The 144,179-nt window shown below is 47.5% G+C and overlaps 1 long non-coding RNA gene across 2 annotated transcripts; it reads left to right on the forward strand.

Annotated features, from left to right (window-relative positions):
* Window positions 1-48,623: 48,623 nt before the first annotated feature.
* Window positions 48,624-101,481, forward strand: LOC104973058 (uncharacterized). Of its 2 annotated transcripts, XR_009496133.1 has the most exons (8): window positions 48,624-48,842; window positions 66,153-66,691; window positions 70,160-76,448; window positions 91,553-91,961; window positions 93,832-94,110; window positions 94,666-95,680; window positions 98,102-98,319; window positions 98,523-101,481. It is a non-coding gene; the product is annotated as an uncharacterized lncRNA (long non-coding RNA). The 2 variants fall into 2 exon arrangements; XR_003036764.2 differs by lacking the exon at window positions 70,160-76,448 and having other exon boundaries at window positions 94,666-98,319.
* The last annotated feature ends 42,698 nt before the right edge of the window (window positions 101,482-144,179 follow it).

Below are 144,179 nucleotides of genomic sequence, written 5' to 3' on the forward strand. Positions count from 1 at the left end.
AAAATATCATGGCCACTGCCTTCCCCTTCTGAGTTGGACATGTAGAAGGTACAACATAAATATTTCTTATGATTGAAATCAGATGATATGTTATGTGTGGTCTTCTCTGCCTCTTGAGATCCAGCTAAGATTGACTTAGACCTCCAAAGCCCTCCCTGTGGAGATAGAGTGACCCCCAAATTCCTGAGATCCTCTGGTAGATCATATGATTGGCTCTTGCTTCCCCAAGCCTCCTGCTTTCACACCTACTCTCTTCATCTCACGGTTCACGGGCCCAGAAAGGAAGTTCAGCCTCGTCTCATGTTCCAAAGAACAACTCTGGCACAAAGCAGTTGTGGGTCAGGCAAGGCAAAAAACTTCAAGTTGAACATTAGGTGTTTCTGATCTTAAAATGCCCTCTGGCCATCCCACCACTGATGCTCTCCCTTGCCTTTTACTCCAGGCAGCCACAGCTTATGCGGACCTTCTGCTCCCCAATTCCTCCCATCTCTGATGCTCTCTCTCCCTTTCCCTGTTTTAAGCAATCCTCAATCCTTACCTCATTTCCTGCAGAACAGGCCGACCTGTGCCCCCATGGCCTTGGATCTGGCACATACCCATGCCTTTCAGACCTCACCGTCTGCTCTTTAAGGTATCTCCCCAGATAGAGACCTTCTGCGCCTTAGAGGAATTCTGGTACCCGCTGTAGGTGATAAAGCTTCACCTCATTGCCTGTGTGTGTAGCACAGAAGCTGGAAGGGATCCTGGAGAGGATGAGTCAAACTCAAGTCAGGCAGGTGGTGGCCCAAGGTCTCTGGCAGGTGAGAGGCAGAGTAGAAGCTAGAAGATAGGCTCCTGGCTCTCATGCTCCCGTTGATTAATTGATCCCTTGAGTAATTCAGGATGCCAATGTACTTACAAGCATCGCAATTTGGAGCAGGCTATGAGGTCAGATCACGTGGTCCAAGCAGACTGCCTGATGCCACCCGTATGGGTGCTTTATCATCACCTCACCCTGACTCAGGTCATTCTTATGGGCATAGCCCGCCCGCCTCCACATCACCCTTGGGCTGACAGATGGCCGGGATTCCCATTCATGAATATGCTGCTTGATCTTGACCCAGAATCGTCTTCCCTTCAGGTCTCAGTTGCCCCACCCTTAAAAACAGGTCTGTGTTTGGCACTGTCCTAGAAATTTGTAGAAATATCTCAGGTACCTTCAAGGGGTGGCATACTTGACTCCAAGTATGTGTGTGGCATTAGGTGTGGGGAGGAGGGGATTCAGGGCTTTTCACCTCCAATCCAGGTGGCAGCAGCTTCACTTACATCTATCCGTTCTAACGACTGAGATTTCATACAGGCTTCTAATCAAAGAATTATTTCCATTACTTAAAAAGTACTTGACAACTTCTGGTGTAGCTGATGTCTAGGGTCAAGAGTTCTGGAGAAATATATGCCTTCCTGGCTACAATGAAAAGAGCCATCGTTCAGGGCTCCACATGGTTGTGTCTTCCATGGGGCCATCATTAGCAAATTGGGACCTCTACCACGAGGCAGCTGGGGCAGCTGGCTGGATGAGTGAGTGGGTCCCAGGCTGTTTTGGGGACTTTCTGAGTATTGGCAAGTGTGAATCAGGCCCCAGGATTTCCATTTCCTCTGCCCAATACGCTCTTTCATAAGAAGTTATAGGTGTGTGCTTCAGCGAAATGCAGATGCTAAAAGTTCCACAGTCCAAAGGGGATGTGGGTGAGAGTGGAGGGCTGGGTGGGCACCAGCATTTCCAGTGTGGGCGGTAGGCTGTGGGTGAAGAGACTTCCTGCCTGCAGCGCTTCCTAGGAACGTGTCCCTGGTCAGTCCATGTGCTCTGTGGCCCTTCCATGTCTCTTCTTGCCCCAAGTGTCTGAGGTTTGGAGAGCAGCCAAAGCAGGACACAGGCAGCACTTGTGTGGATAAGGTCACTCCTGTCAGCAATGTGCGTCTGGTTCCTGCTCACATGCAGACGTGGCCTGGCCCATCATTGGCTCCCTCTGGCCTCATTTCACAATCAAAAGACACAATAAAGTCTATGTACAACACTTCTGAGTTTGCCCAATGCTTTCCCATCCATGATCTCATGCCACACTAGGAAGGAGGCAGGCAGGGACCACTCCAGGTCTTTGAAGTCTAAATCCAGTACTCTTCACTCTCCACTCCAAGACCTCCCAACTCAGTCTGCTCCTCATTTCATACTTCTCTCTCGCTGAAAAGGGGACCATTACTGATGATGTTTCTTTGGCATTTCTTATCCTGCCTGAGTTATTAACACAACATTTAATGACTTGTTCCTATAGACATTCATTTATTCTCTCATTCTCTGAATCACTCCTTTGTTTACATACTCACTCTGTTTATTCAGCTGCTCATTTTGTCATTTAGCAATTCATTCATTCATTCATGTCCTTGAATATTTACTATTTGGCTGCTTCAGGAAATAAGAAAAATGCTAAGCTGTGATTCTTGACTTTGAGAAGCTTAAACTCTGAGCAACTATGGGAAAGAGTATAATACACGATTTCCCAGTCACAGAGGATATATTTTCATTTGTTCTTACCACTAAGGACTGATCAATACTACTGGCTTCTGTAAGTCATTAACTTCCTGAAGTCCCAGATGTGTTTTGGTGGGAGAGATGCAGAGTTTTACATTTCTGCAGTGCCGGGATCCTGTGGTTCTGCGGGAGTTTAGAGAAAGGAAGTTTCTGATAGCTGGGGTGGTCGGGGATGGCTTCTTGGAAGAGGTGGGATTTGAACTCAGCTTGGGAGGTTGGGGGGGATTTGTGAAGGTGAAGACGAGGGGAGCATAGGCCAAGGATGGTAGGAGTGAGGGTTAGTGCATGTTTGTGGGGCTCTGGAGAGGGGGCTGGGCCAGGTATGTGGGGGGAAGGTGGGAGGGGAAGAGGTGAGCAAGTGGGCAGGCATGGGGAGGGCGTGGAGAGGGGGAGGTTAATGGTCAGGAGACTGTGTTGGAACCTGCCTCTGGCCCTTCTGCACTTGACTGTTTGGTCTTGAACCTGAAATGTGAGTAGGTAACAGCTTAGTAATTTTCCCTCCAGCTTTGACAAGAAACGTAGGCGCTGCTCTTTGGGTGAAAAATGGCCTTGGCCTCTTTCAGTCTTTGGCAACCTAAACATTATCAAATTATTTTCCTTCTCCATTTTAATTTTCTTTTTTCTGTAGGAAAGAGAGAAAGTAAAAAATGAACTGTGAAGAGGCAGAGAGAAAAAGAGAGAGGGGAGAAGGGAGGAAAAGAAACAGGTGACGTAGGGAGAAGTTAAGACGTTGAAGTCGAGGGAAGACAAAGCAATGGGTAGAGAGGTGATACACGTACAGGGAGGCTGGAAGAGGGAGAGAAGAGAAAAGGAAAAGGGAGGGGAAAGGAGGAAGAGGAGATGGGAATGTATGTGCGTGCGTGCTCAGCTGGATCCGACTTTTTGCCACTCCATGGACTGTAGCCCTCCAGGCTCTGCTGTCCTTGGGATTTCCCAGGCAGGAATACTGGAGTGGGTTGACATTTCCTCCTCCAGGGGATCTTCCCAACCCAGGGATCGAACCTGTGTCTCCTGCATTGGCAGGTGGATTCTTTACTCCTGAGCCACCTGGGAAGCCTGATGGGAGATGGGGGAAGGAAATGGAGAAGAGGGAGAGGAGAGAGAAAGGAGAAAAGAGAAAAGGAGAACAAGAAAATGAGAGAAAACAGAGAATCAAGAAGGGTGAAAAGCCACTGGCATCTGCTTCATCCTCCTGAGAGCTTTGACTAATTCTTGCCCCAAATGCTTGGGATACATATCTGGATCTCTCAGAATCAAAGTGTCACAGAAAGACCAACTTCCCAGAGTTAATCACAAAATCAACTGCTTTTCCAGATGCCTCTTTTTTTTTTTTAACATTTATTTTTATTTTGGCTGTGCCGAGTCTTAGCTGTGGCATGCAGAGTCTTTTGTTAGGGTTGTGGGATCTTTAGGTAGCGATGGGATTATTTGCGGTATGTGGATCCAGTTTCCTGATCAAGGATGGAATCTGGGCACCCTGAATTGGGAGCTCAGAGTCCCGCCCACTGGACCACCAGGAAAGACCATCAGATGGCTGTTTCTGCTTTTGGAGAGAGACAAAGCAGCAGCGGTCTGGGGCCCTCTCCCTCTGGTCCACCAGCATGGTCTCCCTGGGGATCAGAACACTCCCGTGCTTCCTCTGTAACCCGCAGAGGCAAAGCTGCAGCAGTTGTCTGAGACTTGCTTCCCTTCCTTTCCTACTGAAATGACCATGGAAACATCCATTCTCAGTGGGGAAAAACAGGAGACGTATACAACTCAAAAGAGCCAGGAGAGAAGATAGGAGAAGATTCCTATCTGAAGATAGGAATAAGACAAAGACATCCTCCATCAATAATATTGTTTAAAACATTTTCCTAGCACTTTTAGCCAAAGCAAAATTTCATAAAGTGGGGTGGTGGTGGTGGTGGTGGTGGTGGAAAGCACATTTTTCTCTATTGAAAAAGAGAAAATTATTATAGATTCTAGGGTATATAATCATATATCTATAAAACATGGAGAATCAATAGAGACCCCTTTAGAATTTATAATAGAGTTTACTAAAGTGGCCAAAGGAATGGTAACATTAATAATCTCAGGTTCCATGTGGCTCAGTCTCAGAACACAGTTATAGTCGAAGGAAACCTAAGTTTGACTGTAGGAACCTTGAAGAATAGTGCGGAGTTTTATTGCAGAATTTCTTTAGAGGGCTGCTGCTGCTGCTAAGTTGCTTCAGTCGTGTCCAACTCTGTGCGACTCTATAGACGGCAACCCACCAGGCTTCCCTGTCCCTGGGATTCTCCAGGCAAGAACACTGGAGTGGGTTGCCATTTCCTTCTCCAATGCATGAAAGTGAAAAGTGAAAGTGAAGTCTCTCAGTTGTGTCTGACTCTTAGCGACCCTATGGACTGCAGCCTACCAGGCTCCTCCATCCATGGGATTTTCCAGGCAAGAGTACTGGAGTGGGGTGCCATTGCCTTCTCTGTTTGGAGGGCTAGCTATGCCCAAAGGACTTACACATTCAAATATACACAATGTTTTCCAGAAATTCTCTAGACGTTCTTTCCTCTTCCAGAAGCTACACCTTCATGGTGGCATTCATCCCCTGGCACTCCTCCATTCAGCTGGTGCTTTCATGGTTGTGGTCTCTTCTCCCACCTACATTTCCTCCTTTGCCAGTGGACCCCACTGCCCTGGGTCTGAGGCTTGACGATGGCTGGAGGAGTGGCATCTTGTGCCTCTGGTTGTCCCCACACCCACAGCAAAGCAAGGACTGAATCCCTTGGGAGCATAACCCTTCTTTGCTGTCACTGATCTTCTTGTGAATAATCACTGGGGACATTGCTAGTGAATATAGTCTCCCCCCTGATATGCAAGCTAAAATATACAAAAACAAATCAATTTCTTATATACTCACAATAACCAGTTTAAAGATAAAAACAATCAAAAACATCATCTGCCTTTGAATGATTCTCAGAATTCTGTGGGACTTTCATGCAGAAAGCCACAAAACTCGACTCATTTTGTGTAAGAGAAGATTTGAATAAATGGAGAAAGGTAACATGTTTTTGGTTGAGAAAAAGGAACAATGAAGAGACATTCATTCTTCCTGAATTAATATGAGAGCTAGCAAAATCACAATTAAAATCTCAATGGAAACTTTTGGCAATTTGGTAATGAACCTGATAGAATAACAAGCTAAAAATAGCTAAGAAATATGTGAAAGAGCAAGAAAACACGATTTGTTTAACAATATTCAAGTGTGTTTCAAAGCTGCAGTGACTGTACAGCCAGGCACTGGCTCCAGAGCAAGCCAGGATCAACGGTACATAATCCATTGCTGCAAAAACAACCTTTCTGTGGGTATAAAAGTCACATGAGATAAAAAGAAGCATTGCAAATCAATGCGGAAGGGTTAGATTAACAATTACGTTGAGAAAATTTACTACTTGGTAGACAATCACTTTAGATCTTTTCCTCAAGTAAATTTCAGATAAATTATGGCATTAAACACAAAGAATCCCACCACAACAGAAGTAAACAGAAGTGAATATTTAAATCATCTTAGTGGGAAACACCTATCTAAACTTAAAAGAAATGGAAGAAATCACAAAGGAAATTACCTACACAAAACTTCCAAAAATACATTTTAAAAGACCTTAAAAAATAAAAACATAAATGACAAATTGAAAAAAATATTGCCAACAGATATGACAAAAGGTTAACAGCCTTCTTATATAAAGAGCTCTTACAAAGTCTAAAAAAACCCTCTAAAATCCCAGTAGAAAAATTGGCAAAAACATTCACAGAATAATACATGCAAATGACTAACATTATGAAAAAATGTTTAATTTTACTGTTTGCCAAAAAAATGCAAAATAAAACAAGATCCATTTTCACCAGTTCAATTGTTAAGATTGATGATGAGGAGGATGAAATAAATATTAGTGACCATGTGATGAAACTGGAACATGAATTGTCACAGTCTGGAAGAATTTCAACAGTCTTACTATTTTTTGACTCATCAGTCCTATTTCTAGGAATTCATCATAAGAAAACACTGATGAGTCAGAATTTTCATCACAACTTTATTATTGTTGTTTTATTTACTTGGCTGTGTGGGGGTTTAGTTCCAGCGTGTCGGATTTAGTTCCCTGACCAGGGATTGAACCCGGGCCCTCTGCATTGGGAGCTCAGAGCCATAACCACTGGACCACCAGGGAAGTCCCCACCACAACATTATTTATCAGACTTAAATATTGGAAGTCATTGAGGCATATGGCAACAAGAGATTGATAAAATGGGGTATATTTATATTGTAGAATACATTTTAAAAAGCATGTATCAAGAAGTTAAAAACATGGGAAGATGCTTACAATGGAATGTTAAAAATGAAAAAATAATCAAAAGTGTGTGTGTAAGGATGTGCACGTGTAAGAACAGTGAATCTCAGTTTTCTACTCTTCTGCACGTAGTATGGAGGAAAGGCAGAATAGACATGGCCTACTACTTAACTTCTGGCCCTCAACCTTCCTATCTGTAAAATGGGCTCATGATGCTTGACTGAGAGCTGTGTGAGGATAAATGAGACAGCCTATGAGAACATGATGTAAGTTCTGATTTTTCATGCTCCTGTATTCTCTCTCTCCAGGAGGCTGGATTTCCCAAAGGGCAAGAGCCAACTGGCTCCTTTACCCTGTAAGAGGAGGAATTAAATTGGTTGGTGTTCATTGAGATCTGCAGGTCAACTTTAAGTTCTGGAACTGTGTTCTAGCCTTGACTCAACCTCATGCTCCTTGCATGACCTTAGACAACTCACCATCCACCTCTGGACTTCAGCCCCTTGGGACCTGACGAGGGCATGACTATGGTCCCTTGGAGAGCTGCCATGATACAATTCTCTTTGAACCTCACAGTTAAAAGTCATAGTCATCTCATAGTTCATTTGGGTCAGGAGTGGTCTCGCAGGGTTCTTTGGCAGGGCTACTGCCCACAGTCAGATGGATTGACCGATCAAAGGATTCAATCATTATGTTGGCACACGATGACAGGAGTCTTCTTCTGTTTCATTTGCTTCTGTGTCCTCAGTGCCTGGAACAGAGTTTGGCACCTAGTGGGTACTCAATACCGATCAACTGAATGAAGAATGGATGGGGAGGTGAATCGATGGGCAATCCCGAAAGAAGGTTGGGTGGTTGACTTGAGATGGGAGTCTTCAAGACCTCTCCCATAGGCCTTGGAGCCATCAGAAAAGGGAGAGGGAAGAAAGTAAAAGTTAAGGTGGTGCAAGAGAAGAGAACGTGCAGGGGGCTGCAGCCTCCTGGGTCTCCACTAACAGCTGAGGCTGGGCCTTGCAGCTTCTACTGTGTGCACACTGAACAGGTTGTGGTGGTGGTCCCAGGACCCCCAGTCTGGCTCTGTGCTGTATGTTTTAACCTGCGTTATTTCATTTGAGCCTCACTTTAATCCTGGAAGATTAGTATGATTATCCCCATTTTTCATGCAAGGCAATGATTTCAGAGAGATGAAATTTTGCCCACGTGTCACACAGCTTTTAAATAGAGGAACTAGAATTTAAACCTGGGGCTTCCCAAGTGGTGCTAGTGGTAAAGAATCCACCTACCAACGAGATCCAAGACACACAATTTTGATCTCTGGGTCGGGAAGATACACTGGAGGAAGAAATGGCAATCCACTCCAGTATTCATGCCTGGAAAATTTCATGGACAGAGGAGACTGGCAGGCTACAGTCCATGGTGCCGCGAAGGGTCAGACATGACTGAGCAACTGTGCACAGAATTTAAACCCAGGATTGTCTGAATTACAAAACCTTGACCTTGAAGCCATACTCTAAAAGTGTTTCTCTCCTCAAACTTCTCCCTTTAGTAGAAAGGAAAAAGTCTACTTTTGCTGTGTGTGCATCTTTGGAGGGGTCCCAGCTCTGCCCTTAAATCATCTCCTGGATATGAGTGTTGTGTTGGGAATGGGCCATCAGCTGGTGATGGATCCCCACCGTCCATCATGCCCCTACAGCACTCTGACACGCAGTACTGGAGTGTAATCAGAGTGATGGTGTCCTGATCTATGGGGGGCGTTCATCATCCCAGGGCTGGTACCTTGACATAGTACCTTAGCTTGCTGTCAGCGGGACGGCTCCTTAATGTATTTCTGTAATATATCACCCACTGAAGGTGGCTAAGGAGGAACGCTGATGCCAGTCGGCTGGAGCCCTTTCCATAAGTGTCCCTGAGATCTTGGTCTCTTAAAAATTCGTATGTATTTGGGAGTTTGAGCAAACATAGAGAGAGACAGCATAAGAGAGGAAGGCAGAGACAGACGGAGAAAGGGTGAGAAAAGACAGGCAGAAAGAGATGAAAAGGAAAAGGAGGAGGAGAGAGTTGGAAAGCAACCTAGGTATGCCAGCTTTGGAGTTAGCAGAGATAGCATGGGGAACCTCTTTAACTGGCATTAGTGGGGGACTTGTTCCCCGGGGAGGAGGGGATAGAGGGCTTGGGTGAGGAGGTGTGGTCGCTGGAAGGACATGGGTCCAGGACCAGCAAATGGGGAATCTGTGGTCTGCCAGGAGTTTTGGCCATCTGTCTCGTTTGCTCCAGAGGTCGCCTTGGTAGGAAAGATTTCTAGGCTGCTTCTTGGGCCCCAGCACCCCATGTCCATCTGCCCACTAGACAGCTTTACTCAGGCAACCCAACAGCACCACAGCTTGGAGGATACCAAGCTGTGGTCACCTGTCCACTCGTCTCCCCCTGGCTTCTTTATTACAATGAAAGGTCTCACCAGTCTCCATGCCCCAAATCTCATGGTCATCTTGTCCCATCATTCTTTTCAAGGGTCCCAAGCTCTGTCAATTCTTCTGTTTTTGTTGCTTTAATTCTAACCCCCATCAGCAATGTGATTGATTGGGTCAGAAAGTGAAAGTGTTAGTCCCGCAGTCACGTCTGATTCTTTGTGACCCCAAGGACTGTAGCCCACCAGGCTTCTCTGTCCATGGAATTCTCCAGGCAAGAATACTGGAGTGGATTGCCATTTCCTTCTCCAGGGGATTTTCCCCACCCAGGGATCAAACCTGGGTCTCCCATGTTGTAGGCAGACTCTTTACCAACTGAGCCACCAGGGAAGCCATCAGTCAAATATTTACTGGGATTATAATCTGTACCAGACACTGTGCTAAGTGACAATTTGTACTCAGTGGTAGGTCTCTCTAGTCAGCACATCACTATCCAAAATTGGCCTTCCTAAGACACCCTTTTGTCTTCCTAAGACACCTTACTTTTCAGTCCCTAAAATTTGTGCCACCTTGTGGACTGTAAAGGTCTGAATGGGAGCGTGATTTGCAGGTAGATGGTTCTGAGGGTCTAGGTCAAGCCTGGAGGGGTGTTGTCTATGTTGATGATGGCCCCTTGACTCAGCTGTAGCACAGAGCAGTAGGGAGGAGGAGGTGTGAAGGATGTGTAGTGCTATTTTTAGGTGGGGTCTCACAGCGCCCAGTATCACCATGATATTAATTCAAAGAAAACAGTCCAGAAAAACAAAAATAAAAGCAATTCCAATCTAGATTGCATTTCTCATAGGGCACTTGAGGAGAGCTACATGATGACCCTTCTTAAAATCCCATTGCCACTCTTCCAGTCTTCTTCAGATCAGATCAGATCAGTCGCTCAGTCGTGTCCAACTCTTTGCTACCCCATGAATCACAGCACGCCAGGCCTCCCTGTCCATCACCAACTCCAGGAGTTCACTCAGACTCATGTCCATCGAGTCAGTGATGCCATCCAGCCATCTCATCCTCTTTTGTCCCCTTCTCCTCTTGCCCCCAATCCCTCCCAGCATCAGAGTCTTTTCCAATGAGTCAACTCTTCAAATGAGGTGGCCAAAGTACTGGAGTTTCAGCTTTAGCATCATTCCTTCCAAAGAACACCCAGGGCTGATCTCCTTCAGAATGCACTGGTTGGATCTCCTTGCAGTCCAAGGGACTCTCAAGAGTCTTCTCCAAAACCACAGTTCAGAAGCATCAATTCTTCGGCGCTCAGCCTTCTTCACAGTCCAACTCTCACATCCATACATGACCACAGGAAAAACCATAACCTTGACTAGACGAACCTTTATTGGCAAAGTAATGTCTCTGCTTTTGAATATGCTATCTAGGTTGGTCATAACTTTCCTTCCAAGGAGTAAGCGTCTTTTAATTTCATGGCTGCAGTCACCATCTGCAGTGATTTTGGAGCCCAGAAAAATAAAGTCTGACACTGTTTCCACTGTTTCCCCATCTATTTCCCATGAAGTGATGGGACCAGATGCCATGATCCTCGTTTTCTGAATGTTGAGCTTTAAGCCAACTTTTTCACTCTCCACTTTCACCTTCATCAAGAGGCTTTTGATGAAGTTCCTCTTCATCAAATAGTTCCTCTTCACTTTCTGCCATAAGGGTGGTGTCATCTGCATATCTGAGGTTATTGATATTTCTCCTGGCAATCTTGATTCCAGCTTGTGCTTCTTCCAGCCCAGCGTTTCTCATGATGTACTCTGCACATAAGTTAAATAAGCAGGGTGACAATATACAGCCTTGACGTACTCCTTTTCCTATTTGGAACCAGTCTGTTGTTCCATGTCCAGTTCTAACTGTTGCTTCCTGATCTGCATACAAATTTCTCAAGAGGCAGATGAGGTGATCTGGTATTCCCATCTCTTTCAGAATTTTCCACGGTTTATTGTGATCCACACAGTCAAAGGCTTTGGCATAGTCAATAAAGCAGAAATAGATGTTTTTCTGGAACTCTCTTGCTTTTTCCATGATCCAGCGGATGTTGGCAATTTGGTCTCTGGTTCCTCTGCCTATTCTAAAACCAGCTTGAACACCAAGAAGTTTACGGTTCACATATTGCTGAAGCCTGGCTTGGAGAATTTTAAGCATTACTTTACTAGCGTGTGAGATGAGTGCAACTGTGCGGTAGTTTGAGCATTCTTTGGCGTTGCCTTTCTTTGGGATTGGAATGAAAACTGACCTTTTCCAGTCCTGTGGCCACTGCTGAGTTTAGCCCTGTAACATTTTCAGCTCCTCAATATCCCACCAACACTCTTTTCAATACCCAGCTTTTCTGTTTCTCTTTTTTCTCCTCTCCTTCCCTCAATCCTTTTAATTCTGTAGAGCGGTTTATACACTTGGGCTTCTTATCATGTTCTGTTTATTTCACGCATTATCTAGATTCTCTAAAAACCCAGGAAAGTCTGGAAGCTGACCCAGTAAGCCTACGGATATACAATTGCTCCAGCACCATTTGTTGAAAAGGCTGTCTTTATTCCATCAAATTGCTTTTTCATCTTGGTCAAAATCACTTCGGCGTATTTGTGTGGATCTATTTCTCGGTTGTCTGTTTTGTTCTATTGATACAATATGCCTATCCTTCTGCCCTTATTATATAGCCTTGATTACAGTGGCTATATAAGTCTGAAATCTGGTATATCGATTCCTTCCACTTTATTCTTCTTTCTCAAAACTGTCTTAGCTGTATTAGTTCCTTGCCCTTTCAAATAAATTTTAGAATAATCTTGTCTACAAAAAAATCTTTCTGAGATTTTTTTTCACTAAGTCATGTCCAACTCTTGCAACCCCATGGACTGTAGCCTGCCAAGCTCCTCTGTCCATGGGATTCTCCAGGCAACGATACTGGAGTGGGTTGCCATTTCCTTCTCCAGAGATTTTAATAGGAAGTGTGCTAAACATATATACCAGTTTGGAAGAATTGAAAGTTTATTGAATCTTCCTCTTTCTGGGAGAGATTGTATAGAATTGGTGTCAATTCTTCTTTAACCATTTGGTAGAATTCTCTTGTGAATCCATTTGAGTCTGGAGATTTTTTTTTCTTGGGAATTAAAAATAAATTATGGATTCATTTTCCTTGAATAGTTTTAGGTTCACTATTCAAATGATTTATTTAATATTAGGTGGATTGTGGTAGTTTGTATTTTTTAAGGAGCTGGTCCATTTCATCTAAGTTATCAAATTTATTTACATAGATTCATTGTAGTATTCTCTTTATGCTTTTGATGTCTGTAGGTGTGTAGTGATATCTCTTTGTTTCATTTCTGATTTTGGTAATTGGTGTTTTCTCTCTCTTTTTCTTTGTGAATTTTTCTAGAAATGGTAAATTCTATTGATTTTTTCAAAGAACCAGCTCCTTGTTCGTTCATTTTCTCAATTTTTTTCTGTTGTCAGTTTCATCAAATTTACTCTTACATTTATGATTTCCTTCCTTCTACTTGCTTTGGGTTTACTTTACTCTTCGTTTTTCAGTTCTTGAGGTGGGAGCTTAGATTACTGATTTGAGACTTTCCCTCATTTCAAATGACAGCATTAAGTGCTACAAATTGACCTTTTGGTATGGCTTTAGCTGTGTCCCCCCAGTTTTGATATGTTATATTTTCATTGAGTCCCATGTATCTTTAAATCTCCTTTGAGACTTCCTCTTTGACTTATGGGCTATTTAAAAGGGGCTTCCTTAGTTTCTAGATGTTTGGAGATTTTCTTGTTATTTTTCTGCTACTGATACCTAGTTTGGTTTCATTATAGCTGGAGAACACACTGTGTATTTTCTCAGTTGTTTTGCTTTTGAGGTTTATTTTTTTAGCCCAGGATATAGTCTATCTTGGTATATGTTCTGTGGGCAACTTGAAAATAATACTTAGTCTGCTGTTGTTGAGTGGAGTGTTCTATAAAGGGTGGTAAGAACCTGTTGGTTGACAGTGTTGAGTTCTATATTCTTGCTTGTTTTCTGTATATAATTAATATATATTATTGAGAGGAGGTATTTAAGTCTTGTTACAATTGTGGATTTGGCTATTTTACCTTTTAGTTCTATCAGCTTTTGCTTCAGATAGTTTGCATCACTGGTTTTTGGTGAATTCACATTTAGGATTTCTATGTCTTGTTGGTTTTATAATGTTCTTCTCTTGTCTCTGGTAATTTATTTTTGCTCTGAACTCTACTTTGGTGGTGGTGGTGGTGGTTTAGTCGCCAACTTATGTCTGACTCTTGCAACCCCATGGACTGTAGCTTGCCAGACTCCTCTGTCCATGGGATTTCCCAGGCAAGTATACCAGAGTGGGTTGCCATTTCCTTCTCCAGGGGATCTTTCTGACCCAGGGATCGAACTTGCATCTCCTGCATTGCAGGTGGATTCTTTACCACTGAGCCACTAGGGAAGCCCAAAGTCTACTTATCTGATTATTAACATAGCCCCTCCTACTATCTTTTGATTAATGTTTGCATGATGTATCTTTTCCTTCTTTTACTTTCATCCTGCCTATGTTATATTTGAAGTGAGTGTGCTCTGGTAGCATTTGGTTGGGTCATGCTTTTTAATTCACTCTGCCAATCTCTGTCCTTTAATTGGTATATTTAGAACGTTTATATTTAATTACTGATATTTCAAGGTTTAAATTTTATATTTTCTGTTTCTTGTCTATTTTCTTTTCTCTGACTTTATATGAGGTATTTGAACGTTTCTTAGAATTCTGTTTTGGTTTACCTGTAGTATCTTGATCAGATCTCTTATAGCATTTGAGTGGTTGCTTTCAGTATTACATTATATATGCATAATATATCACAGCCTATTGGTGTCATCATTTTTCTCATCCAGTGAAGTGGAAAGTTTACCTCCTTTTACATCTTTTTACTCTCTCCTATTTTAAATTGTTTTGTTTCCTCTCCTGTCATTTAAAACCACATCAAATAGTGTTATAATTGTTTCTCTGACAAATGTAATTTAGAAAATCTGGTAACAGAAGGAAAGCCTTTTTTTTTTTTTTTTTACCCACACTTATGCTCAGTGTTCTTTATTCCTTCCCAATGATCCAAGTTTCCTTCTTTTATGGTCTCCTTTGGACTTAGAGAAATTTATTTCTTCCTTCCTTCTCTTCCTTTCTTTTGAGTAGGCATGTTGCAAACAAATGCCCTTTATTTTCCTTGATCACTATGCATCTTCATTTTCTAAGGATATTTCTGCTGAATATAGGATTCTGCGTTGGTCTTTTTTTTTTTTTTTTTTTCCTTCAGCAGTTGAAGAACATTGTGCCACTTTTTCTGGCTTCCGTGGTTTCTGATGAGAAATATGTTGTTTAAATAGTTTTTCCTATGTAACTGAAGTGTCATTTTTCTCTAACTGCTTTCGAGATTTTGTTTTTACTTTCCAGAGTCTTGGCATAGGCTTCTTTGACTTTGTCCCATTTAAGGCTTACTAGGATTTGGGATGGAGAAGGCAATGGCAACCCACTCCAGTACTCTTGACTGGAAAATCCCATGGACGGAGGAGCCTGGTGGGCTGCGGTCCATGGGGTCCCTATGAGTCAGGCATGACTGAGCGACTTCACTTTCACTTTTCACTTTCCTGCACTGGAGAAGGAAATGGCAACCCACTCCAGTGTTCTTGCCTGGAGAATCCCAGGGACGGGGGAGCCTGGTGGGCTGCCATCTACGGGGTCGCACAGAGTCGGACACGACTGACGCGACTTAGCAGCAGCAGCAGCAGGATTTGGGAAATTTTCAGGCATCATTTCTTCTAAGCTTTTTCAATCCTGCCCTCTCTCTCTTCCTCCCAAGACTTCCAGGGCCATGAAATTAGATATTCTGTTATAGTCCCACAGGTCTGCAGGGCTGTGTTTATTCATTTAGTCTATATTCTCTTTTATTTTCAGGTTGTGTGTATTATTCTATCTTCCAATTCACCAATTCCTTTTCTCCATTTCCTCCACCCTGCTGTAGAACCCATTCGCTGAATTTTAAATTTTGGTTACTGTATTTTTTAGTTATAAAATTTACTTTTATTTCTCCTTTATATCTTCTATTTCTTCACTGAAGCTATTTTTAAAAAATAATTTGATTTATTTTTGGCTCTGCTAGGTCTTCGTTGCTGCACAGGCTTTTTTTCTAGCTGCAGTGAGTAGGGAGTACCCTCTAGTCGCCAAACTCATTGTCGCTTCTCTTGTTGCAGAGCACCGGCTCTAGGGTGCATAGGATTCAGTAGTTACGGCACGCAGGCTTAGTGGCTCTGCGGCATGTGGGGTCTTTCCAGATCATGGATCAAACCTGTGTTTCCTGCGTTGGCAGGCTGATTCTTTAGTACTGAGCCACAGGGGAAGCCTAAGGATATTTTTTCATGTCTTTCAGGCATGTTCATAATCTCTCATTGAAGCATTTTATCATAATTGCCCTCAAATCTTTGTCACAGATAATTCTCACATCTTTGTCATCTTGGTGTTGGCATCTATTGATTGTTTTTTCCATGAAACTTGAGATCTTTTTTGGTATGATGAGTAAATTTTTATTAAAATCTGGATTTTTTGTATTATGTTATGAGACTCTGGATCCTACTTTAAGCCCTCTGGTTTGGCTGAATGTTTTGGACACCACTCCAGCCAGGGCAAGGTGGGAAGACACCTGCCCTGAATAGTGGGGAAGAAGTCCAGATTCTGCACTCAGCTTCCATTGATATGTGAGGGGGAGCCCCATCACCCATGCGTGGGGTTGGTTCTGGCAGTCTTCACTGCTACTGAGTGGTGGGTGGCCGTGTTACCTGAACTCTGGCTTTCCACTAGACCTTCTCTAATACCACATCCCAGTGGGGAGATAGAGGGAATGCCTTGTTACTATCAAGTAGGGTGGAATTCTAAGTTCCCCACTTGACCTTTGCTGGCATGGGTGGGGGGGGGGGCACAGTTTTTTTTATTCTGTAGTATTTGGCTAGAGTAGAATAGCTAGTGTTTAACTGTTTTCTGTCTTTCTAGGCTGCCCCTTTGGGGCTTCCCTGGTGGCTCAGAAGATAAAGAATCCACCTATAATGCAGGAGACCTGGGTTCGATCCCTGGGTTGGAAAGATCCCCTGGAGAAGGGAATGACAACCCACTCCAGTATTCTTGCTTGCAAAATCCCATGGACAGAGGAGCCTGGCAGACTGCAGTCTACGGGGTCTCAGAGTCAGACACAACTAAGCGACTAGCACTTTCATGCTGCCCTTTTACTTGTCCTGTGACAAGAGAACAAGATTTTGTTGGGACTTTTTAAAAATATGTGGTCATTGGAGTTTCTGGGTTGTTGGTTTCTTCAGCTCCAAGTCTGGGATGTATGAAACACAACAAAAATCCAGGGAAATCATCAGTGTGTAGTTCCTGGGGCCATGGTATCCTTAGCTGGTCTGCTTTGGTCTGTCCACCTCTCAGCGTCTGCCTGTGATTGTTTCATATGTAACATCCAGGGATCCAGCTCAACTTAGCATGAGGAATAGGGGAAAGCGCGTCTGGTTCATCTTCTGGAACTAGAAGTAAACCTGAACTTTACTTTTAAGCTGCTGAATGCTTCTAAAAATATTGTAAGTGGATGCCTAATACTTCAAGGAGAAAAATGGAGATGTTTCAATTGAAGTGAGGGTGGAGATTGCTGCCTGACCACTAGTTCCTGGGCCTTAGTAGCCATTGAAGTATCTCCTAGAGTCCTGGATGTCCATGGGGAAGGCAGCTTGAAAACCAGAGTCCTAAATGACCCTTCCTTTTCCTACATTCTGGGACACCCATGGGGAGAAATTCCATACAGGAGGGAAAGCTTGAGGACTTTGGGGTATAGGTAGATTTTGGAAAAATAGGAGTTGACTGACTACCTCCCAAATGAGCTGCTGCCTACTCACAGCGGCCACTTGCCCATTAATACAGCTGGCACTGGTCACCTTCCCTTCCCCGCCCACCTCCTACACTGCCTTCTTGGTGCTTCCTTCGGTTATATCACTGTCGTGTCTGACTCTTTGTGACCCCTTGGACTGTAGCCCACCAGGCTCCTCTGTTTATGGAATTCTCCAGGCAAGAATACTGGAGTGGATTGCCATGCCCTTCTCCAGGGGAGCTTCCTGACCCAGGGATTGAACCTGAGTTGCTCACATTGCAGACAGATTCTTCACTGTCTGAGCCACCGGGGAAGCCCCCTCAAATGAACTACTTTTCCTCAAATCCTTGTCTCAGGGTCTTCTTCTGGGAGGAGTCACACTATGACAGAACACACACACACACGCTTTTGATTAATGTAATCAGTACTGTGTGTGTGAGTGATGGACTGACCCAGAAATGACAAGTAAGAGTGATCTGTCCCCCTTGCATCATCCTCTTCAAAAGGACAATTGATCAGAGGATGTTTTACCCTGAGGCCAGCCTGTTCTTTAGAGGGGCTGTTAAAGAGGGGCTGTTCTCTGGCTCAGGCTGAAGGTGGCTTCAAGTACAGGAGCCTGGATGAAGGAGAGAAACTTAACTCATTTGGTTAACAAACATCTTGTTCCTGTTGATTAGTGGGGACAAAACAGTTCACCTATCTTTATAGGAAAGGGAGTGGAATTTGGAGAGTCTGTGTCTGCTCTGTAATGAATAAACAGGGGGACATTATAAGTCCTATCTGAGTCACATGGGGAAGGATGGTGATGAACTATCTTTTCCAAAACACAAAGAGATGGGGGCGGGGCACGGATTTCTTTTACCTTGCTGTTTTCCAGGATCACGGGTTTAGGACAAGTACAACATTTTCAGTCCTGTCCTAAAAACTGAGTCGAGCCCTGCAAGAAATGTAAAACAGACCCAGCATTTCTCCATGAGGACAATTAGGGATCTTAGCAAAGTGGATTTCCTACATGAGCTGCTCTCATCTAAGCAGGAACTCCCTCCAAGCTCTGTGGGGGTGGGCCGGGGTGGGGGGCTTCCCAGACTGAGTTCCCAGGCGGCTGCTCCTAGCTCAGAGCTTAACTTCCCTCCTCCTATTCCCCCACCCTCCCAGCTCCCCGCCACCCATTTTCCTGCCTGCCACACAGCTGTTTTGCCAACATCGATGCCTGATTATCTTTCAAGTGGCTTCTTGGAGCAGATGTTCCTGGCTTCCTGCTGCATCAAAAACAAACAGGCGCTGTGTTGTCGTTTGCTCTCCTGGGGAAAATCCCTCTGCTGCCACAGATTCTTCTGGAGAGGTTTGGGGAGGGCTGTGAAGTCTCTCCAAGCTGCTCCTTGCCAGGAATTTGCCTCCAGATGGATGGCAGGGGCTTTTTGGGTCTTCTGAGGTGTGTGTGGCCCCTTGGGGGCATAAGCTGGGGAGGCATACTTGTAACAGAAAGAAATTCCCATGTAGGGGAAGCAAGGGTGGGCCTCGCTCCTGCCACTACCTCCTAATATTATTTAACCTTTTGAAAAGCATAAACACCCTCTTCCCAACTTTAGATTTGAAGGATCACCCAGGGATTGATCCTCAGTCGAAAATCTCTTTTGTTTCTGGTACCTCCATCAATAAGAAAATGCTGTTGACTTGTTTTTCTTTCTTTTTGAGGTTTGTGTTATAAAGCAATGGGTTTTTGGTTTCTGTTTTGTGAACATGAAAGTCTAATATGTAGTTGAACGTATCTTTTAAAAGGTGCCTGTTTCATCACTTATTGAACATCAGGGTTCTAGGTGGACTGGGCAGCTGCTTAGGGGGTGGTCAAGAAGATCTGTGTGATGCCAGGAAGGCTTTCTTGCCAAACATGGCTGTCTTGCCAACCTGCTGTGTGCAGCCTTAGCCATTCACTCCTGGGAGGTGGGGCCCAAGAATACAGATCACAGTGAGCCCTTAGCATCTGCACAGCTGGCTGCAGCCTGTAGAGTGCTCTAAAGAGGAGGGGAGAGCCACCTGAGGGAGCATGCTTAGGGAGAGAGATGGGACCTAAGGGAAGTTCTCCACTGTGTGGTCTCTCAGGAGGAGGGGAACATCTGAGGATGCTGAGCCCAGTGGGAGAGAGGTGGGAAAGAAGCCCTGCTGGTATGTGTTAGCATATCTACTCCCCTAAGCCAGAGGACTCCAGAAGCTGTGACCACAGAGGACAAAATCACATGTGTGAAATGAACTTTAGGGTCTGTCCTCAAATGTTCCATTGCCTTGGATAATAGATCTTGCTTGTTACCCATTCCATGCTCCCACTTTGTTATTGGAGCGTCCTCTTTGTGTCCAGTCCACTCTGGTGTGGCCCAGTACCCCTCCCACCACCAGGGATGTGTGCATTTCCATGTCCCATGGTCACCCTCCTGGGCTCATCCTACTCAGCAGAGCCTGCAGGCTCGGTTCATCACCAGGTCCTGGCACCCCCTCCTCTCTCGGCCTCTGAGACACCAACCTCTCCTGACTTTTCTCCTATTTCTCTGGCTATCTTCTGTCTCCTTTGCTGGCTTCTCCTTCTTGATGTGCAGATGTACTCCTTTCTCAGTAATGGGGCTCTGCCCTCCACTCTTCTCCCAGATCAGTGTTTCACATGTGTTAGACGCCATCCAAACACTCCAGGGTGATTGCTAACCATGCAGAACCCTGAACCCCATCCTTGGAGATCCATTTTAGTGGCCTGGAGGCCTAGAAATATGCATGTTCAACTGGTACCCCAAGGGATTACGATGCAAGTAGTCCACGGAACATGCTTTGATAAAGTTCTGCATTGCACGACTGCATGTATGATTCATCCAGTCCCAAAGCACGCACAGTATTTATATGCTGACAACTCCTCAATTTAGACCTCCAGCTCAGAGCTCCAGGCTTCTGTCTCCGAATCTGCTTAACATCTCTATTTGGACCCAACCTAAGCATCTGAGCCTTAGGATTTAAAAGAGAACTTGGTTTTCCTCCTTAAACCACCTCTCCTTAGCATCATCTCAGATAATAGAACCACCGCCCCCCGGAAGCACTTTCAGATTGTCCTTTCTGCCAGCCCCTCATCCAAAACATTGGCAAATCCCTAGGCTGTGTTTACAAATATTTCTCCAGTTGGCTGCATCACTTCCTGCATCTCTTCCCTTTTGGGGCCACTGCCACCCTTCTCCTAGCCACTGACATTGCTACCTGGTCGACTGTAGTAGATGGCTACACGGCCTCCCTGCCCTCATTCATTCCTTTACCACAGTGAGGAGGAGGCACTGAACATGCTGTAGTTACCAGCCCTGCAGTTGCTTCTCATTACACTTAGATGGAACTCCAAACTCGCACCAGGCCCTCTGATGTCGGGCCCCTGCCTGCCTCTCTTGTTCCTCCCCTGTCACTCTAGGACTTGCGCCATGAGCTTTGTTCACATCAATATTCTTTAAGCTTCCTGAACAGGCGAAACACTTTCTCACCTCAGGGCTTTCGTGCATGCTGTTCCCTTTGCCTGGAATGCTCTTCCCTGCTCCTGCAGTTGTCTCCTGACTCCTCCTCACATTTTAGGTCTTAGCTTTCCTGACCTCCTCATTATGAATATTATGACACCCATCCTGTTATTCTTTTTTTATTAAAAAATTAATTTATTTTATTTTTGGCTGTGCTTGGTCTTCATTGTAGCGTGCAGGCTTCTCATTGCAGTGGCTTCTCTTGTTGCAGAGCACGGGCCTTAAAGTGCACAAGCTTAGTTGACCCATGGCATATAGAATCTCTCCGGACCAGGGATTGAACCCATGACCCTGCATTGACAGGCAGATTCTTAACAACCGGACCATCAGGGAAGTCCTATCCTATTATTGTTAATCATGGCCACCTGTCCATTCTTTCATGGTAGTTCACAGACACTTATATTTTGTAATTGTGTATTTATTAATGCTTGCTTATGTCTTTTTTGGGGTCTCTTTCATCAGACAGTATGTTCTACAAGGGACGGGACTATGTCCATTTTTTTCTCACCTAGCAAGGATTAGCACCCCATAAATATTTATTGAGTGAATAGAGTGAATTTTATTTTACCCAGTTATATTAACATTTAGTTAGCCACAGTCCAGCTGTTCTGTGGTGCTCACTTCTGTTCAGACTTGTTCCAGTGTCTTGCATACTATTGTTGAATTCTATATATTATTCTGTTCTACCCTGGACTGGCCTTTCCGTTTCATTCTGTTCTGGCCTGGCCTAATCTGTTCCATCTGCTTCTGTTCTGTTTCCTTCTGGTCTGTTCTGTTCCATCTGCTTCTATTCTGTTCCACGCTGGCCTATTCTGTTCGAGCCTGCCATCGTCTAGTTCAGCCTTCTTTCATTCTGTTCCATTCTGTTCTAGTCCATAGTTCTGTTTTTTCCTCCTTGTTTTCACCTGTGCCATCCTATTCATTTTGGTTCTATTCCATTACATTCTGTTCCAATTCATTCCCTTTGCTCTCGTCTGAGAGTTTAAACCTCATTTTGACCTATTCCATTTCATTTTACCCCAGTGCTCCCTCGAGATTTTCGGAGTACCTGCTTTGTGCTCAGTATTTGGATAGGAATCTATGAGATTATAAGAGAAGAAAATATCACTCCAGGCATGAACTAGTCCCTCTCAGGGGTGAGTGAATGGGAAAGAGGGGAGAGATGGCCATAGGGATCGAAGCTGACCCATGATGGAGAGGGTTCGGAGGATGCTGACACAGAGAAAGCAGGGAATGGTCCTGGGGGCAGTGATACACTGAGGACACCGGCCTGGGAAACTTAGGAGGGAGCCTAGGGTTAGGGCAGGCGGAGGGTGCTGAGTAATGTGAGATAAAGGGGCTAACCCAAAGACCAGTTAGTCTCCTCCCATGACTCGATCTGATACTTAGATGTTTTCCAGCAAGAGAACTCCCGTAGTTTGGCGATGGGGACTGGGACACCATCTATCCCGCGGACACCAGGAGAGGCAGGGTGGGTCCTGTGGATGAGAATTCTTGGGTAAACTGACTAGCCTTTCTGATTCTCAGTTCCCATCTCTGTGAAATTGGGACAATCACCCTCACCTTGAGTTTTGTGAGGATGAATAGCCTCTACTCCTGTGCAGAGGGATGGGCAAGCATTCAGCACTGCACCTGACCCATCGTAGGCGCTCAGTAAATGCTTGCTCTCTTCCACCAGTCCATCCCAACTCTACTACATTAGTGCTGAGCCTCACTTTCCCCAACAGTGAAATGAGGACCATGTGAAACAAATATGAGCTATCAGGTACTGTAGACTTACTATTGCTTGGAGTTGGAAGGAACTAGATACATAACCAATGTTTGTTGATCAAAGGATTGATTGTGTTGATATCAAAAGCTCCCTTACACCCACCATGATGACACTTAGCACAGGGATGGGAAGACTAGGAGCTTAATAAACACCTTTGACTTGAAGCCAATGTTGAAAGAACCTGGAAGAGTGGCAGATGGGTAACACCCTTTCCAGTGCAGCCCAGACAGGGGGATGCTGGGGATGAGCTGATGAAATTCACACCAGACCTCCAAATATATTCAGAATCAGGGAATTAGGAGACAACAGAGGAGGCTGCCAAAAAGAATTTATCTCTGAAGTGGAGCTTGGGGAATAGCACTAATATTTTCGGAAATTGAAACTCCAACCATGAAATTGCCTATCATTTATCATACATGGTCTCTCAAAGGGGAAACGGAAAAGTGTTTAGTCTTATTGCTTTTTAAACACATGATTGCTGAGCACAGTCATCTGGGCTGTGGTTTTAAGAGATGATGTGTCTGAAAATGTCCGGCAAGGAAGCCTGTCCAACCTACCGCGGGGCTCCTCTCTGCAGACTCTCCTGTGTCAAGAGGCCTGAGCTGTGCACACTGAGGGTCCCACTCACGTGGGCTTGAGCAGCTGGGTGTGCTCAAATTCTGACATGCGTAGAGACTCCCGGTCTTCTCAGATCTTCCCCAGATCCTTCCTAATGCCCAATCATCACATCGCTGTTAAAGTTATTAATGCTTGAATACCTTGAAAGGGACCCACGTTTGTTTCCTCTTCTACCTATATGCTGAACTGATGGCCAAATTCCTCTCTTTTCCCTAGGCCCATCAGGGGTTTTGGACCCCTACGTGCAGCTGACCCCTGGGCCTCTCCATCCGAAGCATCCACACTCTCATCAGATGCGGCATGCTTGGCTGTCGATACCGTCTTCCCAGGTAAGTTGTTCAAGGCCATAAGGCTGGAAGTGAAAGCGTGAGCTCCTTACCCAGGTCCTCTGGTGTCCAGCACCAGGTTCTTTCTTCTGAACAGAGAAGGGGCCTAGGATGATGGCGTACCCTGACTGAGAGTCAGAGGACGTGATCTCTTGCTCTTGCTCTGCACCACACTGCTGCCTCCTGCTCTAGTACTTGGATGGGCCCTGGGGAAATCGAGGTGCTTGTGAGGTAGTGTTTCCTGGGACTCTACCCCCATCCTGCCCACTGCAGTCTTGCCCATGACCTTGAACACCATCTCTGTGTTGATGGCATGCAGACTCCCACCGCTCACCAGACCTCTCCCCGGAGCTTGGGAGCAAGTTGCCAGCTGCCTCCTGGATGGCTCTGGAAATTCTAGGGGCACTGAGTGAACACACTTTTTGGGGAATTCTAAATCCCACCCTGGAGATCATCTAGACCTTATTAACTTGACTCCCCCCAGAAAGGCTTTCCGGAGTTAGGTTTGATTGATTTTCCCCTTAGATTTCTTCAAGAATCACCGCCGCAAGTGGCTATGTAATGAACACGTCCGTGCACACTGTTAGTCTTCTACCTTTGTAGAATAAATTGTCCTTTACTCTCTGAATGCCTCTGGTAAGGATTTTCAAGGCACATGTCTGTTATAACCAGCCCTGGCCAGAGATGGGAGTGGGTAGACTTGATATGTCCTGAAATACTTTTCAATAAAAATCTGTAGTATTTTTTCATTCATTAAACAGCAAGATGCAAAAGTTTCCCTTTAAGTCTTGGTTACTAGGAAGCTCACAACTTAAAGAAATATTCAGTTCTAGTAATTTTATTAGCCCACACTGTCATACCTATTTTCTGTCTTTCTGTACATTTTAAGAATTATGGTAAAACAGGCACAACATAAAATTTACCATTTAAACCATTTTAAAGCACACAGTTCAGTAGCATTAAGTACATTTATACTTGGTACAACCATCACCACCATCTATCTCCTGAATTCTTTTCATGTTCGTAAACTGAAACCCATACTCATTAAACAATAACTCCCCATTCCCCATTCTCCCCTGACCCTGGCCACCAGCATTCTTCTTCCTGTCTCTGAATTTGACTACTCTAGGTACCTCGTATTAATGGGTTCATACAATATTTGCTCTTTTGGGACCAACTTATTTCACTTAGTGTAATGTCACAAGTGTAATATCTATGTGGTCAAGGGTCAGAATTTCCTTCCGTATTAACGCTGAATAATCTTCCATTGTGTGGACATACCACATTTCCTTTATCCACCCCTCCATGCACTGATGGACACTTCCATCTTTTGGCTACTGTGAGTAATGCTACTATGGACCTGGGTGTACGAGTATCTGTTCAAGTTCCCGCTTTTATTTCTTTTTTGTCTGCATCTGCACGTGATTCTCCATTTTCTATTTCAATAGCTGCATTGACTCTACTCCTACTGAGAGAAGAAACAAACGCACCTAACCTGTATTGAGCAGCATAGCACCCGTGGCCCAGTTCTAAGTTCTTTATGTTTTATCTTCTGATCCATTGTCATCTCTACAGCTGAGACGTTGCCTCTTTTAGGAAGAAGGCAGAGTGACAATGATAGCAAAGCCATTGACTAACTAATCAAGCTGCTTCTACATTCTTATTCCTGACTCACGCCTCAGCTGGGAGCTGTGTGACTCCTTCCACACCATCACTTGATGGAAAGTGCTTTGCCAAAGGTCACCAGTAACCACCATACTGCCAAATCCAGTGGAGGCTTCTGGTCCTTCTTTATTTACCATTGATATATTTAAAAATTCATTTATTTTTTGCTGGGTCTTTGTTGCTGTGCAGGGGCTTTCTCTAGTTGAGATGACCAGGGGCTACTGTTTATTGCAGAGCGCAGACTTCGCATTGCAGTGGCTTCTTTGCTGCAGAGCTTGGGCTGTAGAGCACGTGGACTCAGAGTTGTGGTGCGTGGGTTTAGCTGCTCTGCATTATGTGGAATCTTTCTGGACCAGGGATCAAACCTGTGTCCCTGGGACTGGCAGGCGAATTCTTAACCACTGGACACCAGGGAAGTCCTTGCCATTGATGTCGACCCCACTGACCACCCACTGTTCCTTCCTCAACCCTCTTCCTGGTACCTGGGATACCACTCTGTCCCCATTTCCTCCCTGGTTTCCTTGTCTCCTCTGTTTCTTTGTAGGATCCTTTCCCTCTGCCAGTCCTCAAAGCTGGGCCCCATGGCTCTGTCCTGGAGCTGCTGCTCCTTTCACTGGACGTGACCTACCTAGGTGACTCCCTGATCATCCAGTCACTGTGGTCACCACCCTTCCTTGCTCATGGCCCCCAAACCTCTCTCTCTTTAGTCCTGGGTCCCACCCTGGGTGTCATACTCACGCCTCCACTCTCCAGTCTAGTGCGTTTCTCCCCACATGGTCCACAGTTAACCTTCAACTCAACATGTCCAAAGTGAGGTTCATTACAGCACCCCCTGCCATTGCCCCATCCTAGCAAGTGACACCATCTACCCAGCTGCTTAAGCCACCAACCAATGAACCATATTCCAGTTTATCCCTCTACCTTACCAATCTGACATCCTTGGTATTTCTAAAGCCAAGCCTTCTTCTCTATTCTGTCTCCTTTCCCAAGATCAGGCCTCATCCTCCCTTGCCTGGGATATCAGCACTGACTTCAGCCTCTAGTCTCCCTCTTTCTCTAGTCTTGACAATGAACTTGAATTCATTGTCCACAGCTGTCAGTTGGGTTTATCTCCCACACAGAGCTGGCCCTGTCACTTCTGTACTTAAAACCCTCTGTGTCTCCCTGGTACCTAGTTAGGGTGAAATTCAGGCTCTGAGGCAGGCATTTACACCTCCACAACCCTTTGTTCCTCTCCAGCCCATTCTTTCTTCTGTGTCATCCCCTGTTTCCCTGACTGTGTGTTAAGTGCCCACCATGTGCTAGCTGTGAAGGGCAAGGTGAAGGAGCTTGAAGGGCAATGGTGAGAAGCCACTGGCAGTGCAGTGATCACAGCTAGTGCAGGAGGAAGAAAGAAAGAAATAGCGCTAAGTCGTGTTTGACTCTTGTGATCCCACGACCTGCAGCCCGCCAGGCTCCTCTGTCCATGGGACTCTCCAGGCAAGAACACTGGAATGGGTTGCCATTTCCTTCTCCAGGAGATCTTCCCAACCAAGGAGTTGAACCCAGGTCTCTCACATTGCAGGCATGTGCTTTACTGACAGATCTGTAGTCACCGAACAAACCGAGAGTCACTCAGTCTGGTCTGTTTCCTGATGAGAAAGTACCTGGAGATAAAGAAGCCTGAAAGGAGTAGGGGGAACTCGACTCTGCCTCTGTTCCAGCAGAGAAGGTCAGTTCTGATCTTTCCTGCTGCTGGAAACGCTAACTGGCCCATTAGTCCTGCTGATGATCACACTCTCACTCTGTCGAGAATTCATCCTTCCCTCTCTCCACTGGCTGCCTGATTCAGGCCTTCCGGATTTCTCACCTGGATCACTTCGATGTCCTCCTAATTGTCACCTCTCTTGACCTCTAGCCCACCCAACCCAGTGCTACCAGAGTATCCTTTCTACAACACAAATCTGAAGACTGCTGCAGGAAACAGCTCACTTCTTTCTGTGACCTCTGAGGCCCTTCTCTCTCAGGGTCTTTTCCTCTCCATCAGAGCTGCGCTCCCCTCTTCCTCTTAAGCACTGGCCATGCTCACCAGCTCCGAGCTGGGGTTGTGTGTGCACATCTCTAGCTGTAGGGACAGAATACCCAGTGAGAAAGAGGAGACAGGGACTGCAGACGGTCCTTACAACACGTTCTGCAGTGAAGGGGAGCAGGAAAATGGGCTGGGAGCTGGGGACAGGCATGGAGATGGATGGAGTTGGATGTTCGTTACAGGAGACCCTGGAGCAGGTACGCCTTCTGCCATGGATGACATGGTGGGGAGGGGGAAGATGGTGATGCAGAAAGAGGGGGCCCCTGGATACTGGAACAGGTGAGAGATCTAGGCCCTGCTTGCGGGGGTAGTGGGGAGCTCTGGGCAGAGCAGCGACCTTCCTCCATGCATTGAGCGGGAGGGAGGCAGAGTGTGGGTGCAGATGTGGGAGGCCTGCCAAGCATCCTCATGGGAAGATGAGGGAGTGCTTTCTGATGGGGACCATGTTCTGAACAAAGCCTGAGGCTAGTGTGGGTGAGGATGGTGTGGGGTGTGTGGAGAGGAGAAAGGATGAGACACTTGTTTGGGAGAACAGAGAACATGCACAAGGGCAGTTAGACAGCTAGCATAGTGCTGCTGAGTGGTGGCAGGGCTCTTTTGAGATTTGAGGTTAGGCATTTAGAGGAAAGTCAGCTCTCTTTTCCTCCAGCCGTGTTCTGCTGCGTGGGTGCAGGCACCGAGGAGGGTGTGTGGATTTACCAAGTTTGGGCGTGGCTTCTAAGAATAAAGAAGGGAGAGAGAGGAAAGAAAGTGGCGGCAGAGGGGCAGTGATCCTGAGCCAGTGGTGCTCAGTGTCTGGAGGGCTCAGCAAGACTGTGGGAGTGCAGCCTGGAGGGATAACAGGTGATGGGCGATCATCTGGCAGGAGGCTTGAGGTGGAGATGGTCTAAACGGTGCCATTTCCATGATGGTAAGGTCAAGGGTGGGACACCCATGGGAATAGGTGGATGGGGGCTTCCAAGTGGAGAACAGAGAGGCCCCGATGTTGATGGATGCTCAAAGTGGATGTTGAGTCACCCCAAATGATGCCATTATGGGGGTGGAGAAGAAGACAGAGAGTGAGGGTGTTGCTTAAGTCTGTAATGAATGAGGGTGCAATGCAGGGTGGGGGTTGTTTCACCTTTCAATGGGATGAAACGGACAGTGGTGAGAGGTAAAGTCTCTTGTCCAGGATTCAGAGGAGCTGGAGTTTTGAGTTGGGAGGGAGGATCAATCTTTTGGGAGGGCAGTGGGGAGAGGGCAGAGGGGGCACCTCACCTCCCGGCCCCAGGTAGTGTGGGATATGGAAGAGAGAGCAGCACCTGCGCTCTGGGAGGCGGCAGGAAGTGGCATGTCAGCGGACAGCCAGGTGTCAAAGTTCAGGAAAGACATTGGGGAAGTGGGGTGTTTGGGATGATAGACTCTGAGTTTCCAGAGCTGAGAGGTGGTGCTCCCAGGAGCCGGACGTCTCAGGGTCTGTGGGAGGCTTAGCTTCTGCTCTGTGAAGAAGGCACCAGCCCCATGGCCCTCTAGCTTCTGGTCATCAGTAGCAGTGGCTAGCTATGGTCACTTGCTGATGAAATGATAAGGATGCTATGAGACAAGGGTCTGGGCCTGGCTTCACACTGGCCAGTCAGGAGCTCTCTGATCTTTTGGGACTGATGGGTGTGGGGTGTCCAGCCAAACAAACCCACCAGTTGGTGGCAGGAGGTTGATGGTCTTGCTTGCTGTGGAAGGCCCCACCCTCCACGCTGTCCGAGTTTTGCAGGTAAGAGCTGAAATGCATTTCAAGGGCGACTGAGCACTGGATGTGCTGTGGCTTGACAGGCGCTGGAGACACAGGTGTCTGCATAATTGTGATACATGAGTTGTACAGAGATGCAGCCATGGGCTGGGCTGGGGCAGGGGCGGGTACGGGACCACCGGGGTGGGTGGTTTCACCTTGCAGTGGGAAGAAATCTCAGGGCACAAGCCCAGGCAGTTGAAGACTTTTGCATTTCTTTAAGTTAATTCGGCCTCCAGGTCTCTATCCTATTAGAATGGGGGAAATTTAACCTAGTAGCACTAGTTTGCATGGGGATGCCCACTGCCTAACCCTTTTAGTCCCTCTAGACCCCCAATTTTCCTAACAGCTTTGACTAGGAATGTGATACCTGGGGCCCCAAGGGCATGGCATGCCTCCCCTGCCTGCCCATTTTACTGATGAGCTGGTAGAGACCCAGAGAGGCCAGAGGCTGCTTAGCTCTTAAATAGCAGCTCCTCTACCCAGTGCGTCTAACCTGGAGCCAGATCACTAGTGGACAGAGAAGGAACCCACTTGCAGTCAGGGAGAGTGTGGGACTGCGGGCAGGAGAAGGCATTTCTGTTGCTAAGGAGGAGGAAGAAGGGCATTTTGGAAGCAGCAACAGCTAACTTGGACCTGGGAGGATAGGCTGGACCTGGAGAGGTGAGAAGGGAAGGGCATTCCTGGGGGAGGGAGCAGCAGGGACAGAGGAGTGGTGGGAGGATGAGCTGCCAGGTCAGAGAATTAATTATCTAAATTGGCTCTTTGTGTGTAGCTGGACTGAGGTGCCTCGAGGCTGGTGTCCTCCCAGCCACCCCTCTTTAGACTCTAAACTTAACGGGAGGGAAAAGGACTCTCCATTTGCTCTTCCCTGGTGCCCTGAGCTAAACACACAGGTGGGTTCGCTTAATCTTCTCATTGGCACTGAGGGGCAGATGTTTTTGGCTCTGTGGTGCAAATAAAGGAAATGAGGATGGCCAAGGGCCTCAGGATGCGACCTCATGCTTCCCACCACTCACGTGGCCACAACAAAACAGGGGTGTGTACCCCTGACAAAGCACCAGGAAGAGGGGAGAGGGTGCCTGGTAATCCCAAGGGAAGCCCCTGGGAGACTGATGGCATTGGTCTATCCCTGAGGCTATCCTGAGGGGAACTGTGAAGACAGAAGCTGGGGGGACCTCAGCCCCTTCTCTCACTGAGGGCCATCTTGGACCATGGGTTCCCTCTCCCCCTCTCTAGCAGAAAGGGTTTGGCTGAACAAACTCCGAACCCTCTCACCGCCATCAACTGAGCTAGTTGCGCTTCATCTGTTGCCTCCCACCTGCTTGAGGCTGAGAACTTGCTTCATCCTTGCCTCCCTGGCCCTCCCCAGCCATGGATTAGCTTAAATATCTCAGAATCTGAGATCTGTCTCAACACAGCCCCATTTGAGTGCTGTTTGTCTTAAAATGGGCTCACGGGGACATCTCTCATGGTCCAGTGGTTAAGAATCCACCTTTCATTGCAGGGAGCTTGGGTTCAATCCCTGATTGGGTAAATAAGATCCCATATGCCTTGGGGAAAATGAGCCCACGAGCTGCCAACTACAGAGCCAGTGCACTCTGGAGCCCTCCGGCCACAGCTGGAGAGAAGCCCGCATGCCACATGAAGATCCTATGAGCTACATCTAAGAGTTGACTCGGACAAAAAAAAAAAAAAAAAACTAAAATAAAGGAAATAAATATTAAAAAAAAAAACACCTTTCTATTAAAAAAAAAGGGGGGGGGCTCACCTATGGGTTCCTGCCCCTTAGGAGCCTTATGGTTCTGAATTCCCCCCTGAAAGCAGACATTCACCCAAAGTACATGTGATGGACCCACTGGGGCTCTGATAACAGGACTGCCTACAGTGTGCACACCCATGGAGCTGTATCCATATATTAGTTCCCATCCTTACACTCTCCCTGCCTTGTTTATCCATTTTATAGGTAAAGAATCTGCAGCACAGAGAGGCTAAGGGGCTTAACAAAGTTCTCACAGCTTACAAGAGGCAGAGCTGGGATTAGAACCCAGAACTCTGTGACTTCAGGCCATATAACCTATCACTAAGATGCCCATCTCTGGCTGAGCTCAAGGATGCAGAGACATTACAGGAGTGCCCCTGCCCGAGGGATGGGCCCAACAGCTTCTCCTCCAGGCTAGAGGCTCTGAGCCACACACCACCAGGGGCCACTACCCAGCAAGGACAATCAGCCCTCCCTCCACCACCCCCCACCCCCTGGTGGTCGCTCCATGGTGCTGGTGAGCGGGGGGGCCCCCCTCTCTGGCTGGAGTCTCCAGGCAGCAGTAGGATGCATAACTGATGGTGATTAGCTAAATCATAACATGCATAAGTGATGAACCAACTGGTGCCAGGCCGCGCTGAGAGGCAGCGGGCACCCCCACCCCCGCTACGCCCGGCCCAGAGAAGCCACCACAGGCTGCCTCCCTGTGTTATCTGGCACATCAAGTGCTGCGACAATGAATATAGATTGACCTTATTATAGCAGCCGGCTGCTGGTGCCAGGCGCAGCCAGGCATCCTTTGCACAAATTAAAGGTGTCAGCATGTAATTTATGCTTCATGGCGAGAAGGGGTGCAGGGGGTTGGGGGAGGCACCGAGGCAGGTAGAAAGCAAGGTGGGCCCCCATCAGGCTTGCACCCGGAGCCCACGTGCCGTGACGGGAGGTGCAGCCCACGTGTCATTTCCTCTGTCTTTGCACAATTTTTTTTTTAGCTATTCCTTGCTCAAGGGGAGCAGCCCCCTCTCCTAAGCTCCCCCCTTCCCACGCTCTGTGTGCGTGTGTGTGTATTTTTCAGCTAAATTACTGGTTTTACCTGAAGAGCGTGAAGTAGGTGTGCTAATTTACAGCTCGGCAGCTGAAGCTGTGGTGCGGGGCGCTGTCTGGGAGGGCTGTAATACGACATCATTTTACTAGCGCACCCCAGAGCAGCTTGACATCTCGAGTTGGGCCTGTGATTAAAGTTGTAGTCTTCTTCCCCCCTCCCTCTCCCTTCTCCAACACGGAGAACAGATTAAACTCTAAGTAATAGATCTCGGGTTTCTTGCCATCCCACTGATATTCACAGTACACAGTTTGACACAAAGAGTAAGTTATACATCACAAACAACAGCCTCTGCTCTTTACCGCCCAGAATTAATTTTCCATTTGCTAAGCTCCCTTCTTCTCCCAGCCCATTTTCCTGTCGAGAGGGCCTCTCTCCCCCTCCTAGAAAAGGCAGAAGAGGAAAAGTCTCAGGTCAGAATTGGGAGATGTAGTCCAGGACAGCTGGTTTAGCCCTGACGGTTTACAGAGGAGGAGCGAGGCCTGGAGAGGGAGGGTGGCTTGCTGATGTCGCCCTGTGGCTTTGTGGCAGAGAGGGGGCTGTAAAAACATCGAGCGTCCTCCCACACCTCTGCCCACCACCCCCTCGCCTGTAGAGTGGAGAAAGTACGTAACTGCCAGGCTGCCCGAGAGCTGGTTGTCCTCTGATTGTCCCTCTGCTCTTCCCCCTTGCCTGCAAGACTCTCTCTGCCTTCTCTGCCCTGCTCTGTCCCAGGAGGGGACTACTAGGGGCTGCTGCCACTGCCTGGACTTGGCCTATAGAAGGTACTAGAATGAGAAGGCAGGGTGGGAGGCTACTTCTTTTCTGCTTCTCCCTAGCAGGATGCTGTGTCTGGGGAACGGCTGCCTCCCGCTGGCCTACTGCTCTTGAGGGGCGGAACCCTCTTCCATGGCTCCAGCTCCTGGCAGGCTCTGGTGATACCACTGGTTCCTAGCTCTTTAGGTTTGGGATGCTAACAGCCATCTGTCATCGCTGGTCTCTAGGAGCCTCACCACGCTTTCAGATTCCCTTCACCCCGCCCTCCCGTCAGTGGTTCCTCCACTGGCGTCTCTTCAGTTGAACCATCTGGGGGATTCTGTTTTCTGTGGGAACTCTGAGTGACCCTGTTCTTCTCTGAGGACCCATGCATGCTAGCGCAGTCCTGCAGGCGCACAAGGGTGGCTGGCTTCCTAGGGAGTCAGGCAGCTCTGGGAGCATTCTGCCATTAATCCAGCTGTCCTGCCCCCTCCCCTCCCCACCAGGACCCGTGACGAATGCCTGCACGTCTCCCTTCAGGGCAGCTCAGGGCGGCCCAGTGAGGTAATGTCTCTTTAGGCCCATCTCAGATCTGTGGACCTTGAGGCTTGGAGAGGTTAAGTCTTTTCTCCAGGATCTCCCAACCTTCGGCAACAGAGTACAGCTGGGAACCTGGGGCTAGCTGGCTCCAGGGCTGAGCGCCTTCCTCTGTGCTGTCTGGAGGCTAACTTTGTTGAACTCACATAGGAAACACAGGCACACACCTGCATACACATGCATGAAGGACAAAATGCCTTTGGGGAGCAGTAGATGAACATGAGTAGAGAGCAGGGCCAGGAGTGATGAGGACTGGAGATGACAGATGGGGTGGGCAAATCCAGGAGGGCTTTCTGGAGGAGGTGAGCAGGTACTGAAGAGGAATTAGAATCTGAATAAAACTGTGTACCTGAGCACCCCTCAGTAGACTAGGTTAAGGGTGCTGCTGGGGAGATGCTTTAAAAATACAGATTCCCAGACTCCTGTCTTTATGAATCAGAATCTCTAGGGGAGTCACCTAAGAATCTGGTTTGTTTTGTTTTAAGGTGATCCTGAGATGCAGCCAGGCTTGGGAACTGCGGGTCCTCCCCATCTTAAGAGGAATGTACAGTCAGCTTCAGGACCCAGAGCCACCAGTCCAGAGCCAGGGCTAGAACCCAGGTCTCCTGGCTCCCAGGACAGTGCTCACCCCACCACTGATCCGAGGGGCAGGGCAGAAATGCAGACCCGAACCACGGTCTCACAGCCCTCCCCCCACCAGCCGCTCTGCAGCCGGTCCTCAAGATGGCAAGCGGGGGGTGGATGAAGGTGGTGGCAAAGCGAGAATGCGCCTGGAATAACATGACATTTAGAAATCTGAATCAGCTGGCACTTTCCATTTTCCCTCCTCCCCTCTGCACTACACTCCCCCCTTCTCCCAGCCTCTCTCTAAGCTGTAGGAGCAGCAACAGGCCTGGACATCCAGTGGGGAGTGGAATCTGTAGAGGGGCACCCACTTGGAAGGGTGGATGGAGTCTGAGATGAGAGCAGAGACCTGGGCTCCAAACCAAGGGCTGCCCCTTCTTGCTGTGCGACTTTGGGCAAAGCGCTGTGTGTCTCTGGGCCTCACCATGCTCTGCTCACCGTAGTCCTGTAAGCACCCTAGGACATCCATACGAGGGATGACCCTGCCAGACTTACTCTATCCAGAACACTTCCTTCTGCCGTGCTGTCCTGGAATTCCATTGTACCATTCTACTCCTTTGGTCCTGAATAACTGGAGCCTGGGATGGCAGAGGTATGAGGGTGCTGAGGGTTGGGGAGGAGACTAGAGGTGGGAGGGATCCAGGCAGGGGCAGAGAGTAGACAAGTGAAATGCTGGCAGCTTAGACAAGTCTCAGCCCCCTCCTCTTTCACTCTCAACTCCAGAGCAGAAGCGGAGGCAGCCCCCACGTCATCAGCTCTGGGATCCACATCAACACGCAGGTGGGGTGGGGTGGGGGAAGTGAGCAAACGGTACCCCAGTCCTCAGGTGGCTTGTGCCCTCCGCAGTGTGGAAGATGGCTGGGCATTCCTGAAGTCTGGCTGGGGCAGCCCCTTGGACAAGGGTGTCTGGGCTCTGTCTCCAGGGCCTCCCCAGCTCCCTGCACAGCGGGCAGAGTGAATCAGCTGTGTGTGTGTGTGTGCACCCCACCCCCAGATGGAGCCTGACTCACCACACGTCCCCGCAGTCTGACACAGCACCGGATGCCCAGCAGGCATCCTGGGGACATCCACTGGATGGAGTCCGTGTGCCCTGCCAGGGCCCTCTTAGCCCTTCAAGGCTGGAGGCATGGTCCTAAGAAGGGCACCCTCGAGCAAGGCTCCTTCCTGGGTGGGAAGTGATCACATCTGGGTAATGGGGACAGGCGTGGTCACCCTCTCTGGCCTTGCCCTCCGTAGATCCCACCACCTCTCCTGCCAGCAAGAGAGCAGGCAGAGGGTGGCGTTAGAGCATGAGATAGCCATGCCTGTTTCATTTACTGCCGTGTATGCAGTGACTCAGTGGAGAAGGAAATGGCAACCCATTCCACTCTTCTTGCCTGGGAAATCCCATGGACAGTGGAGCCTGGCGGGCCGCAGTCCATGGGGTTGCAAAAGAGTCGGACTTGACTTAATGACCAAACAATAACACAGTGACTCAGGCTGACCTTTGGTCGGTGCTCCTTTAAAGTCTGTGGGGAGAGACGAGGAAAGAAGGAAGGAGAGGAGGGAGAGAGACAGCTGGGTCAGGCTGGGATGTGCAGCCCCATTAGCTGGCTCTGCCCCTGGTCTATGTCCTCCTGACCCAGTTGGCTCCTGCCCAGCCCCACCCCTCACTTTCCTTCTCTGGCCATGGCCCCGCCTCCTGATGGAGGGCCTCCTGGAAGGGATGGTGGGGAGGAGTGCTGGAGGAAACTCCCTGCAAAACAGAGCTTCATTCTAGAGACTAGGGAAATTCTGCCTCAGTTCTCCAGACCTTCTCCTCCAAGGAGCCCTCCAGGTAGCAGGAGGTATCCCAAGCCCCGAACTTTGGCAAACCACCCCATCCCAAAGCCCCACTAAAGGTGTGTGAGCTGTAGACCGCTGTCTAGGAAGGATTGGATTTAACTGGTCCCTGACTGAGGGTATGGGTGTGGGAGGGTTGTAGAGAGTAATGCACTCCAGAAAGCAAGAAAACAAGAGTGAGGAGGCTTTCCATGCCCAGGGCCCATCTGTGGCTCTCTGCCTGGTTTTTGCCCTTATGCCATCTGCTTCTAACCACAGGTCAGAAATCGACCTCTGCTCACCCTGACGTGTGACCAGCTGTGTAGTCAGAGCACCCTGCCTGGACTGGGGCTGGTCTTCACCAACATCCTGGCCTGCCCCGCCCCCAGCCCAGGCAGGAAGTGCGCTGAGGTGCCTCTGCAGGGAACAGGACTCTGCCATCAGCCAGCTGGGAGACCTTGATTTCTGTCTTGGGGTTTTTTCCAAGGCAAATTCCTCTTTGTTCTCTGTCCCTCTTGTTTCTCACAAAGGCCATCTGGGAAGAGGACATGGCCCAAAGCATTCGTTGCCCATCCTGGACATGAATACTGTTCCCTGCGGGTGCGGAGTCTTGGCTGGCATGTGGTGTGGGGAGGACATTGGGACAGGCTGGGCCCTAGCTTAGGACCCAAGCATCAGGGGACTTTAAACTCAAGAGGAAACTTTGGAGAGCTGTAACCAGGCCATTTAACTCTGGAGGAAGTAGGGATCCCACAGAGGCTGTGTGACTCACCCAGTGACTTTCACCCAGTCCCACTTCACAGATGAGGAAGCAAAATTTTAGAGATGGAGCATGACCTGCTCAGGGTCTCACCACAATGGCAGAGCTCTGCCTGGAGCCCAAATCTCTGGGCTCTTAGCTCCTAATTCTCTTCCATGACAGTGACAGTCTGCTGGTCACCTTTAGGTGCATGGTTATTTAGAAAGTGGTTATGATTATCCCCATTTTACACAGGAGGAAACTGAAGCTCAGAGCAATTATACCTTCACCTCAGCTGAGATCAGATGCCACAGTGGAGACCCAGGTCCCCACCCCTCCAGGAAGCCTACCTGGAGTGCTTTCTTCTCCAAGGTCTTAATACACTTATTCTGAGGGCTGGAAAAAGAAAAGAAGGATAAGGAGGAAGCAAGGAAACCTTCGTGACCAAGGAAACCTTCATGAAGTGAAGTGAAGTGAAAGTCGCTCAGTTGTGTTCGAGCCTTTGCGACCCCATGCGTTATGCAGTCCATGGAATTCTCCTGGCCAGAATACTGCAGTGGGTAGCAGTTCCCTTCTCCAGGGGATCTTCCCATCCCAGGCATTGAGCCCAGGTCCCGTGCATTACAGGTGGATTCTTTACCAGCTGAGCTGTCCTTGCCAAATACTGTGCAGGCGCTCTCAGGATCCTAATGGACCACCTTGTGAAGGGCTCATTTTACAGACACTGCTGCTGCTAAGTCGCTTCAGTGTCCGACTCTGTGCGACCCCAGAGACGGCAGCCCACCAGGCTCCCCCGTCCCTGGGATTCTCCAGGCAAGAACACTGGAGTGGGTTGCCATTTCCTCCTCCAATGTGTGAAAGTGAAGTCCTTCAGTCGTGTCCGACTCTTCCCGACTACCAGGCTCCTCCGCCCATGGGATTTTCCAGGCAAGAGTACTGGAGTGGGTTGCCATTGCCTTCTCCGCATTTTACAGAGGAGGAGACTGAGATTCAGAGAGCTCAGGTCCAAACCACGTTTGTCTGATTCCCAAGATCAGTGCACTGTTCTCCCTTATTCAACCCCATAAAGACCCTGAAGCTGGGAAAGATTGAGGACAGGAGGAGAACCAGGCAGCAGAGGATGAGATAGTTGGATGGCACCATTGACTCAACAGACATGAGTTTTAGCAAACTCCAAGAAATAGTGAAGGATAGGGAAGACTGGCTTGCTGCAGTCCATGGGGTCGAAAGAGTTGGACATGACTGAGCGAGTGGGCAACAACAAATTCTTTTATTCTAGAATGTTTCCTGGGTGCCATCTTGTCTCTGTGATTCAGCGCTAAGTTCACTGACTCTGAAGAGCCTGTCCTTGTTTATGCCCTGCAGATGACCCAGGGCTTGGTCCCAAGGGATGGTCAGCAACCACTCAAGGCCTTGAGAAGGCAGCAACGTGACAGGGGCGGCATGGGCCACGGAGCAGGCCAGTGGATTTCACATCCCCTGTCTGCCGCTTCCTAGACCTTGGACTCTTAATTCACCTCTTTGGGCCTTGGCATCCACATCCATAAAGTGGGGGTGGCCATGACCCCGAGCCTCAGACTCACTGAGTGAAGTTCGGGGCAGGGGCTGAGTTCTGAGCATCAAGCATCCGGCAGGAGACCTGACAGGTGGGTGTGCACAGACGAGGCGGTGACCGCTCTCATCAGCTCGCTCCTGTCAGGGGCGTCTCCGGGGTGGCCCCCACCCCCAGCTACCAGCTGGCCCTCCCCTCCTTGTGGACGCCTGCCTCTCCTGGGCCCCATATGTGCGGGGGCCTGGCTCTAGCGGATGGCACACGGGGGCCTGTTTGCCTTTGCGTCGCTAGCCGTGGGTGGTAGCTGTGAAAACTCCACTCCCAGCGTGCCCCCGCCCCGCCTCCAGGCTGTTCATCCTGAGTGCTGAGCCAGGTTCCGTGGCACCTCCAGAGGCCCAGAGGGAAGCAGGGAACTCAGAGAATGCACTGACCTCCCCCTGTCACCCGTTCTGAGCAGCAAGGGACTCTGTAGGTGAACTCTAGGCTTCATGGCCGAGGGGGCAGGGGGCGCTGGAGCAGAGTACTGGCCAGACACTTGGTGCAGACGCACAGCCTGCCAGTCAGGCCTCAGTCCCCAAGTGTCAACTGCAAGACCCTGGTTCCGATGGAGGAGGAAGCCGCTCAAGTCACCATCAGGAGGTGGGATGGGGAGGCCCTGTTGCACAATCTAAGCTTCTAGCTAGCTCCCCAATCCTCAGTCTTCAGTGGCAACATCTCCCTTGGGTTCTCAAACCAAGCAGACCTCTCAAAGGGCCTGTCGGAGGCTGGAGTGCTCATAGCTCCGAATTTTCTTCTTTGCACTGCATTATCATCTGGGGGAGGTTAGGAGTGGGTCAGAGATTCCTCCCTGTAGCAGCACTGCTAGATCTATGGTTCTGTTTGCTCCTACCCACTTACCTGGCCTCTCTGGCCAGCAGCTGAGTTCTTCCCTTTGCTTCAGCTACTCCAGCCTTTTTTCTGTCCCATTGAATAAGCCAAGCCTGTTTTCTCCCCTGGAAATGCTCAGAACCTGTTCTTTTCACAGGGGACTCTTTCTTATCAAGACCACCCAGCTCTTATGGACCCTGTGCACTAGGGCAGGTGGTCCTCTTTTATAATCTTCAGAGCACATATATACAGTAGGAGTTATGTGTTTTTTTTTTTTAATTTTAATTAAGTATAGTTGATAAAGAAGGCTGGGTGCCAAAGAATTGATGCTTTTGAACTGTGGTGTTGGAGAGTCCCTTGGACTGCAAGGAGATCAAACCAGTCAATCCTAAAGGAAATCAATCCTGAATATTGATTGGAAGGATTGAGGCTGAAGCTCCAATACTTTGGCCACCTGATGTGAAGAGCCAACTCATGCGAAAGCACCCTGATGGTAGGAAAGATTGTAGGCAGGAGGAGAAGGAGACGACAGAGGACAAGATGGTTGGATGGCATCACCGATGTGAGTTTGAGCAAATTCGGGGAGATGGTGAAGGACAGGGAAGCCTGGCGTGCTGCAGTCCATGGGGTTGTAAAGAGTCAGACACGACTGAGTGGCTGAACAACAATAGTTGATTTACAATGTTGTATTAATTTCCTCTGTACAGCAGAGTGACTCAGTTATACATACATATGTGTATGTATATATACACATATTCTTTCCATTATGATTTATCTCAGGATGTTGAATCTAGTTTCCTGTGCTATACACTAGGACCTTGTTGGTTAGCCATCCTATATATAGTAGTTTGCATCTGCTAATCCCAAACTCCTGGGGGTTATTTTTATCAGATTGTTTCTTGCTGCTTTTTCGTCTCCTCCATGACAGTGGAAACTCTCCCACTTAGACTGTGGATTTTTGATCTGTGCTGTAACTGCAGTGCCTAGCACTGAAGGTGCTCAGGAAATATCTTCTAAATGAATGCGAACCCTCATCATCCTGCCATGCTGTGTAAATGATGACAGGACTATAAGGAGGAACAGGAGGCTCATTTAGAAAGCTCTTCTGACTTTCCTAGGGTGTTCATGTCATCTAGCTCATTAGGTCCCCTGGAGAATCAATAATGGGATCACGGCCACTGCCTGCACAGCCTGTCTTCTGCCCTGGAGATGCTCAGAACCTGCTCTTTACACAGGGGGCTCTTTCTTATCAAGGCCAGCCAGCTCTTGTGGGCCCCATGCCCTGGGACAGGTGGCCCTCTTTTGTAACCTTCAGAGCACACATGTGCAGGTGTGAGACCTAGGGAAGGGAAGCGTCATAGTCAGAGGACACAGGACTGCAGTGCAGGCGTGTCTGTCTGTCCTGTAGTTGGGTCAGCTTTAGGAAACCCCACGCAAGGAAGCGCATTTCCACCTGGGAATGGAGCCTCAGGCTTCCAACTCAGGACTACCCCTTCTGAGGGTGCAAGACCCCTCGAAAAAGCCCCTCATGCCCACAGAAGAGGGGCTGCAGCACAGAGGTCAAAGTGCAAATAACAAGTGGTGTTCAATTTCATTTCCATCTGTTTCTTCACTGCTGCCTGGGAGGGCAGGCTGGAGATGTTATGTTTGCAGCTACAGGGGTCTCAGGTGAGGGTCTCCTTTTTGGATCCCCTGGGCAGGGAGGGGTCAGGACAGGAAGGAGCAAAGAGCAGTGGTCTTTAAACTTGTCAACTTCTGCCTCACTATCAAGAAAAAAACAGATCCCACCTCCACCAGTATATGTATGTATATTGTTTATTCATTATGCACATTCAAATGTAATAATATATTATGTATACAATGAACATGTACAGATATGGATGATTTGAAATGCAATTTTAAAATGTAAATAACATTCCTATACTTTTCTTCCCAGCCTATTATTTCTTCCCATTTGCCAATGTCCAGCCTGGGGATTATGCACCCCATTTGGTGACCACTGACTAAAAACATGGGCTTTGGAGCCCAACAGACCTCTCTTTGAATTCAGGCTTTTTTTGTGAATTTCTATATGGCATTAGACCAGCCTCTCAGCCACAATTTCTTCTTCTGTAAATTGAGTTGATAATTTCTAATTTGCTGTGTGGCTCAGATGAGGTGGTGGGTCCAGGGTCTTGCAGGGTGGAAGAGCCCACATATGCTAACTACGGTGCTGATGACCATGATTGGGTTTCCCTTTCTAGTTTAAATTATTTAAACTCAACCCCAGATACCACAGGCTATGGGCTTGTTTTCTGAGCTGCCGCATAGTCACCAGAGATGGTGAGTCATGCCCAGTGTAGGATGGGCCTAAGTCTTCTGTCCCCCTAATCTGATGGCCCCAGATTCCATGCAGATGGATGGACCTGGGACCTGGATGAAGCAAGGTGGACTTGGTGACCCCGCAGGTTGGATGGAACTGAGAGATAGGTCAAGTTTCCGCTTTCTCTGTGTTCCTTATAAAATAATGGAAGTGTCAGCTTGGGTTCATGGGCCGGTCACAGTTTCAATCCCTCCCTAACTTCATAAGGCAAGTCCATGAATTATACAGTGCCGGAGCAGACGGCGCGAAGTACGGATGCATCACAAGCCGGGCTTAATAAGGACATTCCAGCTATTCTTGGAGGCATTTGCAAGTCAAAAATATGGCACATGAGGATTTGATGCAGACTTCAAATTCTGAAGATTTCAGCTGGGTCAGCAGTATTTTATATTAAATTCCATCAACGAATAAAACAGAAATGGCAATGAGGTGGTCACCGTATTTTGTCTTTTTTAAAAATTTTAGTTCTTTGGTGATAGCACATGTGGTCAAATGGGCCTGCCACCCCTTCCTACCAAGTAATGTCAACGTACATCTGTCCACCTTCCCAAGGACTCATGGTGAGCATGGGACACTCCCTTGCTGAGGATTTAGAAAGTGTTCCACCCCTTATAGTTTTGTGCTAAATAGAGAGAAGATGAAAGCTTTTCTATTTTCTTTCTTCTTTTTCACCAAGATTTTGTATGACTGATTCCTTCTATTCTCTATAATATGTGTACCAGCTGTTAGACTCAGGCAAGAAGGACGAGAAGAGAAACCGGTATTTTACCATTTATTGAAAAACGGGGACTGTTTAAAAGATGATTAAATTGCACTGGAGGAGAAGAACCATAGTGAAAGAGGGAAGTTGGTCTCCTCTCATCCAGGAAGGTGGTGCTTCACAGAAACAGAGATGCTGGGTCCTGGCGAAACAGCGCTCCAGCCATGATGGGTTCATGCATAGGTTTCTTTACAAAGACAATATTTAAGGGGCAAGGCAAGCAGGCATCATGTACCAGAGATGATAGAGGAATGAAAGTTATAACAGCCAAGAGGCCTTTGTGAACCTCCTTCTCTGAGTATTGATGACATCCCAGGACCATAACTTCCCTAACTCGCTTTCTTGGATACTGGAGTGCCAATAGCATCTTCGGGTACATGAGGGCCAGCTGCATTTTAGGAAATCCCAAGTGTAAACTCACTAGGGCAGTAATGAAGGTATTTAAGGCAGCAGCAAAGCATAGGAACGGCTTGTAGATTAGAAGACTTTGAGGCTGAAAAAAGTTCCAGTACTTGAAAGGTAGATAGACCAGCTTTTCTCAAATACGCACAAGAATCCCCTGGTAGTCTTGTTAAATTAAAAACCCTGATTCTGGGAGGTACCTGAGTTGTTGCATTTCTTAAAGGGCCCAGGTGAGGCTAAGGCTGCTGGTCCATGACCACACTTTGGGTACTGAGGGTGTAGACCAGGGTCATTTCTCCAAGAAGGTGTGCACTCAGACTTCTATGTGTTGGCCCTGAGCTCAGGTGCTGGGATGGGGACATAGAAATGCCGACACTTGGCTCATGGCTTTAAGTCTGCTTCACCCAGGATCCTAGTTGGTTGGTCCACTTAGGATGCAAGGCCAGGAGTGCTGGACAACCACAGGCAGAGCACAGAGCATGGGACTAAGAGTCAGGGGAAGCTCTGGCTTCTCCTAAGACCTCCCCTACTTAGCTGAGTGACATGGGCAGCCTGCACAGCTTCCTTTTCCTCATCTGCATGTGCCTGCTATGCAGTAAGGGGGCACCTCTACCATGTTCCATAAAATTGAGTGGGATAGAGAATCAGGGTCTGGATGACACTCTTAGCAATAGCAGCCATGGAAAGAGAATTGCATTAAGTATGGGTGCAAATCCCGGTTCTGGTACCAGTGGTTGGTCCTTGGGCAATTTTGCTCACCTGCTTAAGGCTCAGTGATTAGGACACTGGCATGAACCCAGATAATCTCGATAGAGGGATGTGGGCTCTGCTCTGTGGCCTCTTGAGGCCACAGAGCTGGCTTCCCAAAGATCAGATCATGGCACCATCAGCATTGATCGAAGCAGGCCTCAAGCATAGGACTCCCAACCAAAGCCTTCCAGCATGAAGGCCAGATGAAAGCGAAAGTTGTTCAGTCATGTCTGACTCTTTGCAATCCCATGTACTGGAGCCTGCCAAGTTCTTTTGTCCATGGAATTCTCCAGGCAAGAATACTGGAGTGGGTAGTGGTTCCCTTCTCCAGAGGATCTTCCAACCCAGGGATCGAACCCAGGTCTCCTGCATTGCAGGAGGATTCTTTACCGTCTGGGCCACCAGGGAAGCCCAAGAATACTGGAGTGGGTAGCCTATCCCTTCTCCAGGATGTATTCATGACCCAGGAATCAAACCAGGGTCTCCTGCATTACAGGTGGATTCTTTGTCAGCTGAGCTACCAGGGAAGCCCAAAGGCCAGGTAGGCTGGCATCAAATTCCACGTCCACCCGGGATGAATCCTCCGGCTGGCTCATCCTACAGCTTTACAAGGAAGTAACTTCTCATCTGGGCAAACCTGACAGACGGATATTTTTCTCCACTTTCTCTCTCAGAGTTAAAGTGGGAAACGGAGTGAAGCCCTTGCTCCCATTCTGCTTAGCGATCATGTGAGCCTGAAAATGAGAATGCAGACTTGCTAAGCAAACATAATATTTGCAGTCCCACTGAGACGTCTTCAAATGCCTTCTTTCACGGACATTTGTCCATCTCACTATGAATTTATTTCTTCTTCTAACAAAAGCCCCAATTTTATGTAGGGTTCTATCCTTCCCTACTCTGGTTCACAAAGTCTGGTTGAGACAGCCTCAACTCTGGGAGTGGATCCTACAACTCAAGCCCCAACCAATCAGAATGAGCACTCCTCTGGCCACAGTGATTGGTTCAGTGGGGTTGGGCATGTGACATGGGCTGGTCCAATCAGAACGAGTCCCTGGATATTTGCTGGACGTGTTATTTTCCACCTCCACTGTCATCCATCAGTCCTTACTCCAGTGAGGCACATTTGTCAGCCTCCATTCCCACTGGTGTCTGCTGAGATTTGCCATCCAGTCTGGTCTTTGGACAGTTGTCTCCCACATGAGCTGAGACATGACTGTGTCCTATTTTAATGCCATAGGGCATCCCTTCCTTTTGCTGAGAGTCCCCTAGGAGGAGACTTTGCTTCTCAGGTAGCCCATCTGCTCTCTGCTGTCATGGAAACACCCATCTATTTTCTGTACCAGGCTGGATGGAGTGGGACTCTTGGGTCCATGTGCTTGTGCTCCTCCCCTGGACAGGTGTCCTTCTCCAAGTTTTGCTGCATCGCAAGGCCCTTCCCTTCTCATCTCTCAAACATTTTAGAGACTGATTTTATTACTTCTTCTCCCACTGAGATTTGAAACTCAAGAGACTCAGGAACGCGGCTCCTTTTCCCAGCCTGGAACATTAGCAGTACCCTTTTGGGTTCGATCCCTGGGTTGGGACGATCCCCTGGAGAAGGGAAAGGCTATCCACTCCAGTATTCTGGCCTGGAAAATTCCATGGACTGTATAGTCCATGGGGTCACAAAGAGTCGGACATGACTGAGCAACTTTCACTCTCATTTTTCCTGCTCTCATCGCTGTCTCCCACCCACCCCCACCCACTTTGCTGATTCATAGTTAATCTCCAGCAGCTGGGAGTTTAGCTTCCACCTATCCTTTCCCCAGTCTACACTCTATGGCTCAGTTCCTTCAGAGCTTTGTGCTAAGCTAAAAATTAGGTATGTAGAACTTAAAAAACAGTTCTGAAAATCAAAAGCATTAACTTTCAAGAACTTATTTCTGCTATGAGCATTAAAAACCTACTTGAATCTATCTTTTCTCTTTGCATTTCGCATTCCTGGTCTCTCTTGAAGCAAAGCTTCCTTTGATGAAGTGTACAGACTGTGAGGGGCTTCCCACATAGTGTTAGTGGTAAAGAAACTGGCTGCCAGTGCAGGCGACATAAGAGATGGGGGTTCTATCCCTGGGTAAGAAAGATCCCCTGGAGGAGGGCACAGTAACCCACTCCAGGATTCTTACCTGGAGAAACCCATGGACAGAGGAGCCTGGTGGGCTATAGTCCATGGGGTCACAAAGAATCAGACATAACTGAAATGACTTGGCACGCACACATAGGTTGTGGGGCTTCCCAGGTGATGCTAGTGGTAAAGAACCCACCCGCCAATGCAGGAGACACAAGAGATGCCGGTTCGATCCTTGTAGACACGCACACACAGGCTGTGGGAGTCATGCTCATCCTACCTTCGTGTCAGTGATATTCTGAGCTCTGTGGAGCTAAGGTTCTTGCAGTGCACCAGAAGAACCACTTTTGGAGTCAAGGTACCCGACTTCCAGTCCCAGTTAGGTCACTGAATTGTCGTACAGTTTAGAGAAATCACAATCTTTGTTGAGTCTTACTTTTCCTCATTTATAAAATATTTGCTCCTCACCATAGCCTTTGCTCCTGACTAATAGACTGTATTTGGACTAATTTAGAAAGTACTCTTGCATAATTGGGGATATATGAGACCTCAGTGTGTCTTCTTTTCCCCTTTAAACTGGTTTTCAGAGGGCTCTCTGGGCTGTCATGGCTGGAGAGAGACGCATGTAGACAGTACTCAACACTGGATTTGTCCATCCGGGTTCTCTGAGTTCAAGGAGTCAGGAGTCATTGTGGGAAGGACCATGGCAAATAAATTAAGGATCCAAAAGTTCCCTTCTCATTGCTGGTTAAGGTAAATACAACTTCACAGAAATATATCAGATGATTATATTTATTTAATTACTACAAATGTCACTATTATCACAGATGACATTAATTTTTAAGAGAAAAGGAAGAAAACATGTCACATTTCTGTTTTGTGCATATGCTGATTGAAAAGTTTATACCAGATGCCAACTTAAAATAAGGACATATAAATATTTAATTGTTTGCATGTGTATATACATTTCTGTATACACAATATTGTCTATGTAGACACAGATTCTCAACCCGGGCCAATTTTTGCTTTCCAAAGGACATTTGACAATGTCTGGAGACATTTCTGGTTTTCCCAAATTGGGGGTGAAGGTGCTGTTGGTATCAAGTGTTTAGAGGTTAGGGATGCCTCTAAAAATCCCCTAATAGACAGAACAGCCCGAATCATCTGGCCCAAGTGTCCGTGTTGCTGAGGTTGGGGGATCCTGGCATAGATGTACATCGGAGGCCAGGAGTGTTGGGGAGGTGTGGATGAGGACGTGGAATGCTGGCACTTTTCTTTAGACCAGTGTTGACATACATCTGCTTGATTCATTTCACATCCCCTTCTTGACTGACTCCTCTAGAAGAAAGCGCAGGTCACAGCCAGGGGAAGGCTGGCCCCATGGCCCAGATGAGACACAGGCTCTGTGTGTCCTGAGAACACGCGCAGAGTCAGGCACAGCTTCCTGCCAGCTTCACACGGTGACCATTGTTGATTGACACCTCATGTGTTGTGTGGTGCCCCCTGGACTGGGAGTTGCAACTGAAGAAATGGGGTGCGGGAGGAGGGGAATTGGAGAGGGGCAGGCAAGGCATTTTACGGTTTTATGAAGACATTAGCACATCATTTAAACCACTGCCTCCAAAAGAACCACTTAAGTCTGTTTTGTGTGTGTATGAAGGCATGAAGATAGACATGCTTTTATACCTGTATGTAAAATATTTATGTATACATATAAATGTGTATACAGGCTTCCTTGGTGGCTCAGTGATAAAGAATCTGCCTACCAGCGCAGGAGGCTCAGGTTCAATCCCTGGATCGGGAAGATCCCCTGGAGAAGGAAATGGCAACCCACTGTAGTATTCTTGCCTGGGAAATCCCATGGACAGAGGGGCCTCATAGGCTACTGTCCATGGGGTCACAAAAGAGTCAGATGTGATTTAGCTGCTAAATAACAACATAAATTTATACACATATGCATAATGAGGCAAAACATTTATTGTCCTAATGCTGACACCAAAATATCACACTCAGTGGGCACTGTCTGGGAAATTTCCTTGATAAGCCACTGGACTGGAGAAAGAGAAAGAGGCTCTGAAGGCAAAGTTGTCAGTTGAACTCCCAAATAATAAGCTAGGCTGCAGGTGAAAATGGAAAAATTTTAACCCTTGCTCCTGAGATGGGGGAGTATGAAAAATAAAATAGGAAGACAAAAAAAAAAAAAAAAATTGGTGAAACACCAAAACTAGTGAAAAGGGAGGAAGATAGAGTTGATGGTAAGATGGTGGTTTGTTCAGTGGTGGAACCCAGAAGGACTGTGTGCAGTGGGGGTGAAGTTGAAGTGTCTTTAAGGACTCAAAGTGGAGCTCTATACTACTTTATTATACCATTTTTCTAAGTTAAAAAAAAAAAGAACAACTGTGTGACTTTGGGGTGTTTGTGACTCTGGGATATTAGGACATCTGTCTGCTGCTTTGGTGAGCTGGTGTGTGCAGCTGGGGAGGAAGCTGGGCTTCATGGTGGCATCTATAGCTGTGTGGATCAAAGGGACAGTGGGGAGGGAAGGCTGGAGGCCTTGGAGATCCATAAAACAAGGATTCATGGTTGCAGCCACACTGGTAAGGATTTTACAGGGGCTAGGGGAGCTCCAGGAGACTGCTGCTGCTGCTGCTAAGTTGCTTCAGTCGTGTCCAACTCTGTGTGACCCCATAGATGGCAGCCCACCAGGCTCCGCCGTACCTGGGATTCTCCAGGCAAGAACACTGGAGTGGAGACAGCTGGGACACCATAACCACTCTACCAAATGATAAGACCAGCTGCCAACTTCTTTCCTGATCTTGGTGCCAGAGATACTAGAAAAGCACTTAGAGAAAATGAAGCAAAGAATCTGAGACAGACACAAATTCACCAAGTGGAGATTCCAAACACAGTTGTAACAATAAGGGTAAAATCCAAGGGAGGCACATTGCCGAGCTGGATCACATACTTACAGTTTCAGTCTCCTGAGATTTCAGAGTCTGGGGTTGGGGAAGAGAAGTGAGACTTGGTCACACGCTGCCCTGGGCTGCCTAATTCTCCTGAGGGTGCTAAATGGATTGGCAACAACTGTCACCCCAGCCTCACTCGGCACTGTGGGCAGCCTGGTGAAGGCAGAGCTCTGTGGTGTGGGTCCCTGCCCAGGTTAGCCCAGGCTGAACCCCCTATCCTTCATTCTAACAATTAGGTCTTGTGCCCCTCATTTCTCTTGGCTTGTCTCTGCAGGCCCTTTCATTAATATACTGGGACATCATTCACTGCCCTCAGCATCCATTTTCACCTCCTTCAAAGATGCCTTCCTTTGCTTCCAAGTACAGAAAGATAAAAACAACATCTCCCAGACTCTCTTGCAGCTAGACTTCTGCTAGTGAATTTAGTTCTGCTAATTAGATGCCACGAAGCTGAGATCTGGAAGCAGAAGTGAGGCAAAAGCCACCTTCCTGTTGCTTGTAGCTGGTTTCTGTGGGCAAACAAGATTAGGAGGTCTGGTACTGGCTCACTTGCCACACTGTTTCAGCATTCAAGCTCCAGCCCTATCAGAGTCAAGAAAGGCAGTGGTGATGGCTCTGTGGCTCTTGGCTCCTGATCCTTGGGCTACAGCATTAAGGCTGTGTTCCTGAACACACTGAGTTCCTGACTCTCCACCTTCCTGGCTGAGTCAGAGGCAGCAGCTCCCTGGAGGGTCAGTTTTGTGGTATCAGGATGGCATTCCTGGGGGGCTCAGGTAAGAGCCTATCACTCCTCCAGCCTTTTCTAATTTTTTCTTTTTTAATTCCAGTATCAATCCCCTTCTGCTTAAAATAGCTACGCCAGTTTCTGTTTCCTGCAGACTGACACAGGACTTTACAGAGACATGAAAGGGCTGACTGAGAATTTAGGACAGAAAGCCCTAAAGGAGGGAGAGTGGGCTCCAGTCTCAGTTGGCACTTCCTCCTCACCCAGATTCTTCTAGACAACAGGATGGTCATTTCTGCTTGGGACCCGACCCTGTCCCTGTCTTCCAGGCTGGCCTGGGGCTAGATGAGGTGGATAAAGGTGCCGAGGGCAGAATTTCAGGAGGCGCTGTCCCCCAGTGCAAGGTGGCCATGGAAGGCAAGTGCCTCCTTAAATCTTGCATCCTGTGTGCCTCGCTTGCCTCTCCCTTGTGCTGGCTCTGCCCATGGGTCGGACCTGGGTGGACCTGGTTGATCTCAATGCAGGGTACAGAGAATCCTTAGCCCCTGTGTGTGCTCTGGCTCAGAGCACAGTCTGTGAGCACCTTCTCCGATGGTCCTCAAGTCTGTACTGCATGGTGCACTGTGCCTGTGCCCCAGCTCAAAGGCCCTCTGCATTCCCTCTGTGGGGTCATCCGACCACGAGGTGGGACGAAGAGAAACATGGAATGGAACATGATGGAGGGAGAATTCTACTCTACTCCAGCTGGATAGGTATGCCCAGAGGGGCTGTACTTCCACAGGGAAACCACGGTGCTGGGTCCTGGGAAGGCACCTGGCAAATGGCTGATCAACAGACACGTGTGGAAAGGATGCCGAACTGGGATAGAGAGCCAGAAAGTGAAAATTCAAGTAGCAGGGCAGGAAGGTACTTTTTTTTTACCTATCAGATGGCCAGAAACTAAAATGATAGATAATTTCACTAACTGGGACTCGAATGAGTGTTCTCTCTCCTCCCAGCACCATTGGTACCACTGACTGATACCTGGGAAAGTGGGGAGGGCAGCAGCAGGAGCATCACCAGTGTGTTTTAGGAGGAAAAAGAAAGTGAGTTCCCGTCTCTCTGGTTCATGATGGCCACGGACCTAGTTGGAGGCAGACACAGAGCCAGTGACTTCCCCGTCTGCCTTACTTAAAGTCATCTCTCATCTGCCTCTGAGGTTCCCTGGAGGAGCTCAAGGGAGCAGTTGCTGAGGCTGGCCTTTCAGAGTGGCAGAGATAGGGCTACCAGCCTTTGAACCTATTCAAATGAGCACTCTGTTCTCCTTGATCCCAAACCGGGTTTCAAGGAAGCCCTGGGAACCTCTGGAAACACATCTGGAGTGGAGATGGAGGAAGTCAGCCTGAAACAGCCTGCTGCTGGCCTAACCTGTTACTAACTGATAGAAGCGTAGCCCCTGGGTGCTACGTGGGCTTCACCTCACTCCATTATCTGACAGCCTTCAGTATTTCAGTTCCTTATCCCCTATTTCCCCAATCCAAACACTCTTAGAGCCAAAAGATTTTTATGATTCACTTGGTGGCAAGTCCTGGACTAAGGTGATATAAAGTTATTTATGGTCTTAATTATCCCATTTATGCGGCTTTCCAGGTGGCTCAGTGGTAAAGAATCTGCCTGCCAATGCAGGAGACACAGGAGACCTGGGTTGGTCTCTTCCCAACCCAGAGACCCTGGAGGAGGACATGCAACCTTCTCTAGGATTTTTTCCTGGAGAATCCCATGGACAGAGGAGCCTGGCGGGCTACAGTCCATGAGGTCGCAAAGAGTTGGACATGACTGAGTGACTGAGCATGCATCCCATTTACAGTAGATGTTTATATGTTTCCCTATAGGTACATTAAAGTGTTTGATTACGGGGTATTCCCCAGAACCCATTGGATATTATATAATATACTGTTATGGACCCTCTAACTTTTCTAAAGTCTAAACATTTTTGAATATTGAAACATCTGGCCCTAAGATAAACTATAGTGAGCCTGTTGGTTTTTTCCCCCCATTTTACGTATAAGGAAAACTAAGGTTCTGGGAAGACTAAGTTGTCTTGCCTGATGCCACAAAACCACTAAGGGATGGGCTGACTTGAACCCAGGGCTCTCTGACAGCCCATCCTTCATACTCCACCACTAGGAACAGGCCTTGAACTTCTTAAGTGCACGTGAATGCAGAGGTTGGAATGACTGTTCACTAATTGCAGTGTGGACAGCCTTTTGAATCCTCTCATTCTGAGGGGAATTAGGGAGCACTACTCGGATTCTGAACCCTGCACCAGCCCAGTCCTTTATTGGATTTGGCACTTGAAATCTTTGTAGAGCCCTCTCAGTTATTTTTATAATAAACTTCAAAAAGCTTTCTGTGCTTTGGATATTTATTGTTTCTGGACAGAGTGGCAAGTGGAGATTTATCCCCAGAAAGCCTGGAGTTTAGTAAAGCCTTTTGTACTGCAAATGTGTCCATGTGACTGAAATAGAATAAACTCTTGGGGGTTTCTCTGCATTGTCCCCCTCCACATCATTCGTTCCTCCCTCCAAACCCTTGCTTTATCCTGAGCCCTTGCCAGCCCTTCCCTCTGATCCCATTCACAGCCAGCAATTAATTCATTTGACAAACATTTATTGAGTCCCTGTTGCTGCTGACAGTGTGGTTGAAGAGGTTTTATGGCTTATTAGAAGCACACTGTTCTGACAAACAAAGATTGAGGTCCTGGTGCTCTAAGAGTTTGGAGGAAGTCCTTCCCTGCTCTGGATCTCAACTTAACTATGTGTGAAGTAAGGAAACAGAAGAGAGGATGCAAAAACCAACCAACCAAGCAACTAACCAACTGCACAAAAAGCCATCCATCGCAAGGTATCAGAACATCATACTAGTAGGATTCAACAGTAAAGGAATACAGATCTTGGCATGGTCTGACCAAGCGCTCTTAATTCAGCCCTCTGCTGAGTATTCTTCTAATCTTCAGGGTGTCTTGCCTTGTGATCACAAAGGGGTTGCCAGCAGCAACTGCAACCATACACTTTACAGCCAGGGAGAAAGAGGTGGGGATACTGAAGACATTAAGCGTGGCTAACAAACTGATTGCTTAGATCCAGGTTTGTTAGGATTGAGCCTACGTTGGTTCCAGAGGGTCAGAGCCTTACCTAGAGAAGTTATCCAAAATGTTGACCATCACATCTGGAAAGAGGGTGCCACTTCCAAAAGTCTAGGATTTCCAGTTGATAGGCTTAAGTCTAAGTTCCCCAAACCAATCCCCATGACAAGGGGCTTAGAATCACCTGGGTTTGGAAGTCAGACCCCCACTGGAGCTGGGGTTGAGGTCAGCTGTGCTCCACAGCATGGTTCCAACATGAGGAGAAGAAATGAGTCTTCCCGTTTGCGTGCAGGGTTACAACGACAGTGTCTTCTACCAGGTTCCTTCCTACTTGAACTCTCTTTGCTTCTAGGTTTCTACCCATGCACCCAGCATGGCAAAGGATAACTCCCATTTTTACTGATCCCTTGCATAGCTCTTTTAGGGTGATCTGAGGGCTGCTACCACGATTGAGGATTTTACCATCAGCTTCTAATCTTATGAGAAGGTCCCTCTGAATCTGCAGGCAAGCTGAAGGGAAATCTAGGTATGGGGACTGTCGGTTTATGGTGTCAGCCTGGGCTGAGCAGGGAGAGCATCGCTGAGGACAAAAACATCTGTGTATCCGAAGATATCCCCTCTGCCTGCCACGAAGACAGTGCTGAAGACATGCGTGTTAATCATTTTTTTTTTCAAAATATAAGGGTAATAAGTGGCTTGTTTTTAAAAACCTCAGAAAGCTATGTTCAAAATACTCTTTCCCATCTAACACCTTGAATTCCCAACTCCCACAGTGAAGTGCAGTCATCCACTTTTTCTGTGTATTCTCCCAGTCATGTTCTATACATATCCCCAAAGGTATAAACAGTATGCCTCTGTAAATACATAAAATAAAATCCTTCATCCTATATGTACAACATAGAAATTATCGTCTAAACACATCTTTGTTGAATAAGAGAATGCCCAAAATCAAAAAGGGAGCTCTGACTGTGAGAATCTCAAAAGGGATGGCGTTGACTTTTACCTACACCATGCACAATGATCAGGCAGAAAATAGAGCCCCCATCAGTTATGTTCAACAGAGTTGTTTCTTTCAATGTTGGAGTATAGTTGATTTGCAGATTTGTATTACTTTCAGGTGTACAGCAAAGTTACTCCATTATATGTACATCTATTCTTTTCCAGATTCTTTCCCCATGTATGTTACTACAGTGTATTGGGCAGAGTTCCCAGTGTTCTACAGTAGGTGCTTGTTGATTATCTATTTTGTGTATGTAGTGTGCATATGTTAATCCCAACCTCCTAATTTATTCCTCCTCTTCCATCTTTCCCCTTTGGTAGCCACACATCTGTTATCTAAGTTCATGCGTCTGTTTCTGTTTTGTAAATAAGTTCACTTGTATCCTTTTTTAGATTCCACATATGTGGTATCATGCTATTTGTCTTTCTCTGATTTACTTCTCTTAATAGGATAATCTCTAGGTTCATCTATGTTGCTACAAATGGCATTATTTCATCCTTTTTACAGCTAAGTAATATTCCACTGTGCATATGCCCCGCATCTCCTTTATTCATCTGTCAGTAGACATTTAGGTTATTTCCATGTGAATAGTGCTGCTAGGAAAATTTGGGTGCATGTATCTTCTTGAATTATAGCTTTTCCCCAACTATACATCCAGGAGTGGGATTGCAGCATCATATGGTAGTTCTGTTTTTAGTTGTTTAAGGAACCTCCATACTGTTTCCACAGTGGCTGAACCAATTTACAGAGTTACACAGTAGGTTCTTGTTGATTATCTATTGCATATGTACTTTGTCGTGCGCATAAGCTCGTAATGTATCTGTCCCCCCTCCCCACCTTTCCCTTTTGGTAACCATAAGTTTGTTTTCAAAGTCTAACAGAGAGATTTTGGTGTAGGGAATTGATCAAAAAGAGTTGGCGGTCCCCAAAGGCAGAAAGTGGTCACTGGGAATGTACACAGATAACTGTGAAAGAGATGTGTGGGGGAATAAAGAAAGAGATTGGGTTGTTAGCACCTGGAAACTTGGAGAAGAAACTCTGCAGAGCTTGGACCTCAGTCTCAAAGGATGGGGTGCTAGTTGACTGGTCTAATGTGTCTGAGGGGGTCATGCTGTGGCTGGTTCTGAGAAAGACAAAATGAGACGAGAAGAAATCAATGGTGGCTGCTGGTTTAAAATGAATGGCAACCAGGAATAGGAGAGATCCAGCCCCTCTGCCCTCGTCTTACCTCCCAACTGTCCTCCCAGCAACAATGAGAGGAAGCCCATCAAGGAGCAAAGGTGAGCTGTGGTTTGCAGAGTTCCTTCTGCTGCATGCTAAAGTAAGGAAGAGACGGCTGGATTTGGAGCTGAGAGACAAGAGTGTAATGACCAGGGTACCTTGTTCGTGTTCATTTGGAGGCTTTGTACAAATTAGAGAAAAGGACTTGCTCTGGGTGGAATTGGTCCTGTGTCTGGGTGCATCAGAGAAGGCAATGGCACCCCACTCCAGCACTCTTGCCTGGAAAATCCCATGGACTGAGGAGCCTGGTAGGCTGCAGTCCATGGGGTCACACAGAGTCAGACACGACTGATGCGACTTAGCAGCAGCAGCAGCAGCAGCAGGGTGCATGGTTTGGTGAGCAGAATTAGAATGAAGTGACTCTAAGAAGATGCAAGGCCTAAAAACATGGGCTGGATTTTGGCCCCCGTTGTCCTCTGGGCCAGGTACACCTGTATAGGACACAACCTGTGCGGCCATGTCCAGCGGCCCCACCCCCATCCCATTATACACACAGGGCATCGTGTTACTCACAGACATCACACGCTTGAATACAGGTGCAGGCGCAGATGAGGACACATCTTTCACAAACACAGTCACACGTGTGGCTACAGAAGTACATGTGGAGACAATTTGCTCTCACCAAGAAGATGCTGTTGGTGCTGTTTTCTTCATATTCCCCACCCTCCTCGGGGCCCAGGGGTTTTGGATGGCTTATCAAGAGGCCTCTGTGGTCCCTGACGTGTCTTATAGCTCACTGGGTACCTGTCCCTTCTCAACATAGGAACCAGAGTCTCAATTATTACAAGAGTGCTTCTACAGATAAAGTCACAGAAAATACGACCATTTTCACAGCAAACCTAGGACAGGAAGCTGCTTCTGAGGGCCTGTGTGTTGGGAGTGGACCAAGCCGAGGGAGCTGGGAGTCTTAAGCTAGTAGGAATTAGACAAGGTTGAGAGGCTATTCCAGAATTCTTCACAGCAGAGTTTTCAAGTGCATGGAATCCTAGAAATGATCGAGTGATAATGATGATAATAATAGCAGTCCTGGATGAGGTTTCCTGGAACCAGACTCTGAGGCAGGTTGTAGAGCCTGGAAGGTTATTCATGGGAGACACACAAAGAAAGAGATGGGGAGACCAATAGGGCAGCAGGGAAAGCTGACAGCAAGGCAGCTGCTGGGCCAGAGGCCCCAGTCGATCATCCGGGAGGCTCTCCAGTTGAGGTAAGAAGGCTGGGCCTTGTATCTACACATCAGCCAGTCACTGGCCGTGGGCCCCCTTCGGAGGTGGTGTAACCTTGGGAGGGCAATTTGCTGTGGTCTAAGGCAGGTTCTAATGAGGGATGAGCTATGTGCTTCTGGTCGGCTGGAGGACTGGTACACTGGCTCTGAAGAGGGGATCTGGGCAGAGCTCCATGGCGTCCATCACCATAGGGATGAGATGACAATAGCCAGCCTGTTGATCACCTACACCAAGTCTCTAAACCTCCCTGCGTCTTTCCATCCCAGTAAGGAGCACTGACATCCAACCTCACTGTTCAGGACAGAATCATAAGAGTTGTCCTTGATCTTCCACTTCCCTCCTCACAGCCTCCCCATCGGCAGAAGGATTTATTGGCTACACTCCCAACACACATCCTGAATCTATTGCATTCCCTCCTCTCCCATCACAACGTTTTAAGCTGTCACATCTTCCCTGGTCAACTGTCGTCACTTCCCAACAGACCTTTCTGTTCCCACCCCGGTAGCCCTGCCATCCATTCTCCACATCACAGCCAGAATGATCTCAAAATACCACTCTCCTAAGTAAAGCTCTTCAATTGCTTCTTATTGAACTTAAGTTTAAACTCTTTTCTGTGGGATGCAAAAGGCCACACAGTTGGTCCCTGTCTCCTTCCCAACCTCTGTTTTTCCCTCTGATGTATTACTGTGAATACAACCTCCATACTCCAGCTGCACTGGCTTTCTCTTAGTTCCCTGAACATGTCAAACTTGTTCTTTCCCCAGAGCCTTTGCAATAGCTGTAGCATCTACCTTGAATGATCTTCCCCAGAACCTGCCATGGCATGGTCTTATCATTCAAGCCTCAGGTCAAATGTCACCTCCTCATTAGGCCTCCCCTGGCCGCTGTAGTGAAGTTCTTACTGGAGACATCAGACCAGCTGAGTTTGAAGGGCAAGGCCCTCTTCTTACAGCCTGAGGGCTATCTGCACCCATCAAAGCTCCCTTTGTACCACACGACCTGGCGACCTGGCAGTGGGGTGTCTCCTTTGAAGGAACATTCTCACATGGTCTGTCTTCAGGATCCCATAGCTGTGTGGGTGCAACCCAGCTAAACTGAGTGTTGAGTAGGAGGCACTCAGGTAGGTATGTGACTTAGCCCCACTCTTCCAAGAGAGGCAGCTAGCAAGTGGAAAAGAGAAACTCCTTCACCGCTGAATGTTTAATTGCACCAGGAAGCTGCCCAGTTCTTTGGTCCAATGCTGAAGGGAAATTTGGTTACTTGGTTTACAGGCAGGAACAGAGATGAGGTTGGAAACATTCTTAACATGTGTGTTTTCTTCTGTCATTAAAGGAAACAAAACAAGCTCTTGCAACGTCTGAAGGAAACCATCATCTAATTTATAAGTAGTTATTGGGTTCTGACTGTGCTTGAGACGTCAGGCTTGGGTGAGGCCCTGGACCCGATATGGTCCCTTTTGTTGTGGAGTTTATCTCGGAGTGGGGACGGGGCAACACTCACTGGGATGCCATGCTCCATCCCAACTGGGATGGGCTTCTCAAATGTGCAGGGCTTCTCTCAAGTAGACAGCAGGTTAGAGACCTGAAGCCAAGAGGCTGGGAAGGCAGTAAAGCTAAAGTCCAGGGAGGGGAGCTGGTGGGCTCCATGGGGCAAAGACCACGAGAAAAGACTTCCCCTAAGAGGTAGACTTGGAACCAGCTCCAGAAGGACCTTGGGCTCTACACATAATTTGCTGAAATAATGGGCCACTGAATCCAGCTTCCCAGCACAATTCTGCTTCTCTGTCTCCTCTCCTCTCCTCATCATTTCTCTCCCCAGCTGGGGAGCACTCAGGAATAACTTGCTGTGCCCCAGAGGCCACCCTACCTGGCCAGCATGTTACAGTCTCCAGCAACCATACTCCAAGGGTGTTGGAAGCACGTTGGCACCTTGGAACCTCTTAGAAAAAGCAAACGCTTGGGGTTTGAGCCTCCTCATGGATTCTTTTGGAAGGGGGCAGAAACCATCGCCCAGAGGGATGAAGGGATGAAGTGGAAAAACATGGGCTGGCTTCAAAGCAGAGCAGAGGGAGGCTGGGAACAGCTCTGTTTTGTGAACAAAGTCAGGCTAAAAGCACAGAGAGAGAGAGAGAGTGAAGGAGCTTGAGAGCAAGGCGGGGAGGGAGACAGCTCTTGGTAATTTGAAGTTAATTTTGAATTGCCTTGAACATCACCATGCAGCATCCAGTTCTGCCTTTGATGGTCGAAAGAAACCAGCTGCTTTTATTCCTCTTCAGGACTTGTTTTGCCCCCAGCAGTGAAGCAAATTAGGCAAAGCAGCAGTAGAAGTTGCAGTTGGTATAATTTCAGAGGAAAAGGTCAGGCTAATTGTTGGTTAGGAGCTAAGAGGGATGAGGCATGTTTCTCCTGCTTGCTCTGTCCTGCTCCCTATAACGTCTCACTGGCATCTTCAAAGACAGGCACCCACAGAGGCCTTCATGACTCACTGAGGCCCCTTGTCCTAACACTGGTATGCTTGCACTCTGCTAGGCATCTGGGGGGCCAGGAGGTGGGTGGCATGTGGTCTGCTGGCCCGATCAGGGTCTCCAGGAGCAGCAGAGCTTAGTGCCTGCACTAAACTGCCCTGTAATACTGCTCTCAGTTCACAATGTCAGAAGTGTGGAACCAGGGAATGGAGCCTGGTTTTCTCCTGTTGCCTCAAGTCTCATCATCAGCTCAGCAGTAAAAATTAATATCACGGAGGCTCCCTTGAAGGATGCACAATGCACGCTTGTCTCTGGCAGTCGAAAATGTGCTTCTGTACCACATTTAAGCAGCCGTCTGGGAAGCTCACCTGTGCTGTTTGGGGCCCTTGTAGAGCTGTTTCCTATGAGCCGCAGGCTGGCGGGTTGCCAGCTGCCTGTGAGAAGGACTGGGGAGGGGCTTGACCCTGTGATGGATAGAAGATGGAAAAACTGTCATCGCAAAACAGCAAGTGGTTTCTCTCTTGACAGAGGTGCAGACGCGAATCTTTAGGGCCGACTTTTCCTTTGTGCTGATGAAATGAGCAGAACAGAACTTTGGGTCCATAAAGTGCTTTTTCTCCTGCTCTTTGGGGGGAAACCTGAGAAGGACCCTGAACATAGGTGTTGTCGATGGGATTGTGGGAGATGAACTTGTTGCCTAGGCCTGTGCCAGAGCTAGGGCTCTCCTTTTTCCTCTCTCCCCTTTCCTCCTTCCTTTCCTTGCTGTCCCCCCTCCTCTCCCCTCCCCCTGGGCCACACACCGTAGTCCAGCAGTTTGACCACTGGATGCTGCTGACCCAGAAAGCAATTGTGTCCCCTTGGCTGCTTCCTGAGTAACGATTAGGGTGTAAAGGGTGGGTGTTCTTCAGATCCCTTTGGGAAATTCAGGATCCCGTCCCTGACCATTCCTGGGCACGGTGCGTCTTTCTTTCCCAGCAGCAGCCCCAGGGCAGCCAAAGGGGGACCTGGGGGATTCAAACTTAATGCCTGTTCGGCCACCTGGCTTCTCTTGTTGGGTTGCCCTGATCTTAGAGCGTTAGCAAAGTGACCTCCTACGCTGGGCCGTGGGGGCCAAAGTGAGACCCATGACGGGTCTCTGTGTGCTTTATGAAAATGCTCTTGTCAGTCTTGCCTCTGAACCTTCTTCACTAAAGGTATGAGTGTGAGCAGGAGATTATTGGGAAAGGGTGATGGTCTCCACGGATAGCATTGGAGTATGGCTAGCAACCCAACCCCTGGGAAGGGAATGTTTAGATTTGTACTCAGAGGTATGGGGGAGGGAGGGACTAATGAGATTAGCCTTACAGAGCCGCCCTGAAGCTTCCCTCCCAAGAGAATGTCCTCATGCAGCCCTCCCACCCGGCACGCATTCCGCCTTCCCCGACCAGCCAGCTCTGACCATGATTTGGCCCCCACTTCCCTCAGGCTCACTGAAGAGTCTACAGGTACAGCAGGCAAGACTGCCACCCCTCCCCTGCAATACACGTCTGCCCCTCTGACATCTTCTCTCCCCCCATTCTCATGGCTGCTGCACAGTCATTCCATGGGGCAGGCGACTGTCACCCAGCTGGGGTGCACACAAACAGAGCAGGCTGCACGGGCTGTCCTCAGTTCCCCCCAAATCGAGGACTAGACTAGACTCACTCACTCACTCCAGCTGAACTGGGAATGCTATGGCTTACCACCCACTGAGGGGCTGGTGGAGGCACCGTCAACCTGTACCCCCGATAGATGTGGGCTTCACTTAGGGCACCTCAACAATTGCAAAGAAGACCTTCTTTCTAGGGCCTCCGTACGCACCATGGGGTTGTGCTTCGTATGTGGAAATCAGACATTAATTAGTCTCCCCGCTGGCCTGTCCTGCGGGAGTCACCACAGGAGACTAATGTCTAAGTAAACAGCACCAGTAGATCACTCACCCCTAGATGACTGCAGCGACCTGGGGTAGCTTCCTGGACAGACAACCGACTCATCACTGTGTGTACCCTGTGGCTAGTTATCCCTGTAATGGGGGTCCTCTACGTAGAAAAGGTGGCACAAAATTTGCCCCCGATTTCAGCAGACCTCACCTCGCCCTGGAAGCATGCATGTCAGCCTCAGCTGACCAGTGTGGACTGTTCTAGATCACAGCATTGCCCTGCACTGTTTCCTGGCAGGCCCAGGTGGAGCCTATGCAGCCCCTAAGACATCCTGCACTACTTGGGTCATTGCTTTGAATCAAGGAGAAAGGTCAGCACAGAAACATCAGGGAGACATCTATGGCTTTCCCTGATTTCTTATGGCTCTGCTCATATGACCAGTCCAGGGCCCTGGAGGGGCAGCGTGGGATTGCAGTTAATACTGTAGGTTTCTCTCATCTCACTGCTTGAAGTTCTGCTGGTAGTGGCCTTAATTAAATGCTGTATGAGACTCACTGAACACATTTGGTCCTATTCTGTCAGTCAAATTAATCAGAGTAGCTGGCAGAGTGGTGTACTCCAGGGGAAATTTGCCAGAAACTGAGACTTCAAACAAGGGGTGCCGATTGTTGGGAGACAATTCTCCATGGACTTTTAGCATTTCTGCATGTTTGGTGAGCACAGGTCCCATCTGCCTTTATTCCAGACCATTTTTCCAAGAATGCCGTATAGCAGGGGTCCCTAACCTCTGAGATCTAATGCCTGATGATCTAAGGTGGAGCTGATGCAGTAATAACAGAAATAAAGAGCCTGATAAATGTAAAGTGCTTGAATCATCCCCAAACCACCCCCAACCTCCGCCGGTCTGTGGAAGAATTGTCTTCCATGAAACTGGTCCCTGGTGCCAAAAAAGTTGGGGACTGCTGCTATAGCAGTCTTGGAGGACAATGTTCCCTTCTGGAGCAGATAGCAGACAGCCTCACTGTTCCTTATAAAAGAGTCTCCTTCCTTAAGATGGGGGTTTCTCTCTTGTAACGCAACCCACTGTGGGTGGGTGCAGGCATCCTCTGGTCCCTTTCATGTTGCCTTATGGGATTTGGGGCTTGGAGAAAACCGAGGCAAGAGAATGCTGCCATTTTGACTCTAGCTATTTCTGTGAGGAATGACGTCCTCTGTCTCTGACCCAGGAGCCTCTGCTTCTCTGCCAACTGCCATGAGAGGAGGGCGAGCTGACCCATTAGCTTGTAAGCATGGACAGTCTTGGGCACCTCCCAGTTCTCAACCGCCATGTCTGGCCTGGACCACTTTTGAGCATCATGGGAGGATGAAAGTTGGAGAGGTTGCTGCTCTAGTCCGTGGCAGGCTGTGCTGCCTGCTGTGTGTGTGCGTCACTTCCAGCACTCTCCTTTGTCCAGCCCACAGAAGCAACTCTCCATCCAGACCAGGAAAGCTGCCTGGAGAAGTCTGGGAGGGGCTTCTGCAGCCAAACCACGTGGGTCCCTACCATGATGCTCCACACAGCACAGCCTCTGTTTCCCATCTGCCAAGCAGGGATGATGGCAGCACCTGCTTCAGAGGGATTTGGTGGGGATGCACCAGGCAGGCTCAGCCCCAGGAAGCCCTGATGAAGGTACCACTCATTTCTGCTGTTACTGTTGCTCTCACAGATAACATTTATTGCCTCGACCTCCACTAATTCTTTGTAAAGCTTGCCTCTCTCTCTTAACAGCCTGTCTGCAATCCGAGTTTCTTGTTTCTACACCAAAATTGGCCAATTTACATGGCGCCCCTCACCACAGTCACTGAATGTGCCTCTAATCTAATTAGACTAATTTCAATTTCCTGGATTTAATTACTTTTAATTTAATTAATGTAGAATGCAGTACACAGGGTGATTAATTAGGAAACTCTACCGAGGGACTGGGAAGGTGTACCGCAGCATGCAAGTGTTTAAATATTATTGTGCTCATGTCCACCCGTTGCGGCTTCACACCAGAGGCTGCCGCGGCCCTGGGAGGATTGGAGCTGAGAGAGCCCAGGGAAGGGGGCGAGCGGAGCTGGGATTCTAATGGAAGTCAGTTGGCACCAGTGAGTGCCCTGTCATTTCATGGCTTTCAGCGACAACTAGTGACTTTTACAAAATCTATTTATCTTTGGCTACAGTGGGTTTTCGTGGCTGTATGCAGGCTTCCTCTAGTTTTGGGAGCGGTGGCTTCTCTCGTTGTGGCGCATGGGCGCTGGAGCACAGGCTCAGTAGGTGGGGCCCCCAGCCTCAGCTGCCCCGCAGCATGAGGAATCTTCCCAGACCAGGGATCGAACCTGTGTCCCCTGCATTGGCAGGTGGATTCTTGACCACTGGACCACCAGGGAAGTCCCAAACTGGTGACTCTTAGGAGAAGCAAAGGAAAGACAGCTGATTTCAGTGAACTAAGTTTGAACTGAGGTAGGAATCCTGTGGGGTGAGGACGGACTTTGTTCCTTCAGAGAATACAGTTCACTGTTTTTCATGCACTTAATAAATAAGCAAATCATAGGCTCCCTCTGAGCTCTCACGCTGCAAATTTTTTCTGCACTCATGTATTGAATATCTGGAATAATATTAATGTTAACAAACGCATATGTAGTGCTACATGCCAGGAACTCTTTTAAGTGCTTTTATATTGATTAGCTCATCATGGTCCTGGGAATTAAGTACCAAGCATGTGTGCATGCTCAGTCGCTGAGTTGTGTCAGACTCTGCAACCCCACCAGGCTCCTCTGTCCGTGGAATTTTCCAGGAAAGGATACTGGAGTTGGTTGCCACTTTCTCCTCCAAGGGATCTTCCCCAGATCAAACCCGAATCTCCTGCATGAGCAGGTGGGTTCTTCACATGGCAGGGCCCTGAGATATACCAAATATGGACTCAGAACCAGGCAAGGCAAAGTGAGTTGTCAAAGGAAACCCAGAAGAATGCCTCATAAAAGTTGATTCAAACTACCGTGAAATGCAACCCTCTCTCTGAGGCTACCAGTGTGTTTATCCAGCCATAGTCTTTTCCTCCTAAATACTTTACTTGTTTCACTACGTTCCATCTCTATGTGGAAATTTACTTCTACAGAGCTGAGGGGCCAGGGCCTTGTCACGGACCACTGGCTTAGTGGCTGGGATTTAGCATACTAACTGCTGTTGCCTGACCTCAATCTCTGGCCTGGAATTGAAGTCCCGACTTCAAGCTGCTGCAGACCGAGGCCACCCGAGATCAGTGAGACTCTGTTGCTCTCATAGCTGGGCCCCAGATTCTGTGGTTCAGGAGGGCATGGGCTTGTGTGCCAGCTGTGTAACCGAGGTGGTGGGGCAATGCCACCAAGAGGCGGCACCTGGGCCATCTTTGGAACTACATCAGCATGCCGAGGCTTGTGTGTAGGTAAATAAACACGCCACCCCACCTCATCTGCACACACGCCTGCTCTGAGCCCTTCAGAGGTCATAGAAAGGTCAGGAAGAAATGTGAACCAGGGCAGCCAGAGACTAGGTCTTTCTTGAACTTGGAGGGCTTGTTTAAGACTGAGCCAAAGCCCCTCTTAGAACCCTCCTCCCTTGATTTAACAAAGGTGGGGAGAGTCCCGCCTTGTGGTTTTGAGGGGGGATTCCATTTCTATTAAGATCGCTGCTCGCCCCATAAGATTAACTCGCAGTCACCTCCGTGAAAGCTGATCTGAGTGGAAAATCAAGTTAGAAAATTCCGCCTTCCCTTTCGCTCACACCTCAGCAGATTAAGGGAAGGCCTGATGCTGAGTTATGGGGATTTATGGGAATGTGCAGTTGCTGGCTGTTAAGCGCTCACTCTTCGGGATGTTGGCACCCTCGCTTCCTATAAATCGTTGCTGGTATTTCTTAGCCTTTCCTTGCCAGCAACGCGGAGGCCTGCAACACCTTTTCCGTGCAGTAGCCTGTGAAAATATTGAAGTCGGGCCCAGAAAAACACCAGCCTAGAAAGGGGAAACTTTGATGTTTGCTAGTTATTTTCAGACAACCCTTGCCAAATCTTAATTTTTCTAGTTTACAAGTAAGGGATTCTGACCATCTGTCTGCTGTCAACCGATGTTTGTTTGGAAGAAGATTTTATTTTTTTTTCCTCCCAATGTAGCACTCCTGTTCTTACAAGTAGTTTATTGGACTTCATAAATGTCAGCTTTTTGCAGGCATTTTGTAAGCAGCTTATGAGTTAGTGTTTAATCAAAATTGAGCAGTCAGTGTCTGCAATCAATCGGAAGCGAAAGTAACAATGAGATTGAAGCTTAAAATCCACCAAGACCGTGACTGATGCCTCTCAGACTATCTCTGGGATATCTAGGCTTGCATCTGAAGGTGTGGGGTGAGTAGGGTGATTGATGGAGGAAACACACACATTTTGGGTACCTATCATGTGTTATTTTTTGATTGTGTCAGTTACTGGTTGCCAAAATAAGACAAACCATCCCAAACTCAGAGCCTTAAAACAAAAATTTTTCAGCTCCTTGACTTAACGAGTCAGCTGGGAGCTCCTTCTAGCCTTGGCTGAACTCTCTAAAGGTCCAGGAATGGGTCCCTGTTGGTTGATCTTGACCCCATCTGGGACAACTGGGGCGACTCTGGCAATAACTGGCCTGTGTTTCTCATCCTCTACCAGGTTGGCTCAGGCATATTCTCGTGGTGGTAGCAGAGTGCAGAATCATGCAAACTCCATCATTCAGGTGCTTTCCCAAACTTCTGCTTGCTTCCCATTGCAAACACCCCATTAGCCAAAGCAAGTGACATGGCCTAACTCCGTCAAAGAGGGGAATAGACTCCACCTCTTTATGGTGAAGGAATTATAAACTCAGAAGCATAGACCATGGACACAGGGACAGGTAAAGAATTAGAGCCCATAAAGGTAATCAGCCTACCACAGTGATGCTGGGAATCCCACGAGGAGGTAATTGTGATAACGCCAACATCCAGATGCAGAAAGAGAAATTCAGAGATGAAGTCATTTGCCTAAGGTGTCTCTGCAGTTAGCAGTTAAGTTGGGAGTCTTTATTAGCTTAGCTTCTGATTTACTTTTGGCTCCCTGACTCTTTTTTTCCTGGGAATAGGTAAAGCAAGCACAGTGGGAGATTCTTAGAAATTATTGATCCACCTCCTCATTTTGCAGATGGAATAATCGAAACCCTGTTTGGGGAGTGGTCTCAAGGCTTCACAGCAGAGCAGCGAGACATGAGAAGGCTGGGGCTCTCAGGAGGTGCTCTTTCAGTAACACCCATGCCCCTCCAGTCCCTTGTGGGACCTTATTCTGCAGGAAGCCTGCTGAGAATTCCAGGCCCTCTCCACTAGCCATGAAAACAGTACCTCCCCAGCAGGCTCTGCAGCATGGCTTTGTCATGGATGGCAGCCTCAAGAGAATACTACTACTCTTTAAGGGATTCCCAGGTGCTGAAACCTTTGCTAGGTTTGCTAGAGAGGAATGTTAAATGCTGAAGGCCTTTCATGACATCATTACTAAATCCCTTCCTTGGTCGGTGGTGTGGACTGAATTGTATCCCTCCGAATGTGTATGTTAAAACTCTAACCCCTAGTTGACGCCATCTGGAGACAGGGTCTTTAGGAGGTAATTTAAGGTTACATGAGGTTAGGGTGGGGCCCTAATCCAATAGGAATGTGGCCCCATAGAAAGATAAAGCTCTCTCCCTTCCCATATACACACCGAGGAAAGGCCATATGACCTACAGGGAGAAGGCAGTCATCTGCAAACCTGACCACAACAGCACCTCCAGAAGATACCATTCTGTTGCCTGAAAAATTTTGTCTATGGTATTTTGCTATGGCAGCCTGACCTGCTTATTCAGTTGGGGAATCAGATCATTAGATGGTTGTTCATGCATTTGCTTAGGTGTTTAACCAACATTTACTGAGCATATACTATGGGTAAACTTTCCATATTCCACTGGGTAGGAGCCTGGGACTCCTCCTGGAGGGGTGTTCTGAAGGCAGGGACAGCCTTTCATGCTGCCCACATTGGTTCCCCGTCCATTATGTAGGCAGCCAGCCTTTCATGTGTAGGGTTTCCTTCCAAGGTAACAGGATGAAGGGCCCAGAGGAGGAGGAGGCAGAATTGCCTGGCTGATTGTCCCAGCAGCTCTCCACCTGGCTCCCAGAGGGGTCAGGGGCTGTTGAGGGGTGTTTGCTGTGCCACTTGTAACTCCCCTGCAAAGTGTCCCAAGAAGTCACACGGACAGTGACATCCTAAAGACTTCAGAATCCTGAAATCCAATGTCTGGTTAAATGATCCTAACATCTTAGCTCTATTTTCCCTTGTTCTTCTATTCCCACAGGAGCATCATGAAAATGTTCTCCAGCATCTGGAAGGGCATTTTTGGCCAAGATCTGTGAGCACTGATTGGCTGGACCAGGTGGGAAGGGTAGCAACTGGAATGGATACAAGAAAAGGAGAGGTTGTTCTGTTTCTCCTCTGCTACCTACTTCCTGCCTCTAACAGACCAGCTTCATGTTATGAGGGTTGGTAAAAACCATCAGGAAGAGGTACATCCCTGGTGGTCAGTGATTAAGAATCTGCCTGCCAATGGCAGAGCATGTGGGCTCGATCCCTGGTCTGGGAAGATTCCATATGTCCCGGGGCAACTCAGTCCTTGCACCGCAACTGCTGAGCCTGCCTGCTGTAAGTACTGAAGCCCCTGTGTCCAGTCTGTGCTCCGCAACAAGAGATGGTACGGCGATGAGAAGCCTGTGCACGGCAACTAGACAGCGGACCCTGCTCACAGCAATGGAGAGGCAACACAGCAATAAATCAATCAACAAAAACTATTTTTAGAAAACCCTCAGGAGGAAAGCGAAGGTCATGAGAGACACTGAGGTACTCCTAAGAATTGATTTCCTGGCTTCTCCCCTCCCCTCTTCCCTCTTGCTGACCCCCCTTAGCTCCCCTGAGTTGCCCTCCATCCCCTTGTCTTCTCCATCCTGACTTCTTTAGGCAGCATCGTGCCGAGGAAAGAGCCAGCCTGCCCTCAGTTAAACTCCACTCAATGTCTGTTTATCCTTGACAGTCAGTAAACACCCCTGAATCTCAGTTTCCTGCTCTGTAACAGGAAAGACCTGGATTTTTCTGAGGTTGCTATAAAAACCACACAGTCACACCCAAGAGAATGTCATACTCACGGACATTCAATTAATATCCTTTCATCATCCTCCTGCTCCCTACTCCTGTTGACCTGAACCTTCATGGTACTTTCCTTTCCCTTCAATAATTTAACGTTAATGGTTTATTAAACAGAGGCTTCCTAATGGGCTGTTATTGACCTGGCCAAGAACAGACCTTCCCCTGTGGGGTTTTCAGGCCCCCGAAAGAAGAGCAGCTGATGGGGAAGGCGGGGGAGGCTGACGGTGATGGCATCCTCTTTCCAGGAGGGAGAGTTGGATCCTTCAGGCCTGGGAAAACTCCTGAAATCTCAGTTTTTGCTAAATAAGGCTCATATTTCCTTTCCTATATGGTTTATGTGGAAATTGAAACAAATTACATGAAACTTTCAGCTCCTCACCCCTTCCTGCTCTGCACCTAAGACTCAGGCCAGCTTCCAATTTGGGAGAGAGGGTAAGTTACCCACCTGGTCTATTTGTAGTACCCAGGTGTTTCCCCAGAATTGGTTGTATTGCTTGAAGCATCACCATCATAAATTCATTCCTTTGGATCCTTATGCGCAATCTCACCTCCGAGAAGTCTTGTGCTAAAAAGGCAGACCCTTGGGATTCCAGCTGCTGTTTCTGGCTCTCATACTGCAAAGTGTCACTGTGTGACTTTGGATAATTCACTTCCCATCTCTGGGCTTCTGTGTTCTCCAGTGCAAAATTAAGGGCTTCGGTTGTATGGAATCTAGGATTTTGATTAGCTCAAAAATTTAACTGTGAGGTTCCTAGCAGTGTTCCAAGAGATGGGACTCCAGATGGGTAGGTTTGGAGAGGGTATGTTGAAAGGGCAGGACCAAGGGATATGGGGTGGTTCAGGCAGAGGTGGTCTGCTTGGTATGGAGCCTGTACCCACTCAAGCCTGTTAAACCTGATGGTTCAAATCGAGGCCCACTCATGGACTGACTGATAAGTGATTCATTCATTCTCTTCATAAGATTTTCTTTGAGCCTTCCAGCCCAAATGCTCTCTCCCTCCCGTGATCTTCAGTAGCCCTTACTTACAGCCTGACTGCTACCTCTTTTGATGTCTCCTCCACTATCCCTTACTGGCCCTGGCTGTCCCCCGATGGCCTTACGTGTACTGTTCCATGCCCTCTGTGCCTTCACACTGGAAGGCCTTCCTTTCCATCTCTACCTCCCAAAGTCCTGACCATTACTTAAGGGCCAGCTCAGAAACCACCTCCTCCAGAAAGTCTTCCCAGGCATCTAATTCAAAACTCTCCCTGTGCTCCCTCTATACTTATTTAATGTCCTTCAGTGTCTACCCATTGACATAAGACAAGGCCAAGCCCCTGTCTTATCTCCCCAGCCTCAACTCTCATCTTTGCCCTCCCCACCCACCAGCCAGCTGGAGGTCAGCCCAGCGTCTCTTACTCCCATGCATGTCTGAAGCTGCTTCTCCCTCCTGGGAAACCTGATCCCCACCCTGTCCCCACAGTGAGGACACTTAAGGACTCTAAAACTCTGCTCATATCCCCTGTACTGATGAAAATTTCTGAACTCATTTTTTGGTCTGTATTCTTTGCTTTGTGAAGTGAAGTGAAAGTCGCTCAGCCATGTCCGACTCTTTGCAACCCCATGGACTGTAGCCCACCAGGCTCCTCTGTCCGTGGAATTCTCCAGGCAAGCATACTGGAGTGGGTGGCCATTCCCTTCTCCAGGGATTGATCCCAGGTCTTCCACATTGCCATGAGCCAGACTTATGCATGAGTCTGATGACCTTGGGTTGTTTGTCTTTGAGTGCACAGTGCCTTGCATAGGGCCTGGCACATAGCAGGTGCTCAACAAATGTGACATTGAAGAGAATTTTCCCATGTGTCCTTCACAGAATCTGGCAGCAGCTGGGGCCCCAGGTAGGTGTCTTGACAGGATCCTTGACTCAAAGCTTTGTTTGTAGCAGCTCTGGGGTTTTGGATGGGGCCTTGGAGCTGGCAGAGCTGAGAATACGACTCCAGTGGTGAGGGTATGAGTGTGTGCAAGAGGGGGGCATGTGGGCATGCCTGCTGGGGTCTTGGTGGTCTACCGTGCACGAGGGAAGCTTTAGCTTCCAGGATCTCTAGCCTCTACCCTGACATCCTCTCCTCCTGGGCACCCGGCCGTCAGCCTACCACTCCAGTCAAGGCCAGAGCTGCTCGTGGGGGGCTCTCTGAAGTCATGTAAGGAGACGGTGTTCTGTAGGAGACTGGGCACAACCTTGAGGCTGCACAGGCCTTAGCTGGCTAGCCTTGAGAAGGCCCCTGATGTGAGCATCCTCTGGGGTACTCACTCACGCAGGGCTGCCCCTAAAGACCCCATGTGGAGATCTGGTTTAATCTTTGCAACCACCTTTGTTTGCAGAGGGGAAGCTGAGGCATGGGGAGGTTAAGTTACTTATCTCAGACCAAAATGTAGCTGCATGGAGAGTAGGGGCGATAAAGCTGCACAGCCTTAGTTCACAGCCCACGCCTGCAGCATGGCGTCTGCTCCCTGGGATACCATGATGTCTCCTTGAGGGTATTGAACTTGTGTAAATAAATGACATTTCTGACCTGCCTGGAACAGAGCAGGCATGCAACCAGTGGAGGTTGATGCTATCGATGTCTAATTTGACCCTCTCATTTTAAAAGCGAGGAAACTGGGTTACAGTGTGTGTGAGTGACTTGATAGCCAGATTGTGAACTGGGGGGACTCAAAATCAGGTCTCCTGATGGCCAGTGGCATTTTTCATTATGCTGTGCCCTGGAAAGGTGGGGTAAAAATTAGAATGAAAGAGAACCTAACGTTTTGGAGAAATAAGGCAGAGAGGGAGGTGGGCCGGGAGGGTGGTTGAAGATTTAGGAAGAGCTGTGTGTATGTGCATGCTCAGTCACCTCAGTCATGTCTGACTCTTTGTGACCCTGTGGACTGTAGCCCGCCAGGCTCCTCTGTCCATGGGATTCTCCAGGCAAGAATATTGGAGTGGGTTGCCATAGCCTCCTCCAGCAGATCTTCCCCACCCAGGGATCGAACCCATCTCTTACATCTCCTGCATGGGCAGCTGGATTCTTTACCACTAGCACCACCTGGGAAGCTCTTGAGGGTCCTATGCTAGTGATAGGAAATGCCTCAGAGATCTTAGGTTTTATTTTCAAAACATGCAGACTTTGCCTTCTTTCCCACAGTGTATCCACCTGTGGAAATGGAATGAATGAATACAGCTACATCATGAATACCTGGCTGACCAGCCTAGATGGGAGCGTGTCAAGGGGCTCTATCTTTGAGCACATCTTGTTCAACACTTTTACTAGTGACTATGCTGGAATTACAGCTATAGGGAGAGGATGAACATTTATTGTGAATCTTTTAAGTATCAACAAGCTCTGTAAGTATTTTACATAGATTATTTACTCCCCATAACATTTCGGTAAGAAAGGTCGAATTACTCCTTTATAGACCAGGAGAGGGTGAGTCCTATAGCCATTGATGTACTAAGATCTGGGTCCCAGATGGGTCTGACTCCAAAGCCTGGGGCACTGAGTCACCCATGGGGCTGAACTGCCTTGTGACTAGGGGCTTGTGAGAAGGTGGAAGGGGTGGGCAATACAGGGAAGGTGAGAGGCAGGACCCAAAAAGGCCTCAATAGGGCTGAAATGAACACTGGGCTACGCTGAGTGCCTACCAAGCTTAACAGCCTCAGAGACCTCTGTTCACACTGGGGTTCAGAATACCCACCGGACACATACAGGATGTGGGATACCTGGGTCAACAGCACAAGTGAAAGATGTTGGGTTTTTAGTTGACAGGAAGTCTTTATGAGTCAACAGTGGGAGGTGGCAGCCAGCAAAGCTAATGTTACTGTAGCTGCGGCAAGTGGAGGGCAATGAACGGGGAGGGAGGAGAGACTCTTAAATCAGGGTGCATGCAGGAAATGCAGTCCTGGAAACCTCAGTGGGAAAGGGGCACCGACTATCTGCTGGTGGCTGGGGTGGGAGGGGGCTGTTGGCTATTGCTGCATCCCTCTCATCCTTTGTCCAAAGTGTGCTAATAATATATTTCTGAGCAAGTATAACCCCTTCTTCATTTTTCTGCATTTGCCTTACCTGCCTTGGGAATAAGCTACTTCCTATGTTTTTATGCTTAAATTAATGTACCCTGAGTAAATGCAGGGATTCCTTGTGACCAAGTCTCTACACTGTCACATTCAAAGAAGCACAGTCCAGCAAGGAAATGAAAGGAAGAGATTTCAGCCTTTCACACAGATCTCTCAAAGACATGAAAAAAGGATGAGGCCTCCTTTTGCTTCTCTAATTACCTTGGGCTTCAAATCTCTAGAACCTTGCACTTTACCAAAGCATCCCAAATCCTCCTGACATCAATCCACCCAACAGGCCACCTTTCCTTTGTCCTTCCACATCTCCCTTATATATACTAGATGGACTTAACCTCCGTGTCTCCTTTTGCTAGTCCCTCCGTCTCCCTTCCTCTTCATTCTTTGTTGGTTTTCTTTCCATTCTGTTGCTGACCCCAATTTCTCACCACAAACAAGGGCTCCAGAACTGATTCAAAAAATTTTTCTAAGTCTCAGAGATGTCTTCATCTGGAAACATTACAAGAACCAAAGGTGCATTTGCTAGTGTACATTCAGACTTAAGGTGAGATTTCAGATGAATCAGATTGAATCTCTGGGATCCTCCTTCTGTACTTTCCAGTGATATTGTCACTGGGTCTCTGTAGTAGGTAGTACCCAACCTGAGCATTTTTGACATGTGCTTCAGATCAGTGAAAGGGCTTACATAATTTAGACTTGTCTGAGATGGTTGGAGTAGGTTCTCAGAGTAAAATGCCTCCACAGTACCCAAAGACAGCATCAGAATGACTAAACCTCATAAGATTCTAAAAACAAGCAAACAATAGAACAAATCAAGCTACTCCCCCCATCCCCAGCTCAGTCTCTCCAGTGCTGTCTGTCCATCCCTATTCTCCCAGGATCTGGGATGGCCAAGCTCAAACTCTTCTTAGGGGGCTGGATGAGAAGCAGAGCAGGCAAGAACTACATTTTTAATGGGAGAAGTAGCAATGGGAGGTGGTGGAGAGGCTGGGTACACTCTATGTCTGAAGCTTGTCCTCATTGCGTTAGCATATGGTCACCGTGGGTGGAAGAGCCTGGCCACCCATGCACATGAACCCACCACAGATTGCCATGTGATAGCTACTTGCATGAACAGCAGTCAGCAGAGGCCCTTCTTCACCCATAATGTCCCCCCTCCCGTCACCTTGTGTATTTCCTTCCCATTACACCTCACTGGGCTCCTTTTTTTTTTTTTTTTTTTTTAAGAGCTGACTCTTGTTTCTTTGATGGCATAGCCTTCGATGTGCTGGCAGAGACAGCATTCACCCACACTACAGGGTTCTGCTGCCCTCCCCACAGCCCTCTCTGCAGCCAGGTGGGGGCCCTGTGGCTCCTGTTGACTGAGAGCCTAAGACCCAGGCAGTTAAGAGCTGGTATGCCTCCTCCTCGTTCCACCTTGGCTGTGGTGACTTTGGAAGCCCTCTGTTCCAGATGGCATGCAAAATGGGGACAATTCTCCCAACTCACATTGCACTTTACAGAAGCAAGAAATAAACTTGCATTGTATTAAGCCCCTGAGAGCTCAATGCTGTTACTGCAGCATGGTCCAGCCTAGCCCCGTGAATACCCAGAACATCAGAATGAACGGAGTGATTGCCATTCTTGAGGTCTGTCATGTAGCTGAAACAAGAAGCTGTCTCTGGAGCCCCCCAGGGCAGCTGATTGACACTTTTTCTTACTGTCATCACCCAGCACAGATGGCGCTTCCTGTTTGGTAACACCTCACATGGGCTCCTCATCCCCCACCGACTCTGCCAGTCACCATCCCACACAGTCAAGCATGCACAGGATTATAGGTTTGTCAAGAACACATCCTCATGTCTGCCAAGGAGTGCCTGTTGGAGGAAGAATTCGAATAGAGGATGTTAGGAGGTGAAATGGACTGCCTTGGGGGTGGTAAACTTGCCTCTGATGTGAGCAAGTGGAAGTTCTGTGTCCATTGGGTTTGATGAGAGGGGAGCATGAAGAGGGGGTGTCAGCCCTGAATGGGGAGGGGTTGGGTTTGGAGGCACAGGATGGACCAGATGACTTTCAAATCCCATCCAACTCTGAGAGTCCCCAACATAGAGCCTAATTCTTTTTTTATTTTTTCTAAAGGGGATGTATAGATACGTTTTGGACACTAAGAAAGTAAAAAACTTATGAAATCAGATAGCAATAGCCTGGCTTAACAAGCAAGTAAGTATCAGAACTCTGACATTATCCATTCTTAAAGATCGAGCCTCATGAGATCAGCATTCTCAACTCTAAGGTTGACAAACAGGGAGGGGTGAGTGGTCCCGAAGGCCGGTGAAGCATATCTGTAATCTACACGTCAGCTGCGAGGAAGGCCAAGCCGTGGGTGGAGTCGGAGCCTTGAGACAGACCAAAGCCATCGTGATAACAGCCCCATAATGGGGACACTGGTGTCTTATCATGCGCAAAGCATTTTCCCTGACATCCTGAGTGCTCACAGATGACTATCTCCGAGCTGATTATCCTGTACCATACATGATCGTATATCTGCGACTGTATTAGTGTAGCCTCAGGAGAAGAAGTGCTGCCATTTTCATTGTACAGATGGTCAGGGAGATTTTCAGAGATTTATCCCCCCCAAGATCATGTAGCAAATGAGGATGAGATGTCAGACTTGAACTCAGATCCTTTGACTCCAAGTGATGAATTTTAAAACAAAAGAGCACATCTATTCTGGGCACTAGAAGCTAGGGCTGAAATCAGTTCACACGCTCCTTGGTCCCTGAGGAACTTTCACTTTCAGCCTGCACGCTTGTGTAGGGGGAGGTGTTACAGGGAGGGGAAAGCTCTGAACTGCTTCTAGGCAAGAGGGGTTTTCTGGGGAAAAGCCAGGGACCAGGGGATAGAATGATGGAGTGGAGGCCTCAACTCTTTGACCCACCTCAGCTTGCTCATCTGAAAATGGGAGGAAAGACATTGATATCCACCTTAAAGGATGTCTGTGAGGACCCAGTAGAGGATGGGATGAAAATGTTTGGAAAACCCTATGAAAGCTGAAGCTCTCATTTCAAGTAACAATGCTTCAACTGCAAGTAATAGAACAGACAGCTCCAGGGGTTTTACCAGCCAAAGCTTTCTTTTTCTCATGAAATAAGAAGTTCCTGGTGAGTCGTATAGGGCAGGGCAGAAGGCTAATAATGCCATGGAGGGCGTGGCTTCTTTCTGTTTTTCTGTTCTAACTTCATCCTCATGCAGTTACCTTGTAAGCACAAGGTGGCTGCTGCACCCCCAGGCCTCATGTTCAAGTTCCAAGCAGGAAAAAGAAGGGGAAGGAGAAAGAGTTGGTGCCTATAGTGGGAGTGTAAGCATTTTCTTAGAAATGCCATAACTCACTGGCCAAAACTGTAATCAAAAGGCCAGCTTCTATACACAGGAGCCTGGGGATGTGAGGATTTGTGGCCAGGCACACCATCACTCTGATCAAATCCAGGGTTTGAAAGGAAAAGGAGAAGCCAGAATCCATGATGGATGGAAGCCGACAGTAGTGCCTGTTATAGCTTTGCTACTGCCATGGGTGCTGAATTCACGGGATCCTTTAACATTCAGTCGCTGGGTTGGGGTGAAGGCAAATCAGTAAATCCTTTGAGGAAATAATGAAATGCAGTATCCTAATGTCAGAATGGGAAACAGAGTCAGGCTGGGTGAATGCTGAGCAAGCAGAAGCGTTAATGCCACTGCAGGTCTGGGGGGCCAAGGGATAGAGGTTCAGGGCCCCCTCCCTCCACCCGTCCTTCTTCTCATTTGCTCAGTTTCATGAGTCCTGTTGACGGGGCTGGGAGAACTGAATCCGGGGAGCTCATTTCTAGCCACTGTGTTTGTATATGTCTCCACCCGAAGATGTCTAACCACAGACTTCCTCTCGACTCCTGGCAACAGAGAGAAAACAAAACCACAGCAGCTTTCATTGCTGAAAACACAAAACTGACTCGCTTGCCTAATAAGCCCTGATGGAAGGGTTTTATTTCTGAGAGGAAATGCTGAAGTCTCCAGTCCAAGGAGCCTCTGGTGGGCAGTCAGATTGCCACAGACTGAATGTGATGTCCAGGTGGAAGGCAGCCACTAGCCCAGGGGTCAGGAGCCCAGGGGCAGGGGCCACGTCGCTGACCAGTGGGGCCTGGCCTGATGGACATACCTGCAGAACTGGGCCCTTCACCCAGCCCTGCAATCCTGTTAGTCTCTTCAGCCAATTCTGATTTTGTGGAATCTGTGTATTTTCTTTTCTCTTATTTTCCATGTTATTAATTTCAGCTATTGATTAACTCCCATTTCGAACTTGCTTTTTCTGTTTGCTTTTCTCATTTCTTATGACGTGTCTTCCGGTTTGTACATATTCCACCGGAGCTGAGCTTTTTTTCCAGATCTCATAGGTTTTTGGAAATAAAATGTTCCACTTTTCATCTCTTTTTAGATGATTTTTAATTTCAGTTTTAATGTTTCTTTTGATCCATGGGGTATCTAGAAGAATGTTTATTAATTTCCAAGTAGTTAAGAATATTTTCAGCCACATTATGTTTTGTATTTAAAATTTTTGGATTATAGTAATTGACTGTGGCCTGTTAAAACCTCCAATTTTAAATTCAAAAAAAATTTCTTTTTCTTGTGTCCAAGTATGTGATCACAGTTTTTAAATGTTCCATGGAGAAGGGAAAGCTGAGCTGGTCAGATTGATACAGAAAAAAAAGTTGAGTTTCAAAGTGTCTTGTTTCTGCAGACACATGGCTCAGTTTGAAATCTCTGTCCCTTATCAGCTGCTGTGCATCTGTCCATGAAGAAGACAGAATTTTTCCGCACTTACTCTCCATCTTTAAAATGGGGACATTCCACCTTCTCACCTTGCTGTGACGATTGTTATGAGATTGTGTATGTAAACATGCCTGGCACAGAGTAGGCACTCACTAAGTAGAAACACTGCTGTTTTTGTTGTTTTGTTATTTTTGCAGAAAGGGAGGAACCTTTTCTGTCTGTGCGTTGAGCTTTATTGCTAACCCAGGACTGTGGTTTATGCTTATAGTGGGACTAGAAGGAAAGAGGAAACGGGTGGCTCAAGGCAGCCGTCGCCCTCCTGTGAGGGGAGCATCTGCAGCCCAGAAGAATGGGGCCACTTGAACCAGGAAGCACAGCCCTCTGTGGGCAAAGCCAGGCTTCAAACCCAGGCCTCAACGGTCCCTCCCCCTCTGCTGGCAGCTGCTCTGGTTTCTCTCTTGAAAGAAGAGACAGTTGACCGAAGGTTGGCCTCTGAAATGCAGGGAGGACTGGAGGCAGTGGTGGGGTGACGACTTCTGGGCTTGTCATGTTACACCGTCATCGTCTGGAAGAGTAACTCCGAGGTCAGGAAGTTCCAAGGCAAGATGCAGAAAAAGTCTACATGGTTGGGTGCTTTGGTCATTACTGTTTCTTTGCTCAGTGAGGAGGTGGGGTGAGGGGCGGGGAAGCTGGGCTTGATCTAGGAGAGGGCACCCCAGGAGGTGTCTGCACTCCTCTGGGTCTCACTCCTTCGTGCCAGTCTGCCATGCTGCCCTAGCCCAGATACTGACCCCAGCAAAGGCTGGTCCTCCCCAGGACCCAGTCTTCGCTGCAGGAGCTATCAGGGGCAGGAGTCTGATGTTATTGACCAGGGTGGCTCAGCTGCATGGATATGCTTATGGAAACTGGAGGGACTGGGGTACAGCTTGAGCTGCACTGTGGAGGCTTAATTAAGAAGTAAGGCAAAACGGGATATGGGGTTGGCTGTACCCACCAGCTGACATCTGAGATGGGCTGGCACGGTGCCCTGGGGGACACAGAAGGCATGGGACCTTCTTTATGGTGGGAGGTTAGGGAGGGGAGGAAATTGCAGGACAGGATTACAAGGTAGAGGGTGGCTGAGTCTTACTGGGGCCAGGGCATTGAGCTTACAAGAAAAGGACCACTTCTTGGTCAAGGATTCCCTGTATCTGGACGCATCATGTAACTATGCTGTGCATGGACCACGAGTGGACAAGGATACAGACACAGCAGCACATATGTGGACATATCTGGGCAGCCGGTCTCTGACCTTAGACATGGTACATGTTGTGGGTAAGGCTTGGGATTACAGGCCGATTCTAGTGGCTCTTCCATATGCAAATTAAAATATACGGCTCCCTCATGATGATTATAAAAATTAAGTCAGTGTGTGCAAAAGTGCTTTCAAAACATCACAAACACAGAAGAAAGTTATGGTGTGTAGAATTTGGTTAGAAATGCTTGCTGATTCTCTCATCTGCCCACAGCCCTTTGTTAGAAGCTGTAGAGGAACCAGGTGCAGTTAGGTCTTGCTGCTGCTGCTGCTAAGTCGCTTCAGTCGTGTCCGACTCTGTGCAACCCCATAGACGGCAGCACACCAGGCTCCCCTGTCCCTGGGCTTCTCCAGGCAAGAACACTGGAGTGGGTTGCCATTTCCTTCTCCAATGCATGAAAGTGGAAAGTGAAAGTGAAGTCGCTCCGTCGTGTCCCACTCTTAGTAACCCCATGGTCTGCAGCCTACCAGGCTCCTCCATCCATGGGATTTTCCAGGCAAGAGTACTGGAGTGGGGTGCCATCGCCTTCTCTGGCAGTTAGGTCTTAGGCTTTCTCAATTGAAACGCTTTACAAACATCATCTTCCCTCCTTCTCCCGTCAACACACTTTAATTATGCACCTAGTATACGCCAGATTTTGGTGAGGAGCTGAATAATCTAGTGATCACTGTATACTAGGGAGAGGCATGAGCAAGTGGGTGGGTCTGAAGCCCAGTGTGGCAGCCAGGGACTGTCACAGACAGACGGAGGTGTTCTGTGGGCATGAGGCAGGAGGCCACAGGCAACAAGTCCAGGAAGGCTCCTGGAAAGCTTCAGGTGAAGGGGGACATGGAGGTGGATCTTGATGAAGAAGGCAGAATGAGGAACTGAGTCCTCACAGGGAACCAGGGCAGAAGAAACAGCATGCACGGAGGCACGGAAGTGTGAAACTCGTGTGCACCAGGGCATCAGTGAACCTCACCCCTCTGAACCTCAGGGCTGTCGTCTCTAAAACAGGGATAGGTGATGAGCATTCTCTTGGGAATCTATGTCCTTGGTTGGAAGGAATAGCCAGAAGGTGGCATGGGTGGGTGGACAGAAGCCAGTTGACACTGAATCTGGCACTGGAGAGACCCAGAAAATAAGTTGTGATCCTAGCCGTTGCAGAGCCCACAGTCTTTTCTTAGAAATCAAGGAAGGAAAATCTGGTCTGAGTTTTGATAAATTAAGCAAGATCAGGAAATATGGGAGGGCAGGGGAGGAGCCCTCAGCCCAGCCTGTGAAGTTAGAGTTTTCCTGGAAGCGATGTGTGCGGAATTAGTGGCCTTCCTGAAAGTCAAGAGGAGATGAGCACAGCAAAGAAGGAAGCACAGGAAAGTCCAGGCAGAGGGAACAGAATCGGCAAAGGCGTGGAGGTGAAAACCAAGACACGAAGTAGAAAATGGGGGGTGGGGTGGTGTGGGTGATGGGGCTGCAGGAAGTGGACATGAACGCTGTGTCAGGGAACTTGGACTTCATCCCATATGCAGCAGGGAGCGTTTGAGAATGAGAGGCACAAGGGAAAGGATTGCTTAGGCTCTGCCACCAGTAAGGCAGTTGTGAGTGGGCCGAGGGGAGGCAGGTTGCGGAAGCCCTAGATGCCAGAATGTCTAGATGGGGCCTAGCATGAGCGCCACACAGATTCTGCTCTTCCCCACACAACCCACCCTTGATCCACAGAGCGGGGGCCCAGGGCCCTGAGAACTTCCTTGCAGGGCGGGATCTTCAGAGCAGCCCTCTGGGAGGATTCTTATTGTTGTTCAGTCACTAAGTTATGTCTGAGTCTTTGTGACCCCCACGGACTGCAGCATACAAGGCTTCCCTGTCCTTCACTATCTCCCAGAGTTTGCTCAAACTCGTGTCCATTGAGTCAGTGATGCCATCCAATCATCTCATTCACTCTGAGGAAACTCTCCTCGAATCCTGATGGTCTAGCTGGGGCCCCTTGGCTGCAAAGGACTACTGTTTGCTTAAGGAAATTGATGACTTCATGGGAAGGATATGCCCATATTTCCAAAAAAACCCAAGGGTGAAAAATTCATCCCTGCCACTGAGGAACTAGAATCAGGAACTACAAAGTCATGTCTGTATCTTTCCCGCCTCACTCCCCCAAGCTTCTCTTCCTCTTTTTTCTTTCCATTTCCAGCCAGCTTCCTCTGTTAGCAGGACCACAGAGCTGCCCCAGCTCCTGTTTCCCACTGCCCAGTGTCCCATAGAGGTGGAGGGGAGGATCTGGGTTCTAAACTCCCAGGGGAGTGTCTGATTGGCTGAGATCAGGCAGCAGTCTGGGGACCTCGGGATAATGCCCCCAAAGGGGATATCTCCTGGCAGCATGGCCCCAGAGACCTGCCCCCCATGGGGGTGTTGGGGGTGGTTCTTAGGAGAGGGGTACTGGCCCTGGATTAGCCCTTAAATGTTGTCTATTCTCTGTAGACCCTTACCTTGGAGACTGGTGGTGGTTTGTTGTTAAGTCATGTCTGACTCTTCTGATCCCATGGACTGTGGCCTGCCAAGTTCCTCTGTCCATGGGATTTCCCAGGCAAGGATACTGGAGTGGGTTGCCATTTCCTTCTCCAAGGAATCTTCCCAACCCAGGAATCAAACCCAGGTCTCCTGCATTGCAGGCAGATTCCTACACTGCAGGCGGATTCTTTAGCAACTGAGCTATGTGGGAAGCCCCACATTCAGTAATGTCAGTCAAAGGGCATTTGGGAAGGGTGCTCTCAAGATACACAGTGGCTGGAATCCACAGAGACTTCAATTTACCTCTTCAGAAAGAGAGACAGAGACAGGGAAAGTAAAACTCAGGAATATGGTCATGTTTGCTACTGAAGTGGATCAACTTAGAAAGATTCTGGGGGAGCTGGTCTTTGGGGTGGGGGCTGAACTCCTCTGCTGCAGGCCTGGAGAGCAGATTCAGAGCCCAGGGATGCTGTGGGAAGGGCAGCTTTTGGAGGAAGCTGAGCGGCTTGGACTGGAGGCTAACCAGTGAGTGGCCAGCAGCCTGGGGCTGAGGAGGGGCCCGGGACTTCTGGGGGAGTGGGGACTGGAGAGTTCCTTTGCTTCAGATGATGCCTCTAGGTTTCACCATGCTCTTGGACCAGAAGCCATTTGATTGTTTTCCCCGAATATGAGGATGCTTTCCCATTTCCCCTTCTTACCTGTTGCCAGAAGCTGGCTTCCTGTGAGTTCTCCTAAATCAAGAGGATCTACAATCATTTTTGTGGAGAAGGATTTCCTTGAAAAGCCAGGGAGGGCAGCTGTAGCCAATGGGACAGAAAACAGCAGTGGCTGCTGGGGGGTCAACGTGGGCTCCTGTTTCCGCGCTGACAGCCCACCTCCCAGGAGAGGATGTCACAAAGCAGTTAAGCCAGTGGCCTCTGGCCTCTGCATCACCAGGTTCTGCTCCAGCCACTGTTACCTACCAGTTAAGATCTCAGGCAATTTACTTAAGCCTGCCATGTCTCTGTTTTCTCATCTGTGAATTGGGAACAATGAAAGCCCAAAGAGAGGCTGTAGCTTGAGGATTTAATGGGCTTCTAGAAGAAAGCTCTCAGCATGGTGTCTGGATGGACTCAAGGCTGTTAATCATTTCAGGGACTATTGACTCTGCTTTGACACCCAGAGTAGGACCTCAGCCCAGTCCCTTGCAGTTTCTTTGTTGGTTTTCAGTGGACAATTATAATGCATTTGCTGTGCTAGCCATCCCTGCCTCCCCAGGATTTTCTGAAAGGACCCCAAGTCTTGCCAGCTCTGGGAATTTACTCCTCCTCTTTTGAGGACAGCTTGGCCAAGATGTCATCACTTCCCAGGCAGCTCCCATCTGCCCTTCTTCATGATAGCTTGCTGTGGACCTGGGAAAGAATAGACCTCTCCCTCTCCTACTCCCTGGACTTCCTAGGGGGCACTAGTGGTTAAGAACCCACCTGCCAATGCAGGAGACCTAAGAGATGTGGGTTCGATCCCTGGGTCGGGAAGCTCCCCTGGAGGTAGACATGGCAACCCACTCCAGTATTCTTGCCTGGAGAATCCCGAGGACAGAGGAGCCTGGGGGGCTACAGTCCATAGGTTCACAAACAGTTGGACAAGACTGAATCAGTTTAGCACGCACACACATCTCCCACTACCCAGGTTCAGAATATCAATGAACCTCTGTTAGAGAGAGGCAGCATCCTGCCGTGCGTGACAGTGCATCTCAGAGGTGCCAGTTCAGTGCTCATCTCTACCTGTGTGACCTGGGCTTGTCTGTGCCTCAGTGTCCCTGTGCATCAAAAGGGGAAATTACAAAGATTGCTTTTGGCATAGGGCTGTGAGAAGTTGAAACATACAATACCAAGATACCTCCACGTGGCACCTAGGAAGGGCTTGCTAAAGGTTGGCTGTTTCTATAACAGACTTTTCAAAAATGAATTTTAATGGCTGTGGCATCTTCCATTGTGTAGGTAGATCATGATTTATCTAACGACCCCCTTGTTGCTGGGCATTTAGACTGTTTCCAATCTTTCCCTCTTATAAATAATGCTGCAATGAACATCTTGCATATAAATCTTTCTGTTTATCTCTGATTGCTTCCTTAGAAGAACTTCCCAAGTATTGCTTGTCTTAGAACAAAGTCCTGTCCCCCCATGACTTTTCAATGATGCCCTTTGAAATAAAAGTAAGCCTATTTTCCCTCAGAGAAAGAAACATATGGAACACATTAACCAAGAGGTGGTTCAGGAGGAAGGTAAAAATCGGTTCAAGATGGGTTTGGATCCATTCAGAATGTCTGACACACAGTCAGTTATAAAGCACCCCTTGAGCCCCCTTCCCAGAGGAGAGGCAGCGTCTTGATCCTCGGGGACCACTGCTTTCTTTCTTTGAGGCGATTCCAAGGGGCTTTGATGTTTTCGGCATTGGAAAGGCAGCAATGACAAATAAATGAAGCCAGCGTCTGTGGGCAGTACAGGACTCCTCCAGCCAGTAGGGGGCGATTATCATCTATCTGCCAGCCAGTTGGGCCTTAGTGGATGGCTTGCTGAGGAGGACTGGCTTTGTTGTTCTCAAAACTTCGGCTTACATTTTATGTTTTGCCTGCTTTGCTTCCCTTCCTCCCCCCTCTGCACTTTTCAGATTCACTTTGGGTTCCCATCTATTCGCCCATTCATTTGGGAGAAATCCCTTGTGTGCTTCCCCTTGGCCAGACATCAAGATGGTTTTCAGACACTTAAGCCCTAAACACATGTTTTGGAAGTATGTTTGGTAAGTTCCTGAACATATCAAACTTGCTGAAGTTCACCCATATTCTGTATTAAGTATATTTTTTTATGTTTAAAAAAATTATTTTTCTAATCTTGCTTTTGAAATTATTTGGCCACAGTAATTCATTCAATTTACACTTGGCTTTGATTTCTCAGCAATGATCGAGGTACTCAAGAATTCTTGCAAAGTGAGAAAATCTAACCTACACATCGTTGTCAAATATAACAAAATTTTTATGAATACTCAATGAAACCATTAATGAGGTTGATGTAATGTTTTGTTTGGTAGATGTTTCGTTAAACTTTTCTATTGTTTTCATTATTCTTTTCTATTGCAAAGTTTTCCCTTCAGGTCTTGGATCCAATCCAATTTTGTTTTGGGTATTAAACTCTTTGAGAGATCTCTCAGAAGTTCTCAGGCCCTGTGGTGCCTGGTGGCTAGCAGAGTCCGTGCAATTTTCAGAGTTCCCAGGCCTTTGAGTGACAGATGAACTACTGTCACAAAAGAGTTAAGTATTGATGTATAGGAAAGTATCATCTCCCCTAAGTCTACTTGAAGCAGGAGGGGGTCACTGAAGATTTTAGGGGTGAGACATGGCCCAATCCAGAATGTCAATAGCAAACAGGAGTTTTCTAAGCAGAAAGGAGGAACTGTAGGCAGAGGAAACAGCACATTCAAAGAGACTGGCCTGGGAAAGGACCAAGCAGTGAACACTTGGTGGTTGGGACTTAGCTGACCACCCAGCTCAGCCGACGCTCATCTCTAGGCCCTTCTTGCTCAGACCAGCAGCATTGGTATCATCTGGGAGCTTGTCAGGAAGTGCAGTTTCAGCCCCCCCCCACCCCATCTAGGACCCTCGAATCAGAACCTCCATCTTGATGGTATTCCCGGTGATCCACGACCACACCAAGATCTGAGAAGCTGGCTGTAGTGTCAGCTGGATCAGAAACAGAACTCCTGCAGGGATTGGAGGTGTGGGAGATGGGAGGTCTTGGAGAAGTGGCTGGCCTGGGGAACTGTAGCCTGAATCGAGCTGTACTGGTGCTTCCAGTTGTTTTCAAGTTTGGCCTGAAAGTTCATATCTGAAAGCCCAGTTTCCTTGTTGGAGGGTTTTCCACTTAAAAGATTTCCACCCACTGGGTCTGCACTGCCCCTTCCATTGGCTGTCGCTCCAGACAGCCTGTCTTGCCTTCTGGCTGCTGGGCCAGCGTCCCACTGATTACCTAATAGACTGTACATTGTGTGCATAATTTATTTCTGGGAATAACTGATCACATTAGGATGAGTGAGGGGAGGTATTAGCAAGAGAAGGGAGAATAGGCATCGATCACCAGGGGAAGAAAACCTGCTATGAACAGTTAATTAGATGTTTCTCTGATGTAGCTCTTTCAGCATAACTGTCTCTCTGGATGTTGTTGGTTGACCACCTCCCTCTCTTGCCCCTACACACGTCTGGGCTTTCAGATACGTGAGGAGTAGTGGAAAGAGCCCTGGACTGAGCCAGAAAACTCGACTTCTAGACCAGGCGGTCTTAGGCCAATCACTTCTCTTGGAGGACTGGATTTGAATTGACTATAAAACGAGAAGGACTGGATCCATGGTTTCCAAACAAGGCTAATATCAGAATCACCAAAGATACTTACAAATATAGTTTCCAATGTTGCATCTCCCCAGTGCTGATACAGTAGGTACAGGGGGAGGCCAGGAACCTGTGTTGTAACAAGCATCTCATATAACACTGACACAGCTGGTCCAATGGGCAACTGGGAACCACTGGGTTGGAAAGATAAACTCAAAGCTCCTGTCCAGCTGTGACATTTTAGATTGTTGGTAAGGATGCATTTTCCCATAACTGTTTACAAAGCAACAGTATAGTCTTGTGGAAAAAGAGGTGAGAAAGGCAAGAGGCCCATCTTCTTCTCTTGACTCTGTCACTAATTCACTACCTGATAACACTTCCTCCTTGAGCCTCACTTAACCCACCCACACACCCAGTGGCAATGCCATAGTGCTTTTATCTGAGCACCTGGGGAGATTTTAAAAGCACAGCTGCCAGGCCCTCTGTTTCAATACATCCGGGGTATCTCAGGATGGTGTATGTTTAAAGGCTGCCAGGTAATTCTAAAGATCAGTCAGCTTGGTAAGCCAATGATTTGTCCAAAGGCATTGCTTAGCAGGACAACTGGTGCATCATGACAGAGGGCTGGATCCAGTTCAAGGAGGCCACCACCATGTTGACAGGAAGCATGGAATGTGAAGAGACCCAGGCAGATCCTCACTCATCATTTGGCCTCCAAGTGAGCCTGGATGAATCCTGCCAGTGGAGCACTCCATGGTGGTGCTCCAGAACGAACAGAAGACTTGTGTTCAATCCTGGGGCTGTCACTCACAGGGTAGCCCTCGGGCAAGTCACAGGAGCAACCTGTAAAATGGAGTCAATGGTAACTCCATCCTCCCAGACCAGTTGGAAAGATTAAACTGAACAACTTGGAGGCTGTGCTCTGGGAGTGGTCATGCTCTGCGCAGACTGTCCACCGCCTCCCAGCTGCCCTCTGGCCACTTGCACTGGGACCAGTTGGAACCAACCTAATGGAGTGTTAATCTCTCTCCCTGCCACTGAAAGCACGACCTGGAGAGGGTCTGCTGGTGCACTGGGCCAGGAGGCCAAGGTCCAGTGAGGAAACAGACTCCAAGCTATTGGTCCAGGTGGTCATTTCTGGAATTAATCCTCACAGCCAGCTGCCTTGCCCAGTGCTTTTGTTTTCTCCAACCTTTTGGAGCCTTGTTCGGTACCCCTAGTTGGTCAGCAGGGGTCTGAATGTTGGTTAGCCAGTGAGACTGAAATCAGGTCCAATGGGGATGACATTTCCACATCTGTCAACTTCCCTCCATCCTCTTCCCCCATCACCTGAATGCAGGACACCTCCAAGGGACCATCTCCTCAGAGCAGCTCTTAAGATATATTAAAATCAGATCATTGATGTGGACTGGCTTCCCCTTCTCACTGAATAAGATGCAAACTGGTGTGGACGGAATATCCTGGAATGTCTGGTCCGTCATGGCTCGGGGCAGCATCCAACTGATACTTCCTCCCCTGGTTTACATGATGACCTGCACGACCCGGCCATCTACTTCTCAACTCATGTCTCACCACCCACCCTTACGCACTTTGTGAGGCAGAAAAATGCCATGTGTTCTCCTAACCTGTTTATTATCCTGCTTGTCATGTAGCTGGACTCTACCCTCAGTCCCTCTGCAGTCGGGCAGCGCCATGCACTTCAGTTCTGGTGAATGGAACATGAGTGGAGGTGACATACACCGCCTCCAGGCTTGGCCTCCAGAGTGTACCAGGAGCTTTTCCTCTTTGCTCTTGGCTGCAACTGGAAGATGCGGTGGACAATTCCAAGGAGACCCTAGCGCAAGGATCCCCAGCCTCTGGGATCTAATGCCTGATGATCTCAGGTGGATTTGATGTTAATAATAATAGAAATAAAGTACACAATAACTAGATAAAGTGTGCTTGAATCATCCCCAAACCATCCACCTCACCCTCGGTTCATTGGAAAAATCTATCTTCCACAAAACTGGTCCCTGGTGCCCCAAAGTTTGGGGACTGCTATCCTAGAGTACGGCAGAACAGCTAACTAGGAGTTTAGGTTTTGAAACACTGAAAGACTACCTACCTGATGGGCTCTGACAAGGAGGAAGAATGAACTTTTACTGGCTGAAATCACTAAGATTTGGGCTTACTAGTGCTCTATGGAGAAGGCAATGGCACCCCACTCCAGTACTCTTGCCTGGAAAATCCCATGGAAAGAGGAGCCTGGTAGGCTGCAGTCCATGGGGTCGCTAAGAGTCGGACATAACTGAGCGACTTCACTTTCACTTTTCACTTTCATGCACTGGAGAAGGAAATGGCAACCCACTCCAGTGTTCTTGCCTGGAGAATCCCAGGGACGGAGGAGCCTGGTGGGCTGCCGTCTATGGGGTTGCACAGAGTCGGACACGACTGAATCGACTTAGCAGCAGCAGATGTGCTCTAGCAACTAGCACCATTCACCCTGACTAATGGCCTGTGCTCGGCGCCTGAAATGTGTTAAGATTCACTCTGCTTCTCCCATACTGTTCCCCTTGCTCGGAAGGCTTTTCTCTATTACTCCTCACATGATTTCTCGTTAGCCTCTAGATTTTCATTTAAAAGTCACCATGCAACTCTTTATCCTATATCTGAGTTCTTGTCTATTTTTTTAAATAGAATTTTTACAACCTGTGTTTTGTTAAAAATTTTGTCTTTCTTGAGTGTTTTCCCCCCTAGAATGTAAGCCCCCAAGGTCATGAATCAAGTCTGTCTCATTCCCCTTCGTATATCCTATGCCAAATAATGTGTCTGACAGAAAACAGTCACTTAACAACTATTAGCTGATGGATTAAATGAATGAATCAACCAATTATGTATGATTCAGTTCAGTTCAATTCAAATATTTACTGGATACTAACTTTGTGCAAGGAACATATAATGCAGTCTCTACTCAATTGTCATTAAATCCCAGAGGGTAGGTAAGATTATTATCCCAACTTCATATAGAAGGATCAAGAGGCGGTGCTAGCAACCATACACCATCACATTCTGGAAAGGTAGGCACCATTAGCTGCATTTTATAAAAGGAAAAACTCATGCTCAGACAGACCAAGTCTCTTCCCCAGGGTCACGCATCTAATGAGGTCATGGAGCTGGGCTTGTTGAAACCCTTGCCCAGGGGGAGGGGATGGGGGAGAATGGGGACGCTCCTTCTCTTATATTCTTCCTGAAGTCTGACAGCCTCATTAGAAATCCCCAGGGAGTATCCCAAAAGTGGGTAGAAACAGAGACGAGGAATATCTCTAGAGTCCTGTGAGTTTAGTTTGCAAATGTGGTTTCATTTCAAATGCAGGACCATTTCTCCCGCTGAGATGCCTCGGATTGGGGGGTGCCGTTTTGCATCCGGGGAATGCAGTTTCTGTGGCACGTCCGAGCCTGGCTGGGCTGACCACCACGGAGAAGCTGGAGCCAGGAGTGCCCAGGTTCACGTGGAGAGAGCAGCCGGAGAAGCTGATAGGCAGAGAAAAATCTGTGATTAATTATGGCAGATGAAAGTATGAAGTAATGGATCCTTTCTGAGGGCTGTGCGAGCTGAAGCGTCTCGCTCTCTGAAACCATTTGGAGACGGCGAACCCCTTCTGAAACCAGCACTAAACTTGAAGGGCCGCAAGTTCTGTGACTTGGCGGGCTGGGGATTGGATGGCGCCTAGAACTCATGAATTTTCTGGGGTGGGAGCTAATTAGGGTACAATTTTTCAATTACGGAACACTGAGTGAGCATCTCCCTGGTCCCCCCCACACCATCCCTCAATGGCTAAACTCTATTTGTCCATTTTCCTTTATTTCTTAATCATTTGATAATATGACAGCAATTATTTGTCATTTGGAAGAGAAAATCGCCACGGAATTATTGTTTGCCTCTTGAAACCCCAGCTCTTCTGCCGAGATGGTGACGTTTGATAAATGTTGGGCATGCCCGCCGCCCCTTCCCCACCCCCAACCCAGGGTTGGTGTGGCAACCGGAAAACATTAGCCTGTGACTCGGGCCTGCTCTGATTCAAACGCCATTTGCACAAAAGCTTGGAAAAGAGCAGGATCGAATTTAAAAGCTCCGCAGCCTAGAGCGCCGGGCCCACCCACGTCACCTAGGTTGAGATTATGGCACATTTGCTTTGAGAAATTTGGTCATTTCTCTGAGCTAACAAGCCAGCCTCAGGATCAGGAATGCGAAACAGAAATGGAGAGAAAAGAAAAAAAAGGCAAAGAAAAGAGCAACACCGTCCGCCCCCGACCAGAAACAGGCAAACTTAAATGACTTTGTTTAAATGTCATGGTCCTCTCAGCACCCTGTTCTCATATATATGCAAGTTAATTAAATGGAAAAATGTCAAATTAGTTGCTTAAAATATTAATAGCAGGAATCATCCCAGATTTTAGAGCAGGCAGAATCAAGGAATGGAAGCTTTTGGGGCTTAACCGTTTTCTTGGTCATCCTCTCATGAAATAAGGGTGTTGATCATCCACGAAGAGATTGGTGACTCTAAAAGGTTTGGTGGGCTTCCGGACTGGAACTTTCCAGTGGGTTTGTAACCTACCATTGCCTCTGGTCCTCAGGACTCCCCAGGGGGCATTTATTTATCTGCTTTGCATAGGGGTTTTGAGATCCCTGGAAACCCAATGATTATGAATATGTCCTTATGTTCTGGAGTTTGGGTAATTTGCCATTTTTTCTTTAGGTTTCTGAAGGGTATTTTGGTTTAAGGAGCCCACTAAAATGCAAAATAGGAACTGATTGCACAAAAAGGGGTGCCAGTGTTCTCCTTGCCAAATGTTGCTTCAGTACCAATGGGGTCCAGAGCCTGGGCTGAACAAAACGGTGGGAAAAGGGAGAGTCACAGATGTGAGGGTTTTGAATGTGGTAGGGAGAGGCCATGGGGCACTTGATCCAGTCTTGTGTTAGCACAGGGGGAAGACAAAGCCCCAGGAAAACAAGGACTATTCCCAAAGCCACACAGCTATTGAGTGGTGAGTCAGGCTCATTAACCCCTGCAATCCCGTTCCTGCTCACCTCCCCCTGGGTCTTCCATATGTTAGGAGAGGACAGGACAGAGAGATGAAGGACAGTGCATGCTGCGTGCCTAACACTGCAGAAGGAAAAACCGAGGGTACAAAGCGGGGATGCGGGTGTCAGGGAGCTTTTACCTCCACCAGCCAAAGAGCATTTTCTGTCCACCATGGCAGCCTGCTGTTAGTTTCTCTCTGCTTCAGCCCAGGCAGGCAAGGAAGGCAAATGCCATTTATTTAGAAGTTATGGCTAGTCCCTATATAACACACTCAAAATTATTTCCTATAATTCAGTCAGTTCAACTCTGACAGATGACGTTATTGCTATTTACAGACTAGGAGAGAAGACCACCAAGCAAAGAAAGTGGCTGAACTGAACCTGTAGGAATTTATAATCCTATAGTAGGTACTGGGGTACCCGTTTATCAATAACTGCAGATTAGCGACAGAACTGGTAAATAATCGAGGAAGGCCCAATTTCCAAAACTGGCATCCTCAGGAGAAGGGAGGAGATATTCTGAGATGTGGAAAAAAAATTCAATTAATTTAGGGAAAACCTACACATTCTTACGTAGGGTCTGCCCCAGTGGCTCAGACAGTAAAGAATCTGCCTGCAATGCAAGAAACCCAGGTTTGATCCCTGGCTCAGGAAGATTCCTGAAGAAGGAAATGGCAACCCGCTCCAGTATTCTTGCCTGGAGAATCCCATGGACAGAGGAGCCTGGCAGGCTACAGTCTGTGGGACTGCAAAGAGCTGGACATAGCTGAGGGACTAATACCTCACTTTCATATATTCTTAGCCTTTTTTATATCATTCAGGGTGATGAACTGAGTAACACCCCCAAATGACCCACATCCTGCACTTCAGGATTTATGACAGTCACCTCGTACGGCAAAAAGGACTTTGCAGATGTGATGAGGTTAAGAATCTTGAGATGGGAAGATGATTCTGAATTATTCAGGTGGCCCCAATGTCATAGCAAGGGTCCCTATGAGAGGGAGGAAAGAAGATCAGCATGAGGAGGAGATGTCGTGACAGAAGCAGAAACTGGAGTGGTGGACTTTGAAGGTGGAAAGAGGGGCCATGAGCCAAGGAATATAGGTGACCGCTAGAAGCTGAAAAAGGCAAGCAAGGGGTTCTCTTCTGGGGGTCTCCAGAAGCAACCAGTCCAGATGGCACCTTGACTTGACCAGTGAGACTGATGGATTTCTGACCTCCAGAGCTATAAGAGAATAAATGTGTGCTGCTTTTAGCTCCTCAGTGTGTGATGATTTGTTACAGTAGCAGTAGGAAACTCATATAGTCAGTTACAGATAAGTAACCAACCATCTCAAGTCTGCTTTCTCTTCCCCAGGCCTAGGGGCTGCCTGGAGTTGCTCTGGTTCTGATCGGAGCCAGTTTTTATTTTTTTGTTTTTTAATTAAAGTATAGTTGATTTACAACATTGTATTAGTTTCTGGTGTATAGCGAAGTTTTATCTCTCTATATTCTTTTTCATATTCTCTTCCATTATGGTTTATTACAGAATATTGAGGAGCTTTCTTGGTAGCTCAGATGGTAAAGAATCTGCCTGCAATGTGGGAGACCCAGGTTTGATCCCTGGGTTGGGAAGATCTCATAGAATATTGAATATAGTTCCATGCGCTTTACAGTGGGACCCTGTTACTTACCTGTTTTACGATAGTAGCTTGTATCTGTTAATACATACTCCTAATTTATCCTTCTCCACTCTCCTTCCCTTCTGGTAACCATAAGTTTGTTTTCTATGTCTGTGAGCCTGTTTCTGTTTTGTATGTAAGCTCATTTGTGTCATATTTTAGATTCCACATGTAAGGGAAACTTAATATATGGTGTTTGTCCTTCTGACTTGCATTACTTTGTATGATAATCTCTAGGTCCATTTATGTTGCTGTAAATAGCATTATTTCATTCTTTTTTACGGCTGAGTAGTATCTGATTGTATATATGTACCACAGTTTCTCTTATCTGTTGATGGACATTTAGGTTGCTTCCATGTCTGGCTGTTGTAAATAGTGCTGAACAGCTTGCTTTTAAGTCTCTCCACCAGCTACCTTCTGGGATAGCGGGTGCCAGGGCTGTGCTCTTTTCATGGCAGTGGTGAAAACTGCAGAGAAAGCAAGCAGACACTTGCCACGCCTGTTTCCATTTCAGCTCTGAGACACCCCACTTCCACCCACCATCCACCAGCCAGAGTCAGTCATGTGACGAAGGTGAACATCAGTGAGAACTAGAAATATACATGGCTTAATCTAGTGGGAAACGCTGCAAGGTCATATGACAAAGGGCAAGGACATATGATTCCAAGATTGGGAGGGTATAGTAAAAAGTTGGGACCTGCCACACTTGGAAACCCTACATGAACCTGGTGTGAGCTCTGAGAAGCTCCGAGTAAACCAGCCTGTCTAGCTCTGTAAATACAGGGTCCTGCAAACTTCTTTGAGCACAGACTCCTCCTTCTCCATTTTACAGGAGTAATGCTTTGTCACGGACTCATGGAGACAATTCATCTTCAGAAGTTCAAGGGAGGGTAAGGCAATGGACTTGACTGAGTCCAGAAGAACAGATTCAGCAGTCAATGAGGTGTTCCCCACGGCAGAGCAAAATTGAAAAGTTTTCATATGAGTTAAAGTCCTTTTCCTTAAGGGGTTCTTTCTCGTGAGAATCTCATCAAATCCTCCATTTCCCCATGGACCAGAAGAACCCAGCATGATATCTGTGTGTCGAAAGAACACAACTGTCTTGGAGTCTGTTCTTCACTAGCCCAAGAGCTTATCCGAAGTGCCTCAAAAGCATTCCCAGGCAGCCTCCAAGGCCTGGGGCATCTCCTGCCAGCTCGGCTTCCTGCAAACATGCGTGGATTGGAAACGGACAGATAGAGGTGAGTGGGACAGGTTTCCTACCAGAGTCTGATCATCTCAGGCCTGCCACTAGAGGTTCTCCTGGAACGCAGATGTGCACCCAGTCTCTCTTCCTGTGAGGGGTGTAGGCATCTAAGCTAGGCACAAGCTGAGGAGCGGACGTGTGGTCCCCCAGCATGGATGCTTCAACTCTGACTCGTGCTGTTGAACAGAGAACACCCAGCGGGGCATCTCACACCTACTCCGGGAGGCACCCAGAGCAATAGAGTGAGGCCTCAGACACACGGTGGGGGCCGGGGGGGGGGGGGGCTCTCCCTTACTCTGAGAGACAAGGGTGAGGAGGACACGCTCTCCCTGAGCCCTGCCTGTCTCTCTCTGCTGCGAGGCACCGTGGCCCTGCCCAGGGAGGGCCGGGCCCTCTGTGGGACGGTGACTTATTTGACATACTTAATTAGCCTATTTCCATGTAACATGTTTTAACGGAGGCCATTACAGCCTAATAAAAGGAAACAATAGTACCATAAATCCCAAGATCAATAGAAGGGAAAGTAGCGAGGCTGGAAGCGGCTTCCTCTGAAAGACCCAGAGGGACTTCAAAAATGAAATTCCCCTTCAAACTGAAGGACAAGCAGACTGAATGTTTGCTGGCTCACTCACTGACTTGGCAAATATTTAGAGGGCCCAGACCATGGGCTGGGAGAACGACAAAAGGCTTGGGCTAGTAGGGGAGAAAGACAGAAGAATGGGACTGTCACAATTCAGCATGGCCGACGTTATGAACAGGAGCTAGAGGGAGAGACTTCCCAGAGGCAGAATATTTCAATGGATTTTGAAGGATGAACAGGAGTTTTCTGGCTGAAGATGGCAGAAGGGCCAGACAATGCTAAGAGAAGGAGGAAGGCTCAGGGTCAGGAGAGGGGTGTGGTGAGTTTGGGGACCAAGAAGTGAGAGAGGAGCAGAGAGTGTAGATGTGGGGAAGGGAAGGAGATGTGGCTGGAGAGGTGTATGGAGGCTAGGTAGGGATGGGGAAGAGCCTTAAGTACCAAGCTCAGTGTTGGATTCTTTTGAAATCCAGAGAAGCTGCAGAAGATTGGAAAGCACAGTAATAAGACACAAGTTCGGCAGAGAAGACTCTGTCCTGGTTCCTTTGGGACCCCAGGAGGCTGTCCTGGTACCCTGTCGCTTTGCAGGAGTCATGTGTCCTGGTCTCCCAAGCAAACTTGGTAGGGAAACCGTAGCTGCTTCTGCCTGTAGCTGAGCAGAAGTTGGTCTCAGCACAGTGGTGAGCACTGAAGAGCTCACAGGATTGAAGGCAGGACTAGAGGCAGGACTGGAGGAAGACAGCAGAGGAGGGACCGATTCATTCACCTAGAATGAAGCCACTTGATTGGGAGATGTTTGCAAAGGTGTTTTGAGGGACACATGAGATATTAACACTGCAGGTGGCTCAAGGAGACGCTGCCACTCTCTCTGAGATACCATGCCAGTGTGGAGTGCATGCCTGTCCTGGTTAGCCTAGAGGTGGAAGCCTTATATTGCAAGGTCAAGGCCACCAGTTCAGGCCACTTCCCTATGAAAGGTGATCAGAAATCTCACAAGTCCATGAGTTGTGTGCAAGAAGAAAGTGGATTCTTAGCTCGGCTTTGCCATCAGCCAGTGACTTCACTGCAGATGACTCACTCCATCCGAACTGGATTTTTTTTTTATGGTAAATGGATTTTCCTCAGAAACCCCTATACCCAAGCATCTGATCTGTTTCCAAGTGCAGCTGATTTGGCCACCACAAATGTGTATCCTTTCCCTTGGTTGAGGCCACTGTCATATCTCACTTGGGAACTCTCAGAGTCCCTGACCTGTCAGTCCTTCCAGTCCTGTCTTCTTGTTCTCTAGGCTCTGCATCTAGTGTGTGAAGAGCTGGACAGTAGCCATTTAGGCTTTGGAAGCCGTACGAATCTATATTGCATATTCTTCTCTGGTGGAAACAACACAAATATCTATCAACTGATGCTGCTGCTGCTGCTAAGTCGCTTCAGTTGTGTCCGACTCTGTGCGACCCCATGGACTGTAGCCCACCAGCCTCCTCCATCCATGGGATTTTCCAGGCAAGAGTACTGGAGTGGGGTGCCATTGCCTTCTCCAATCAACTGATGAGTGGATCAACAAAATATGGTATATCCATTCAATAGAATATTATTTAGCCACAAAAAGCAATGAGATCCTGATTCATGCTGTGACATGGTAGAACCTTGAAAACATTGTGGTTAGTGAAAGAAGCCAGACATAAAAGGCCAGATATTATAGATTCCATTTACATGAAATCCCCAGAGCAGGCAAAGCCATAGAGACAGAAAGTAGGGCTGGAGGTGAGTGGGGGAATGAGGTGTGTTAGCTTATTCAAAAGGAAGAGGATTTCTTTTTGAAGAGATGAAAATGTTCTAAAATTTATAGCGGTCATGGTTGGACAACTCTGTGAGTATGCTAAAAGACATCGAATTGCATACTTGAAATGAGTGAATTATACATCAAGTATGTGAATTATATCTCAATCAAGTTGTAGTAAAAAACTATCATAAAGAAAAAAAAGTTTACAGGCCATTAAAAAAAAAAAAAAGCTGTGGATTAGATCTGATCCATGGGCAGGGGTGTATTGATCTGTGAGCTTTATGGTGCTACCAACATAAATGGTCTGAAAATTCAGAACTGGTTTTGTTCCTCCCCTTCCAGGAATTCTTCTATGGCTCCCCATCACCCACCGGGTAAAGAACAAATTCTCTGGCTCTCACTCATGGCCTCCACACTCTGTTCCCAGAGAGATAAAAGTGTGGCTTTCCATCCCTCTCACACTATAACCACATAGATGAGTTTTCATACCCACTGAAACTAACCTTTGACTTGGTTTCTGCTGTTCCCTTTGCCTTCAGTAATTTGGAAAGTTCTTATTCATCTCTCAGACTCTCACCCAGGTATCCCTCCGTTCCGTGGATCTTTCCCCAGTCTCCCTGGGAGAATGGATTGCTACTGTGGGGTGTACTGTCTTATATTATACATATTTGATTAAATATGTGCTTCCCTTCATAAGACTGTGAGCTCCTTGGCAGCGTTGAAACAGGAGCCATGACTTTTCTTCTTGGCCCAACCAGTGCTCAGCACAAGTGCCTGGCATGCAATTGACATTCAGTTAACTGCTTTTTTGAACTGAAGCCCTTTAAGAAGCAGGCTAGCTCAACGCTATGAGAGAAATGTAGCAAAATCATACTGCAGAAAAGGCTCCTAGAGGCTCTCCTGTAGCCTAAGTCCTCAATTTTTCATGATAAAACCAAGGCCCAGAGAAGGGAAGTTACTGGCCTAGGGCCACACAGCAACTAGAATCTGAGTCTTCACCCCACCTTGGGCCTCTAGTGAACACATCTTTGTGTCTTTCTACGATCCCTTCCAACGTTCGTACTGAGGAAATTGGGGTGGTTTGCCACAATCAGGTTTTCTCGCCATCTCCTTGGCTAAGCTGAGCCAAACCTCCCATGGCCAGCAGCCCACTTCTCTCTTCCCTCTCACTTCAGCCACTCCCAAGCTCCCAAGAAGGGTCAGCCACCTCCGGAGTGGCCCAGGGAGTTGGCTAGCACCTCCTGGCGGCATCACTGGCTGTCAGAACAGAGAGCAGGGCCCAGCCTCTGATACAGCTGGAGCTGGAGCTTGGACCCCGGCTTGGATTTGGATCCCACAGTTTGATTTATTGCATCAGGTACTTGTTCTGCACGTTTTTCCAATGCCCGGGGATGCCCCAGGCCAACTGCTGTTTTCTCTTTCTTTCTGTGTGTGTGTGTGTGTCTGAGAGACAGACAGAAAAAGATGGGTGTATTTCTGAGCCATATGCAAGATTAAGGTCCTTCCAGGCAGCTAAAGAATGCAAGATTCCAGAATTTCACTAAGGCTTATTCCTCCCACACAGGTGCACATATGGCCAACTTCGGCCTCCATAGTTGGCCGCTGGGCCCCTACTGTGTGCCAGGCACTCAGCTCTTTTCGGCCTCATGATAGCTCCAGGCAGTAGCAGGGATTGCTCTTGTGTTAAAGAGAAGGCTTGGAGAGATTACACAGTGTGCTTAAGGCTCCTGGTTAACAATGATGGCCCTGGACCTAGATTCTAGCCTTTGTTTCTACCACACTAACACTCACACTCTCTCCTTTAGGAATGGCCGCCTTCGCCTGTGCACTGGGCTTCAGTGATAATAAACACGTGGTCCCCATCTTCCTAAAGCTTCATTCAGATCTGTCTGGTGCCATGTGACTGTCAGTCTTGTGGACAGCTTTACTAAAACTGAGCAAATGCCAAGCTTGTTTCTTGGCCCACTTTTATGTTCCCTATTTATTCTCTGACTTTTGAGCTTAGAGATCAGCTGTCTCAATGTCTCTCATTTAGCAGAGGAAGAAATCAAGGAGCTGGAGGTCAAGCAACATCTCAAGATCAGCTAGCCAGTTGATGACTGAGCTGGGATGGGAGTCCTTATCTCAGCTCAAGCTCTTTCTGTCCTCCTGATTTGCTTTCTTGTGACAGGCTCTCTTCCTCCATGGAAACTTATTGGACCATATCCAATCCTATCTCCTTGGCTGTGGGAAGTTCTATGTGTTAAGTCGCTTCAGTCGTGTTCAACTCTTTGTGACCTGTGGACTGTAGCTCAGCAGGCTCCTCAGTCTATGGCGTTTCCAGGCAAGAATACTGGAGTGGGTTGACACCCTCTTCTTCAGGGGATGTTCCCAACCCAGGGATTGAATCCACATCTTCTGTGCCTCCTGCATTGCAGGCAGGTTCTTTACCACTACACCACCTGGGAAGCCCTTCATTCCCCTTTGACTATGAGAGTGGTCTTCCTCATCTCAGGCTGTGTTTATATGTTTGTGATGCTCTCATGTCCCCATGGGTGGAGATCACACGCCAGATCAGTAACCAGGAAATGCAGATTCTGTTCCTGGTTTCCAAGCTGCTGGCTTTCAGAAACCTCGAGTTCTTGCCCGTGTCTTCCCTGGCATGGATGTAAGGACAGATTTGGAAGGGGCCTTAGACTCGCTCTGTCCAGACTTCCTCATCTTACAAACAGGACTTTTCTGGTAGATGTAATGAACGCAAGCATATACAGAGATCAGAGTCCTATCTTAGACTAGAAATAGCTGCCTCTGCTGCAGGCTGTGGTTGCAGTTTTGAGGAATTGTTTGCTTCATCCTGTGTGTCCCACACGGAAGAATGAGAACTGCCAGTGAATCTCATGAACAGGGAGGCAGATGGCAGCTCAGAGGAGGAAGCACATCCCAATGCCTAATGTTTTCTGAATTGTGAGATTATCAGAGACCGGTAGTGAGCTCCCTGTGGCAGGAGATGGTCAAGCAGAGGTTATGTAAGCCCCTTAAGGGAATGTGGAGCTGGGATCACATTGAAGGGGGCTCAGTGGCTTCAGTGCCTGACCCAAAGGGCCCATGACTCCCCGGGACCCAAGACTCCTGCCTTTCTATCTGGGAGAGTGGAGGAACGGGAAGGGGCAGGGCTTCCATGATAGAAAAACCCTTCTGCCTAAGGAGGTCTCACTGTTGGCTGACAACCCATGATTTTGTGGGATGTTTTCTGAAATGTAGGTCTGGGCCTTCTAATTTAATTTTCACTCCCAAGGGGGTGTCTAATTACATGAAAGGCCATCACACTTAAGAGGATGTTCCAGAACCTCCTTCTGGGGAAATGAGCCCAGGAAATGGTCGAGGAGTGTCCCAGACACTCAGCTGGAACTGATGGGGAAGATGAAAGCACAGGAAAGTCTGTTGTCCAATTCTGGGCAGACGCCTGGACATCTCCAAGGACCAGAGTCTATGGACCTCAGTCTTCAGGGGTTTGTGCAGGGTGGGGTCCACAGAAGTCTCTTCCAGTGGGAGAAGCAGATCTGATTGCCTCTCTCAGCCCTGCCTCTCACTAGCTGTTTCCCTGTGTAAGTCACATGGCATCTGCATGGGTGTTTGTGTCAGCATCATGCGAGGATGGCTCCCCTCCCTCTCGGGCTGTGAGCACCGCCCCAAAGCAGGTGGATGATGTTCCTAACACAAAGCTGGGGGAGGAAGTGGTTTGAATCCCACATCTTGATTTACTGAGTGGGGTAGTCAGTCTTCGAAGTTTCTTCCTCAGCTCGGGGCCAGCCCAGACCGAATGTGGTTTCCTCTCGGTGTGTATGCACGTGTGCAGGCAAGTGTGCGGGCAAGTGTGCGTGTGTCAGAGCGACTCGCCTTTCATGGACCTGGGGTTCATGGCCACCTGAGGAGCCCAGGACTCCCTCTCAGACCTGCCCAACATGCCAAGACGTTTTGGGACCCAGATAGACACTCATAGACCTGGGCAAGTACCTGGTGAGTGTTAATATGGTGCGCCTCTTGTAAGGGTGGGGATGGGGGTGGGCGGGGGGGCTTAACCCTGGGAAAAATCATATAGTGATGTGGGTCATAGAACATAAAACAAAATTCAGTGAGCAATAGAGTTCCCTTCATTCTGATTTTGTCTCCTACAGATTCTGTTTGTTTTAATTTTTAATTGGAGGATAATTGCTTTACAGTATTGTGTTAGCTTCTGCTGTACCTCAACATGAAACAGCCACGGGCGTACATATGTCCCCTCCCTCCCACCGCCCTCCAGGTTTGAGCTCCCTGAGTCATACAGCAAATTCCACTGGCTATTTTATATATGGTAATGCATTTGTCTCAATGTTACTCTTTCAATTCATTCCTCCCTCTCTTTCCCCCATTTGTCCCACAGGTTCATAAATCTTCGATGCCTGGCCTTACCTCTATGTTAGAATATGGTATAAGTTTGGATTTAGTTTAACACCAAATCAGCTAGTTAGTTACTCTCTTTAACTCTATGTCTCTCAGAGAGCACTTTCACTTCCAGACCATCTACCCCCAGAAAGCTTTGAGAAGCCCCTGAGAGCCACAGCTCCAAAAGGATTATTCTTCAGAAGTGGGGAGGCTTGAGATCTAGCTGTGGTTCTCTCTGCAACCTGCCATTAACAACCCTCTTGAACTTGCTGGGTCTCAGTTTCCCACTTCTGCTTGGAGAACAGCCGTGCCTACCTCATCCTACCTCATGGGTTGGTATGAGGCTCAAGGGGATGGAAGGGTTGTGAAATGCAATGTCAACCCATTCCAACTGATTCTTACATGAATAAATTCCATGATGACTTGGGTGCAGAGTCTGTGCAATTGTCATAGTAGGCTCTGGGACCCAAAGGTAGCAGGACCTACCCTCTGCCACCATGAGCTCACAGGCTATTCTTATTTCTAGAAGCGGACTTCAAGACTGTGAGCCTTTTGTGCCCACATGGCATAGTGTCTGCTTGCCTGTGAATTTTTGGTAAGGGAGTTCTTAACATGCTTGTCCCTTTCCCTACCCCACACAATCGCTCTGCAGGAGAGAAGGAGGGGGCCAGCTAACACCCTCTGTCCAGATGGCAGTTGGAGTCAATGAAGCTCAGAGGAGTGAGTGATTCACCAGGACCGAGTAGCAAGACGGCAGCTGATGGGAGATCAGGGCTCCTGCCTGCCCTTTTTAAAAAATCATATCAAGATTTAATGTACATATACTCTTTTTTTAAAAAAATACCTATGTTCCTAACATGTGGGACATACAGTATAAAGATTTCATACTGGATAAATGATGCTCATTAAGCCAAAAGAGAGAAAAAGGAGGACTTTGCCTTGCTTCAGCTACATTATTTGAAATACAAATATGCAGATTTTGTTACTGGGAAAAATCTGAACTGTTTCTTTATCAGGAACTTCAACTGAATCTAGAATTTTCCACACCTTAATTATAAAGAAAGCACAACAATAACAAAACTCAGAAAAACTGGACTAAAACTTCCTTAGCTCCTGAGACAGGACTGTTTCACATCGTGTCAAGAGAGACGACGTCCAGCAGGAGATTGAATGGCTGTGTCTCACTTTCACAGGTCACCCACTTGCCAAGTTGTGATACTATAAAAGAGTGACTGGGAGGTGACCAAACTGTGGAGACTCAGAGGGTGTGTGCAGCAGGAGCGTCATACATGCAGATCGCAGAGCTCATCGCTTTTCCAGGAATGAGTTGCAAGGCAGAAAGACCAGGGATGCTCAGAGCTTGAGTGCCCCGGGCAGTTGCTGTGTCCCTGGCATGACTGGGCTGCCACTGGAATCTCATCACCTGCCAGGACTCAGGAGGAAGTAGGGAGGACATCTTGGGTGGGATGGCAGGGGCAGCGGGGCCTTCCAAGCCTCTGTGGACAAAGCCTGGAGGGGCCAGCACTAGGGAGGACCTCTGTGTGGTCTTAGGCCTGTGCAAGGCCCTGCCCTTGCATAGGAAGAGATGATCCTCATTCCTGGCTTTCTCCAAAGACTGTCTCCTTGAGTTCTTCCACAGCGGTCATCAACTGGAGACCTGGGGGCCTTGTGTGGGCTGCAGACAGGTTTTATTTGATTGAATTGTTTTCAATAACTGCAATAGCAGTCAGCATTGAAACACTGATTTCAAATCAAAACTCTGGGCCTTTTCTGAGAACGTGGGCCATCTGGCCACCCAGGAGCCCAGCCCTGTGTGGCCACTATTGCTGGGCCCAGTTGAGTCCCTGCTGCCCTTTAGCACATGTCCCTGGGTTCCCACCCAGCCAGCCTCCCTCATTTTCATCACCTGCCTGGCATGGGTCCTGGGACCCATCCCCAAGTCTGTATTTTATTGATGGTGAAGCCGGAGACCTGCCTTAAAAGATGTAGAAACAGAAACTCTGAGAGTCCTCCCCATCCCAGCCCTTTTGAGCAGCTTCAGGTTTCTGTGGGCCAGAGACAGCTGGGCCAACAGAAGAGGAGGTGATGGTGGCCCTCACTCCACCTCCACCGTGGATGTGCCCCCTCCCCACCCCCAACAACCATTGCATTTTCCAGATTAAAGATTCCAGGCAGGCTGGGACTTATTTCCCACTCAGTGTCTGGGACGTATTCTCCTTCAAGTCATTACAGGTTCGAGATCTCCAGCAACCCCGGGTCTTGAAGGCGGGGCTGTCTTTTCTGACAGCCCCGGGGTGCTCAGACACCAAGCTTCCTCTGTTCCCTTTCCATTCGCCCCGCTCTAGCCTTTGGTCTGGGTGCAGCCTGTCAGCATTAAGTAAGCACTTCTTGTGGTTCGCTTATAACAATTCTTCAGATCTTGGGAGCCGGGCTGTGGGGCTCTGCATATGTATAGATCTCATTTTCACACAACAGGCTGCTTAGCATATGGGGACCCAGACCAGCCTCCAACATTTAGCTCTGAGTTAAGACGTGGGAAACTAGGTGGCTTTTAACCAGCCCATATTGCTGCCAGTGCTCAACCTTAGGGAATTTTCACAGGGAAAAGGAAAAAAAAAAAAAGACACAAAAAACCAACAACAACAACACACACCACACACACATATAAAATCAACAAAACCACAGTTTTCCTTGCTCCCCCAAACCAGATGGCAGATGGTATGGAACCAATAAAACACAGATTCAAGCGTTTGTTTATTTAAGTTTGAAAGTAATATGGCTTTGTGGTCCCTTGCAAGGAAACACCAACCTTCCAACCAAAGAAATGACGGATTACAGTCCAACCTCAGGGTGGCAGTTGGAGGAGAGATTTCTGGGGAGGCAATGGAAGGAGGGGCCAGGGACAACTCATGGCAGGACCCCAAGCCTCATGGCCCATTTGCCTTGTTGGGTGAAGGTCTAGGAAGTCTTCCTGAACCCCGAGATGCTTGGTTTTTCTGGTTGGTCTTTGGTTGAGATTCAGTCCAAAAGGCAGCTAGCCATATGAGGAATGTTTCTGCGTCATTTCTGAAACAGCTGTGGGAGATGTCATTCTGGGCCACCAATGCAAAAGTCCATGAGAAAAAGGCCCGAGTTCTTCAGTGAAGGCTCTCATTCTTGATGCTTTGGGTTTGTTATATCAGTGGAGGGGAGCTTTGTGAGGCAATGTGGTTCCCCTTTCACTTTGGCTTCCAAGAGACCCAGAGCTCAATTACATGCTCAGTTGAAATAACCGCATTCATTATTAGAAATAACATCTACATTCATTGAAGATACTTTTGGTTATGAGTGGCAGAAATCCAACCTCAACTACTTTAAATAAAAAGATAATTTATCAGGTCAAGTAAGTTGAGATGACTTCAGAGAGGGCTGGATTCAGGAGCTGGATTCAAAGATCCCTTTCAGATAGGCTTCTTCCACAAGGCAGCCCCAAACTATCCCAAACTTATATTCTATGAGCTTAGCAACCCCAGAAGAAAGAGAATCTTTCCCACCACCTCTGGCAGCAAAGTCCTATTGGAGATTCTGATTGGTCCTGCTTGGTGTGTATGCCCATTTTTGAACCATTTACAGTGGCCAGAGGCTTGAGGTACTCTGATTGGTCAAATCTGGACCAAATGACACTCCCATAGGTGGGAAAAGGAGCCCCACCCTAAGGAGATGTGGGGAACAGCTATGCAAGCAGATGTCTACTTCAGCCTGGGATTCCCACATAGCTTTCTTTCCCTCTCCCCTAACTCATTGTATGTCACTCTTTTAATGGTGTTAGTAAATGTATGTTCCACGTGGTTAGTAGTCCTAAGAGTTATTGAAAGGGGAATGAATGAATGAACAAGTAAAAGACTGAGCATACTCTAAGCTGTAGAGTTCCTTGGCAAACTTGAATTGCCATTCACTGAGAAAGCCAGAGCCAGAGGGAGCTGTGGAGCTCAGACTGTTTATACCACTTGGCCTGCAGATGAGATCACAGAGACCCAGACAGAGGCTGCTTTGCCCAAAGCCTACTAGCAAACCATCTGCAAAGTCTGGAACCCAGAACCTGACTTCAGGCCCAGGGCTCTACCTGTTCCCTGTCTGACTGTGTGACTCTCATTTTTCTAAGCCTCTCTCTCACTCTCCCCAGGCCTAGCCCCGTTTTCACTCTCCAAGCCCTTGTTCTGAAGTCTTGCTATGAGTTGGCTGGCAAAAATTTCCTGCCAATGCATTGACTGATTAGAGTGAAACTGAATTTCCCCCAGATTACTTGGGACTTCCAGATCCCAAAGCATGTGTCTTTAAGAGCCATCTATCAGTTTGTTAACCACTGAGTAGCAGAGTAGATCAAAGGTAGTAACTTAAAACAACACAAACATTTATTATCTCACAGTTTTCATGGATCAGGAGACCAGGAATAGCTTAGCTGGGTCTTCTGTGTCAGATCCCACAGGTTCACAGTCAAGGTCTTGGCTGGATTGCATTCTCATTGGGAGGCTCAGCTGGGATGGATCCAATTCTAAGCTCACTCAGGTTGTGGCTGAATTCATTCCTTGAGGCTGTATGACCAAGGACCTTGCTTTTTGCTGGCTGGGAGCTGGAGGCTGTCCTAGAGCTGCCCACCTTCTGTTCCTCGCTATGTGTCTTCCAAAACATGGCTGCTGCCTTCATCAAGCAGGCAAGGAGGATCTCTCATTCTAGGATGTCAGCACAGAGTTTTCTATAAAGCAACATCATCGTGAAATTGGCAGCCCTTTACTCATGCTGGATAATGTAACCAAATCAAGGGGGTAACACCACATCACCTTTATCCTGGCCTGTTGGTTCGCAGCAAGTCACGAGTTCTGCCAGGGATAGGGGTTATTAGGGTGATATTAAGGACTTCCTTCACAATTTCTCACACCTGGGTGAATTATCCAGCATGTACCTGTCTCTATGTAACAGGAAGCCCCTGTTCCATGACGGGCAGCATGCTGGTCTCTGTAAACAGCCAAGTGGGGATGATGAGCCTAAGAGCACAAATGGCCTTATAATAAGGTAAATGCCCAAGGCTGTGTGTTTGAAGGATCCGGGAGTCACAGAGATTTAGAATACCTCCTTTGTCTGGGAGGGCAGGGCAGGGGGCTCAGATGGGCTTTCCAAAGGAGTTGATACTGGCACTGCTTTGATGTATGTCTAGGAAATTGACAGGAAGAAGAAACAGTTGGCAGAAAAGGCCAAGACATCGAGGCAGAGGGCAAGGGGCATTTCGGGAGCTACAAGTAATCTGGTAGGACTGAAGGAAACACACTGGGGTATTGAGGGCGAGGCCGAATCACTAAGGGACTTAGAAGACAGCTTTAGAAGTGTGTCTTCCTTCTGCGGTCCATGGAGAGCCACCATGAGGCCACTAGAGGGGGGCTGGGGGCAGTGGCATGATGAGCTTGGGGCTGCAGGGAGAGCAGGAGCCCGAGTAGAGAAGGGGCTGTGAACGGGAGACAAGCCTGGCTTGTCTCTACTAAAAAGGCGCCCCCTGCTCCCTGCCCTCCCCCACAAAAGCTCTGGGAAAGGCAAACCTTCTTCGAGCCATTTCAGGCAGGCAGGCTGTCAGAATGATGAGTTCTGCAACCTAGAAGCTGAACGAAAGAAGAAAAAAGTCCCAACAAGCCCCATTTCAGTGCCCTTGACCTTGCAGTAGAGCTCTAAGTGCAAAATCTGTCATCTATTAATCTGTTAGAAGTTGACAAAAGGGACTTTGATCAGAGGTTGTTTTTTCCCCCCTTCTTAAGTTTCCTGATGACACATAATAGCCCATTTCAGCCCGGGGCCGGAAGCACGGCCATCATTCTTTTGCTCACTTCAACCCCAGCAGCCTCCCCGCCCTGTGGCTTTTTCCCCGCCTCTATATTAATTGGCCTGTAAGTGGTTACATGTGTTTCTTTTTATGTGTCAGTTGGAGTCTGTTATTTGAACTTCACAGCTATTTGGGAACGCAGGAGTGATGCTCCGGGCCCCAGTCTGTGCCAAGTCACACTCGCTCCCACCTCCAATCTTTGTCTTCTATCCCTGAGGCCTGGGGGCCTGGGAGCCTTCCATCCTCACCCCCACTCCCACCCCATCTCACTCCTCCGAGTTAGGTCCCCTACTTTGCAGTCCAGCTCTTGGAACCGTGGAAGTTCACAGGCAGGAGAAACCTTCAGAGCCGCGCACTGTAGCTTCTGGTTTTAAAGGAGTTGAAGACTGGGTGGGATGGGGAGAGGGGCAGAGGATGTTTTTTAATGAAAATAACATTTGATGAGACTCTATTATGTACAAGTTTCTTATGTATTCTCTCATTTCATTTTCAGAATAACTCAGGGGGATCACATGGCCATTTTTTTCATATGGGGAAACTGAGTCTCTGGGAATCCAAGGAGAGAGGACTCTAGAGACGACTTGCCCTGGACTGTATCCTGCCTCTGACACCAGCTGTGTGGTCTTTGGCCAGTGGGTTCTCTTCTCGGTGTCTCAGGTCAACATCAACAATGAGTCTAGTAATAGTACTTACTTCCAAGGGTTGTTGTGAGGATTAAATAGATTTCATGTTTTTAAGGGTTTACAACCACACCTAGTAGACAAAAAGCACCTAATAAATGCCAGCAGCTGTTGCTGCAGTTCTGTGAGGCAGGGTAGCACAGTGGTTTAGAACACTGATTCCGGAGTGAGACGTCCTTGGTTTGAATCTCAGCTACCCCAGCTCACTGTGAACTTGAGTGAGCTGCTTATTTTCTTAGTGGCTGCTCCCCCATCTACAAGTGAGGGTATTCCTAATGGTTGGGGTTCCCTCAATGAAGTGGTTAGTTCCCATGTGATTACCTTGTAGTGAATTTCACCAACTGATAAGCCCTATTCAACCCCACAAGAGGTTTTCATCTGATCTTTAGTGACCTAAATACATTTTTTGGACTTCAAAAAAATATTTAATATCAGAGAGATTAGAAGATACTCCATATCCAAAGCCAAAATCAGAATGTAAAAAGAAACAGTGGAAGATCAAACCAAACAGACCTCTTGAAAATGAAAATTAAAAGACGAGAAAAAAAAAAAAGTTTTAAATAACACAATATTTTGAACATGAGGTTAACAGTGAGAAAGTAAAGCAAAAGAATAAATAGACTGAAAATAGGAAAGAGAATAAAATTGCAGGATCCATCCAGGATAGTAAGGATCCAAATAGTAGGAGTCCCCAAAAGAGAAAAAAAAAAAAGGATAAAACACAAAGGAGGCCGTATTCAAGGAAATAATACAAAAATAAAATTCCCAGAACTGAAATCATGGGTCTCCTTGTCTGAATCCTCCTCATGCTCAATACCCACATCAAAGCATATTATTGTGAAATTTTAGAAAACCAGGGCTAAAGGGAATATTGAAAACTTTCAGAAAGGAAAAAATGAAAACTAAACCAATATACGTATAAAGGATCAGGATATGGGATGACATTGGATTTCTCAACAACTGTCTTTGAAGATGATTTACACCCTAGGATTCTATACCCAGCCAAACTATTAATCAAGTGTGGGCTTTCCAGTAGAAGCACTGAAAACCAGAAGCAAAAAAGCAGTGTCTTCAAAATTTTGAAACGTGATTTGCAATGCAGAATCCATACTCAACCACACCACGCTCCAGCAGAGGCTGTTAAGACATTGCTAAAAATGCAAATTCCCCCCAAATTTGCCATCCATTTCCCTGTCTCACAATGCTACTGGAGGGGGTGTTTTGCTAAAATGAAGGAGTCCACTGAGAAAGAGGCAGATGTGGGTCCCATGAAATAGGTGATCCAATGGCAGAGCAAGAGAAGGGATTCCTAAGATGATGTGGAGAGATGCCAGGATTGCCACTGTGGCCCAGACACAGGGCTCCATCTCTTCCCCTCACCTTAGTGTGACTGGTGCTGTGCATCCTGACAGCTGACTGACCCTCATTCAAGGCCCATCTGGCTTCCCCAGGTACCCCTCTCCTCCACTGCAGCTCCTGGGCCAGCCTCCTCCCTTTCCCCACCTCCGGGCCATTGAGACTTGGAGCCCTCTGTGCCCCACAGGATGGAGGAAGACTCTGGTTCTGCCATCTGTGATCTCAGTTTGAATGCTCCACCCCAGTTGTCTCATCTCCTAAACATAATAATAATAGCACCAATGCCACAAGATCACTGTGAGGATGAAATGAGTGAATGTTTGCCCAGCACTTAGAATGGCATTTAACCTGTAGTCACACATTATTGGTACTTGATAAATAGAACACATTATGTAGTGACGTGAAGGTAAGCTTCTAGCAGGTTGGAAACACATCAGTACAAACTTCAATCACAGCCGAGGTGAATTCACCAACTCCCTCTTCTCCTATAAAGCCAGACACTCCCAAACATATTATTCCAGAGGCATCTCAACTTGTGATGCTAATACAAGTCTGACCACATCAGTTCCTGCTGAACATGCTTTAGTGGCTCCTCATTGCTCTGAGGAAGGAGTTGGAGTCCTCTCCCGAGTCAGCTGGGCTTGCTCTCCTGTCCTCTCCAGCATCACCTCGATCCAACCCTCCCTTCCTGCCCATCCTCCACGCCAATGACTTCCTCCATTCAGCCCTTCAGGAACTGTGTCCTCTTGTGTCTGGACCTTCAACCATGCTGCTCCTTCTGCCCAGACTTCTCTTCCTGCCACCATGCTTCCTTCCCTTAGCCAGTTTCTACTTGCTCCTTGAATCTCAGCTGGGTCATCATTTCTGCAGAGAAGCCTTACCTGGACCCAAAGGTGACCAGTGACACATTCTTATGGCCCCGGATAGGTTCAGTTCTTGCACTCAGCATGACCTCTGCAATTGTTTTTGTCATTCACTCATTCAACACATGCTTATGAAGTGCTTACTTATATGCCGGGCACTGTTCCCGGCCTTGATGATACAGCAAGAGGCGAATAGACAGAAACCCCTGCCTTTGGTGGGGCGAGTGTGTTATCTAGTGATTATTGGATGTCTTCACCTTACTAGCCATCAGCTCCATGGTTAATGCATACCTGTCAAAAAACAGGCTTTAAATAAATATTTGCTGATAAAGAAGCCACAGGAACAATGCCTCCTTCCCCTAGAGAGTGAAGACGGGACTGGGGCCACCACCCTCCTCCTATTAAGCCTGTAAAGCCTCCTAGTAGGCAGGAAGGAAGCGGAGGTGCTGACAAGCCGTTTCTCAAACAGTTTAGCGAGAGGATAAAAGAAGAAATGAGAAGCCCCACCCAGATGGAAGGTCACTGCGGTTTCCTAGGCCACGTCCCTCCCCCAGCTTCCCCTCTTCACCCGCTGTTCATCTGGTCTTGCTGGTGGCCAGGCCAGCCTTCCAGATGAGCTGGGGCTGAAGGGGTAGCCTGCTGAGGCGGGTGGGGGGCTGGGGAGACGTTGGTGAATGGGTAACTGTGACTAATCCGGAGAAACAGTTTTGGCCCAGCGGTTCACCCCAGGCTTGTTTGTGTCTAATTTCCTGGGGGCAAATGGGCCCCTTATTTTCACTTTGAGGTTTAGGGTTTCCCCTAGAGTTGGTGGAGGAGGCGGGTCTGTGGAGACAGTCCAGGATGTTTTGCATAAGTGCGGAAAGTCTTGGAGTTGGAAGTTAAAGATGAGGTCGAAGTGAAGGGGTGAAGGTGAGCCAGATAGGGGGCACTCAGCTGAGCCTTCCTCTGAGGAGCTTGGCGTAAGCCTCGTGCTCCCAATTGTTTCTTCCCAGGTCATTCTGCAATAGAAATTTCACAGTAACACCAAAGGAGGCAGCAGGATTTGGCTTCCCCCCCTACCCCGCCACGGGAAAGTTGAGGAGGAGAATAAGAATTAGGATGCACAGAGCCCTAAATAGGCTCCTTCTTTTGTACCCAGGCCAGGCATGGAGTGTGGCATAGAGTGTGCCTTTCACAAATGCTTTATCGGTGAGCTAGGGGAACTGGGCATCTCAAAGCACGTCTCCCAGGTTTTGTGCCCACCCAGCTCTCCCACTTCTGCCCTGTAAACGGTGGACTTTGCTCCTTCAGGTGTCCACTCTGTGCTGGGTTCCAGCACTACAGACATAAAGGAGATCATCTCTGTGCCTTTGTCTTTGAGAAAGTCCCTTCATGTCCCTGACCCTCTTTTTACCTAGATGTAAGTTTCCTCTGCCCATCTCAGAGGGTCATGAGGCTCACACGGGGCAGTGCTCTGCCCATGACAAAGGGCTGCAGCATGTGTGGTTAAACAGCAGAACCTTCTTAAACAATTAACCACTTTGTCAGATTGCTGGAGGCTCTCCATGCCCCTCAGCAAGCCCTGTGCCCCTACCCAGAACACACCAAACCCTTGAAGCTAGAAGGTTCTCTCTGATTTTCCCAGGCACATCTGTTCCCATCAGTGGATTTGTGTGTGCTTATCAGCTGTTATTTGTGTTTGTTCTCTACCTGTTCCTATCACTTTAATTAAACAGCTCAATTATTATTCTATAATGAAATATGAGTGCGTAAAAGTAGAGTTTGTTTCTTCATAAGCTAAGTTGAGTGCTTGAAAAAGAATCAATGCATGTGATAGCTCAACAACTTTCTGGTGAATTAGTTGTAAGTGATACAACTTCAAAGGTTAGAGGGGGGAGAAAACCCTGTAAAACTGAATTTTTTGACATTCAGTTTTATGTTCTCACTCCACTTGAAGCGAAAGAGACTATAAAACGTCAATGATACCTTGTGGGTGTGGTTTACTTGGGAAAGATAACAAAGGGTTTAAATCAGAGAACCCAAAGGATTCCCTACTTTCTAGGGCTGTTTAGGCCAAGTGACCCTCATCAAGCCAGCTTTCATCAAATTCAAAACAGCTTGTCCTGTACATTTAATGACTCTCCATGAGCTGAAAGGGGAGAGTGTCGGGGCTGACTCAAGCCACGTCATTAGCTGCTCAGAGCTGAGAGAGGCTTCATGGTCATTGGGCCCAGGTTCTTCCTGCAGTGGGCATGTCCACCACAGCCTCACTGCCAAGTGGCTATCCGTGCTCTCTATGAACGTTCTCAGGGACTCACCACCACTTAGACCAGAGCCTGGCTCATTTTAAATTGTATTCTGGTAAGCATGTTTGATGGAGAAGGCAATGGCAACCCACTCCAGTACTCTCGCCTGGAAAATCCCATGGAAGGAGGAGCCTGGTAGGCTGCAGTCCATGGGACACGACTGAGCGACTTCACTTTCACTTTCCACTTTCATGCATTGGAGAAGGAAATGGCAACCCACTCCAGTGTTTTTGCCTGGAGAATCCCAGGGACGGGGTGCCTGGTGGGCTTCTGTCTATGGGGTCACACAGAGTCGGACACGACTGAGGTGACTTAGCAGCAGCAGCAAGCATGCTTGACATCTTTTTATCTCTTCTTTTGGCACTTCTTGAAGAGCTCTCCTTTGCCTACAAGTGAAAAATCTCCTTTATTCCCATCTAGGTAGCAGCAGCAGCAGCAGTTAAGAAAGCAGGTCCAGAAAGCAGCTAACACTCTAGTATGAATTAGTGTCAGAAAATCTCCAGGAATTGTTTTCCCACCAGAAGGGTCTTCTTATCCCTTCTGATTATTCTTTATTCTTGCCTTGGGTCTTTCTACCTCTCCAACCCCTGTTTCTGAAAGACTGACCCTTTGTGCCATTTCTGCAGATTTCTGGCAAGATTCTGCCTGACTCCTGTTTCAAGTATATAGGGGAAAATATTGTACTCTGGATCAAGACAGAGTCTAATCCTGAGGGCCCTTTCTACCTCTGAGAGCTTAGACTGTGTATTCAACCTTTTCTGAAAGCTGTGGTTTTCTCATTTGTATAATGGGAAGTAAAATAGCTTATTATGATGGTTCTCTTATTTAACAGTTTTTTCTAGTACTTACACTATGCCATGCACTCTGCTGCTAGGCGCTGGGAATACAAGACTGGGGGAACCAGAGATCTACTGGAACAGCTACAGGAATGAAGCTTTGCCGGGTGATTGATGGGCTGAGATAGGAGTTGGAAAACATTTTCTGTGTAGGGCCAGATAGTAAATATTTTAGGCTTTACTCTGCCTTTTAGCACAAAAGCCAAGCAGCATAAACAATACATAAACAAGTGGAGGTGGATACATTCCAACGAAACTTCGCAGAAACTGGCCGCGGGCCAACTTTGACCTGCAGGCAGTAGTTTGCCTACTTCTGGGCTAAAAAGTCAACGCCTTTGGATGGGAGGCCAGTTTCAGATCACTCCAAAGACAGCGCCTTCCAACTTGTCTGCTTGTGGATTCAACTTTGAATGTAGGGAGTTCTTCTGGAGGGCCTCCAAAGACCTTTCTTTCCTTCCACAAAAGTTTTCTGTCTTTTGCTTCTATGGAGCTGGGTGGATTAGATCACAAGCTGGCTTAATTCGTTTTGCAACATGCTTCCCTAACAGGGAAGTGTGAATTCAATAGGATTCAGTAGTCCCTTTCAAGAGATTCAACAGGCATGCCAGAGGCAACCACCCCTGTGCTTCTGGGCTGGGAGGGCAAAGGCCCTTCTCTCTATACTTCAGTTTATCTCTCTGAAAGTGAGAGTTGGACTAGTGGTCTCCCAAACTTGAACACTCACTGAAGGATGCACGGTGCTTATTAAAATACAGATTCCGAGCGCCCTACTTTGGCTCCACTGTCTCAAATTCCAGAGATGGCTTGGGGCTCTGGGCTGCTCTCATGTGTCTCAGTCGACTGTTGAGGGGACACCCTGAGGAGCAGAGAACTTGGTCTCTGGTAACTCTGACATTCAGTGGATGTCAACAGAGTCGAGGGAGGCTGTTTGTCTTCTCTGGGCTGAGCTGGGCTGTGGTGGGACAGAGAATGGCGGTGGTGAGGATCGTTATCTTGTCTGCAAGGACGTGGCAGGATGTGGTTGACCTGAACTTCCTGAGAATGGGGGAACCAGAGAACACGGGGAGAGATTCACACCCCAGCAGGAGGCTCAGCCCACAGGCCTCGAGTGTGCTCAGCAGGCATTGGGAAATGAGACCTTGGCCCTCTCTCCTGTGTCTGATCTGGCAGATCATCCCGCCTCTCAGAGCCTCAGTCCTCTCATGTGTAAAATGGGGTGGCGAAGGGTCCTTGCAAGGACACCCTGAGGAACAGTAACATTTATAAAACCTCTCTCTCAATTAGAGGTAGAAAATTCTCTCAGTGAAATGAGTGTCCCCCTGAAATTAATCAAAGCCAAGGTGAGGAGCCTGCTTCAGGGGCTGAGTTTTACTGTTTGACTGTAGAATGGGATGCTGATGCACTTAGGCTCCTCTACCCGCTTCCTCAGGACTCCTGAAGGCTGGATGAGATTAAGAGATTATTCCAGGATACTGCACTGGAAGTATCCTGGTGCAGTCTGGGACTGTGGCAAAAATGTTCATGACCTTCCTTTTTAGGCAGGGATGTGTCTGACTAAAAATGTCTTTGCTTTCCACTTGTTCTTTTTCAGACAGAGGGACTAAAACGACAGGATCTCTGAAAGGCATCCTTGTCAAAATACAACCTGCTTCCCTTCATTTATTTCCCTCTGAGTTTATCGGTGGATTGAGAACGTCACTGGATGCCAACTGTGTGGCTAGTCTTGTACTAGGTATAGGAAGAGAGGGGTCTCTAACTATGAGAGACTCACCATCCAGTTTGGAAGATAACACATGTGAAATAGCACTTGCATGATAATCCTGATGATGCTGGAAACGATGGGCAGAATGAAGATGATGATGGTGCTGATCATCCCTCACACATGTGAGCCGTGGTGCAGTCACAAAGCATATTTACTTCCATCATCTTATTTCATATTCAAAACTCTCCCAAAAAATCCATCTTCAGGGATGAACAAACTGAAGTAATAACTTCTCTGAGATCAGATAAGAAGGAGGTAGCTGAGTTGGATTCTACTTTCTGTCTTTTGGCTCCAAGAGTGCCATTGTTCCCAAGATATCCTAACTTTCTTCAAGTTGTAACATAACATTGCAAAATGCACGTCATTAGATGAAACTTGAGTAACTGCTACAGGGGACATGAATATGACAAGAGCTCAGAGAGCAAGTAGGTCATGAGGTGGTGGGACTCTAGTGATCAGAAGAGGCTTAGAAGAGAAAGGGACAGTTCAGTGGGACCCAGGAGGATGCCCAGTATTTGGATAAGTGAGCAGTAGAGATGGGAGATGGGGTGGCATTCTTAGCAAGAGGAAATGTGTAGGCAAGAAAAGAAAGAAGAAAGTTCAAGGTGTGTCAAGAAACAACAGACCCTCATCTGACCAGAAGGGGGGCACATACAATAAATCTGCTGGAGTAGAGAAGCTAGGGATGGTTTCTTCCAAAGTCCTGGAGCGTTTCCCTTCATTTTGCCGTAGATGAGAGGCCCACTCATTGTCTCTCTGACATCACTGTCCCCTTCAACCCCAAGTCCATTTGTAATCAAATCAAGGAGTATTCAAATCAAAGGACTGTCTGCAGTTTTAGTCTAAAGACAAAGCCTGCCACTTCCGACTTTTTTCTTTTAAAGATGTCAGAGTGCTGCTGAAACAGGAACAGGATTGAGGCAACAGTAGCTCTGACTCACAAAGAGCACATCAATGGAGCGGCAGTGATAAGGGGCTGGCAGTCATTGTGTGTGTGAGCAGAGTTCTGACACTCTGAGGCCTGGAGGCCCCTCTGGGCAGCCTCGTTGTGGAAAGAAGCCTGTGGCTTTCAGAAACAGGATGACTCACCACATAGGCAGGGTTTGGGGGACAGAGATAGAGTCTTGGTCTGCTGGGAGTGTCAGCCAGGAGCCCAGGCCTAGGGCTCTGGGTCGCTGCACATTTCAGGTCTCCAGCGAGCTGGGATTCATCTGTTCCTCCAAGTATTCAAGCATCCATGCATCAGTGATGCATCTGTCCGTCCATCCAACAAACACTATGAGCACACACTTTGTGCAGGCCCTGTGCTAGGTGCAAAGTGATATAGTGGTGACCAAGATACACACAGTTCCTACCTTTCTGAGGCTTACAGTATAGTGAGGGAGAGAAGAAACAGTTACGTGGGTAAATGAATCATTACTGTGACGAATGCTAGGAAGGGAAACACAGAGTGTACTGAGAGGGCGCGTCATAGGAGAGCTGACCTGTTCTGGGGAAGCCAGTCAATGAAAGCAGGGGCAGATGCTGGAAGATAGGTTAGACTAATACTGTACAAACAGCCTGTTAGTATCAGCTCTCCCACCATTAGGGACCTTAAGAGTGTAGAACTCACTCTCGCTTTTTCAAACTCTTTCTTTCTCCCCTTCCTCTTCCCTCCCTCTCCCTGCCCGCCCCGCCCCCCCCCTACACACACACACACACACACACACACACACACACAAAGAACCGATGATCAGTTGATGGAACAGTCATATACTTTTGATTCTAATAGACTTGGGTTCAAATCCCATATTCTCAACTTCCTATCTCTGTGGTTTTGAATAAATTGCTTGCTTTCTGATCCCCAGTGTCTTCCACTATAAAGTAGGGAAAATAATGGCCTTCAAGAGCTAGTTTAGAGTACATAGGTTGAAGGAATTTCCATCAACTTTCTAGCCTAGAGTAGACCCTCAGCAAGTAAGCTTAGTCAGATTTTTAATCTGCTGTCACCTTTGTGTGTGCGTGTGTGCTAAGTCACTTCAGTCGTGTCCGATTCCTTGCGACCCTATAGACTGTAGCCTGCCAGGCTCCTCTGTCCATGGGATTCTCCAGGCAAGAATACTGGAGTGGGTTGCCATGTCCTCCTCCAGGGGATCTTCCTGACTCAGGGATTAAACCTGCGTCTCCTGCAGCAATTGTATGCAAATCTCACAGTAGGTTTTTCCTCCAGAGATGGTCAGAGCTCCAGTCCTTTTGTCTGAACTGGCTGGTGGAGTTCTAGAACATACCTATCTTTGAAGAAAGTCTGAATTTGATGATCTCTGAAGTTCCCTGTTGCCCCAGGCTTTTAAAATTCTAGAAAGCCTTCATAAAAAAGCAAAACCCCAGGCCAGGAGCAATACACCCAGGTTCTAGTCCTGATTCTGCCACTGATAGCCATGGTATCTCTCTTGCCTATGTGAGTTCTCAGTTTCCCCATCTGTCCAATGATGGTGTTGGACTCAAGAATCCTTCCTAGTTGACAGTCTAAGATTTTGTGATTCTCCAGGAGGCAAGGTCCTGGCAGATCCAATCATGGCATCAGTAGAGTTTTACTTCCCCCCTTGTCCTTCCCCAACCGTGCTCTTTCTACTGTCTGGCTCCAGGTGCCAGAGCTCTCACCTGCCCAGGTTCCTCCAGAAGGGTAAGGAGCAGGACCAGCCAATATCTCAGTCAATATCGGCCAATATTACAACACTGTGATCCATGGGCATTAATGTGCTTTCCTTCCCGTGAGGAATGTGTCTTTGGAGAGAGAAACATGGGGAGGGTAATGCTTGCCTCTATTAAGTCCATCAGTAATAGGGAACACCAGGGCTTGAGATGGGGAAACGTATGGCTTCCTTTCATATCACACCCAAGAGGGGCTACTTATTCTATGCAGAGGAAGGGTACCAATACTTAGGCTAGGCAGAGACAAGAGACCTGGGAGTCCGAGACGGCAGAGCTCTAAGATGTATCCTGCCTTGTGGAACTTTTCCCAGTGGAGAGGAGCAGCATCAGCTGAGGTTGAGGCCTCTCTGTTTTAAGGTCTGGCTTCCAGGAACCAGCAGCGTGGACCACGTCTAGCTGCATCTTCTCCTAGACGCCTGTCAGCATGAGTCAGTTTCCTTAATATTATATCTAAGTCTATTCAAATTTTCTATTTCCTTGTTATTCAGTCTTGGTAGATCATATCAATTTTGTTGATCATTTTGAAGAACCAACTTTTGATTTCATTAATTTTATCTATTGTTTTTCTCTTCTCTATGTTATCTCTGCTCTAGTCTTCATTATTTCTTTTCTTCTGCTAGCTTTGGGTTTAATTCTTCTTTTTCTAGCTCCTTTAGTTGTAAAGTTAGGATAGTGATATCTTTTTTGTTTTCAATGTAAGTGTTTGTAGTTATAAATTTCTTCCCTAACACTCCTTTTGCTATGTCCCACAAGTTTTGGCATGCTGTATTTTTAAAATTTAATTTGCCTCTAAATAGTTTCTAATTTTCCCTTGTGATTTTTCCTTTGATCCATTTGTTGTTTAGGAGGACGTCATCTAATTTCCGCAAACTTGTGGATTTTCCAGTTTTCCTTCTGTTATTTATTTTTAACTTCACCTCATTTTAAAGATATTTTGTGTAATGTCTATATTTCTGTCTATTGAGAAATCTGTGGCCTAACATATGATCTGTCCTGGAGAATGTCCTATGTGCACTTGAGAAGAATATGTATTCTATTGTTGGCTAAAGCACATGTAAGATCTGGTGGGTTTATTAAGTTGTTCAAGTTCTGTTCCCTTACTTTTCTTCTATCTGGTAGTTTTACCCATTCTTGAGAGTGAACTATTGATTGCTCCAGTTATTATCATGGGAGTATTTATTTCTCCCTTCCATTTTGTCAATTTTTGCTTCACATATTTTGATGGCCTATTATTGAGTGCATAAATGTTTATAATTGTTATATCTTCTTGATATATTGAAACTTTTATTAATATAGCCACTCCCATTTTCTTCTGGTTTCTATTTGCATGATATATTTTTCTACACTTTTCACTTTTAATCCATTTGTATCTTTGGATATCAGAGAAGGCAATGGCACCCCACTCCAGTACTCTTGCCTGGAAAATCCCGTGGATGGAGGAACCTGGTAGGCTCCAGTCCAAGGGGTCACTAAGAGTCGGGCACGACTGAGCGACGAAACTCTTCACTTTCATGCATTGGAGAAGGAAATGGCAACCCACTCCAGTGTTCTTGTCTGGAAAATCCGAGGGACAGAGGAGCCGGGTGGGCTGCCCTCTATGGGGTCACACAGAGTCAGACACGACTGAAGCGACTTAGGCATCTTTGGATATAAAGTAGCTTTTGTATATTGTTGGGTCATGTTTTTTAAATCCATTCTGCCAGTTTCTGCATTTTTTTGTTGAGTTTAATCCATTTAATGATCTCACTGACAATGAGGCCTACTTCTGTCTTTTTGCTATCTTTTTCCTGTATGTTTTATAGCTTTTTTGGTCCCCATTTCCTTCATTACTATCTTGCTTTCTATTTAGTGGTTTGTTTTTTATAGTGAAATGTTTTAATTCCCTTCTCATTTCCTTTTGCATATACCTATTTTTTTTGTGGTCACTGTAGGGATTACATTAACATCCTCAATTTATAATATTCCAAATTGAAATGATACCAGCGTAACTTCAGTAACATACAAGAACTCTGGCCCTTTATAACTCCATCACCACTCTTTTGATTAGTTGATATTACAAAATTATATGTTTATACATTGTGTATCTAAAACCACAGTAATAGTTGTTTTTTTAGTGTATTGTGTGTGTGTGTGTTAGTCAGTCATGTCTGACTGTTTGCGACCCCATGGACTGTAGCCTGCCAGACTCCTCTGTCCATGGAATTCTCCAGGCAAGAATACTGGAGTGGGTAGCCATTTCCCACTCCAGAGGGTCTTCCTGACCCAGGGATTGAACCCAAGTCTCCTGCATTGCAGAGCTTTACTGTCTGAGCCACCAGGGAAGCCCCACTCTTTTTTAAGCACATTGGTCTCAAATTATATAGAAAGCATAATATGGAACTATGAACCAAAAGTTACAATAATATTAGCTTTTAGATTAATAATTTAAAAAATTTTAACCCCTTAAGTCATAGAGAAAATAAAAAGTGGTGTCAGAAACTTGTTACAATAATACTAGCTTTTAAAATTTTCCATACATTCACCTTTAGTGAGATCTTTATTTCTTTGTACAACTTAGAGATATTATCTAGTGCTCTTGTACTTCAACTTGCAGGACTCCCTTGAATGTTTCTTGCAGGGAAGTTCTAGTAGTAACAGAATCTCTCAATTTTTGTTGATCTGGGAATGCTTTAATTTCTTCCTCAGTTTTGAAGGACAGTTTTGCTGGATATAGAATTCTTGATTGATAGGGCTTTGTTTCGTTTTCTTTTAGCACCTTGAATATGTCAGCACAATATCTCTGGTCTCCAAAGTCTCTGATAAGAAATCTTCTAATAATCTTATAAGATCCTTTGTGAAGAATCACTTTCCATCTTATTGCTTTAAACTTCTCTGTCTTGCAATAGTTTGATTACAATATGTCTTTGTATGGGTCTCTTTGAGTTCATCTTGCTTGGAGTTTATTAAGCTTCTTGAAATTATATTGATGTCTTTCATGTAACTTAAGATGTTTTGGGCCACTTTTTCTTCAAATAATCCCTGCCCCTTTCTCTCTTCTCTTTTTGGGACTCTATAATGCATGTGTTGGTGTGCTCGATGATGTCCCATAGATCCCTTGGGCTCTGCTCACTTTTATTTCTGTTCCATAGACTCCATAGTTCCAATTACTCTCTTTTCAAGTTCACTGATTCTTTCTTCTGCCTGCTCAAATATGTCTTTAAAAACTTCCAGTGAATTTTTCAATTCAGTTAATGTCTTTTCAGCTCTGGAATTTGTTTCTGGTCTCTTTATTGATATATCCATTTTGTTCACACATTGTCTTCTGGACTTTCTCCATGTCTTCCTTTGGTTCTTTGAGCATCTTTGATACAGTTGTTTGAAGTCTTTGTCTAGTAACTCTCTTTTGGTCTCAGTGACATTTTCTGTTGGCTTATTTTTTCCTTTCAATAAGCCATACACTCTTCTGTTTCTTTGCATGTCTTGTGATTTTGGGGGTTGAAAACGGGAAATTTAATCTAATAATGTGGTAACTGAGAATTAGATCCCCCAATTAAGGTCTACTGTTTACTTTTTGTTATTGTTTTTATTGTTATAGGCTCTCTCTGTACTAAGTATTAGTCTGAGGTATAAATCTAAGGTCTTCTCAGGTCTTTTATGAGCCTATGCCTTTCCCTGAGTCTGTTCAGTGAAAGTTTGTTCTACTTTCCCCTGTAAATACAATGCTTTTGAATATCCTAGTCTTTAATGTCTGGTTACCAAAAAACAGAGAGAGAGAGAGCGCAGAGGCATTGGTCCCTGTAAATCCCCTAGATGTTGCTTCAGCTGGAGGTAGAGAGACTTGCAGCAATGGCAGGGGGTGCAACAGCAACGGGAGCACACCTCTGCATTTGCACCTCTATGAGCAGAAGCAGCAATCAGTTCAGATCCATGGTATATGAATCTTTTGTTTGTCTGGGACCGTCTTAAATTCTCCCTCATTTTTGAAGGACAGTTTTGCAGAATAGGACTCCTGATTGAGGACAGGGTCCTTATTGTCCTCTCACAAACGGTGTGCAAGCTCCTCCTGGTACATGTGTATAGTGGCTTGCCACGGGGGTTTGGGTGGGGATAGGTAGCCACTGCTGAGCTAAGAGCTGACATTGCTCAAGATTAACTGCATTTTACCATCAGACCCTTCTCCTGGAATTTGCAAGCTTTCAAAAACCTCCAGAGCTCCAAAATAGTTACATTATATACTTTCTGCAATTGTTGTCTTAATGGGAAGATAAGACTCCTGGTACTTCCTACTCTGCAATTTCCCAGAATCCTCTTTGTAGCATATATTTTTAAAATATCAGATCATATATGCTGTTTTTAACTTTTTTCATCTAATCAATAGTCAGCCATGTCTTCAGTTTTTGATGAGTGAGTGATTTTTCATTGTATGACTATACTGCCATTTCTTAACTAATCCCCTCTTACATTTCAGTGTATTTCCACTTTTTCATCACTGTAAACCACATTGCAATATATGTATTTCATTGTTTATAGGCATATATATATATACACACACCCACATTTCACCACACATACATACTTTCTTAGATTAATACATATATTTGCTCACTTGCCAAGTATTTCATTAGGAAAGAAGAATGAGTGATATGGATGTACTCTTGGAAGATTAAGGGGGGCAGTAAGTACTATCGGGCTTCCCTGGTAGCTCAGCTGGTAAAGAATCTGCTTGTAATGCAGGAGACCGTGGATCGATTCCTGGGTCAGGAAGATATGCTGGAGAAGGGTTAGACTACCCACTGAAGTATTCTTGGGCTTCCCTGGTGGTTCAGCTGGTAAAGAATCAGCTTGCAACTAGGGAGACCTGGATTTGATCCCTGGGTTGGAAAGATCCCCTGGAGAAAGGAACACCTACCCACTCCCGTATTCTGGCCTGGAGAATTCCATGGACTGTATAGTCCACGGAGTTGCAAAGAGTCAGACACAACTGAGTGATTTTCACTTTCACTTTAAGTACACAAAGGAGATAGGGCTTTCCAGGTAGAGAGAAAATCTTGAGCAAAGATCCTGAGAGTTGAAAGTGTATCTCATGTTCAGAGACTGTTGAGAACTATAAAAATGTCTATGCTCTTCTTTCTTTCAAAGCCCTCCCTGACCACTCCAGTCCAAAGGTGCAATACCCATCTTCTTGGATGTCCTGGGTCATGATGACCAGGGCTCCTCGTCAAGCAACTACCAACTCTCTCAGAATCCTGGGCTACAGCCTTGGTGACTGCAACTCCTATGTGACAGCCAGTTCCTCTAAAAACGCAGGCAGCCATAAAGGGCTGGGAAATATTTTAAGGACCTTCTCCTAAATCTTAAAATAGCACCCAGCTAGAAGGAAACATATTCCATATGTGTCTAATTCACTTGTGTAACAAAATACAAAGGTTGGAGGTCTCCCCTTCTCCTTTGTTTTTGATGTCCCGGAAACCCTTTGAGGCTTTTTATTGCCCTTGTAGACTTAACAATAAAAGAGTCTAAGAAGCAGAGTGTTGGTAGTTCAGGGTGAAAACCCAAAGAACCTAAAGAATGTAGTTAGATGTAGGTTGGGAATCTCAGAGTTTTGAAAGTGGTTCAGGCCAGGCTTCCAGGTTAGTGTTCAGAGAGGGAGCAAGTGGCAAAGCTGAGGTCGTCTCTGAGCTGCAGTTTATAGGGCACGTTGCCAGCTGCCGCCTGCCTTCCCCACAATGTCAGAAACTCCCCGTTATGACTTCAGGTGAAGACCAATAAAGGGAGACCGTGCCCTCCCCCCATCAGCATGCGTTTCTGTGCTTGGCAACACGTGCCAGCTATAAGGGGTGGTTCTCACTAGGCCCATTTTGCCTCCAGGGCACATTTGGCAAAACATGGAGGCGTTTTTGTTTGTCCCAACTGGAGCGGGTGGTGCTGCTGGCGTCTACTAGGTAGGGGCCAGGGACACTGATTTACTTCCTACAATGCACAGGACAACCCCCACAACAAAGAACAATCATCCAAAAATATCCATAGTGCCGAGTTTGAGAAACCCTGGACTATGGGATAAATGTATCAGCTTGGAGCATCTCTAAAAACACTCATTTTACTCATTGGTAAATAATTTAAAACATTTGATATTAAAATAAGTACACCTATTAAGGTATAGTAAAGCAGGACAGGATTTTTTCCTTTCCCTAAAACCCTGGCTTCCCTCTACCCTCTCCACCCTCTTCCTGAGGCTTAAGACACATCACAACCCCTTGGGAGCCTAGCGGAGCTGGGATAAAGGAGAAGGTCATGTGTAATCTATCTCACAGAAGGCCTAAGAGCTCACTGGAGGACTGAGTCAGGCAAGAGGGATAGCCCCGTGTGTGTGATGGAGAGCAGTGTGGGCTCAGAGGTGAGACTCAGGTGAGGGCTGCATGAAGGACAAGAGCAGGCTGGGTCCTGACGGGAGCACAGGGAGTGTCAGGAGGGAGAGGATGAGGGAATCTATCCCAGCAGGTGAGAGTAGAGTGGTACTTGAGACCACAGTTAAAAAGTAAGTATCTGCACTCCTGAAAAGCTGAGAATTACTCCATACATCAGCTGGAAAGTTGTGAGTATAATGGGGGCATGGGAACAGACAGAAAACATCCAGATTGAATAGGATGAGACGGGCTACTCAAGGAGTAACCCTTCCTCCATCCCTGATCCCAGATGCCCTGGGTCCAGCCTGCCTGCCTGGGGACTTTGATGCCTTGGGCTCGTCTGGCTGATCAGGCTCCTCTCCCTACTCTCAGCCTCTCCCTGCCACTCTGCCATTCTTCTGGGTCCCCCTTGTTCAGTACCACTCTTATGCTCTACTCCCCTGCTCAAAAGCCACCAATGGCTCCCTATGGCTCCTGTTGTCACATCGAAATGCCTTGCTGTGGCTTCTTAATCCAATTACTAATTCAGTAAGTCTTTATTTTCAAGTTATATATTGAAATTGAAACTACAACATGTGAACACAATCAAATAACCCAATAGTAAGGTGGTGCAGTTGGTAAAGAATTGGTCCAATGTAGGAGACACAGAGATGCAGGTTCGATCTCTGGGTTGGGAAGATCTCCTGGAGGAGGGCATGGCAACCCACTCCAGTATTCTTGCCTGGAAAATCCCATGGACAGAGGAGCTACAATACACGGAGTTGCAAAGTTGGACATGACATGAGCACACACGCATGCACTTACATGAAAGTGTAAATAATGAATGTTAATTCCCATTTAGGTCCTCAAATACCCAGATACCCCCAAGGACACCAGAAATATGCTATAAATATCAGATGATAAATGTACATGCTTTTTCTTACAAAAATAGCACATTGTAAACTTTGTTCTTCACCCTGACTTTATCACTTATAACTCTGTCTTTGAGATGAATGTATTTTAGCACAGTCTTCCAGCAGATGAAGGCACCAGGGTTTATTTAATTAGACCCCTACTGAAAATGTGACTTCTAATCTTTTTCTAAGATAAGCAACACCACAATAAACACCCTTGCACACCCCCTTTTGCAGATGAGCAATGCACAATTACTTCTGAGAACTAATTCCTAGAAGCAGAGTGGCCGTATCAAAGGGCACGTGTGTTTTCAGTTCTGACAGATACTACAAACCACTCTGCAGGGTGGGCAGAACCCGCTTCCCTTCAGGCTAGTCATCCTGTGTTCTCAGCACACGTTGTGATCTTCGCCAACCTGCTAAGTGAAAAATAGCGCTTTTTTCTTTTGCATTTCTTTGATTATAATTGAAGCTGGGTATCTTTTCATCTGTTTAAAAGTCATCTGTGATCCTTTTTCTGCAAAGTGGCTTCTTTTCAAGATCTTTGACAATTCCTCTCTAAGGGTCTGGAGCAAATATTTATAGACATTCACTTATGTGGCAGAGAAGTCAGAGATGGCCCCTGCCCAGCCCTCCGTAATTAGCCTACTCCCTAACCCACTTAATCCCCCCTCTCCCCAAACCCTGGCTTCCATCCCATACTTTTGCCATCTCCCATACATGATCTGTCCTCACCATAGCCTCCCCTGCTAAGGCAAAAAGATGTATGTTCCCAGGAAGGATGAGTACCTCTGATTTTGTTTATAGAAGTTAGTAAAGTGGAAGAGTCAGTTGCTCAGTGGTGTCCGACTCTTTGCAACCCCACGGACTGAAGTCCACCAGGCTCTTCTGTCCATGGAATTCTTCAGGCAAGAATTCCTGAAGAATTGCCATTCCCTTCTCCCAGAGATCTTCCCGACCCAAGGATTGAACTAGGGGCTCTTGTATTGCAGTCAGATTGTTTATCGTCTGAATCACCAGGGAAGCCCTATTGTGTTCATATTATCCTTCAATTTCTAAAATGGCTAATTATAAGAAATAACACATATCCTTGTAAAACACATAAATAGTATAGGAAAGTATAAACATTAAAATTTTTAAATCCCATGTGATTCTAGTTATACTGAGGTAAACATCTTTGGGTTACTTCCTTCAATATTGTGCTCTGCATGTATGTGTCCCTATAAAACTGAGACCATACTGTATCAATAGCTTGTTTTTGTCTTCTCCCACTTAATATTATGTTACTGGAAAATTTTTAGTTATTCAAACATTTTTATTGGTCAAAAAACTTTCATATGAATGTTCTGAAACATATTTAACCAAGCCCCTGTTCATGGATTTGTTTTTCTTTACTCTTTCTCCCTCCCTCTCCTCCTCCCCCCACCTTCCTCTACCAGGGGCAAGAAAGACACAGAACAATGCAGGAACTATTCCAGACTAGGGAGACCGAACAGGCAAATACATAGTCCTGATCCTGGATTGGATCATGGATCAGGAAGAAAAAAATTTCTCTAAAGGACATTAGAGGTACAATTGGCAAAATCTGGATGCAAGCTGCATATTAGAGCATTACACCTCTGTTGCATCGTTAGTTTGTTGATGTAGATGTATAAGAAAATATCATTGTTTCTAGAAAACACTAAAGTAGTTAAGGGGAAAGAGAATAGTCACAGCAATAGACAGCGTGATGTGTATCAATAGAGAGAAAGCAAAAGTGGTGAAATGCTAAATTCGTCAATCTAAGTGAAAAGTACACATGACTCTGCGGTCCTATTCTTAAAATATGCACTTAGGTTTGAAAAATTAGGGGAAAAAATAGCGCTTCTTCCTGGAATCAATGCTGTAAGCTGTGGACGGGAAGGATAAACAGGCGACTCCCGCTTGTAGAGGGCCTGTGAGGCGCTGGGCACTGACTTCCACGTTTAGATTTCCACAGAGCCCCTGGGAAATGGTGCTGCTCATGTCCATTTTACAGATGAGGAACTGAGGCACAGAGCCCCTAAGGAACCAGCCTAGGGCACATAGCAGTTAGTGGCCGGGCAGGCTTTCAAGCCCACAGTTGCCTGACTACCCACCACTGAGCAGAGGGGCAGTGGAGAAAGGAAGGGGTGGGGTTGAAAACATTGACATCTGGTCCCAGGCTGGTTCCCATGGGCCCAGAGGGCAGAGACCCTGGCCACTGGAGGCCACTCTGGGAGGATGACCAGTGAGGGTAGAGAATGTTGGGAGGGGGGCCAGGCTTCCCATGCCCGCAGCCAGAGGCACAGCCCCATTGCCACCCAGGCTTTTTCTGAATGGGGCCACCAGAAGGAAGTAAGAGGGCCAAGGTCTGAGCTGTCAGGAGCTCAGAGCTGCTGGCTCTTTGGGAAAAGGGCAAAGGCTGGCAGCAGCTGACTCTGAATCCAAGTCTCAGCTGCCTTTAATGGGTGGAGCCTATCTTCTCTTACTGAGGTGTTAAGTAGTAAAATGACATGATGGATAAGTGATATCACCCACCCTGTTGATGTGAAGTAATTTCATATTTCACCATCTTAATTCTTGGATCTAGTATTGCTGTTCCCATTTTTCAGAGGTGGGGACTAAGGCTCAGTAAAGCCTATGTAGCTTGCTTAATGTTGCACCACTCAGGAAAAGCAGAGTTGGGTTTTACTAGGTTTGGGTGGCCCCAAAGCCAGCCCTGGTGCCTTGGCCCTGGCCCAAGACCCCATCACGGGGAAAACACCTTTGGAAACCTGTATGTGTCTCCTCTTATTTGGCATTGGCAGGAGCTGGGCTCTGCAGGGAGAAGCAGAGACATTTCTGAGGCCCACTGCCAGGGAGCAGCCAGCCAGCCGCAGTGGCCAGGGCTCCGGACTCCTGGTCCTGGCCTTCCTTTGAGAAGAGTAAGGTGCCTTACAGAAGCTGGGCTGTTGGAGCAGGCGGGGTCACTATGGGTCAAGCTGTGCATTGGATGAGTGTTTCTGATGGTGTACTCAGCCACTTCTGCTTTCTCAGCTCCTCCTGTGCCCTCTGCTCTCTCATCACAACCATACCCAAGCACACTCTTGCTGCACATTGCCTTCTGAATGATAAGGGCCGCCTGCTGTGGTGACCAGTGGTTTGGTAACCATTGCCCCTAGTCATCTGGGAGAAGGATCTGCTAAAGAAGTTCACAGAATCAGCAAGTGTAACAGTATGTAACATACCTTTATTTAGCAGGCATCTTCAGGAAATTGTGATGCCTTACTTCCAATGAATAACGCTCTAATGGTGGAACTTCAGGCACTATGTAAGTTCCCAGGGAGAAATGTTGAGATGAAGTCACTTGAGAGGAGACTCACACCATAGTTTGAAAAACCACAGTATCATAAAGCCTCAAGTCATCCAGTGTAATCCCCTTCCCAAACCTGAGGCCAGAATCTCCTTAAAGTATCCCCACCAGGGGTCATCTGGCTTGATTACCCCTAGTTCCACAGAGCTCACTACTTGATGAGGCAGACTATTCCATCCTGAGCAGCTGCTCAACAGCTTCGTTGTGTAACAGCTAACACAATCCATTTTTTTTCCAGGACTCCAGCTGGTCTATCCGAGGGCGGCTGGTCAGGGTTGACTGTGTTCCAGCGGGAACAGGTGTGCATTTCTCCCTGTGACAGCATGGAATCGGTCATCCTCACACCCGAGGTCAGACATTTGTCACCTCCTCGTGGTGGCGGCAGCCAGCCTGCCTCATTTTTCCATGTCGGAAGAATCCAGTTATAGCAGGACCTTTCTTGGGTTACGTGTCACACAGTCCTCTGACATCAGGTCATATTTAAGGGCTCGGCGCCGGGACTGTCCCTGACACACCCCACCTGGCTGGCCTTGTTTCCCATTGGTTTCTTTGGGTAACATGGATCTCTGGGTCTCAGTTGAGTGTCATATGCTGTGAATGCTGGCAACAGAGGTCTGTGACTTGACCCCCCCCCCCCCGCAGTGGCATACAGAACTATCTGGAAGGTATTATGCCAATGAAAGAGACGCCAAACCAACTGTGAATCAGGTAAGGTCACATAACCCAAATCAATAGCCATCTTTCCACGCTTCCTGATGTGTGCCATGCTCTATATTGGAACAAATAACACTAAATAAAATTGAATTCAGTGCATCAAGATTTGGTCTAGGCAGCACATTCTTGGATGGATGATGCGGTGTGTGAAGCAAGATGTCATTGGTATATAATCAGGGGATACTTCCTGAGAGAAGTGGCCTTTGAGCAGGTTTTGAAGAATGATGAGAAGTAGTTACACAAATTTAATGAGTTCAGCTGCTATAGGCCAAAGTAACAATGGCAATTTATTTCTCCCTCATGTAGCAGTAATAACTTAAGAGACCAGATTAAATATAGCAGTTTCATGGTTTTGAAGACCCAGGATCCATCTGTCTTATTGCTCTGCCCTTCTCTATCAGCAACTTTCATCATACGGCCCATTATAGTTGCTATAGCACCTGCCATCACATCATGAGTTCAGTTTATAGAAAGAGGAAAAGTGGAAGTTGAGGAAATGCCATCTCCATTAAGGACAGGCATGATCTAGAACTTATATACACCACTTCCCCTCATATCTCATTGATAGAATTTTTTTCCATTGCCACACCCACCTCCAGCCTAGGGAACAGTCTTTAGTTATGTTCCCAAGGCCATGGGGAGAACAGATCCCACAGTCTTTGCCACAGGGAAGAGCCAAATTCAGGCAGCAGGAGATTGGTTATGAATTTGACCTGGGAGTGAGGGGAAGAGTCTATGAGGAACAATATTTCCCCAAATATGGAATGGTGGAACACTGGACCCTCATATTGACCTATGAGAAAAAAACAACCCTGTACCCCAGTAAGTCTGGAAATTGATGCACAGTTTATCTATTTCTATTTGGAGATCCACCATGCACACCAGCATATCGGTGGTTCTGGTAAGTCCTGCTGAATAGAATTTGATAGGCTTTTAAGTCATTATAGTCTCCCAGACTTTCATGATCAGAGAATAGTCTTCTGTCTCTGGCCCACCAGGCCACTTCTCCCACTCCTCCCATCCCTCTTTGATAGGGTTCTTCCTGCTGGAAAGAGGATGAAGGTACCTCCAGAGTACCCCCAGGTACAGTCTTCGATTATCTAAGTTGCTTAACATTTCTTTTGAGGTTTTGGAGAAACAACAAACAACACCCCTTTCTCTTGCCCCACTTGAGTTCAGGACATGTTGAGAGGTGACTGCAGGGTCGCTCAGAGGGAGATCAAAATTTCAGCTTTATTCTGATAAGTGCTATTCATGAGTATGAGGCTCAGGCCCACGGGCAGAGGGGCTGCTCACAACCCTCCTGAATCAGCCAGAATTTCCACCCAGGCACAGGCCCAGTGGGCTGACTGCAGACCCCATGCTCAGTAGTGGGACTACGGGATGCTCGCTGTAGGCAGACGGGCCCCTAAGAGAGCGAGCCCAGAACAGTAGAGCCACAGGGCTCAGGTCCTTCCCAAACTCACCCCTCAGATAAGTCACTGACCCCTTCCAACATACTCCATGCCTTGGTTTCCTTCCTTGTAAAATGGGATTAATGAAACCCATGCTATCTGCCTCTCTGGTTGTTGTGGAGAAGCCACAGAGGGTGATGGGGAAATGTCTTGAAACACTGTAAATCCAAAATTTTCTTATTTAGTATCTGTTCTTACACATTTTTCATTGGGTTGATGTTTATGTTAAATCATTTGATGACTCATTCATTCAGTCCAAGAGTACATAGATCAGGTGTAAGCTGAGTTTTGGAGAATTAAACACAGATTTTCGGCTCAAGAATAAAGAACATGTTGGGCTCATCTGGCCCAAGCCTCCATCTGTGGATGAGGAAGCAGAGCTTAGAACCATGAAGGATTTCATCCAAGAGCTGCGGCAGCTGGGGCCTCTGAGCCTCCAGGTTCTTCCAACCCACCACATCTCACCCACCTCTGTGCCTGCCTGACACCTGGAATGTCCCCTCCTCTCCATTTATACAAATTCTATCTATTCTTCGAGATAGCTCCAGACCCATCTGTCGGCTGTGCCATTGTTTATTTTAGCCATCCCCGTTTTGGAGCTCAGCAGACCCTTCTTATCTGCAATGCTCATCTTAGCACTCAACTTTCTCCTCCAGTTTTCTGAGGCTATGTGTCATCTCCTCCTGTAACTGCGCCATGCCCTGGTCTCAGGCGCAGGACTGGACACTCAGGAGGGGTCAGTGAAGACTTGGCGACTGACGGCCTGCTGACAGATTTAGCCAGCCGGGGAAGGTGGCAGGGTGGCCATGATCTCATTTTCCCCTTTCACTGACATGTTCCTAATTTGGCTTTATGAGATTTTTTTTCTGGAGTGTCAGCTGTGCTGTTCTGAGCTAGGCTGCGGAGGGCAGAATGTCCAGAGGCAGGGGATGGCATGTGGGAAGGGCTTGGCAGAGGGCAAGGGTGTCTGCAGCCTTTCCCAGCCTCCATGGGTCTCGGAATGTTCTGGCCCACTCTGGAGTCTTAATGGGACGTGTTGAGGGAAAAAATACTCAGAGATTTGGAAATGTGGGCCGCAGGGAAAACATAATAGAGGGCCAAGGGTAAAGTCCCCTGGGAGAAGTCAGGGTCGGGGGCCAGGTAATTGCAATGCCATCCCAAGATTAGTGGTGAGAGGACAGGTGACCCGGAAGTGGGATTCCCAGAAATGACTCAGCCATGCCAGACCTGGGTCTGTGTGTGGTCTCTTTGTGACTCAGTTTCCTCAGCTATTAAATGGAGCTGGAGTTGGACACCATCGCCAGTTGTGAGTTAGTCTCGGGTGTTTCATTTTAAACTTGAATTGTTTCTCTATTTAAAAGTGGGAATATTTCACATTAAAAGTTGTATTTTATAGATGTCCTTAAAGTCAGAATGTCCAGAAATCCTGAGCGGGCAGAACAGCAGCCTGTGTGGCTGTCACCCCCTCCCCCACTTGTCCTGGCTCTCCTGTTCCTCTGACGTGACCTTGCAGCCCTGATGGCATGTGGATTTGTCCCCAGCTTGTGCCTGAACCCCTTGCTTCCTGTGCATTGTTCCAGTGACAGCACCGTGTGATGCGGAGTGGAAAGTGGGAATGGTGGTGCCCAGGGGACTCGGGTTCCCAGTTCTGGCTCAAACTCTGTGCTGACCCAGTGATTGACCCCAGTGACCCCCCTTCCCCTCTCTGCCTTCATCTTCCTTAGCTATTAAAAGTTGGAGTCAGTCAAATCCATCAATAAGGTCCTTTCAAGTTCTCACAATCTGTGACTCTTTGAAAATGCCAATTACCAGAGTGAAATGGAACTATGATTTAAACCTTGTGGAATTTGGCCTCCCTGCTCCCTTGGAAACTTCAGGATGGGGTGTGAGAGGGAGAGCAGAGAGGGAAAGAAGGAATGGGGGACAGGGCTTGGGACAAACCACCCTAGTGAGATGGAGCAAGTCTTTGACTCAGGCAGACCTTCTTGTCTGTGGGTAGAGTTGAAAGAGGCAATACTGTCTTCTGAAATTCCTTCCAGGTCAATCAAATGTCTTGGAATTCCCTCAACCCCACCCTTTCCAGAAGTCTGAGTCTCTGAGTTAAAATTGATGGTGTACAAATCAAGCGTTCACAAGGGTGGGTGCAGAGCCAAATTCTCTGTCTAGTCTGTGCCAGGGAGACTTCCAGATAAGGCCTGGGTCGAAGGACAATGTGAGCCATGGCACTCAGCAGAAGGGGTCACTCTGGACTTGGCAGCCATCTGTATTCACTCCAGCTCTTTCCTAACCGGCTATTTATTACTTCACTTATTTATTTATTTTTGGCTTCTCTGGATCGTTGCTGTGAGAGGGCTTGCTCCGGTTGCAGTGAGCTCTCGTTGCTTCTCATTGCAGTGGCTTCTCTGGTTGGGGAGCAGGGCTCTAGGCACACAGGCTTCAGTAGTTGTAGCTCCCAGGCCCTGTTGCCTCATGGCATGTTAGATCTACCCAAGACCAGGGATCGAGCCCACATCCCCTGCATTGGCAGGCAGGTTCTTAACCATTGAAACATCAGGGAAGCTTGCTATTTATCTGAGCCTCGGTTTCCTCATTTGTCAAATGGGATTGAAACAAATCCCAAGTGAACCTGTGCTGTCTCCTAGGGGGAGAAACATTAGACAACAGAAACCAAACTCTTGAAGAAGAGATGGATGTTCCAGTTGCAGGCCTTTGTGGTTTCTTGGGAATCCTTCCTGTGGTTTCGGTACCACGGCTCTCCGGGACCGTGGGGGCTGCCTGGCACAGTGCTGGTGGACAGCTGTCTTCCCCTTGAACCCTTCTATCAGAGAGGCCCTCCTGAGCTGCAGGAGCCCTGAAGAAGGACTCGCCACCCAGGGGGCCACACACACCCACTACCAACTCCATGGTCTGCCTTGCAGCATCTTCACTGCCTCGGGACACCTCAGGAAGAGAGTCCCTGCTCAGTAACTGGGCAAGATGGCTCCTGGCCAGGGGACGACCACAGAGAGACCTGCAGAATCCTGGCAGGTCTTGGCACCAGAGCCCTGATGCAGGCAGTCCTTGTAAGTTGGCCATTGTGAGCCACAGAAGCTTGAAGGTCTGCAGAGGTATAAACATATCTGAGTTGACAGGTGGTGCCGTGAGGTGTACCAGAGGGACACTGGGTTTAGAGGTCTGGGTCTGTCCCATCCTTTCCTAGATGATGGGTTGTTGATACTTAACCATTTTGTTTTCCCTGAGCCTCAGTTTCTTGACAGTAAAATGGGATAACAGGCCTGCCTGATCTCACAGCATGGTTGTGAGAGCAGACGAATAAGGCATCATTCAGGCTTGCAGGGTGGCTGCTGCCAACAGGGGCATGGAGCTGAGTGGGCTGACCTTTGAACAAGAGCAAGAGTGTAGTGGAAATGCCTCGGTAGGAGGTGGTGAGAATAGGGAAGGAAAAGAGGGCCTGCCTGATGGAGGGGTGCCCCATCTCCTTCCCACAGAGGCTGCCTGGTGAGAGGCTGCAAGTTCGGTCTATGCGATCTGCTGCACAGAAGCTGAGTGGCCCTGGGTGAGCCACTGCCCCTCTTTCAGCTCTCACTGCCTCTCTATAAAATGGCGCTAGTTATTCAGACCTCTCAGGGTGGTTTGGAGGATTAAAAGTGAAAAGGGTGAACCTGTGTAGAATGTCTAGTGCTGAGTCTGGCACACAAGTTGCCTGATAAATGTCACTACTAATATTTTCTACGGCTTTTTGCCATGGCTCACTTCCTTCTGCGAGGCAGCTCTGGACAGGCTTCAGCCTGAGCCCAGCTTCTGATCCAGCAGAGGGGACGTGAGATGCTTCCTGCTGGGGCAAGAGTCACTGGGGCCAGTGCTCTGTGTTGCTGCCTTACCTTCTCACTTGGTGGTGGGTGTCTGTCTTGCTTTGAGCATCAGCATCTGACACCCCCACTCCTGCCCTAACCTATTCCTTCTCCATTCGTGGACCTATGGTGGCCATTACCCTTGCAGCCTGCTTCACTTCTGAGTGACAGGGCTTAGGACCCAAAGGCCTCGATCCTCTAGCCTTGAAGGAATCAGAGGAGGTGGCTCCAGCCCCCTACCCTCTAGCCCCTATGGAAATGAACTCATAGCTGCCCAGGCAGCTGGTTTCTATCCACCTGAAACTTCTTCTGCAGGAGGCAGCCCAACAGACTACTTTGAATTCTTGTGAGTTTCTCCTGTGGCATCATGACCAAGTACACAAGTAAGCTCTGGAGCCAGACTGACTGGGTTCAAGATTCCAAGACCACAGCTATTTAGCTACATGACCTTAGGTAAGTTCTGTAACCTTTGTGCATCTCATTTTCCCCAGGTTTAATTTTTTTCTCACAGAATCCTCATGTGAATTCAATGAGATAATGCGTTCTTAGCATATAACAAGTATACTCATCATTCATCTTGCCCCATCCTTCTGGGAATATCCACCTTAGATTTGTGTCCAACTCCTCTCCCTCACCAACCCATTTGGTGCTTCTTGGAGTGTTTAATTCTCCCATGAACTAAGTCAAACCTTGGATCTGGACTGGAAATGGCTGAGGACTGAGCTAGAGAGAAAATGAGGGGTGGGGAGCTGAATGGGTGGGGTCAGCCACGCAGGGGAGTGAGCCTGAGCAGCTTGCTTGCCTTCATCTGGGTGTAGAAGGCAGAGAGGTCATCCATTTGGACAGATTTAGGTATCTTGAGTTCCCTCCCTTCTGAAGCACCCTTCTTTCTCCCTGCAATGAAATGGTGAACTAAGCTCAGTGGTAAGAATCTGGCTGCCAGTGCAAGAGACATCAGAGACACAGGTTTGATCCCTGGGTCAGGAAGGCACCCTGGAGAAAGAAACTGCAACCCACTCCTGTATTCTTGCCTGGAGAATTCCATGGACAAAGGAGCCTGGTGGGCTATACAGCCCGTGGGGTCGCAGAGAGCTGGACATGAGCGGAGCAGGCACCCAGCACCACCACCAGATACCTTTGTATCGCTTTGATTCTGAAAAAATTCCACAGATGTCCTGTGATCAGTCCAACCAATCCCCTCTTGATGGACAAGCAGGTTCTTTCTAACTTCAATGAGTATTCCTGAATTCAGATATTTGAATCCATTCTTTATTATTCGGTTGAGAGGGACCCGACAGTAGAACTGATGGGTCCAGAGGTGAGTGCCTGCTGTGAGCTTGCCTTGCACCCATCCTAACCCCGGGCCTCCCCACACAGAGGGTCTGCTGCTCTTGATGGGCACCCACTGCCCTTGGTTCTCACGGAGTTGTACCTCTTCCCTTTTCGTATGTGCCAAGGGCACCACTGTTTCATTTTGGTTTCCTTGCTTTTTACCAAGATGTAAAATATGTTCACATGTTCCTGGTCACTCTGTTTCTTTTGTGAATGGCTTGTTCATTGAGCTGAACTTCATGGGGTTTGCTTTGCTTTCTTTCTCTTGCCTGGTAGGAGTAGCTCCTGGCTGAACTGATGGCTAAGAGTTGAGGCAAGATATGGGCATCCTAACTTCCAGGGGGTCCTAAGGTGGAAAGAAATGAGCCAGTTGGCCTGAAAAACTTGGGCATGCACCTACCTCCACTCCCTACAGGAAGCTGGGTGGGACAAGCTTTCCACAGGTAGCTGTTTTCCAGGGAGGATGGATTACTTGCCTTGATAGAGAGGCCTAGACCAAATGATTCTGGTGGTTTCTCTGGTCCCCAGCTTCCATGAAAGACAGGGAATTCAGAGGTCAAACTCAGATATGACCTGGCTTTCAGATCTGAGTTCTGACCTGCTTTGGAATTAGCATGGGGGTGATGGTCAGAGTGGGGGCAGGAAAGGCTAGACAGGCAGGAGAAAGCAAACTCATTAGGATCCCAGAGGAGCGGGAAACACCCCACGTGGAGCCTGACTCACCGCTTATCACCACGGTATCTGTGGCCCCATGGCACTGTTTTCCCTTTCCTTGGAATTTTTCTAGCTTCAGAAATAAGATCACCAGAACAAAAAGGTCCTACAAGATCTTTCAGAGTTAGGACAGGAGCCAAGCAAAACAAAGAAGAGTAAGAAAGATGAGCACACAAGCATATGACCACATTTATGCACTTATAAAATATTAAATATATTTGTGCAGGATATCTAAAAAGAAAACAACTGAAATATTTTTGACAGAAGATTTCCTTCCTCTAATTATTCCACTAAAGCTCTGTTATCCCATTTTTATTTTTAAAACTTTTAATTTTATACTGGAGTATAGTTGATCGACAATGTAGTCAGTTTCAGATATACAGCAAAGTAATTCAGTTACACATATATATGCCTCAATTTTTTTTTTCATGGAGAAGGAAATGGGAACCCACTCTAGTATTCTTGCCAGGAAAATCCCATAGACAGAGGAGCCTGGCAGGCTGCAGTCCAGGCGGTCTCAAAGAGTCAGATACAACTGAATGACTAATACATACACATTCTTTTTCAGATTCTTTTCCCATTTAGGTTATTACATAATATTTAGCAGAGTTCCCTGTACTGTCAAGTAGGTCCTTGCTGGTTATCTGTTTTAAACATAGCAGTGAGCACATGTCAAAGCTCTGTTTTTTAAAGAAGGGTGATGGGAGGGATGAGAATGTTTTGATCCACCCAGCCTATCTTACAGAAGGGGGAACTGAGGCCCAGGGCAGGCACACTGTTGCCACACACAGCAAAAGGCATTTGCTCCTGAATCTTCTGCCTCCAGGCCTGGGCTCCTTTCTTGTGAGGTCTGGTTCTGCTGTGTGTCCCTTGAAGGACTGCTTCTGGCCTAGAGAAATAGTCCTTGGGATTGAAAAAGAAATCAGAGCACAGGCTATGTCTGCAGGTGTACAGCCAAAGGGGAAGGACTCCGTTTTTAGTCTCACCTCCTTCGACAGGCCACGTTTTCAAACTGATGGAAAATTGCCCTTTTTCCTTCATTTTATACATATACACACACACACATACATACACACACATAAAACTTTGAGATTTTCTTTCTGCACCTCACATGCCATCACTTCAAAGCTGACGACACACATCACACGAATCAGGACAGACAGGGCTTAGGGGTGGTCCCAGAGCTAGTGTCAGAGTCAGGACTTGCTGGAATCTTTCCTGCTCACTAAGAAGCCTTTGAGACTTAATTTTTCTTTTCTTCTTCTAAGTAAGATGCTGGCTTTCTGACATTACTCCCTCCTCCTCTATCCCTGTTCTAAAATAATCTTTCTTTCTTTCCACTTGCTATGTCCTTAGAATCCTCCTAACCCCCATCACTTTATTTTCTTGGGCTCCAAAATCACTGCAGGTGGTGACTGCAGCCATGAAATTAAAAGACACTTATTCCTTGGAAGAAAAGCTATGACAAACCTAGACAGCACATTAAAAAGCAGAGACATTACTTTGCCGACAAAGGTCCATCTAGTCAAAGGTATGGTTTTTTCCAGTAGTCATGTATAGATGTGAGAGTTAGACCATAAAGAAGGCTGAGTGCCAAAGAACTTATGTTTTTGAACAGTGGTGTTGGAGAAGACTTGAGAGGCCCTTGGACTGCAAGGAGATCAAACCAGTCAATCCTAAAGGGAATCAACCCTGAATATTCATTAGAAGGACTGATGCTGAAGCTCCAATACTTTGGCTACCTGATGCGAAGAGCCAACTCGTTAGAAAAGACCCTGATGCTGGGAAAGATTGAAAGGAGGAGAAGGGGACGACAGAGGACGAGATGGTTGGATGGCATCACCGAGTTAATAGACACGAGTTTGAGCAAACTCCCCAAGGATGGTGAAGGACAGAGAAGCCTGGCATGCTTCAGTCCATGGGGTCGCAGAGTCAGACACGACTGAGTGACTGAAAAGAACAACAACAAACCCCCATCACTGGATCACTTTCTTCTTTGCAGAGCACTTTACCACTGAATGCCTCAGTCTGATGTCACAGAACTCTGCGAAGGAAATGGAGAGATGGGGCCAGGTTTGGAGGGATTCCTCCCCCATGGAGACCTTGCCCTAAGATCTTAAGGGACGGTCACCAAGCATGTCAAGGTCAGAACTTTAGATTTGTGACTGCAAAATCAGCATTTTCTCCCCTTCTCCAGCAGGGGCATGGAGGTGTGTTTCCAGGGGTGGAGCCGAGCCTCAGAGGTCACTGCATCCAGGGCAGACTTTCTTGAACAATCCATCCTGGGGCCGAGCTCTGGGGAACACAAGGGATAGGCTGAGGTGGCAGCCACCCTCTACATCTCCCAAACACTGCAGTTCACCTGCTTGCTGAATCCAGCCTCATTAGAACTGCTGGGGTTTCTGGGCTGACAGATCTTGATTTTCGAGAGAAGTCCTGAATGTGCAACTCCACTGAGCAAAGCTCTTTCTTCATAGGCCACCAGTCTTCCTTGCCTGGTATTATTGTCCCCTTTTGCAGAATGAGAAAGTTGTCTTTGCTGCCTGCTCACTTCCCTTTTGGCCCCATGAGCCTGCTCTGGGTCCTTACAGTGACCCAGTTTCCTTGAACTCCTGGTACCTTGCATCTGGCATAAGCATCCTCCAGGCAGCCATGCCCTGTGCGTCATAGCTCCGTGATGCTGCAGATTGACATGAAATTCACAAGGCTGAAACAGAGCCGGCAGGCTCTGGTGTAGCCAGAGTGCCAAAAATTCAGCTTGTGTAGTTGCCAGCTCTCTGTATAACTGGGCACCACCATACCAATGGTCAGATGCCCTGCCTCTTCTCAATATGGTACCTCCAACTTCCTTCTTGGTTCACCCTGCCAGAAGTTTGCATGGGGGGTGGGGGGGTGGGGGAAGTTTGCTTGAGCAGACAACCAAACACAATCAGCTCTAACATTTGTACCTCAGCTCTCCTACATGTCTGTCTCTCGTAACTGTCATCTCTTTATCCATTTTTTTTTCCTTGCATCCCAGGAGAGCTGGCCAAGTTCTTTCTCTACTTTGATGATTTGTTTTTCAGGGTCATCAAGTTTATTTTTCATTACCTTCTTCCAAAGTGGTTTTTAATTCACCTCTTATGTTTTTAGTTATTTTATAATAATTCTGCTTTTCGCCTGTCTTCCTTTTCCTATTACCTCGTTATTTCATCTTAAAATGAAGTCTATGTTCTCTCTCTAAGGCTTTCTGCTCCTCTTTTAGGCAGATCACATTTTCTCTTCTGAGCTCACTGAGAATGGGAACACATGTTCCTCTCAGATCTACAGTTGGCATAGACCAGTCTGAGGGCTCCCAGCACAGCCCCTGACTCCTGGCATATCCATGCTGTGCTGGGTTGGCATTCTTTCACTCCTGTCTGGCCCTTGGACACTCAAAGCTACTGTTGGGGTGCAGGGAACCCCAGCACAAGCTGTTCTGGCTTCTCCCCTCTGGCCCCACGTCTAGCTGTCAGTGAAAAGACTATGTCCCAGGAGGCATTTCCCCACTTGCTCCCTACTTTCTGTTTTCTATCATTTGCTTGCCTGGTTGTGGACAGATGATGACAGAGAAAGAGAGGGCACTGCTGTGAGGAGAGGTTACAAAACTCTTCAAAGAATAGCTCTTAAGATATGGAGAAGGGTAGCTGGCAAATTTGTGATGGGTCCAACCCTGGGTCAGTGAGACAGGACTCAGGAGAGGCAGGGTGTGAAGAGTCTTCCCATATCTTCCCAGTGGGCCCTTCTGTGCTTGATGGAGGGCGTTCTAGGTAGGTGAAGAGACATTAGTGGGAATTCTCCTAGACATGCTAGGTGAGAAGTTCTAAAGGCTGACTGGTGAGCCACTCACGATTTTGAGCTAGATGCCTCATATTCAACTTTCAGGGCACACTTACTGCTTAACCCCCCACCTCCCTTCATTGATTTCTTCATCTTACAACAGCTGAGTTTTCACTTGGCACTAATCCTGTCTTAGCCCAGGTCTCCTGCGTAGGCCTCTGGAGGCAGAGCCTCTGACCTCAACCTCAGTTAATTGGTACTTCACATTCCACAGTCACAGTAACTGGCTTAGAGGTGGGCGTTGACCAGAGGATGGCACAATCAAAATGAGGTTCAGGACTTTTGTGGAAACTCCTGGAAAGGATGCTCAAGTTTCCCTTCTAGACTTGAACCTGAAGGCTTGTGAGCTAAGCCCCGGATGGCATTCTGCAGCCTGAGAATGAAACTCAGGACTAGAGAGGGGCTATAATCCTGAGAGCAATGAGGAGCTCCTGATCCAGCTTTGTCTGAAGCTAGATCTGCTCTTAGTTCTTTATCAGTGAGAACCAATGAATTATTTTATGTTTTAAACCATTTGAATGAGATTATCTGTCACTTGAGGTAGAATGAGTCCTCATTTACACAAGTGTGACCACAGGATTAGGAAAGAAAAGACCAAATATAAGGAGGTATGTGTGACTGCTCACTCAGTCATGTCCAACTCTTTGCAACCCTAGGGACAGTAGCCCACCAGGCTCCTCTATCCATGGGATCCTCCGGGCAAGAATGCTGGCCATTTCCTTCTCCAGGGGATCTTCCTGACCCAGGGATCAAACCTGCATCTCCTGTGTCTCCTGCATTAGCAGATGGATTCTTCACTACTGTACCACCTGGATATGTTCCCAAATGTTTACTGTATTATCTTTGGGTGGCAAGATCATGAGTTATTCATCTCTTCATATATTTTATTTCATTTTCCTACTTTTTTGTAACAAGGATGTTTTGTGAATAAAGAACAAACAAAGAAAGAAAACCTTCAGGAAATACTATATTAAATACTTGAGTTTGGAAAGGCAAGAGGCTGAAGGAGCCAGTTATCAGGCCCTGCGGAAGCCATGGGTCACTGTCAGGCACTCCTGGAGGGCTGGAGGCAGGCCTCCCACCCAGCCCCATAGCAGACCTTTGAGGAGTTCCCCTTAAAGTTGGACGAGGAAATCCTTCTTCACACAGTGAGAAGCAAACTTAAAGCAGCTGTTCTCTCCAGAGAAGGCTCAAGTTGAAAATAGAAAGGACTTCAAGTGGTTTTGAACCATTCTTGAATGGCAGTTCTGTCGCACACTTGGAGGGAGCGTGGTACGTGCGGGGCTGTCTATGGCCTTGGGGTGGAAGTCAGGGAGGCCCTAGGAGCCTTGGGGGCCAAGCCAGGGCCATCTGCAAGGCTCGGTAGCCCCACCAGCCCTACCTGGTCTCCCACGTTAGGGTTTGGGCAAGGTGGGTGGCGGCACACTGCCCACAGCCCAGCTGAGTGCCCAGAGCTCAAGAAAGCACACGTGTTTTTGCACTTGCTGCATCCTGAGTGGCACAGAGGACAAACGAGCCATGGAGCATGGAAACCCCAAACCTTGAGTCACCACTGACTGTTGCCTCAGGCACACAACTCCGACTGCAGGCACTCACTGCTGCTTATGTCTGTGCATCCAGGAAGCAGAGCGATGGCAGTAAAAAAGAAGTTCAGATGGAGTCAGGCTGAGCCAGGGAATTCCTGCGTGTGCGTGAGAGAGAGTGAGTTTTGGAAATCATGCAATATTATAGTCTTTCCTTAAGTGACACCTGGCATTGAGTTTTCTCAATGTGAGTTCCCTTGTCATCTAGTTCTTATAATGGGCATCAAGGAAACGTGTTTGCAGCAATATTCCTTTGGGAGCTAATTTATGAGCACTCTAGTCCTGTGTTGGAGAATCACAATGTACACCAGTGTATTAAAGTCTCTGAGAGGTCTTTCAGTGAAGGAACCTGGCTGATTGAAGGATTCCAGGACTCATTTGGGGGGTGGGCATCACCCACAGGCTGGATGGAATGAGGTGTAAGCCCAACTGTGCAGAAGGACTACTCCCTGAAATGTGGACAGGGGCCATCTAGAGCGTGGTGGAGTTTGGGGCATGGATGTGTGGACCAGCCAGGTAGATGGGGTCATTCGGCCCCAGAGCATTACAATAATAGGATAGACAGTAAAGATCTTGGATTTCCTCTGACTTAGACACCTCACATTATAGACACAGTCACTGAGGTTCATAGAAAGGGGCTGAGTTACTCCTTGTCACCAGAGTTCTCAGCTGTACACCACTGATGCCGATGCTGGATAAGCCGGGAGGAGGCGATTCGATGGGTGTACTATTAGGGAGCCTGCCCACCCACTGGAAGCTTGGAGAACCACGTTCACAAAATAGGCAGGAGCCCAAGGCAAGTGGGTTGCTGAGCCCGTGGCCAGGTATGACCCGAAGTTGGGTCAGGCAGCTTCAGCTAGAGCCAGGATGTGTTAGAAACCGACCCACAGCTCTGTGTCACCCTTGGGGGGAGCAGCCGGTTGACTCAGCACAGGCCGTGTGCCCTCCTCAGCTGTAAGGTCTGGGAGAACACGTGTCTGGCTGGCTTGGCTTCTGTAGCTGAAGCCTGGAGCCTGTCTTTCCCCATGACTGGCAGAGGAAAGCAGCCCAGGCGTTTGGCTCAGGGCAGAGCGAGGTTACATACCCCATCTCCTCGTTTCCAGTTCACATGATTCAGTCATGTGTCCCGTAAATATTTCAAATCCAGATTTAATGAACAACATGGACCTTGGTGAACCTCTACCTGCCATGGTAGGATAAAAGTTTGAAATCACTTAAAAATTCACTGGACTGTTCTTCCTCTGTTGTCTCCTACACTTTCCTTGGTCTTTACTCCCAACCTCATGATACAGTCGTCATGGCAGAAACAGAAGAACAAGCAATCACATAGATTTTGAATTTCATGGCAGAGGAAATAGTTTGGGGAGGTCTCAAAGTCTTTCCTTTGGAGTATCTAGACCCTAAGTGTGCACAGCTCGGGAGGACGAGGGTGTGGTAAGTTAACCTTTTTTTTTTTCATCCCACTTACCCAGAAGGGGGTTTCAGAAAGACAGACTTAGATGCTGACATGGAATTCTGGCTGGGAACAGTCCTGCCAGACACTTCATGTCCCCAGACCCGAGAGTTGAGGGGGAAATAGGATACTCAATAGTTTGGGGGCTATGAGAACAGAGGGGACAGGTGCCCCACTCCCTGAGACAAGTTGGGGGACTGGAAGCTTCAGAGAAAAGCATCAGCATTCAGCAAGGGACCAGCCTGAGGGCCCAGGCTATATCACAAGCTTGCGTCTCATTGGGATGGGGCGGCAGGATGCCTTTGCTGATGGCCCCGAGGGCCTCATGCTTGGAGAAGAGATGTGCCATCAGGAGCAGGCACAGACCACCAGCACCAGAGTGTCAGAAACGAGGACTCCTCACCAGCCCGTGTGGGTGTCCACGAGGGACCAAGGCCCTGCTCAGCAGAGGCTGATGTGGACAGGCGACCACAGAGAGCCAGGCGTGCTCCATGGCTGGTCTGATACCTGTTTCCTGACCCCAGTCGCGTGCCACATCTAGAAAACGAGAAGGGGGCCCCTGAGGCAGCTAAAATGGAGATTCTGCCAAAAGTAGAATGGTGGGGGAGGTCAATGGGGAAATAAGCTTTTCTTTATTTCGCATTTGAATTTGTGGCCTATGAAATGAATTCTAATATAATACAGTTAAAACTAATCCACGATATTTTAACAAATAAATGTTTTAAGCGTCTCTTTTTTTGAATTATTACCACACACTATGTGATGCTGGTTTTTCCTTACCCATATTCTGGATTAAAATGATGGATGACACGCTGGCACTTATTTTTTTATATAAAATAGGGCTGACCCTGGTGGCTGCCTCTTGGGCTCTGCTGGAGAGTCCCACCCACAGTGCACCAGCGGCTGAGTGTCCAGGAGCAGACCAGGCCCCTCATTCAGCCCAGCCTCCTGGGCCGAACACTCCACGAGTCACTCTTCCTGGTGGGGTGAACACTGGTGCGATGATGCTGATGAGAAGACACTCACCTTTGGTATCTGCTGGGGGTTGGCCCCAGGACCCCTGTGGGTACCAAAATCCTCCGATGCTCAAGGTCCTCATAGTTTGCCCTCTGAATACACAGTTTTGCACCCCAGGATAGGGAGGAACGACTAAGCATTTATTGAAAAAAAATTTGAGTCTAAGTGGAGCAGTGCAGTTGAAACCCACGTTGTTCAAGGGTCAACTGTACTGTGAGAACCCCAAATATCTGCCTGTGACTGGGCCTTCCCTTGGGGCTCGGTTTCCTCATCTGTAAAGTTGCTTTGCTGCTCACAGCAGTCCAGCTCTCAGGCTTCCTGTGACTGCCACAGGCAAGTGTCTTTCCATGAGCCTCTTGTTTCATCTTCACAACAGCACTGCCAGTTTACAGATGCTGAAAATAGATGCACAGAGAAGGGACTTGCCAAAGGCCAGACACTTAATTCATCGAATCTAGGACTTCACTGATGGTAAGACACACCATGATCTTATAGAAAGAAAGAAAAAGAGCTGACAGTTATAACTGCAAGGGGTCGCAGATCCTAAGACCATTCTAACGTCAGAGATGTTAAAATGTGTGAAAAGTGAGCCTTACAACTGACAGACTGCTGAGATGAGCAGACAAGGGTGCAATCCTGAGTCTGAGGGATGCAAAGCTCAAGGTCTTTACATTCGGACCAGCTGCCAAAGGCTGATGTGAGTGAGACTTGAAAGAGCCACAGGACACAAGAGGACTTCTAAGCTTGTAACGTGCGGTGCAGACACAGGAATCATCACTGGGAGGGATGTGCCAACAGCTGGAGTGGAATAAATCCCTGGCTCTTACAGAAGTCACCTCGTTTAGACAGATTTTCAGTGAACTGGAATTGGGGTGGGATTTGGGTGGAATTTGGTTACAAGGCCAAAAGCTGATTCTTGCCTAGGCGTCTGATACAGTGTTATGAGTCAACACATCCAAGAACAGCTTGGCTTACCCCAGACCCAATTCCCTACAGGGGCTGGACTCCAGATTTGTTGGAAATCTAAGAAGTCTTTTGGTTGACGCGACAGACCAGAATGAAGTCCAGAAGACCAAGAGCGCCTGGACTCCCTCAGGCTCTGCCCTGGCCCTGAGTCTGTGGCTGCAGGAGGCACTGGGCTCTGCATCTCACCAGCCCTTTCCTTGGGTAGGCAAGTCCCTGGGGCTCACTTTATTAAACATTTTTAGTTTATTTATTTTTGGCTGCCCTGGGTCTTTTTGCTGTGTACTGGCTTTCTCTAGTTGCAGTGAGCTGGGGCTGCTCTCTAGTTGTCCTACAAGGGCCGCAGCTTCTCCTTTTGTGAGCACAGGCTCTAGGGGTGTGGGCTTCGGTAGTCGCAGCGCTTGGGCACAGTAGTTGCAGTGCACGGGCTTAGTTGCTCTGCAGCACGCGGAACCTTCCTGGACCGGGGATCAAACTTGTGTCCCCTACATTGGCAGGCAGATTCTTAACCACTGGACCACCAGGCAAGTCCTGGGGCCCACTCTTGACTGGGGATGTGTTTGGGTCAAATGGAAGGTCAAGCATTCATGGGCCCTGGAAACTGCCTTTGCAGTGAAACCCTCCCCCAAATTAGATCTTTCCCCTGGACAGATCCTGAGTTCCCATGGCTTGGGACACTGGGATCCAGACCTTGAATTGCTTCTCAGGGTGTAACCAAGTCTGCATCTGGGCCTATCCTTTCCTGGCTCCCTTGCCTCCTCTGCCATTTTCCTAGGTAAACATTTGACACGAGTTACTGTTAACACACTTGGGCATGACCTGTGCCAGCTCTTTAGGGACCTAGTTTTATCAATTCTACTCAATACTCTCTAAAGTAGAAATTATCCTCCCATTTTAGTTTTTTTTTGGCCAGACCATGAACGATGTGGGATCTTAGTTCCTTGACCAGGGATTGAACCCTTGGCCTCTGCATCCCTGCATTGGAAGCCCAGAATTTTAAGCACTGGACCAGCAGGAAGATCTCTCATACCCATTTTAAAGATAACAAACTTGAGACTCAGCAAAGCCAAGAAATAAGACATCCAAGGCCACACAGCCCCTTAATAAGAGAGGTCCTAGCCGAGTCTCTACAGCGTGCTGAGAACAATGCCTAAGTCAGCAGAAGCGCCAGCTACTTGTTAGATGACAGAGTGAAAACTCCCTGATGATAATGATGCTAAAAATCTTGCTGTGAACTAATTGTTATTTAATTTTATTCATCTGAGCACCTGCTTTTGTACCCAGCATGGACCTACAGATGAAGTGGGTTCTGGGCAACCGAGGTTGTAACATACACACACACACACACCCCATCCTCCCTTAATGACCCGCCTGCAATTGATCTACTGCTAAGTAGCATTTCGTGTACTGGGGAGCTTCTATTTCCACACTAGCAGCAAATTTGACCTTTGTGTCAGCTGCCAGCTGCTTATAATTCTGACAGATGCAAGCACATTTCTGGGAAGCTGTAGCCTCTCAGGACCTCACAGATCAACAGGCAACGCTGGCGGCTTTGGTAAGATTGATCGGC

This window comes from Bos taurus, chromosome 10 (genome assembly GCF_002263795.3).
Source record: "Bos taurus isolate L1 Dominette 01449 registration number 42190680 breed Hereford chromosome 10, ARS-UCD2.0, whole genome shotgun sequence".
Lineage (NCBI taxonomy): Eukaryota > Metazoa > Chordata > Mammalia > Artiodactyla > Bovidae > Bos > Bos taurus.